Source organism: Eucyclogobius newberryi, unplaced genomic scaffold (assembly GCF_026437365.1).
Source record: "Eucyclogobius newberryi isolate DKJ021-1_F unplaced genomic scaffold, fEucNew1.0.hap1 SCAF_20, whole genome shotgun sequence".
Classification (NCBI taxonomy): Eukaryota; Metazoa; Chordata; class Actinopteri; order Gobiiformes; family Gobiidae; genus Eucyclogobius; species Eucyclogobius newberryi.
The window spans coordinates 24,268,933-24,413,111 of record NW_027315835.1 but is presented as its reverse complement, the minus strand read 5'-3'; the positions used below and the strand labels follow the sequence as shown (position 1 = coordinate 24,413,111).

Below are 144,179 nucleotides of genomic sequence, written 5' to 3'. Positions count from 1 at the left end.
TCCATTTTCTCATTGCTCACCCCAGGTATCCATCAATAATTTCCATTTCAATTAACTTTATTTTTTGTAACGCTCAAATCACAACAGCAGTTGCCTTGCAGGGTGTCAGTGAAAAACGGATCAAACAATGTTCATAGGAAATTAGCAAATATCCCAGCAGCCCCTAACCCTCTCGGCAAGGACAGACTACAAAACCTGTTGAGAGAAAGTAGAAACCTCGGGGGGAACCACAGTGAAATCCTGAAGGGATCCTATTCCCACAAACATACAGGCTGACACACTTCCATTTGTATATAGACTCTGGAGCCAGAACCACTCAGGAGGAAAGATGGTGGTTCATCCAGGCAGATGAAAATCTCTTCATCTTCAGTAGAGACCGTTCCTCCAGGCTATTGAAGAGCATCCGGATCTACAGGTCAGCATCTGCAGTGTTTGAAACAGTATCACTCCCCGAGGAGAGTGGGAGAAGGAGACAAACAGGTGAATTAAATATTAAATATTGCTGACAGGAAAAGTAAGAGCGTAGCTGAGAAACTGTAGGTTTTTATTTCTGTTCCTAACTGGCCTGACCATAAGCAAATTCAAAAATGTTACTCTCTTTAACATGGACAGGGAGCTGATCCCCTAACACAGGCGCTAGGTAGCTAAATGCTTTACCTCCTAATGTGCTTTTAGAGACTCTTGGGGCCACCAGAGGTTCAGCATTTTGAGAGCAAAGGGCTCTGTTTGGATGATATAACACTAAAGCAACTTTGAGGTAGGATGTGGCAAAGTCTTTTATGGCTTATGAGAATTTTCAGTTTGATTCAAAAACGGAGAGCCGGTGAAGAGACCTGAGCACCGTCGTAAGATTGCCACAAGCTGGCAAGAGGCCTATTAGTTCAATAAGGCCGTGTGAAGCACGGCTGCGAAAGTGCCTGTCAGTGACCAGGGACCCACACCATGATGTAGGAAAGCATGAGAAAATGGGCCGTGGCTTGGTCTTCCAACATGACAATGACCCGAAGCACATAGCCAGGATAACCAAGGAGTGTCTCCGTAAAATGCATATCAAGGTTCTGGAGTGGTTTAGCCAGTCTCCAGCTCCAGACCTAAATCCTAAATCCAATAGAAAATCGTTGGAGCTGAAACTCCTTGTTGGTCAGCGACAGGCCCAAAGAGCCCACAGTGAAGATCTGAGTGGAATAGTGGGCCAAAATCTCTGCTGCAGTGTGTGTAAACCTGGTCAAGAACTACAGGAAATATTTGACTTCATACATTGTGATTTCTCGATTTTTATTTTTTTTAAAGATTCTGTCTCAGTGGAAATGCACCTACGATGAAAACTTCAGACCCCTCCATAATTCTAAGTGGGAGAACTTGCAAAAAAGCAGATGAAAGTAGGTTGTTTTACAGGCTTGATTTGTATGTGCTTTGAACAAAAGCTCTTGGTCTAAAAAGAAGCAGATACGTTTTAGTAAGGAGCAGATGTTTTTTGTATCATTCCTACAAGCACTAAGTCTGTCTACTAGATCGGTCTGATCGGGTTTCATTGATAAACAGCTGAGTGTCATCTGCATAGCAGTGGAAGTTAATGTCTAATAATGTTACTTAACAGCAGCATATAAAAAGTAAACAGAATTGGACCAAGTACTGAACCCTCCAGCATGTTTACAGCATGTGTATCGTGTACAATACATTCATTAACATGCACTGCACCAAACAAATAAATGAACAAGGTCTACATTAACAAATTGGTACCTATCTAATAAATAGGATATAAACCAGCTAAGGGCTGACAGGGATGCATACCTAAACCCACGTTCAGTTTCAAGTCCGGATTCGAATCCAGAGGTTTAGGTTCAGGTCCGGACCTAATGAGTCCGGCTGAACTCATGCCATGCATAATGTTATAACAGCGTAACCCTAGTCTCTAGTGCGCGTGCGCGTGGTCTCTGGGGCGGAGCGGCTCAGGAGACGAGGTAGTTTCTGATATTCCTGTTCCATCACCATGGTTACGGCCCACAGTAACCAACTCTGTTCAAGAAATAGTGACAACTTGTGAGCACTAAACCAGCATTACTGACCTGAGCGAGAAGTTACAATATTTACACCCAAACCAAACCAACCACCCGCTCCTTTAACAAGCGTTAAACTAACTCATGGAGCGGCACAAGCGGCAACGCACGCGGCGGCTTCAAACGCTTCAATTAAGCCAGCGATCTTCCCGAAGGTTCGGTCTCTCGCGTCTTTAAACTCATTGCGCCGGTTTCAACTTCTGGAAGACGCGTGCGTCGCTGATGGCTCCGGGCGCCATTGACAGCGATGTCAGTGTTTACGTCTTTTACAGCGCGAATTTTGCGATCTATGGAAGGTTTAGGATGGTTTAGATTCTAGAACGTAAAGGATATAGAACGTAAAGGATATAGAATGTGTAAAGGATATAGAATGTTTCGTTTTTTTTGGACCTGAACCGAAACGGTTTTACAAGTCCGGATCCGGTCCGTCGTAGCGGTACGCATCCCTAGCTGACACCTACATCACATTCTAACCTCTGCAGTAGAATGTTGTGGTCGATGGTGTCAAACGCTGCGCTGAGGTCCAACAGAACCAGGATTGAGACCAGTCCATCGTCAGCAGATAACAAATAATTTGTGAGTTTAACTAGTGTAGTTTCAGTGCTGTGGTGGGCTCTGGACCCTGACTGGAACATTTCAAATTAATCATTGGTCTATTGGTGGCAACAAAGCTGTTTAACTACAACTCTTTTAATGATTTTAGAGACAAAGGGAAGATTTGAAATAGTTTACCAACAGGTCAAGATCAAGATTAGGCTTTTTCAGTAGAGGTTTAGTGCATTTTTGAAGGACTGTGGAACATAACCGCTTTCTAATGAGGTATTTATAATGTTAAGAAGATAATCTGGCTTAAGTTATCTCGGCTTGATCAACAGCAATGAACCTTTCTAGTGTTACTGATGGATTTATATGGGACGCTAATTTTACAGCTTTCTCAGTGCTAATAGTGGGAGTAATGTCATTTAGTTTATCTCAAATTGTTATGATTTTATTGTTTAAAAATACCATATTTTCCGAAGTGTAAGTCACACCTTTTTTCATAGTTTTGGCCGGGGTGTGACTTATACTTATATTCATACTTATTTACTTATACTTATTCATATACTGCGGAGAGACTTATATGTGATATTATTTGTTATTTTAACACTTGCAACAGTGACAGTTTGTTAGCTTGGCTAGTTTGCTGAATAGAAGTCTAGTGTAATTTGAGTGACGTGTATTAAATATGAATAGATTTTCCATGCTTTTGTGACCCCTCTGTGTGAAATGGTATTTCTAATTTTCTAACGCTTTGTTTATGTCAACGCAGTTATTTATCATACCATTGAGAGGCATGTTTTGGCCTACTAACCTTCTGTTTTAATGGGAGCTGCAACATAAAGAGCAGATTTCCATTGTTGTAGTTTAACATCTGTGATACATTGTGTTAGAGTCAAATTGAATATTGGTGTTGAAGACAGTCCACAGTTCTCCATTCATCTCAGTATTTCACAGGGAAGTCCTGGTTGTACTTCTACGTGAATAGTATGCTTTGACATGGTGCTTTAAAATACGTGATACATTTTTCAGTTTCATTATCAAGAGTGACCGAGTCAAGAGGCAGCAGCAGTCAGGTATTGCTGCTTTTTCCCACGCTTTGAACCCTGTGGCGCAGGGTTAACGATGCGGGGGGCACTCTCTTGCAGTAAACGCAAAAGTGAGACAGACCTAGTGTCCACTTTTGATTTTGCGCATCATGCACACTGCCTCATCATGGCAAACACACAAAGAAATGCTTATAATGCAGCTTTTAAGTTATATGCAATTGATATGGTGTGAATATTGATCAAATTATAGTCATGTATTTATATTATATTTCTGTGTCCTATTTATCATATGGGTCACGATGCACTTTCTGTGTACTTTCTGATTATCTGTGGACTGGTACAAACAATTAAAGCTGACGTCATGCCATTTTATCAGACCCAAGCAACAGCGATATAAAACACAGCTAAATCTTGTGGAAAGTCGAATCTCAGCTGCATGCTACTGTTTTGCCTGTTTTTCCCTGTTTTCATCAAATTAAGACCTTGAGAACGAGCGTCGCCTCTCGCAGTCTGTTATAGACTAAACTTCGACAATTGCGTCAAAGAAGGAAATAGAGCCACTGCACTTAACCTTGGTATCAATTAATCAATGGTGCGACTTTGGAGGCGGCAGCGGGGAGAACTTAGTCAATGTAAAAAGACGACAAACGCTTTCAGAGGAAATAAAAGCAAATGGCCGGAACTGGAAAGCATTCTGGAAGTCTGGATGACCACACAAAGAGCAGACGGCCTACGTGTTTCCACTGTGCCTCGAACTCACAATGACAAAGGCAACTCATGGAAACAACAACAACAACAGCAATAAGGCATCTCATGGAAACAACAACAACAACAGCAACGCGACGGGGCTGCGATGGTACACCAGGGAAGAAGAGGAGGAGGAGGAGGAGCTGGTCTCCGGTCTGGAAAGACGGGAGATGGCGGAGGAGAGTGGATCGAGGACGTTCTGGACGGCGTGGAGGAGCAGCCTTTTCTGGCTAGACGTGCCCGGAAACGTAGAAGGTCCCTTGGCTCGTCCGAGGGTTCTGGGAGTGGGCGGCGGGATGAGGCTGAAGCTGTTGATGTCCGGGGTGAGAGCAGAGACTGTGGGGTGTTCATGGGGCTTGCACGGGATGGTGCATCCTTTGAGGAGTGGAATTCGGTGGCATTGTCAAAGAGCCTAGCTGTGGCTGTAGGAGTGATCAAGAGTGCGGGTGTCCTTGGGGATGGCTCGCTGCTGGTCGTGTGCAAGGACGCGGCTCAGCAACGGAAGGCGATTGGAACTGAACGTCTGGGTGGAAGGGACATTCTTGTGTCTGATGCTGAAAGAGACACGGTCAGAGGAGTTGTCGTGGGTGTCCCTGCGGCGACGTCTGTGGATGAAGTTAGGGGGAATTTGACTGGAGCTACGGTGGTGGACGCTGGGCGGTTGAAGGTGACCCGGTCTGGGGTGAGATGTGACGGCTTGTCGGTAGTGGTAGCACTTGAAGGGAGGTGCCTGCCTAGTTGGGTGTTCATTGGGTTCATGTGCCATGACGTTGGGCCATATGTTCCGCCGCCCCTGCGTTGCTTTGAGTGCCGGCGCTTTGGGCATATTGCAGCGGTCTGTAGAGGGAGGCAAAGATGTGGTGCATGTGCAGCAGATCAGACGAGTGTGGGAGGTGTGACGTGGGAGCGAGGCTGAGGTGCTGTGGCTGTGGGGAAGAACATGGCTCTGCCTACGGGGGATGCAGGTTTGGCAGGAGAGCTGCTGAGGTGCATAAAATGAAGGTCCCTCGGGGTATATCCTGTGCAGATGCAGTCGAGAAAGACTCCCATTTAGCGCCTTTAGCCTGTTTTCTATATCTGCCCAATCAAGCTCCTTTGTTCCAAGGAATCTCCCTGCAGCTTTAGCAATGATCCTGATCCTTTCAGTTCTGCTTTGAGTCTGAGCAGCACAGTTTACAACATCCACCATAAAGAGTACAAAATCCTCTCTATCCACAACCAGGGTATTCTCATTAATTCTGAAACCTGCACACTTGGGACCTCCACTCTTGAAATCTTTACACTTCTTGGGAGCCACGCTGGCCTTTCTCATTTCGCCCTGGCTGGGAGCAGCGCTGGCTCCTCTCTCTATTTACTCTAAACTCGTTACTTGAAACTTTCTTGACTGCATCTGCATAGGATATACCTTGAGAGACCTTTATTTTCTGCACCTCAGCAGCTCTTTTGCTAAACCTGCATCCCCCGTAGGTAGAGCTATGTTCTTCCCCACAGTTACAGCACTTCAGTTTTGCTCCCACGTCACACTTCCCATACTCGTGATCTCCTGCACATTTACCACATATTTGCCTCCCTCTACAGACCGCTGCAATATGCCCAAAGCGCTGGCACTTAAAGCAACGCAGGGGCGGTGGAACATATGGCCTAACGTCATGGCACATGAACCCAATGAACACCTTACTAGGCAGGCACCTCCCTTAAAGTGTTACCATTACCGACAAGCTGTCACATCTTACCCCAGACCGGGTCACCTTCAACCGCCTAGCGTCCACCACCGTAGCTCCAGTCAAATTCTCCTTAACTTCATCCACAGACGTTGCCGTAGGGACACCTACGATAACTCCTCTGACCGTGTTTCTTTCAGCATCAGACACAAGAATGTCCTTTCCACCCAGACGTTTAGTTCCAACCGCCTTCCGTTGCTGAGCCGCGTCCTTGCACACGACCAGCAGCGAGCCATCTCTAAGGACACTCGCACTCTTGATCACTCCCACAGCTACAGTTAGGCTCTTTGACAATGCCACTGAATTCCACTCCTTAAAGGATGCACTATCCTGTGCAAGCTTTATGATCACCTTACAGTCTCTGCTCTCACTCCGGATATCAATAGCTTCAGCCTCATCCTGCTGCTCATTCCCAGAACCCTCGGACGAGCTAAAGGACTTTTTACGTTTCCGGGCACGTGCAGCCAGAAAAGGCTGCTCCTCCACGCCGTCCAGAACGTCTTCGACCACCGATCCACTCTCCTCCGCCATCTCCCGTCTCTCCAGACCGGAGACTAGCTCTTCTTCTTCGATGGTGTTGGTCTCTGAAACAACAACAACTATTCTAGTCACAAAGACATATCATGACCTCCATGGGCTTTGTAACACCAAAGCAATGGAAGGAGTACTTTTACGGACTACGACAGAGTCTGAGGACTACGAAAAGTCTGAGGAATAAAGTCTGGCGGTAATGCAACAATTGGATGCCAACCGCCATAAAACGACAACAACAACAACAACAACAACTCACGACACTGCATGTTTTCCCCAGGAAAAAAGCATTGCTCGTAATGGACAGCATGAGGGCCCATATAACAGATTCTGTGAAAGCAGCCGCCAAGAGAACAAACTCAATTCCAGGTGGGATTCTTGGGGGCAACGAAATATTTGCAGCCACTGGACATCAGCGTGAATCGTGCATTAAAACAGCACTCCGAGTTGAATGGGAGGCTTGGATGACTAGAGGCGGCCGGTAATCATTCACCAAGACTGGATGCATGCGAAGAGCAACATTTGGTCAAGTCGGCAAGTGGATCCTGACAGCATGGAGCGGTGTGTAAAAATCCACCGTCACCAACGGGTTTTGAAAGGCAGGACTGTTTCTTTTGAAGAGGAAAGCACAAGAGATGAAAGTGACAATGAGAGCGACAACATAAGAGAGACTGGCGTCCTTTTGAGGCTGTTCATTTCGGACACTGAAGAAGACTTCTTTGTCGTGTCGTGTAGATGCTATGTTGATGTGGTGTTGGTGACGTTTTATTTTTCTAAACAAAAACGTGTCTTAAATTAAAATAAAAACAAAAAAAATCTGTCTACCGTCTTTCTGTACAGAACTGAAAGGCTTTCTTCCCCATCTCAGTTCGGACTCTAGGATCCATCTATGTTTATGTGTAATGAGTGCGGGTAAGTAAGAGGGAAGAATACAGAGTAATGATTAATATATGAACATGGGCCAATGCTTGAAGTGACATGAAAGAGGGCCATTCAACTCGTGATGAGTAAGTGATTTGAGGTTTGTGATAAAGCTAAGAGTTGTTTGCCTGACCAGCCATTCCCAACACGTTTTGACAGACTACTTTACAAAACCTGAGGGTCTGGGATCCAACCCAGTCGCTCCAATTTCCAAAGGGAGTGATTGACAGGGGGATTAATCTATTAGCCTGCAATTTGTAATGTTATTTTCCCCCCAAAGCTAAGTTTTATAGTTTTGCTTAGTGCCAGAGACTGAACTTCCAGATAAAGTCTCTTATGTCAATGTGCCTTTCATTTCTTTTTTTGACCTTCCTTTCATTTTACCGTCGCAGTTCACTTTGAGATACACGGTCTTTGCTACTTTTGTCTACAGATAGAATTATATACTTCCTGCCATTGCACATTTCCTACACCCACGCACTTGAACAAATCTTTGCCTTGACACAGTTATAACTGAAAGAACCTTTTATGTGAGTCATGATTTCTGGATCTCGCAGTCTCAGGAATTTGAGAATGGTAAAATGGTCACATTCAAATAGCACTTTTCTACCTGCAACAGACTCAAAGCGCTTTATGTCAAGGAACCATACATTGACACATTCACACTCTAGCGTACGCAGACACTGAGGGTGAGATGGGTTAAGAAAAAAGAATAAAAAGAACAGCAATATTCACCCGAGGCAATGATCGCACCACAGTCAGTGGATCTGAAAACCCCATGATGTTTACGTCGTGAGCGGGATTTGAACGGCTGACCTTGGGATCAGGAGCCTCTTGCTTACAGATCCACTACATGCTGTTCTCTGCTTTTGACAAGCTTAAAAACACTGCAATCTTCAGGATTTCAAGCACAATCCGACTGCGTAAACTGTAATAAAAATACAGATGGGTAAAATCAAATTTGCTTTCAGCCAGGACTAGGACTGCAATCTGAATTCTGAATCGTCACTAATGGAGTACTGAGTAAGTAAGTATAGTTGTTATTTTACTCATTGTTAGTTGTTTTCTGTAGTCAAATCAGACTCAAAAACGTGAGTACCATTTGGGAGGTAAGCAATTTTTTTCCACAAAGACAGCACTGTTATCAAATCAAAATGAAACAAGAATGATATGTGGTAATAATGATATTTTGTAAAGTTATCAAGAAAGTTATCATTTGGCCTACTTTAGGGTTTAACATTTTCTGTACTATAATGCTACATGTTAATCTACTGTATTGCACATTTTTGTTTCTGACAGGACAGTTGTGGTGTGGTTTAGTTCCAAATAACGTTTGCATGATTTGTTTTATCAAGTAGAGGTAAGTTGACAATTTCCTCACAGATACCGTATTTTCCGCACCTTTTTTAATAGTTTTGGCCAGGTGCGACTTATACTTATATTTATACTTATATACTTGTACTTATACTCCGGAGCAATTTATATGTGATATTATTTGTTATTTTCAGGTAGATTAGCAATAAACAATATTCAAGACACCATGCAAATTTTTGTTCCCACAATTTAGCCACAAATTCAAAAATGTGTTGTTATGCGCTATGAGACGTCCGCATTGGCTAAATGGGCCAATAAACTACGAGCTGGGCACAGATGCGGAAAACATTGGCTATTCATGGCGACATGTTATTGGTTGTAGAATTGGCTTAAATTAATCTCAGTAAAAGACAGTCATACCAAATATGTCGCCTATTAGCCTAAGCCTAATAGTGGCATGAAGAGCACCCGACACACGTAGACTACAGACCAGTCCTTCATCTTAAACAACTGTTGAGAGTATGTTTTAAGGCAATTATAGCACTATTAGGCTGGGACTTGAACTCACATGAACTTAAATGTGCTTGCCTCATTTTGATCTGAAGGAATTAAAATCGAGAAATGAAAAGCACAAACAGACCCGATGTAGGATCTATTCCAAACATGCGCACAAGGCTAGTCCTTTGGGGCTCAAAATACCAATGTAAAAATCCAAAAGACTTCTCTCCTTAGTAGTTGAAAGTTTATATTGGCTCAAATGTTTTATTTGTTCAATTCTCAAGTATCTCAAGGTGCTCACAATGGGCTTTTTCTAATCACAATTATGAATGTTGGATCGGTGCTCAGAAATTTTAGTTTTACCAGTGTAAGCGAGCCCACAGGGACATTTTAACAAACAAGTAAATTATATGTATATTCTCCAAGAAGACAGAAGTTATGGGCGTTTTCCTTAAACAAACTTCTGTGACATTTACATTTAAGCTTTGTGTGTAAAATTTGCTAAATTGTGGAGAAGTTTTGGCTAAATCGCGTAACCAAATACTATTTGGTGGAAAAGAAATAGAAATTTGAGGCCATAAATTAGAAATACTTCTCCCCCGTCACAAAGGCTACAGAGAGAACACCCTCAAAATCTGTACAGCAAAAAGTTGTCTACAACTAAATCAGGCTGTCCCTGTCTGTGTCAAACACTTACCTGCTGCACCAATGTCTCACACTGTCTGCCTGTCTGGTCACTCACCACCAATGATGTGTTGGAGCCTGTGGTCAGACTGTACAACAGGCCATTTTAAATTCACAGCAGACTTCCTGTCTGGGTCCATCATTGCAATGATGTCCAGATGTAATGCTCTGACATTTGAAAACAATATAGCCTTCGGGTCTGGATGACTGCTTTTCCCCCCTCCACAATATGAATTTTTTTTTTGCTGTTTTATATATTTTTTGAAATAATTGTAAAAAAATATGTTTTTAACCCACCCATTCCAGTTCATCCAGTTTTACTTTAATCCATATGTGTGTGTGTCCATATCCGTTTTAATAATTTCCTGTATAAAATCAATGAAATTAAATGAAAACAATTAGTCCTCAGGTCAAAATTGAAAAACTATGATCGTTCCAATTGTGAAAAGCTTGGTGTCCACTGCATTATTGTTTATGTCTTATAAGATTTATAGACGTTACTACAAGACCAGAAGCGTTGAAGACGCAGTTCACGGCTATGACCAAAGTTTTTTTGGACAAATCTCAGGTTCCAGGCTTCCTGTGAGAAATTCTGAGGCTAGATTATATGTAAGCAGTGTTTTTGTAATAGGGGTTAGGGTTCAGTCACTCAAAAATAAATGTCACTGCCACAATAATCTAATAATAAACTCATGTGACACATACTGCTGAAATTGCCTTAATGAAGAAAACTTTCCTTCAACCATCTACCCCCTGCACCACAGCCTTCATCGGTCTTCGCTTTGACCATGGTTGCTATGGCAACAGGACGGAAAACCGGTTGTAAACCGCCAAAGCGTCGAAGGAAAGTGACCCCACCAAAGACTCCTGCATGTGAGTATGAGCCGTGTACAATTGCTTCCATGATTTCTAAAAGGGAGCCTGGATGTGTGTCTTCTTTTTCTCACTACATAAAACCGTTCTCCATCAAAATGCATCACGCAGCATTCAAATGCCTATGACTATTACTATAGCCATTTACACTGAGCTTAGGGGTGTTATCCAAGCTCATATATTCATGGGTCTCAGCTTCAGCAAGGGAGGACATGCAGTAAATAGTCGGAGTCAGATATCGAATACACAACTCTGCGACCGGCTGAACCTGGAGCCCGGGATACGTGTGCTGTGCCTTAACCACTGGACCACCGGGCAGCAAATCAGCTTCCTTTTTCTATGAAGTGCTTACGACAGATTGGATGACTCAAGATTTAGCTCATAAAAAAATTAATACATAAATAAATAAATCATACCAGTTAAGTTTCCGGTGTATAATTTGACTTCCTGATCACTAATCATAATATCAGACCAAACCAGGAAATGTACTTTGCATTGCAACACTGAAAATTGTGGGAGAAATTCAAGTTCAATCTAGTTTTTCTATTTTTTCACATTCTCGCAATAGTTCTTCACTGTAATCAAATCAAACATACATTCAGTACAAACATGCTACTCGTAGACTCTTGGCTGGAAAGTAGTATTATGTTTCTATGGCACTGACCTCTTTTACCCTAGAATGGCGCTCACCGGAGAAGAAGGAGGGAAAGTTTGTGTTGTGGAGTCTGCTGATGTTTGGCCGGGGATTGAGGCCATGCTGTGTGCTCTTCTGCAGATAACTCATCCACGTGCTGTTTTCTAGTACGCGCACAAACAACACGATGTACAATGGAGCTGGCAGGAACTAAGCACCTGCAGGACTCAACACTGTTCCACTGTTTGCGCTCTCACACATCTTACCTCACTGTAAACCTTTGTATATTGTACCATATGTACCATTACATTTGTATCTATGTTCTAAATCAGGTTTGGTGTACTTTGGTGTGACTTTTCTAGTTAGGGGTGGGCCTGTCTCCATGGTGATGTCATAACTTGGCATGGTATGTTCCACAATATGGTATCAAACATGCTTTCTTCCTGTGAGTGGGGTCACCTCTCCACAGATCTGACCTGCAATTTGACCTGGTGGTTCGTCCCTTGTTTCCATGGAGAGAGGTACAATGCCATACTGTGGAACATTTTAGGAAAAGCAATAACATCTCCATGGAAAAAGCAGTCCTTCTACATAAGTCCACCGCTTCAGGTTCAGGCTGAGCGAGGTGTTAAATCAATGTATTATGCAAATGTTCTCTCCCATAGAGTCAAATATACTATACTTTTTACCTCCTGTGCCACCATACAGCATAATGTGGGAATTACTGTAAATATAATGCAAGGAAGTCGAGACTTTGGCCCGGGGGCAAATGCGGCCCTCCTGGTGAATTGGCTCAAATTGGTTCCAATCGGTTGACCCTTCGATTGGACCTTCGGTTGACCCTTCAATGCCGCTGGGGCTTCTCCTCAGGAGCTGTGGTTGATGCACCGCAGTGCTTATCTCCAGATCTTGTGCGAGCCTTGGTCAGAACCAGTGTTGGGGAAGTTCCATTGAAAAAGTTACAGTTACATATTTACTGCCTCAAGAAAGTAATTTAGTTACATTACTTTGGGATTACCATATTTGTAATATGGTATACATAAATCAAATATGTGCTTTTACATTTTATTAATGACATCTAAATAGAGTTTTTTTTTCTATCTGAAATGACATAACATCAACCATTGAAATGGAAAGCACTCCAAAAAGCTGCTGATCTTTGCCTCTGAGTTGTGACCTGACTGTGTGACCTCGGAGGTGTGACCTAACTGTGTGAAGGTCAAACCGGGACGCTTTGCAGCGCGGCAAAACAGGCGCCTCCATTTTTTGTGCACACACAGGGCACGCACCTGGAATATGCTGAAAACATGCGTTTTCTTCACATCTGCACTCTGTAACCAACAGAAGGAGCACGAGAACTGCAGCTGAAGCAGAGAAAAGCACCTGCTCCTCTTTTGCTTTTCTTCATTGTTTCTCGCTAAACTCACCTGCTCAAACCACTGTCTTTTCCCTCCTCACACAGTCTCTGTTTTTGTCAAAATTCTATTTGAAACTCCCAAAGAGTGTTTTTCAAGACTTTTCAAGAGCTGTGACGCACATCAAATGACAGCCATGTCGCACTGCGCTGTGGAGTGCGTTGCCTGAAGGGTTTTTCTTTTTTAGAAGCTGCTTCTTGTTTAGGCTATATCCTCACAGAAGACAGTTGCATTTGCTTCATAAGCATTGTTGTTGATGTTAGTAACTGTAATTTAATGTATTTTCAAAGTAATGAATTACATTACTAAGTTACTTCAGAAAGTAAAAAAGAAAACTTTGTTTTACCCCCACACTGATCTGGACGGGGCAGCACTATGTCCCCAGTACCTATGTTCTTAGAGACCTTGGTTAGGGTTAGGGTTTGGGTTATATGCTGCTATATTTTATGCTGTAAAACCCATTTGTTTATGCATTAAGTTTGGGGCCAGTAGCCTATGGTAGTATTAGCATAGTTCGTCAAATCAAATCAAATCAATTTATTTTTGTATATATATATTGTATATATGTATATATGTATATATTGTATGTAATTTTGTTTTTTCGTCCGTTCATAAATCGTTGTTTACCTGTTTTGGGTTGGTGGGGGAACCAGAGGGCCCGTGGAAACTCACCCATAGATACTGATTGTTCCAAATCGAGACTCATTGCCGACAAGCTCTGCCGATATTTTTGAGCTAATATGTAAGGCTGTTATAGATTATTTCCCCAAAATTATAGAACTCATCAAAAATCTTGTTTTACCACCAACTGGATCAGAGAGCCCTATAGTCCCATTTTTTGTAGTTCCCTTTTCGTACCAAAGTGAATATTATACACATTTTTAGGTGCTGTTTGACTCAAACTAGATATTGGCCTCTGCTGGAGATTGGAGCCAATACGCTAAAAAGTACAAATATTGGCCCAATATATCGGCAAACTGCATGGACACTCCTAATGCATCTTGGATTGCACTTTTTTGCATTAAAGACACTTTTCTGTTCACACACCACATACATACTTCAGATACTATAAGATGACCCGTTTACCCCCTGAGCCACTGACTCCAATAGTTATGCTTACATCCTAATTAGTGTTTAGAGACCACATGACGTAAGGCATAGGAAGTAGGTTCTGCAGGGGGTTGGCCTTTCTATCCCTTATATAACACTGTGGCAGTATTAATTATGCAAAAATAAGCTTGTTTATCTCTGGGGCCTTGAAATGCTAATGCACACTGTGTTGATAAGTTCAAAGTATCTGCACCAGTACTCAGCAGCAATGGGAGTGGAGCAATACTCCAAGTATTACACATAGTATGCTTTACTCTGGATTTTTGTCATACCTTTGGATAATTTTGTGGTATTTCACCCTTTATTTATCAAAATAATGGGCACAACTTTCTAATAAATCCATCGTAAACCTTTGGCTTTCCTATGGACATTTTGGTCAATTTTTTTTGTTTTTCGAACTTTTACGTGACCAAGCGTATTTCTAGTAAATTTTTTTTGTTCCAAAATTACAGAGGGTTTTTTCGCCACAAAGCAACAAGTTCACTTTTAACAGGCTAATGTTGGTTAACTTTTACCGTTGATGGGCTCTTGGCTCTCAAAGTTGTGAAACATGCTTCTAAACTCATTGCGGGGAATAATTACTATACTCGGAATGCATCAGATAAGTGAGAAATACATTTGGACCGCTGCAAAGAGTTTAGAATGCCCTGGTTCTCACATTTTTAAGATGGTAAAATTCAGGTGCAGCACATTTAAGGCTATGGAAATGTAATTGTTATATGGTACCAAATAATGAAGAGTTAAAAAGTGGCGTTTGAGCAAGGGCTGTAAATCACTGACCATTCGAACGCTTTGATAAGTGTGTGACCTGGCAACGGGCATAACAGGTCGGCGGAACCTGGTGGCACAGATTGGTTGCCTCGCTCTGTTAGTTTACACTAGGGAAGTTGTGGCTTGTGGAGTTGAAGCAATGTGAAAATACATTGACAGTGAACAGACAGATTTTTAAAAACTTTTTTTTGTCTGTTTTTATCAAATTAAGACGTGTAAGACCAGTGTTGGGGGTATTGCGTTAGCTGGTAACGTGTTAGAATACTCAATTTTATCTACTCTTGTAATCTATAATAATAATAATAATAATAACTTTTATTTATATAGCGCTTTTCAGTGACCCAAAGAAAAATCTAGTACTAGCACTTTAGTTTTGGTCCGTGCCTCTGTGCCGGTCGCCTCACCGCAATCCCAGAGCCAGGTTTGTTTCCCAGCCGCAGAGTAAGAGTGAAAGCAATAAATTAGCTAAGAAGTAAATGTAGTGTAACAGCCTAAAACAAGTGCGTTCTGTTGTTGTGCGTCAGTGCTCTTGTCAATCCACTCATTTTGTTTAGTGATGTTTTTTTGTGGATTTACATCTATATTCGCTCTTTTGAGATTAAAGTTTGATTTTTCCCACACTATTATTTCAAAGGACGCCCCATGCGCCTGTCGTCTCACTAAGTCTCCAAAAAACAATCCAGCCTTACATCCTTTAATCTCACATAAACAGTCAAAGGAATCAAGCACAATCAATGAACACAGATTGATCTGGGATTTTTAAATGCCAAAAAACAAGCCTCTTCCATCTGCACGTGAGCATGTCAAAACCAAGATGTTGAGAGTGTTGCTAGGAGACATGGCCATTCAACCTCAAATCCCATAGGACTTCTACTTCTGACACGTGGTGCAAACCCCAACTGTAGGACAATTAAAAGGACAACAGCTTGATATATTTTTTCCCCTTCTCTTTTTAAACCTTTTTTAGTATTTTTTTTATAATTCACATTTAATTTGCATCTTTAGACTCTCACGTGAAAGCAATTTGCTGTAGAATGTTTTTCAACCTTTGATGCCTGCAAGATTAGCTGTGACCCAATTTTATTTGATTTCATGTCTGCATTTAACCTGACTATTTCTTTTCTTTAATAACTGTTCTTTTCTATGGCTTTCTTGTCAACTTCATTATACCTTGACTCATTTCTGATGGGGAACAAAATGAAAGCATTGACAAATGAACTGCCGAATGGTTTGAATGGATGAAAAGTGTCTTAATTTCTGAAGGCATTCTCTTCATTTGCATGTATTGAATGGAATGAAGATTAGAACTGAATGTTGAGAATTGGAACGTGAATGTAAGTCATGCCATGCAAAAGAATAGCTACAAAAACTTTGACTGACTTTGAGAATACTTAAAGGAGACATATTCAAAAGCACAATTGACTGTGAGCTTCAACTAACATTTTTATAACCGTGTTCCCTCAGCTTGAAGTGCATATGACAAGTTCTCTAATTACTTTGTTTGATAGGATAGAACCAGTAGTAAATATTAATCATGGTTTTACGTTGATCAAGTGGCAGTTTGTCAAGAAAACGTTCAAGCTAAAAGTGAACAATGACAGGAGCTGAGTTGTAAAACTGAATCCTTCTCTATGTAATCAGTACAACACATAATACACAAATGCAGAATGTGAGAGGCACTGAGTACAATATAAGATAAGATAAGATAAGATATTCCTTGTTGTCCCAGATACATTAGATACATTAAATACAAGAAATTATAAACAAGAGATAGGAAACATGCAACAATTTACATATGCAACTGACACATTTTTCTGATCGTCTTAAACATTCATTTAACAAAATAAAGATGTTGGCAGGAATATTATCTGCATGTATTGCTCATTTACCTAAAGCATTCTGAGTTTAAGTGCTTTTCACAACTTTTAGAGATAGCAAGAGAGCCCTCATGGTAAAGCTAACAACAACTAGCATGATAACAAGTCTGCTCTACACTGTTTTAGTGAAAAAGGCTCTACAATTAGATTCAGACAGTGCACTACAGTCTCAATTACACCCCAAAAGCTGCTTTTACCATATAGCTAGCTGCACTGGAGCAAAACTAATTTATTGGTATTACCATACATGAAAAAAAAAGAAAAAAAAGAAAGTCGGGTACACCCACTTTAAATATGAAATAAATGCATTGTAAGTCATCTTTAAATATACTTTAAGTATGTATAAACCAATGTTGAATACAAATTTGACCTATAGGAAAAACTTTGATACACTAGAGTAGTCTTGTATACAGTAACTCCCACAAAAGCAGCCTGTTGTACTATGTGCAGTCTTGTTCCCTGCTTGAGCTTATGACCATTAGTATATCTATCGTTTTAAGTTTATTATATTTCTGGAGAAGGCCACGCAAACGTACTTTATGAAATACACTTCAGGATTCAAATCAAATCAAATCAAATCAATTTATTTTTGTAAGGCCCAAAATCACAACAACAGTTGCCTCTGAGGGCCACAGGGAGAAATGAATCAACAATGTCTGTGGTGGCGATGGAGTCAGACAATGTCTGTGGTGGCGAGGGACGATGTCCCAGGGTCCTCTGTCCTTAGACTCTCCTTCTCGGCCAGGAAAAACTACAAAAAAAACCTCTTTGGGAAAAAGCGTAGAAACCTGGAGGAGTTCCAGTGAAGGAGAGATCCGACTCTCACAGACGGACAGACGGACACGAGGAGACTGGAGCTGGACCCACTCTTCAGGCAGATGAGGGACCAACTGAGGCGAACTGGACCCACTCTTCAGGCAGATGAGGGACCGTCTGAGGCGAGCTGGACCCACTCTTCAGGCAGATGAGGGACCGTCGGGGGCGAGCTGGACCCACTCTTCAGGCAGATGAGGGACCGACTGAGGCGAACTGGACCCACTCTTCAGGCAGATGAGGGACCGTCGGGGGCGAGCTGGACCCACTCCTCAGGCAGATGAGGGACCGTCCACACAGGGCAGGGACCACTTCACCAGGGGAGGGGCATCTGGGTCCACAAGTCCTCAGGAATGAGAGAAAGAAAAGAAGGCGGTGAACAGTTTGCAAGTGGAATCAAAAAATAAATATTGTTTGATAGCATAAGTAGTCAGAAGAAGAAGAGGATAGTGCTCAAGCTGTCATACTTCCCCCAGCATAGTTACTCCTAGGGCAGCGTAATTCATGGGTCCCTTGTGCCCCGGTATAACAGCTGCAAGTGGAGCCAGAAAAAATTGGGCACAGTGCACTCAATACCTCCTGCAGACTTGACTTTTGTAAGGAAAGCTTCGAGAACACTGGCTACAAAGATGCATAGCCACATAATCTACTTAACATGAAGTATGTTACATAAATGGAAGTGATTTTAGTACTAACATTTTTAATTGTTCACAGTCAGAGTGGTCCATTAGCTGTCTGAAAGCTGCGGCCGCTGGGACGTTTGAATAGGTTTCATGAAATTTTAAGAGCCTTTGATTACAAGCCAAATTCTCAGTACACTCAGCGTTCATCCATCCAAAGAAAAAAGATCCTGGGAATTATTAGTGGCTTATAAAGTGAAAAAAATATATATATCTATTTTTTTTATATATATTTTAGCTTTCCCTAAACATACCATTTTAAATAAAAACTAGATAATACATTGTCATCATGTTTAAATTACATTATAAAATCATGTCGCAACCTCTAGCTCATGCTTTGCCAATGTCTGTTAAATTTGTCCATGTTTAAGTTCAAGGTAAAAGTTCAGTTTTTCCATTTTACAAATGTACCGGAATTATACTTTTTAATCTTGAAACTACCAAAAAGACTTTCGGAAGTTCCAAGTTTGTGTTCCTCTGAGACCTGGCTTGGAATAGAGTAAATAGCATATACTATTTCTGGTTTACTGTCAGCTTTTTGTGCACTTATTTCATTTCAGTGACATATCATTCTTTTTGTACTGGGTGGTAAAAAGCTATCAATTGAACTGGTGTTTCTCTAGAGCTGAAGACACAATTTTAACCCAATTTTCTTGTGCCTAATCAGTTCCAGTCATTCTCGGGGTCGGACATCAGAACTTGTGTGACATTTTGCTTGGCTTGGCAACCACGTGTAAAGCGGAAAACATTAGACCACAGTCCATAAGCATGGCAAGTCTGGAGTAGAGGCAAAAGAGCCACAAAAGCAATAAAGAGTTTCTTAAGTATCCAAATTAGGACTAACTACCACTACAGTGGCGGCTCGCCCATAGGGGGCGCTAGGGCGCCGCTCCCCCTTACCTGACTGCCTGTTTTTTTTTTTGTTTTTTTGTTTTTTTTTTAATAACATGTGTTAATTGGATGCTATTGATGATTTTGCTTTATGGGTTTAGAACTCTCCAGAATTATATTTACATTCATTTTCAAGTTCCACGTTTAAAACGTGAAAGTTTATCATTTTTGGTGTAGTAGCCAATAGGCTGTCTTGCCGGGGCTCCTGTTCGATCAGCCCCATTGTGCTGTATTTAAGCCAATGGCTCCCCTGCTGCTAGGCAAAAAAAAAATACACATCCGCCAATCATGGTCGAGGAATTTTATGGGTTTGGGGCGCTGAAGATTAGCGCCCCCAAAGTACCAAGATGCACCACTGCAGTTGCTTGTTAACAGGTGTTTTCATTCCAGCAGCGAAATGTGTAAAATGGCGACGTCGGATGAATTTGCCCCAAATTCAGTCAAATCCTTACATCTGCATCCCTTTGGAAGAAGAACTTTTGAGGAAAAGCTCATTGTAAAACAACTCGGACCTGACAAGCCAGAAGTGAACATAACCCACAATGAACAATGAAATCCACACCATGAGAGTGAACAACGTGAAAGATAGTGGCGTCTCAGATGACTTATGGACTGGTCAATTCAAGTACCGGCTCAATTGTGCACGGTCTGTTAAGTACAGAAACATATCGTTGAGTCAAAAGTGGGACGGCTATGCGTCCTACAAGTCCTGTTGCACGACTTCCGGTATTTTCGTTCGTATTTACTTGTTAATTTCTCTTAATTCTGAGAGAAATTGAAACCTCCCGCTCTGGGGGGTAATCTCCCGCTTTACTAAGCGTTATCTCCCCCCTGGGATGACAAATAGGTTGAGAAGTATGCCTAAAATGCACCAGAATGCAGGAAATCACAAAAAAATTCACTAGCCGCCACTGTACCACTATATACGCTCACAGCAACAACCTGAATCCTCACAATCGTTCTAGACTTGACTAAAAAAATATGCTCCACACATCCAATAAGTGTGGCCACTTTAGAAAGGAATATACATCATCTAAACATTAGACATAACCAAAAGACTTGAGAAGAGTGTAATATGGATTTGTACGAAGGCCAGGTGAGTTTTCTTTAGCTTTGTGGTGATTTCTGGTATTTGATCAGTTTTTTGTGTCCTACTTGGGTTCATTTCTGGCATTAATCCTGGGGAATTTGATGAAAATAGTGAAGTGGCTCATTACCTTCCATTATACTTTGGCTTCTGAATTTGTCTTTGCTCCTCAGTCTAAAACCTAGTGGTCCTCCCACTGTGCCTAGCCCCATTCTAGATGATGAGGAAGACCAGACAGACTCCAGTGCTGATCATCCTCAGGAGGACGCTATATCCATTGCTGCTTCAGATACTTTGTTCAGAGCAGATGGTGCAGATTTTCAATCAAGGAATGGCGGGCTGAAATGGCCGCAACATAAACCTTAATAGTCGAAACCGAAAGATTTTTATCAAATAACGTCTGAAGGTAGTTTAGTAGTACTGGGACAGAGCAGTGCACGAGTCCCACGCCAACTAACAAACAGTTTCCATCTGTTCTCATACAGCGCTCTCGTCGAGGCAGCACGAGCGTTCAGGATTATTTGGATAACTGCCTGGTCACAAGAAGTCAACACAGAGTCCGGCCCTTCAATGGCCACAGGTACAGGTGAAGGCGCTCTGGGTGAGGATGCCATATGCTCCCTCCCAGCTGTGACAGGAGATCCTTCCTCTGAGGGAGAGGCCACGGTTTCCCATTGAGAACCACTTTTCTACTGAGAGTGTTTTTCAAACTTCCTATAAGTTATCTGTTCTTTTCATCTGTATCTACCTCTGTATCTACCTGCGTTGCATCAATGACATTTCCCCATGTGGGACAATAAAGGAATATCTTATCTTATCTTACTTTCCATCATAGTTTGCCCCTTTTGAAAACATCTGGCTTTGCAAAGGTTTTGTTTAGGGTTGATTTTCTGCTGCTGTGACCCCGAGTTGCCCAGTAGCAGGCATTTAGACAAGTAATAAAGAATATTTTGGCTGACTGTTTAGTGACCGATGAAAATTAATGGAGGACACGCTGAAAACAGCATCAGGGCTTAAGCTTTCTATTTTAACTTTGTAGAAGAGAGAGATGCACAAATACTGTCAACAGTGTTTCTGCCTAAATACCAAATGTATAATGCGAAAATTGCAGCCACAAGCAACTTTCACACTTACAACCAATTCTAAAGCGCATCATGCGGAAATGATGGCACTCACTGTGTAAATCAGCTCTCCTACTCTTTTCCTCCAGCGTTTGATGGCCTCATCTGTTTGGGCACAGATTCAAATGACACAGGTTTTGTGTGTCAAGTGTGTCCAACTTCTTCACCTATGTCACCACTTTTAATGTCCATTTTAGAGACTCCTAGGTGAGTTAGCATCACGGCTGCGTGAGTTAGCATCACAGCTAGCCTAGCACCTCAGGTTTGGTAGTTTTTTCTGGCCGAGAAGGGTCTAAGACAGGGGTGTCCATACTTTTTTCACCGAGGGCCACATTTTGAAACTTAGACGGAGCATAGGGCCACAGACAACCCAACAATGAAGTGAACCATTCGAAATTTTGCATTTGACATAGTTTTAATGAGCCTCCACACTAATAAGACTTGGAACATTAATATTAGGTTGGTATAAGATAAACATGTTTGAATTTTTTCAATTTTACAGCAAAAAGTACAACTTTTTGTTGTTTGGGCCAACTTAGCAGAAGGCCTGAGGGCCTCTTTTGCCCCCCGGGTCACAGTCTGTACACCCTTTGTCTAAGGACAGGGGAACTTGGGACATTTTGTCCAAGGACACAGGATGCTTATGAACATTGTTTAATCTGTTTTTCACTGTTGCCCCTCGAGGCAACCGCTGTTTTAATTTTGGGTGTTACAAAATAAATTGAATTGAATTGAAATTGAAATATCCTTTTTGACACCTGCAAACGTGCAAGTCATGGAATCAGTGACAAAGGGTTGAGAATGGTCTATGAACCTACAAAGACTTACAGGCTGAACAAGAAGAGCAGAATCAGAGATGCAGCCAAGAAGCTGCAGAGCTCCACAGCTCAGGAGGACAGGGAATCTGTCTCTTCACATGGCGGGACTACAAACAGGACTTTTTCAACAAACGTGGAAAAAAGGTGCTCTGACCAAAATGTTGCATGATGCTGCCACCACCATGAAATAATTGCCATTAAAACAAGGCCCTGGCTGCAGAGCCGCGGCGCGGTCAAATAACCAAGCAGTTTCAGGAGCCGCGGCACGACCATATAGCCTCATGGCTAACCCTTACCCTAACCTTAACCCTAACCCGGCGCGGTCAAATAGCCCAGCAGTTTCAGGAGCCACGGCACAAAAAACCTATGCAGTTTCGGCCGCGCGCCGCGGCTCTGTAGACACTCAGGGAAGCTGCCCAGAATTGATGGGAAGATGGATGGAGTCAAAGTCAAAGTCCAGACCTAAATCCAAATGAGAATCTGTGGCAAGATCTGAAAATTTTTCACAAACGCTCTCCATCAAATCTGACTAAGCTTGAGCAGTTTAGCAAAAATTAATTGGCAAAATCTTCTCTTCTTCAAAGTCTGTTCACGTGCAAAGCTGGTATTCGCAAAAAGACTTGCTGTAAGTTTTCACTCAGGGCGGCTGAATACTTTTAAAACATTTTAAAAAATTAGGGGTGGGTTAGGGTTACGAATACTATTATAAGCCACTGTATAGATCACCATCACTGGAACTACATCAGTTTATCCAAATTAAGTCTGTGCTCCTGGACGAATGACTGGTTTCACAGTATGGCATTAAATATATCTCTATGGATTCAACCATGCCACCAGGACAAGTCTGGTCGGATCTGTAGAGAGGCAAGTTAGCTGACATTAGAAAATGTATTGTTTTTGCAAAAATAAAAGTTAAGCTACATTGGTAACCTTTAAATTAAAGGATTTTGCCTGTATTCTTCCTGAGACCCCGGAAAAGTCAGTTCCACACAATGTAATGATCCAATCAACAAACTTTTGTATCATTTATTTTCTTAACATCTACCTTTTATAATCAATCATACTGGATGCCAGGGTTGATGGGGCATTAGTTCAAATTTCTGGAATAAAAATTGTCTCTAAAAATTTTAATGAGGTAAACATTCATCAATTTATATTACAAACAAGGTCAATTACCTCTATAAAAAGCTCTTGTTAGTCATCATAAGAAATTCTGGACATACAGTACCTCTTGATATGACATGACATGGCCTCTGGATATTGCAGGTTATTTTTTAACAGAAAAATATGGCAATTACACAACCCTTGTAAGTGCACTCCTAACTATGCAATTAATGTCTTCAAGTGTGATGTACCGTTCACAGATGGGCGACTGCAGATGTGGGGGGGCTCAGAGTGATTGTGACTCACTTGCTGTTACGAAAGTCAGGCTTTAGCCATCCCCTACCGACAATAAGTGCTAATGTTTCCTTCTCAGCCTGACGTGTTGACGAGTGGCTCCACATATTGTATCTTAGGGTTCATTCACAATACACTTTTGATTTGCCTTTTATTTTTATTTGCCTCGCTGGTTCGGTTTGTTTGAGTAATTGTGAACACGCAATCGAACTCTGAACCGGACCAAAGAAGAAAAATCCGGTTGGAAATGTGCGATCTCGACCCACTTGACCCACTGCCGCAATTCATCTGGGGGTTCCTGTACAGACTATACTGGCAGTAGAAAACTAGGGGGTGCTGTCTGACTCTGACCCACTGCAAGGTGTCCACAAAATAACTTAACCAGTAAGATGTTTTTCCTTACGATTTATTTAGATTCAAAGTTGGTGTATATGGGTATAGTTCTGTAGGAAAGAAAATACAGCAAAATGTACATAAATGAACATGCATATAAATAATAAGACATAAGTGAAAGACCATAAACAAGGCAAGCCAATGAAAACTTAAAATTACATGACATCACTCAGCATATGGAGTCTGCTTGTAAGCTGTGCTGGTCCTTTAAGAGAACCCGCTGTTGATGACATAGCTGTCTGTCCATTTAGTGCCAGTCTTTTACAGAATTGTATCGTTATAACCAAAGCAGTAAAAAAACACCAAAGAAGAAGAAGAGTCACCTCTGGAATAAAGCCTAAAGAATAAAGTCTGGCAGTAATGTAACACTTGGATACCAGCCGCCAAAAAACACCAAAGAATCAAATCAAATCAAATCAATTTATTTTTGTAAGGCCCAAAAATCACAACAACAGTTGCCTCTGAGGGCCACAGGGAGAAATGAATCAACAATGTCTGTGGTGGCGAGGGACGATGTCCCAGGGTCCTCTGTCCTTAGACTCTCCTTCTCGGCCAGGAAAAACTACAAAAAAAAACCTCTTTGGGAAAAAAACGTAGAAACCTGGAAGAGTTCCAGTGAAGGAGAGATCCCACTCTCACAGACGGACAGACGGACACAAGGAGACTGGAGCTGGACCCACTCTTCAGGCAGAAGAGGGACCGACTGAGGCGAACTGGACCCACTCTTCAGGCAGATGAGGGACCGTCTGAGTCGAGCTGGACCCACTCTTCAGGCAGAAGAGGGACCGTCTGAGTCGAGCTGGACCCACTCTTCAGGCAGAAGAGGGACCGTCGGAGGCGAGCTGGACCCACTCTTCAGGCAGACGAGGGACCGACTGAGGCGAACTGGAGCCACTCTTCAGGCAGATGAGGGACCGTCCACACAGGGCAGGGACCACTTCACCAGGGGAGGGGCATCTGGGTCCACAGGTCCTCAGGAGTGAGAGAAAGAAAAGAAGGCGGTGAACAGTTTGCAAGTGGAATCAAAAAATAAATATTGTTTGATAGCATAAGTAGTCAGAAGAAGAAGAGGATAGTGCTCAAGCTGTCATACTTCCCCCAGCATAGTTACTCCTAGGGCAGCGTAGCTGAAGCTGTGGGTTTATCTTTCTGTTCCTAACTACTCTGACCATAAGCGATTTCGAAGAGGAACGTTTTAAGCCTGGACTTAAATGAAGAGACTGTGTCAGCATATTTAACATGGGTCGGGAGCTGATTCCATAACACAGGAGCTTGGTAGCTAAACGCTCTACCTCCTACAGTACTTTTAGAGACTCTTGGCACCACCAGAAGGCCAGCATTCTGAGAGCGAAGAGCTCTGTTTGGATGATATGGTTCTATAGCATCTTTGAGGTAGGATGGGGCCATGTCATTTATGGCTTTGTAGGTCAAGAGTAGAATTTTGAATTTGATTCTAGACTCGACGGGGAGCCAGTGAAGAGACTTCAGCACTGGTGTAATGTGCTCTCTTCTTTTTGTTCCTGTTAGTAATCTTGCTGCTGCATTTTGAACCAGTTGAAAGCTTTTTATGGAGCTTTTAGGACACGCTGCAAGCAGGGAGTTACAGTAGTCTAATCTAGTCGTTACAAATGCATGGATAAGTTTTTCAGCATCACTTTTAGGCAGAATTCTTCTGATTTTGGCGATGTTGCGCAAATGGAAATAGGCTGTTTTACAAGCTTGATTTATATGAGCTTTAAATGAGAGCTCCTGGTCAAATAAGACTCCAAGGTTTCTTACAGTAGAACTGGAGGCTACACTGACATTGTCCAGTGTGACTATCTGCTCAGATAGAGCGTCTCGTAGATGCTTAGGGCCAAGCACAATGACCTCGGTTTTTTCAGGGTTAAGAAGCAGGTAGTTTAGTGTCATCCAGGTTTTTATATCCTTCACACAAGTACTAAGTCTGTCTACTTGATCGCTCTGATCAGGTTTCATTGATAAATACAGCTGAGTGTCGTCTGCATAGCAGTGGAAGTTAATGCCATGCTTTCTAATAATGTTGCCTAATGGTAGCATATAAAGAGTAAACAGAGAAGAAAAGAAGAAGAAGAAGAGATGTAGAAGTGAGAAATGATCCAGCAGGTCACAAGGCACACATGCACTAATGATCCAATCAACACTTATTACACGGTAATATGGCACACAGTAAACTTATCATGCATCAGGAATGAATTACTCGATAGCACTCGTAGCATTACGTTATATTACGCACACAACACCAAAATAACTAAACGGGAGACCGGAACAGGCTCTAACAGAACTTTATGCAACCTCTCTATATGTAGACAATCTTTTCTCTGCTCCCAGTAACCTGGCCACAACCCTGCAAGAGGGGTCACAGGGGGGAGCCGGAGTTCTGATTGGCTACTGGGAACAAATGTCAGTTTCTTGGCAGAATGGGAATGCTGGGCCTTTTCAACACTGGAACATGACAAACGGTTGGGTAATTTAAAGGAAGTTAAGAATCCCTGGGTGAAATCTGTACTTACAACTTGGAAGGAACAAGTCAAAATGTACAAACTAAACAAAGATGTTAAAATCTTCAACTATGACCAATGTTTTGTACCAAATAGTACTGACCTGAGATTTGGAAAGATTTGGATTACAAAATGTATAAAACATTTTCACCAGATTTTACTTTCAGCTTGAACGAGTCCTTTGACTTGGAGAAACAGGACTTTTATAGGTATAACTTTTTTAGAAGTTATTATAGCCAATAAATTAAACCAACTTGTGCTGTTATGAGACTTTAGCCGGTTTAACTCCTCTCTCACGTCAAAGACTCTGCAGACACGTTGTCTTTTAGCAGGTTTAATGGTGTTTGAAAAGGTGAAACTGAAAATAGACATATTTAAAATCAAAACATGTCCATTACAATACATATAAATAATAAACAAATCCACATATATGTATACAAAGTAGACTAGATGACGCAATATTGATGGCTACGTGGTTAGCGTGTAATTAGCATATTGCAGAGATGGAAAAGTCAAATTCAATACTGGACACTGGCTTATAGAAAATAACATAAATGCAGCTGTTGTGCACGCGTACAACATACATACCGGCAATGCAACCTCAAAATAAAGAAATCTGCGATCTCCAAAAGCAGCCAAAACTGCGTGCGGCCGTGCCTGGTGCCTTCATGGCTCGCTGTTACTTCCGGTTAAATAAAGTTTTGTTTGAAACATGTGCTGCGACATTTAAAGTGTCCACTAGATGGCGGCATAAGAAAACAAATGCAATGAAATTAAAGCATAGATCAAATATGCACTTTTAAACTAAAAACACAACATTAATGCATAACAGAACACAACTAATGACTCTTACATCCCTGTAATTGTTATTATTATTATTTTTTTTAGCAAGGCTTATAAATCAGAACTTTCAAGGTAAATACTATATAAATTATACAAATGCATTTCTAATCTGGACAGCTAATCTACCGATTATATTAAAAACAAATGCAAAATAGAAGGTAATCTTGCTTTAACAGACAGCGAGTGGAAAAATGTGTGTACATTCCAGTGGAGGACCACAACAAAACATTGGGTGATTGATATGCAAAGATTAAGTATTTATTATTTTTTTCTTTTTTACATTAAATACTTACATTGAATTTTAAATTTGCTCCAGTTGATGTATCCTATTTTAGAAGTGAATTTAATTATTTAATAATTTCTGCTACAATTTCTTCTTAATGTCTTCATTTGCCTGCAGAGTTAAACAGTGACGGGACGAGTTTTAATCTCCTCTCTACCCCTGTGACTCACACTGTGAGAGTGTTTCAGCCAAATTTACCAGTCTCTACCTCCGTCATCTCTACAAATCCTGATCAAATTAGAATGACTTAGAAAAGTGCGATAATTTTCCTCTGGTCTGTCTTCAGTGTCCCCCCGCTGCGAGTGTGACACATTCTTCTCCATCAAAGCGTTAGTACAACAAAGCCTTAGCATGGGAAATAACACGTTTAGGTCACAGATTTACAATTGTCATAACCTTCTAATTGGAAGGCTTGAATTAACTTTAGCTTCCTATAAGTCATTCAAGGGGTTCATCCTTCGAGGCAATTGCTGTTGCAATTTCAGTTGTAACAAAAACAAATGTAATTGAATTTAAAGTGCATACTGTTGTTGTGTCGAAGGCCATGTGCACACGGATTTTTATACATGCATATCCGCCGCCGTTTGTTTTATAAAAAGTATTGCGTACACACATAATCTTTTTAAATACATGTCCATCCACATTAACCCGTATAATTGTGGTCTTAAGTGCGGCCAGGTAGTCTTTCACGAGTGGCATGCCTTAGATGTAGAGGAAGGGTTATTACGACTATTTCTGTGCACCGCATAAAGCAGTAGTGGGGTCTGCAAAAATGGAGAACATTGTGAACATTGTGGTTTAAAGCTACAAGTGTGTTTTAAAAGAAGAACTTTGTGACAAAATCCAGACTGTCTTTAAGATAAGATAAGATAAGCCTTTATTTGTCCCACAATGGTGAAATTCCAGTGTTGCAACACAAAGTAGGTACAGAAGTAAATACCTAATAAAAAACGGATAACTTTTAATTTTTTTTTTTTTAAAAACACTCTTATAGAAAAGCTCTTATAAACTCTTAGAAAAAACCATTATACTCTTATACTATATAGCAGGGGTGTCAAACTCATTTGGGCCGTGGGCCGAACATAACATAAAACATAAAACTATTAAAAATATAAGAAATAAATAGCTTTATATAGCCTACGCTGTTTTGAAGCAATTACTGGATCGATTAAAAAAAAATTGCAAAACGTTTGTTCTCATAAACTCAAATGTATTTAGAAAAACAAGTGTAATTTCACCAATACTGTGCTTCAGTTTATGTGCATTACAACTTCAGAGTTGATCTACTGTTCCACACAGAGATAAACATTTGACTTTATAACAAAATAAACTTCTCAAGTGTACTAACTAACATTTCCACGTCTGTGTAGTTATCTGTACACCTGAAATGACACACCACTAAACTTCTGCTCAAAAGTGCCTAAAGTGCACTTCTGCCTCGGCTGCTCACACAGCAGTGCAGCAGAGCCCCGTGAGGGAGCGGCGGCCACCGGCGGCATTGTGGGACGCTTAGTTTTAGCGATAAAAACCGTTACGGATGTAACCACGGTTCTATGACTCGATTAAAAAAATAATAATAATAACAAATGTTCGGCGGGCTGGATTAAAACGTCTGGCGGGCCGGAGTTTGACACCTATGCTATATAATAATAACAATAGTGACACTCTTTACAGCTGTTATCAAATTAGAAACATTTTATCTGTTATAAACTTGTAAGAAAGAGCCATGTGACTTTGAGCTGAGAGCTGATTGGCTGTGCACTGGTGGTCTACCCTGTTCTAAAGCTGTGCTAGCAGACAAACACCAAAGCAATGGAAGAAGAACTTCTAAAGAATACGACAAAGTCTGATGAATAAAGTCTGACGGTAATGCAACACTTGGATGCCAACCGCCATAACACAACAACAACAACAACAACAAAAAGTATGTGTGTGAATTCTATGAATGCGCCAAAAGGTTTGGGAGAGCTCGGAAAAAGACTTAAGTACTTCCTCCTTACACAGTTTGAAAATAAGGATTTAAATGTAGACATTTTATGCCGCTTTAAGGTAACTGCCAAACAATTACACTTGAATTTAATTGGAAGAAATTGTTTAATCTGTTTTTCACTGTTACCCTTCGAGGCAACGGCTCGTGTGATTTTGGGCATTACAAAAATAAACTGAATTGAATTGAAGACGGGCGGATTGCATTGAATTTGTTACTGACTTCCTCTGAACAATTATACAGCCCATTAAGCATTCCTATGAAAACTTATTGATCAAATAACTTTGTGAAGACAATCATTAGGATCCATTAAAAATAAAATAAACTTCAGTCCAAACAAATGCTTTATAAACCACATGCTTTTAAGGCCACAGATCAAAATATATAAAATGCTGACCCCATGGCAGCTGAGGATAATAATTATTGACACCACGTAGGCAGCGTGAATAAATAATGTCTACAGACTTGTGAAGCTTCCAAATTCTAATCTGTGAGGCATAATCAATCTAAGATAAGGTCTAAATTCGCAAATTGACAATGACTCTGGGATGAGAGTCAAAACGTTTAGATTTTTCTAAAACTGAGTCCAGATGACTACAACTGAACCTTTTTCTACAATCTAAGATAAGATCAAATAACCTTTATTTGTCACACAATGGGGAAATTCTAGCGTTGCAACACAGATTGACATTATATCACAGTATTACATGAGTATAAACGTATTGCACATGAAATATAAAAAGCTGAATGACACCGGTTCAAGGCTAACGGTGTTTGTTGTAAAATCTGACAGCAACTGCTCTCCAAAGCAGACAGTGTCCTGCAGGGGGCGACACTCATGGTCCAGCATGGATGTGAGTTTAGCCAGGACCCTTCTGTCCCCCACCTCCTGCACCGAGTCCAGAACACAGCCCAGGACTGAGCTGGACTTAGGTACCTTATGAGTCCACTCTCTCAATGTCCCGTCCCTGGATGTTCACTGGTGAGGGGGGCAGCGGAGAGGCATCTGCGGAAGTCCACCACTATCTCTTTGGTCTTCCCCACGTTGATGAGGAGGTGGTTCTGCTGAACCCAGTCCACAAAGTCCTGCGCTGGTCCTCTGTACTCGGCATCGTTGTCATTCAGGATGAGTCCGATGATGGCAGAGTCGTCAGATAACTTCTGCGGGACACAGTCGCGTCAGAAGTCTGCAGGGTGAAAAGAAAGGGCGTGAGGACAGTGCCCTGGGGCATTACATTACGTATATTCCATATTCTGTGTGAGCTAAGATGAAAATAAGATAAGATAAGATATTCCTTTATTGTCCCACATGGGGAAATTTCATTGGTGCAACGCAGGAAGATACAGAGGTAGATACAGAAGAAAAGAACAGATCACTTATAGGAAGTTTGAAAAACACTCTCAGTAGAAGATCTCCTATAAACAAAAACTCCCATAGACAAATAAATGAATACATAAATACATAAATACCATTGCATGTGATCACGACAGTAATTGCACATATTATGTGTCACGACGGCACATGGATTGCACATGAATTTCACAGTAATTGCACATATGATGGAATTGCACATCAGTATTAGGTTAGGTCAGTATTGCGAGTGTTCAGGACTAACAGTGTTTGTTATAAAGTCTGACAGCAGCAGGAAGGAAAGACCTGTGAAACCTTTCATTCACACAGCGAGGGTGGATCAGTCTCTCACTGAAGCTGCTCTCCAGAGTGGACAGAGTGTCCTGCAGGGGGTGAGACTCATGGTCCAGCATAGATGTGAATCTAGCCAGGACCCTTCTGTCCCCCACCTCCTGCACCGAGTCCAGAGCACAGCCCAGGACTTCTTGATGACTTTGTCTAGCTTCCTCCTCTCCCTCTCTGTGATGCTGCTGCTCCAGCAGGCCACACCGTACAGGAGGGCTGATGCCACCACAGAGTCATAGAAGGTCTTCAGGAGTGGCCCTGTCACTCCAAAAGACCTGAGTCTCCTCAGGAGGTAGAGCCGACTCTGGCTCTTCCTGTACAGTGCGTCTGTGTTATGAGTCCAGTCCAGTTTGTGGTTCAGATGAACACCAGGTACTTGTATGAGTCCACTCTCTCAATGTCTCGTCCCTGGATGTTCACTGGTGAGGGGGCAGTGGGGTGGCGTCTGCGGAAATCCACCACCATCTCCTTGGTCTTCCCCGCGTTTATGAGGAGGTGGTTCCGCTGACACCAGTCCACAAAGTCCTGCTCCAGTCCTCTGTACTCCGCATCATCGTCGTCCGTGATGAGTCCGACGATGGCAGAGTCATCAGAGAACTTCTGCAGGACACAGCTGTCCGTGTCATGTCTGAAGTCTGCAGTGTAAAGGGTGAAGAGAAAGGGCGCGAGGACAGTGCCCTGGGGCGCCCCCACACTGCAGGTCCGAGTGTCAGACACACAGTCCCGTGCTCTCACAAACTGGGGTCGGTCTGTGAGGTAGTCCAGGATCCAATAGATGGAGTGGTCAGATAAAAGTGTACATTTAGCAGCTGACATGTGACAGTGCTGTCAGACTCTGGTTACGCAGCTATTATTGTTATTGGATATGGCCTGATACAACTGACTGACCTAAGCCTTACCTAGTAAGAGACTTACATATAGTTTACTAATCATAACTCAGTAGTCCAGAATCCACTCTGTAGTTGTGAGCTGATGAGCCAAACCAGAGGTGTGAAGAGGAATGGGTGTGGGCCATTGTCCAGCTGTGGAAATGAGAGCATGAGGGCTGGGTGATTGAGCATATTTCAAGAAAGTGAGAGTTTGGATTGTTTACTCACTGTAAGTCCCCCTCCGGTCTGGACAGGAGGGACTTTGAAGCTGAGATGGTATTCAGGCTCCTCCACACTCCCTGAATGTTCTGCTGCTGCAGTTGCTCCTCCATCTTCCTCTTGTAGCCGGCTTTTGCCTGCCTGACTTTTCTCCTCACATCGCACACTTCAGGAGGTTACAGTGTTTTCAAAACAGAACTTTATGGAGTCCGTGATGTACTCTGTGATGGTGTTGATGTCATCCCCATGTGGGTCATATAGATCAGTCCAGACAGTGGTGCTGAGGGCAGCCTCCTCGCTCTCAGCAGTCCACCTCTTCACCACACAGGGCACCACAGGCTGCCTGTGCACATGTGTTCAAACACAGGCCACAGATGTACAAGATTGTGGTCAGAGTTACTCAGGGGAGGGAGGGGGGACACCTCCTTGGTGTTGACAAAGAAAAAGCCCAGTATTTTCTAGTCTCAACTATAGAGTTAATTGTTGATTTTAGAGTTGTTCTGAGTTCTATTGATTTCCTTATGTACAGAACTGTGATGATGTCGGTCACTTCCCATCAAAGTGAACCAGTGAGGGTCCATTGATCCATGCTGTCAGTGTTTGCATACTGTTAGCATGCATCATTAAAGCAGGAATCAGAGCTGAGGGCATGGAGCAAACACTTTGCGAATGAAACTGGCTTATTTTACTAACCTTGCATGTGGGCAAAGTGGTGTATCTCAGTGTGATGAGTGAAAGGTTATCCTTATCTGTGACCATGCGCCGCAGATGTGCTGTCTCTATAGAGATTAGAGCCGTTTCTTTGATATGATATAATGTAGAGTTCTCTGTCAAACATAGACATTTAGTCATCAAAAGTACAAGAGCTCCAACTTTTTTTTTTACAATGCCATACATAGTAGTTTAGGATGCTTATATTTGTTCACAGGTAAAGTCAATGGCTTTTAACACATGGACAAATCCTGTACCAAAATACCATTATTTGCTCTTGTGATGTCAGTCCACGCCTGAGGCATTTCCCAAATCTTGCTGATGCATTACATTATATTCCATGTTCTGTGAGAGCTAAAATGAGAATAGATGGAGTGGACAGATAAAAGTATACAATTAGCAGATTTGCCATTATGATAACGGTCAAATGTCATAACACATGAATTATGTAAAAGCAAGGTAGTGGTTTAGTTGAAGCTGTCTTGGGTGTATTCAGTGTGCTCCTGCAGCTGACATGTGACAGGTCTGTCAGACTCTGGTTACTTCAGGGATTAGTGTTATTGGATATGGCCTGATACAACTGACTGACATAAGCAGAGACTTACATATGGTTTACTGAGCATAACTCAACCTTGAGAGACATATTATGCAAGATCAAATGTTATGATGGAGACTCGGTGTTGTATTTTGATTGATTGAATTCCATGAATAATTCTATGTTGTTTTGCAGATTTCAGAGCTCAGATAATTTCAGTTTGCACCTGCTCATAGCATTGTACTTCAGATTATTTGACAAATTTAAAATAAATACCATAAAAATGTAGGGTTCAACAATGATTCATAGCCATTAAAAAAAGATTCACTGTATGATATCAGGAGTCAGGAAGAGCTTTCCCATTCACTTTCTACAGATTCAATATATTCGGATACATTTTTCACTGCTCTTGGCTTCCTACAGCGGCTAACAACATAGGGACTGAATTATATTAACATTGTGTAAATGTGTATTATTAGTACATAGCTATAGGTGTAAACAGGGCCGTAGCCAAGGGGGGTTCGGGAGGTTCGAACGAACCGCCCATTTGGGCCGAAAAGGTCCGTCTTGAGGGACCACAGATATTAGCCCTTCGGGGTCGACGCCCGCACCGGTGCGTTTTGAAACATGGTCGGCTTTTGCGTTTTTAAACAACTTTATTAAAGTTTCACATGTTTACATACATTTACAGTGTACACAAAATTTCAGAAATACATATCTATATACAAATACAATTATAAATTCAAGATGTCCCAGGAAAAGGACGTGTTGAGTGTCCTTCGTCTCTTGAGTTCAGTGATTATCTGTTTGAATACAGTTGAACCGTTAATAACATTTAGTTGAAAGATACACTTTGTCCGTGTTTTCCAGATCTGAATTGTACAGATGGAGATGATGAGCTGAAAGAGTTCTGTTCGCTTTGGGGTGAAGGATTCCTGTAAGTGACAGTACACCACGGAGCAGTAATTCAAGTGGAAATTGAGTCCTATTGTTTTTAGATGGTCCCATATTTCCTTAGTTCTATAACAGTCCATGAGAAGGTGCTCCAGAGTCTCTTCCTCTACACAATTGGGCATGGGACATATTTTAGTTGTCACATAACAGCTCCACGACACAACAGCTCGCACAGGGAGTCTGTTCACCGCCATTAGCCACCTTTTGTCTCTGATGCTGGCCGGCTTTAGGACCGCGCAGCATGAAAACTAAGTGACGTAGACGGCTGCCGTCTACGTCAAAGAGGAAGAACGAACGAGAGGAATCATGCTGTTGTTGAGTAGTTTTGGAGAGTTTTAGTATTTCAAGTATTTCATTGTCAGTAATATAGTTGTTGTGAAGCAAAATGAGGGGCACACTTCATGTTGATCAAGTTTAGTCCTGGGTTAGACCTGGTTTAGTCCTGGGTTAGACCTGGTTTAGTCCTGGGTTAGACCTGGTTTAGTCCTGGGTTAGACCTGGTTTAGTCCTGGGTTAGACCTGGTTTAGTCCTGGGTTAGACCTGGTTTAGACCTGGTTTAGACCTGGTTTAGACCTGGGTTGGACCTGGTTTAGTCCTGGGTTAGACCTGGGTTGGACCTGGTTTAGTCCTGGGTTAGACCTGGTTTAGTCCTGGTTTAGACCTGGGTTGGACCTGGTTTAGACCTGGTTTAGAGTTCCTTCTGAACATCACTCACATGGAAGTACAAGGCCTGTGATGTGGCTCTCTGTGTCATTTTGGACAGAAACTGTTTTGAGAAGTAGCACAAATAGAAAAACGCCTGAGGATTTACCTACTTTTTATGGTAAATAGTGGTTTATTGCTTGTATATATCACAAGAATACTTTTATGTGTTCATATTTGCACCTTATGGTTCAGTTTGAACCTTTTTAAATGCTTGGTTGAGCATGTTTGAGGGTTTTACAATGAAAAAAACATAATTTTTCTAGACGGACTTTGTGTTTTCTGTGTGTGTTTAGGTCCAGTTATGTTGAAATAGTATGTAAAAGTGAAAAACTAACTAACTGATCATATAGGTGAGGTTGTGCTGAAAAAAAAGATACCCAACATTGGTCTGGTAAATATTTCTTAATATAGTATATCAGGGCAAAATTGAAGGTACCCAAAAACGGCCAAAAAAGCTCCGGACCCCGAAGGGTTCCAGTTTGACCTTGAGCATGTGGTGAACGTGAAACACCCCAGGAGACTGGAGCTGGAAGAGTCCTTGCTCAGACCAGAACAGAAGTAAAGTGTTGGATGATCCGTGAAGTGTTAGCTTTGTTCAGATATTTGTTTAACCGGCTACTGTTGTAGTTTCTGTGTGAAATTACTGTATATGTGTATTTATTTATTTTTTTGTGATAAAACATTATATGTATACATGTAAGTTATCTACCTCATCAAACTAAAAAGGTCCACCTTGACACGCGAATTTGGCAATTTGCTGCATGTCCTCCCGTTTCTCCCTCTCTTTCAAGCTATCTAATAAAGCATTTGGGCCAAAAAAATCCTTTAAAAAAGCCAAGTGAAACAGAAATAAACATAAACAAAACACAAAATACCTAGACAGGAATAGTAAAAGGTATTTTAGGATTTGTTACTGCAAAGGCCTTCACCAACACTTATCAAATTGCAGTTATGTTTGTTTACAGTAAAAACCACGAGGACCTCCCCTGCACCAAAACACCATTATCTCCTTCTATTACGACTGCTGTGACGTGCATATCTGCCATCAGTACATCTTGTTGCCCGACTGCACAGTATATTACAGTAATCCCCCAGTCCAAAGCGATCTCCCTTCATTAGCATACAGTTGTTCTTGCGTATGTCCCTTACTTGAGAGGACAAGGTGCTCTGTTCAAAACAATGACGACGCACATGCCGAGCGTTGATAAGGACTCAGCTGACCTCCTAACGATGCAATTTGGTTTAATAAATGATCCTGTTTCCTGCCTTATTTACCATTCTGTTACACGTTCATGGCTGGGAAGTCTACTACGGAACTACTGTACTCCGGGAGGCTAAAATTATCAGCGCCATTAGTTTTCATATGGAGTGATGGAAGAAGAGAGAGAGAATGAAGGCGGGTTGGCACTCAGCAGGAAAAATGTAAGGATGAAGCTTAATATGGGGTTATTGGCAGGATGCACTCAGAGCCGAGTTCATTTTGGCTACGTTTTGAGAGGCCTTGTTGGTTTGTGATGATTGGTCTGCTTTCTGTCTGCTGCTGGGTAAAAGTACTGAAATATCCAACAAAAGAGATATTGCATTCAAGCAGTTGTATGCACAGTATTGATTTGATTTTGAGCAATTTGGTGAGGTCAGTCATGGCTTATAAATAACATATAAGGTGACAATAAGTAGATAAGGAGGTAGATAGATGCCATAGACATTGATCCAGATGGAAATTCAAAGTTCAGCTTTAATAGAAAATGTTTTACTCCCGTCCCCTTTGTGCCTCAGTCAAAGGTCAAAGGTCTCAGTGCAGCTTGACAAGAGGATTTATCAGGAAGAGACAGCAGATTAAGGGGCATTTTAATTTTTTTTTTTCTGTTTTCTTCCACCATCTTTTCAAATGTAAGCTTATGTTACACAACTGTGAGTGCACAAGTACAAAACAAGTGCTTTCAGCTTGTGACATGGATCTTTTGCAACAATGCCACAATATTAGAATAGAAAATACAGTATTTTTCCCGAACAATTGGCACACAGGTGCGATCATGATAGTACCATGACATGCAATGTCCAATTTCATTCTCAATATGCTGACTGAGAATGACTTTTTCATGAATGTGGAAACACATGTGAAACAAATTGTTATTCTTCAAGACAGTGTCCAGATTATTATAACTGAATCTTTTTCTACGATACTAAAGTAAGAGTAGCTGTTTGAGTAACTGTTTGGATGTAACATCTAATTTATAATTATGAGTTATTGTAAAAAAAATAAGTCAAATAAAGCACAAAGTGTAGAAAACTAAAATGTTTGAAAACTAAATCATATCTGAATAAGTGGTGTAAGGAACACAACATACCTCTGTATCTACCTGCGTTGCACCAATGAAATTTCCCCATGTGGGACAATAAAGGAATATCTTATCTTATCTTATCTTATCTTATAAAGCTATTGTCTCTCATAGTGGGAATAGGGAGCAACACATTTACTCAAGTAAGAGACTCTTAAACATATTACTTGTTTGTATTTGTGGCTACGAGATATTTTAGAGCTCTACATGTGTCACTCTGAGCTGGAATTTTTCAAATGATCGTAACTAAGTACAGGGATGTGGGCGGGGATAGGGGGTAGGTGAAAACAGGAATTGTCTGAGCGCTCGAGCCACACAAGATAAGCAGGATTAGCTCAGACATGCAGGAATCAATCAAAATACAACATTGTGTAAACTAATAATGAGGAAACACTGTTGTAACAAGGTTGAAAGCTCATTAAAGTTGATTTTGCATATTATGTGCAAAATCAATCTGCCTGTGAGCAAATGATTGTGGGACACACAGAAGCCATTAATTCCCATCAATCAACAACTGACAGCATTTATAGTGTACAACTATTACCATCTGAGATTGCAGCCAGTTGCCCCATATGTTTCCCACCGTGGAAATGACCTGGCTCACGGGCTGCACTGTGCATGTGAGGGGATGTGCAGAGCGTGCATGGAAGAACGGCACATGCTCTGGGCGGAAAAGTCAACATCATCAGCTGGGCAAATGTTTTACAGTACCTGAGCTGCCTATATATGGCACTGGCTAGTTCATATGTGCACAGTTTATTATGAGCTGAGCTGGGTTTGATTCACCTCAATCAATGGAGTTGGATTTATCTATTTGTCGAATGGTTCGATTGTTCAGATTTGCTTTTGAGAGTCGTACTGGGACAGAAAAGTGAAATGTTTTGCTGAAGAATATAAATTGGCAAAAATACCTCCTTCCTTCTTCTTTTGCCTTCACCTTTGAGAGTTGCATCATGAGATCAAGGAGGTGTGAAGAGCAGAGAGGACAATGAGCTGTCGCTGATTCTGTTAGATCTGAATTCCCCCAACAAGCGGAGAAACAACAGATGTTCATGAAAAACTATAACACCCAGTAAACGGACTACGAAAAGCTCATGCATCCTTCTCAGGACTTATTAATGTTGGCTGTTATTTTATGAAGGATTTGTCTATAAAGGTACACAATGTAACTTTTTTGGAGGAGTGTCTTTTCTCCATACATATTTGCATTATGCTTGTTAAAGTAATTTAGTGCATTGTCAATAGTAATAATTTATATGCCCTTACATGGAGGGATGGAGTTTATTTTACTTATTACATGGAGTTTCTTTTTACTTAAAGGCGCAATGGACAATTTTTCGGCGATTTGAGAACACAGGCGGAAGTGCGCATGCGCACTCCCCCGTTTGTTTATTAGCGCGACGGATCACATCTCTCGTCTCTCGTAGATTTCAGTCCACTTCTGAGTCAGCTCGAATAGTCTTTCTCGTCTTTATTTTGCCCCGTACACTGAGGGAACTATATTATGATAGATCAATGCGCTTAGGCACGCGGAAATATGGGACGATCCGCACGAGGCTGCAGGTGAGCGGTAGGTGCGTTTTATGATTGATACGTGGCAGGACTAATCGGCAGTCCACGCCACGAGGAAATAAGACAAAAAAATCGTCCATTCAACCTTTAATACACACCTCTTATTTCCAATTTGCAATTTCAACAGTATATTTAAAACAAATATTGTAGTGTTAATCATTTATTTATACAGGGAAAAAATGACAGAAACTCTCTCTTTCTTGGGTACTCTGTCAATAATACAGATTAAGCAAACAAACAAAAGATATTCGAATAAAATATAAATAAAACATGAAATAACACACGTGTGAGTGAAATTACTGCTACTGCTAAATAAAGAATGGCACCAAAGCTTCACAGTGTGGTCTCTGAAAAGGTGAAACATAGAGCAGACAGTCCTTGTCATGGCTGACAATGACGCATGTCCAGGTCATTGAGAAGGAATGGAGCTTCCTGGGCTTATTTAACCAATTCAGATGGATCCAACTAATTTTGTTAATTTTGTTTTTTGACGTTTTCTCCAAAGAACATTTTTTACTGTCCCAAGATTAGCTGTGGACATTTTGATAGAAACAAAAACGAACTGAATAGATTTTGTTGCCCATGCCATGGAGCCTAAATCAAAAGACATTTGATCATAATTAGATAAATAAATCAACATTTCTGATTTGTATCTATAATGCTAAACTGTATCGAAATTTTCTCAATCTAGAAGCACCCAGTCACCAAATCTCAACCTTTTATTTAGTTAAAAATGCATTTAACAAATGTCAATTAAATAATAGCTGACTTGTCGAGTACTAATATAATTTTCAGTTGCAGAGTGGATGTATTTTTTTTACACAGACCTTTTTACAGCATCACGTTGAAACCACTTCCAGCTTTGAGTAGCTATTCTTCACGCTGTCCCTCCTATTTTAGCCGTTTAAGTTCCATTTCTGTTAGCATATCAAATACATTGATACATTTGTCTTTAGAGTAGGCACTTTCAGCTCATAATATCCGTCCTTCTTGTGTTTCATCTGCACTGAAGGAGACACGGGCACATTTGCGGTGCTAATATACTGTACCTGCCTGGCTGGAAGTCATTTGCCGTGTCCGTGAGGCGGTGGACTCTTAGGCGCTGTAAGCTGATGAGAGATCCACATGCAGAGGCAGGGAGCAGCGTGGCCAGGTACGCCCCGCTCGTCTGGGCCTCTGCATGGGGCGGCTGCTGCTTAACAGGTGGAGTCCAAACACACAGTTAGAGATGGAGCACAGGGGAGGATCAGCTTGTAATGAGATAACAGGGGACAAGGACAATAACACATGTGTTTCGAAGTGTGGAATATACAGTGTAATGTAAGAAGCGTGTTTTACTATCACGACATATTAAAGGCGCAATGGACGATTTTTCGTCCGGACTGATACAACACACACGTGCGTATGTTTATTAGTGCAACGGAGCGCATCGCATCGCTCGTCTCCCGTAGATTTCTGTCCACTTCTGCGTCAGCTCGAACTGTCTTTCTCCGTCTTCATTTTGCCCCGTACACTGAGGGAACTATATTATGATAGATCCATGCGCTTAGGCACGCAGAAACGTGGGGACGAACCGCACGCGGCTGCAGGTGAGCGATAGGTGCGTTTTATGATCGATACGTGGCAGGACAAATGAATTATCCACGCCACGAGGAAATATGATAAAAAAAATTGATGGAAAAATCGTCCATTCCACCTTTAATGTAGGCTGTTATTTTATGTAAGGTTTGTCTATAAAGATACAGCACGTAACTTTTTTGTGTCTTTTCTCTGTATATACCTGCATTATGCTTGTTTAAGTAATTGAATGCATTGATAATAGTAATTATTTATAGGCCCTTACATGGAGAGATGTAGTTTCTTTGACTTACACACTTTAGTTCATAAAGCAATATGAAACGACACAGAAATATCAGACATTTGTATGGCAAGCTTGGGAGAAAACGCTGGGACTGCGTCAGCCAGGCTGTGGTACGCAGCCTGCGTGATCCTCCTGCGTCTCACCCCGTTTTTCTCATGCAAGTTGGTTTTATTAGATATTCTGGAATAGGAGGGTCACATTTCTCATTGGTCAGCTTCACATCAAGGCACTTGGTATTTTTCCGTAGAGATAAAGCCTGCAAGGGGGGTGCATCTCCCCCCCTGGGGTGTTACCCAAACTCCCCTGAGTAAACATTCCGTTGCTCCATCTTTACGACCCCTTCACAAATGCAGTTTGTCACACACCCGTTTTTCTCTTAGACTAATGATGCAGATAATATATCACTATTATGCAGATAAAATACATCACAGAAATATAATCATATATTCACATTTTATCACATTTCCCTCCTGTTTATCAAAGAATTAGTCTACTGTCTCATATGCCAAACACATTACTCTTTTCAGTTTTCAACATGTCATTCATATTGGTGTTAAAATGACACTTTTACACTCAAAAGTTAAGCACAGTTCTCAAATATTGAACACACTCCTTTTCTCTCGGCCCACAACATGTCTACATGTCTATATTAATGTCCTAAATTTTGAGTCAGATTGGTCAATCTCTGTAATTTGACAAACAGACAATTTATTCTGTCTATAATTTTGTGCGGTGTGATGGGAAATATCGCAAAAACAAGCGGAAGGCCCTCACACCCGCTGCTCTCTGGTCAGTCAGTTTGACTCGTTAGGGACCTCTCTGGACACCCCAATAGAATCAAATACGTAGTGTCAGGTGCTACTGGGACCAGATTGTCCACTAACCTCTCGACCTTGACCCTGCGGTATGGTTCTGGGTGATGCTGATCTTTGTTATGACCATGGCTGGCCACAAAAGGGATACATAGGCACAACGCCCCACAAGTGTCCCCACACCACCATACGTCCTCGCGCTTGGTTTCTTAAGATACCTTCTTCCGCTGCTCGCTTCGGTCACACCTTTAACACATATGAACTGGTACATTTCCCATCTCAATTCATAATCTCATTAACATTGCATGTAGTTATGTTGTAGCAGATAAAAAAACTCTCTTAGTTAGTGTAAACAATAGTGGCTGTATAATATGCCATTGTGTTTCTTCAGCTACTGTCATGTCAATTATACATTGTACATTATACATTTCATAACCTTTCAAGTTGATCACTTATTTTCTTCCCTCTATTTTCCCATTTACCGGTATACACAGTTGTGTATGTTGATCGATTGTCCCGATTGTCCCGAGTATGGTACTCTGCGCACCGTAGCCTCTGTCTCCCGTTTATCGTAGCAGAGTATAATGCTTTGCGCATCGTAGAATCTGTGTTCACATCCATTGTAGCAGAGTATCGTACTCTACCGTAGACTCTGGACAAAACTCATACAAACGAAGTCCTGCGTTTTGTAGATTGCTTATGGATCTGGTGCTGTGTTGTCTGCTGCACCCATGATCTCGTCCCTCCAATGGTGAGAACGACACGGTGTGGCTCCGTCCACTTTAGCTCGTCTCTCTGCAAACAACACATCTCCAACACGATCTTGCTGCGGTGATAAACCAAGTCTTTTCGACAATTCAATGTATTTCAAACAGTTCTCTTGTTTACAATTTTTTTTAGTAATTATTGATTCGGAATTTTTTGTTTACTCGTACATCATCCCTCCTCTACATTTAAACAAAATTCAATAATCCAGATAGTTTACAACGTTCACTAATCCAGGATGTAATCAAGGAAGAGATGGAATTGCGTCTGTCACTCCAACTCCGCAATGTCACCTCTTGACCTTTCACAGTTCAGTCACACATCAGTGCTCACATCCCTGGCTGAGCCCCCCCTTCCACGGCGCTGGGCCCCCACCATTTGTTTCAAACTCCAAATGTTTCAAACTCTAAAAGTTTCAAACTCTAAATGTTTCAAACTCTAAATGTTTCAATACCCATCCCCCTGTTTAGTTTTCACTATCTTTAGGTAATCTGCGGGTCTCATAAAATGTATTCTTCTCCTGCATTACGCTGCTCTACACTCCTCCAGAGTCTTTGCCAGTCAATAGCCCCTTATCTCTGACTATCTTTATGACCCATTTCCTCCCATGTCCCCCCACTTCTGCATCAATTGCTTTAGTTAATGACACAGTCATGTTTTTCCAAGGAGGACATCCGCACGTCACTATTTAACTTATTCCCTCACTTACGTCTACATCGCAATATGAGGTTTCCTCATGATAATACAAATAAATAAGTTACTGATATTATCTTACTATCACTTTACTTACTGCCCGTTCTACTCCTATGTCCAAAAACTTCAGTAGTCACTCATTTACCCATATTATCACTCCCAGGCCCGTGCCTGCATTTGATTCTAATTTAAAAACACTTCTGTCTTTTTGTCCTGTACTTTCATACCAATAAGTCCAAAAAGATAATTTTGTCAAGTCCAAAAATAAAACAAAACAAAACAAAACATAGGTTTGTTCTGTACACTCAAAAAACACGATACCGTAAATACACAACTTTTGTCTTCTATGTCGGGGACAGGAAGTGTCCTGTCTGTGATCACATTCCCCAAAATATTGGCCATCTATAAAAATCTGAATTAATCTTCATCTTTTATCAAGTTTAATAAAATATTTATAATTGATTGTTGTCAATCAAACAAAAACCCCAAATTTGTTCTACAGCGCTTTCAATACCAAAATTTAAAACCAGCTGGGTTTAGTTCCTCTAATTCATTCACGTTCAGAGCGTCCTCTGAACTGCTTTCTCCCCTTCTCCTGCCTTGTTGACCCCCCTTATCTCCCCCTCTCTGCCACGTCATCTGAGCACGCTGGACAAGTCTCCCTCCAACATCCTCTTATGACTTTTCCTTTTACAGTTTGGGGTGATAATTCTGGCATTATGTGGTCTCGGTCGTCTGAGAGAAATGCTACTTGCTTTCCAGACACGTATATCCCAATCTTCTTGTGAAATTCCTTATTGTTTTTTTTTCACAGGAGATATTCTTGGTGTTTAAGATTCACCCGTTTTGGATTTGTTTTTTTAGCTCTCTCAGAATAACGCCTTGTGACCCTTGTATGATTAATTGTGATTCACACTTGTTAGTTAATCACTTTTTATCACAGCTCCGCACTTTGGTTCCGAAATCCAATGATGATTAAAACCAGTTTAAAAACACAAAAGAGACTTCTATGTTGTGATAGATGTGTCCCTGGTATATACGGTAACATCTAATGATAGGTTCAGGTATCAGTTATTTTGAAACCAGAAGTGCATGTTACAGATACTAGGGATTCGCATTGGCAATATGGCAAAAAAATATATATCACTATTTTCTTGGAACCAGACCACAACTTCGATGTTATCACAATTCATACAACATTTTTATTTTTTGTATTGCCTTGTAAAATCAAAAGAAAGCTGTCACCCTCTTATTTCAAACATTCTGTGATAAATCAAGCTCAGTTTGTACTCCAAAACAACAAATTGAATAGGACTTTTATATGGAGTCCGCCAGTAAGTTACATAGCATTCCTCATTCACTACCCAGACATTCATACACAGGCAAGATAGGTGAAAAAATAGTCTCTAATAACATAAGACTATTTTTACACATAACAAACCATATATCAGAAATCCAACCCCCAAAAAGCTGTGTCTCTGCCGCCGAAGAACTGACCCCCGTTCTCACAGACCCCCGTCTTCAGAGACATTTTAATACCTCCCTGGAGTCATGCCATGTGCCAGTCTGCTTCAAATCGTCCATCATTGTGCCTGATTCTGATACAAAAACAACAAAACAAGACTGTAATAATAAGTCTGAACACTGAGAAAGCTTTTGATTCTGTTTGCTCTATAAATCTATAAAAGTACTACGCAAATTTAAAATAGATGATTTGATAATAATAATAAAATACACTCTTTACACTACTCTTTACAATGGCTCAACATCAAGAAATAAAATTAACAGTTACTTAACAAACTCACTGACACAAAATGTTTATTAGCTCCACTGATAGCATTGCTCTGTTTGCTGTGTTGAATACTCCAACGTGGTACTTTTATAACAAAGTAGCGCAGAAACATAACGCGTTAGTTTTCCAGGGCAGTAATGAGATAATGCAATGAGTTACTTTTAAAAGTAACGCTGCCCAACACTGTTGGCCAATGACCAAGATTTTGTACCAAATAGTACTGGCCTGAGATTCAAGGTATAAAAAAGTGTATACAAAAGATATACAAGTTTTTCACTAGATGGTGTTACATGAAAAGTTTTGATATGTTGAAAGAATCATTTGGCTTGGAGAAACAGGGCATTTGGAAGACCAAGGAGATGGTGGTGGATTTCCGCAGACGCCACCCCACTGCCCCCTTACCAGTGAACATCCAGGGACGGGACATTGAGAGAGTGGACTCATACAAGTACCTGGTGTTCATCTGAACCACAAACTGGACTGGACTCATAACACAGACGCACTGTACAGGAAGAGCCAGAGTCGGCTCTACCTCCTGAGGAGACTCAGGTCTTTTGGAGTGACAGGGCCACTCCTGAAGACCTTCTACGACTCTGTGGTGGCATCAGCCCTCCTGTACGATGTGGCCTGCTGGAGCAGCAGCATCACAGAGAGGGAGAGGAAGAGGCTGGACAGAGTCATCAAGAAGTCCAGCTCCGTCCTGGGCTGTGCTCTGGACTCGGTGCAGGAGGTGGGGGACAGGAGGGTCCTGGCTAGATTCACATCTATGCTGGACCATGAGTGTCACCCCCTGCAGGACACTCTGTCCACTCTGGAGAGCAGCTTCAGTGAGAGATTGATCCACCCTCGCTGTGTGAAGGAAAGGTTTCGCAGGTCTTTCCTTCTGCTGCTGTCAGACTTTATAACAAACACTGTTAGTCCTGAACACTCGCAATACTGACCTAACCATTTGCAATTCTGTCATATGTGCAATTGCTGTTGGAATTCATGTGCAATTCATGTGCAATTACTGTGAAATTCATGTGCAATGTATGTGCTGTCGTGACACATATTCATGTGCAATTACTGTCGTGATCACATGCAATGGTATTTATTTATTTGTCTATGGGAGTTTTTATTTATTTATAGGAGATGTGGAGTGTTTTTCAGACTTCCTATAAGTGATCTGTTCTTCTGTATCTACCTCTGTATCTACCTGCGTTGCACCAATGAAATTTCCCCATGTGGGACAATAAAGGAATATCTTATCTTATTTATAGGGGGGGGGGGCATTCCCAGGCGAGCTGAGAGACAGTCCCTCCAGCGTGTCCTGGGTCTTCCACGGGGCCTCTTCCCGGTGGGACATGCCCAAAACACCTCCCTAAGGAGGTGCCCAGGAGGCATCCGGAACAGATGCCGGAGCCACATCAGCTGGCTCTTCTCGACGTGGAGGAGCAGCGGCTCTACTCTGAGCTCCTCTCGTGTGACTGAGCTCCTCACCCTATCTCTAAGGGAGCGCCCAGCCACCCGGCAAGGACTCCCCACCCACCCGGAGAGGGCAAGCCACCTTTTTCCGGTCGAGAACCATGGCCTCGGATTTGGAGGTGCTGATTCTTATCCCAGCCGCTTCACACTCGGCTGCAAACCGTCCCAGTGCATGTTGCAGGTCCGGGTTTGACGGAGCCATCAGGACAACATCGTCTGCAAACAGCAGAGATGAGATCCTGTGGTCCCCAAACCGGACACCCTCCGACCCCTGACTGCGCCTAGAAATTCTGTCCATAAAAACTATGAGCAGAACTGGTGACAAAGGGCAGCCCTGGCGGAGTCCAACAATGTTCAATGTTCAAATAATGTTAAATTTTTGCATTACATGCTTATATGCACGGAACATGCAAGAGATGGGGAACGTATTCGTGAGGTACTTAGCGCAAATGAGTGCTTTATATGGGGATGACGACCGCTTCATTGAGATGACGACCGCGAATGTAAAGTGCTCGTTTAGTGCGCACTTTTGCACGGGCTTCGGTAATGTTCCATTTTCCTACTACTAATTAGTATGCACGGGGCGTGCATGAGTGAAGGAGTGCGTTAGTGAGTGTTTGGAAGTGGGCGAGCGCTTCGCGCTCGATTTCGTGCGCACTACGTGCGCACTTTCGCAGCCGTGCTTTGCACGGCCTTACGAGATTAATAGGCCTCTCGCCAGCTTGTGGCGCTCGGGCCTAAGGATAAGGATCAATACATTGCTGATATGGACAGCTACACCACTATGTTCAAAACAAATAGAAAATAGAAGGTAATCTAGTCTTGATGGACAAGGAGTGGCAAAATGTGGGTACATCCCAGTGGAGGACCACAAAATCACATATCTGGGGGGATTTTTTTGCGTTACGTTTTTTCATAACACTGTGTCAAAGAGCCCATTATTCACCAGGAAATACGGTCTGTTGGATAAACTGTGACAGCCAGAAGGCAAACCTCTGTCACATGTTTTTGGACTGTCCTGTTGCTCAAAAATATTGGACTGAAATTAACAAGGCAATAAACAATGGTAAATATTTTTTTAATTAGGTGTACATAGAAAAATAGATCCTGTTTCTCCTGTCATAGATGAGTACGTCATAAATGTATGTAGAAGTCAAATAAAATAAAAGTAAATGTAGAAGTGAAATAAAATAAAAGTAAATCAAATTTAACAGTGACCGACAGGTCATAAAGATTTACTATAATATACTGTATTGTTTGATACTCGAGTGGTTAGAATATAATAACCATTGAATTTGTCTTGGTGTTTAGGTGCAGAAGGACTTTGAACCCTGTAGTCTGCAGCATACAGCAGGACACTGCAATATAATGAACATTTTATTTACTCTGCATAAACTAAATGTGTTTTATTTAAATGTGTAATAGCTATTACAATGTCATGTTAACAATCACATAAAGTAAAGTGAAAATAGACATTGATGTAGTAAATCTTTATTTTCATTGAGCAGAAAAATTAAACAGCTCTCCAGATCAGCGTCCAGCACTACACCATATAGAAAAGAAACCTGGGAACAAAAACAAAATACAGATTAGATTTTTAAAAATGTAAATTTACAATAACAATATAAAACCAGTTACATCAAAATCCAAATGTTCACTGATCATGGGCTCAGTCTCTACAGTCGATGCTGATGAATGGACTGATGCCCTGGTTCTCAGCTCAACGCTCAGAACACAGTGGCAATGCCAACTCATCATACATTATTTTGTGATGGCTCCTGCAGCCAAAAGTATGTTCCAAAGGTATCCATTCATTATATCCATGGCAGGAGTTTTGAGGCCCATTTTCATTGTTCTAAAATTGAGCGGGGTGGTCTGCAGTGCCTTGGTAATGTCAGTCCAAAAATGTTTGAGCAACAGGAAAGTCCTAGAACATGTGGTAATGGTAAGCTTCACGGCTGCCACATTTTCTCTAGCAGTTAGCATTTCCTTGTGATAAATGGGCACTTTGACATAGACTTACATTACTTTTACATTTTGGTGGTCCTGGTGGAAAGAATTTCACAACATCTCCAAACATGTGATTTTGTGGTTCTCCACTTGGATGTACATACATTTTCCCACTCTTTGTCAAAAACAAATGAGAGTTTTAATAAATTCAGTAGAGTGGCTGTCCAGATTATAAATGCATTGATATAATTTAGATAGTATTCCCGCTCGAAAGTTCTGATTTGTAAGCCTTGATATGTACAGGGGGGTTATATTGGTCATTTCTTTAAGTTCTTGGTTATGGTAACTCCTTTTTCTCCAAGTCCAAATGATTCTTTCAACATATCAAAGCTTTTAATTTGATTTTCTTTGAAGAAAGAAATATGGCCAAAACTTTCAATTTTATAGTTTAAATCCTTTGATTTAGACTCAAGTGTGGGATAAGAGTCAATTTTTCAAAGTAATTCTTTATAGCGGAAAAAAAGGTCTCTGTTTTTTGTTCAAGATGGTTAATTCTTTATAAGGACTACACCTAAATATTTATGGGTTTCCGTTAGCCATTTAAATGGGTAGGTTGTTCTAAAGGTCAAAGGAGGTCGCCAGTAAGAGAGAATTTCAGTTTTTTGTACATTCAGTTTGTATCCAGACACTGGACAAATATCATAAAGCATTACATTAGGTATGAACATTTCTGGCTTGGTTAAATATATCACGACATAATTTCCATAGCAGGCAATTTTATGTTCTGTCCCATTGTAATACCATGAAATGTTTTGTAATGATTCCAAGTACAAAGCAAACAAAAGGGAGGAACTGCTTCAACCCTCTTTCCAGAGTCAGTGCGTCTGTTATGACCATTGACTTTAATACTCGCTGCATCAGTTGGGTTTAAATACCGTGTTGCAGATGGAAAATCCTCACCCATGCAGTAATTATCCAGTAGGAGGCTTTTACCTAGTGTACTGCTTATTTGAATTATTTTAAGGATTTTTTGGTTCATAGGCTTTATTAGACAGGACAGCTGAAGAGAGAGAGAGAAGGGAGGACATACCGTAAATTGTAGGAATAGGGATTCAAACTTGCAACACTGCAGTGGTCACTCTTTCCCATTATCATTACAAGATCGATCAATGAAAAATAATGTGTAATTCATGAGAGCAAAATTGTTAAACTGAATGAATAGAAATGAAGGTTTTCATTACTTTTTATTTCTACTCTGTTTTAATGTTACTCACTTGAGTATACAATTTGGCTTATCTACCCACCTATGTGAGTAACTAAATACATTTCCAGTGCTCGCTCATCTAAAAATATTAAAAGGTGAAAACTTTGGTGTGAACTGGGCTTTAAACGCATAGTGTCAATAGATGGCGCTTTACAATATAGGTGAACCCACAAGGACAGGTTTGGACAAAGAAGAAGCCTGGTAAAACAAGCCTTCAAATAAGATAAGATCAAGAAGTTTGTTATTGACAATATGCGTGCATAGACGTAGAACTAATGTAACGTTGAATGACAGCATTTCCCACAAAGCACTGGGACTGGACTTTCGGCTTTTAACCAAAAACCGCGTGCTTCTGACACTACGCGATAAACGGGGTCAACGTCTGCTGCAAGTGCGTCTCTTTATCTGGAGATTACGTTATTTTCGGAGGTTTATGTGCGACGACGGCGAACGGAGAGGAGAGAAACAAAACCCGTCTGTGCTCGAGTGCTGCGGAGGGCTCAACAACGTCGACTACACCCAGGTAAACGCTTTAGTCCTAAATCCCGTGACAGCGCCTTGAATCGAAGCTTCCACGGTTTGAACGAGCTGGAGCTAACGGCGGCGGCATGCTAACTGAGACCGGAAGTTGAGTATCAGAGTAAAAGCACAGCACGTGCACGCTTGATGTCACATTTCAGTTTTATGATTCAGGAGAAGCAACGCTGTGATTTAATATTTGTTTTAGTTTTTTTTTTTTGCCACAATTATTGACTTAATAGAGAACTATAACCAGAGAGAGTAAAACAGCCTTGTGACCAGCTCAACACGTCTAAGTTTCTAATTAATTAATCTGTACGAAAGTGTAGAGCTGTCAATGGTGCTTAAATAACACTTTTTTTGTATAATTATAATTGTATTATTATTTAAAACAATTGACGGTTTAATGTTTTATTTGGATACTAACCAGAAATAATGTGATGATGAAGTATTAATAATAAACACAATATAATTTAAAAAAGGGGAAACTGTGATTTTATTTAAGCACCAATGACAGCTCCACGATTCTGTACTACAGCCATAAAATTCTAGTTCTAGTTATTTCAGGTCAAAATCTTTTATTTTGCTCTCACTTCATGAGAGTATCCAAAAAAGAGTTTGCTTCATCTTTTTTTAGAGTAAAGTTTTTTGTTGAAAGATTGAAATGAATCAGCCAGGGACAAACGGCGAGACAAACCGAGACTACAGCACATTGTGCGCTATACTTGCTGTCAAATGCATAGATAAACAGAACAGTTTTCAGAGTAGAGGCCTGTTTCTCATCTTCAGGAGGACTGCTCCAGATTTTAGCTGCATAAAACTGAAACCATGATTCTCCATTTTAGTCCTGACTCTGGGCACCAGCAGGAGGCCTGTCCCTGAAGTCCTTAGAGTCCGAGATGGTTCATATGGCACTAACATGTCTGAGATGTAGTTTGGTGCTAGGCCATGCAGAGCCTTGTACACAAGCAGATCTGCTTTTAAGTCTATTCTCTGAGCCACAGGGAGCAAGTGTGTGAGAGTACTTCCTGGTTCTAGTCAGAGAAGACCATACTGTATGGCATTTAACTGTCTACATAGAGACAAGTAGGTGATGTCACAGGGTGTAGTTATTTTTATAAAAGCACCTGTAATTAAACAAATGCATGATAGATAATTTGAATGCCAAACTGTGGAACACCAGTTGCTGTCCACCTTTAATATTTTTGGCCTGAAATGCTTAATATTTATATTTCCAACAACTTGTAGTTCCCCAAAAGCAAGATAAATGCATTGCAGACAAATAAATAATGACCTTGTTGCCTTGTATTAAAATATAGACTTTGGTTGAAACTGAAGTCATTGCTTTATAAACGCACATTGTTTGTCTTCTTCGTCATTGGGCCTAAACTGTGAAACCACAGACTTTTATATTCTCACAAGTACCTATTACACAAGTGATACAGTTTGTGTTTTCATGCCACTTGAAAATGTCAATCAGAGAAGAGACAAATATCAAACTGTTTTTAACCTGTATGAGATGTTTCTTTGGGCCCCCGTTGTACTGTGTGAATTTTGCGTCTCTTTCAGATGGACCTGGCACCGGTGCAAGGGATTCTCACACTAATTGACTTCACTGAGCCAACTTTTTGTGTGGCTGTCACTGCTATCATCTTCAATCCTCTCTTCTGGAATGTGGTAAGCGTGCAATGAATCATGTTACCAAAAATTACCAGTAATTTAGTCTTTTCCACCAAATGCTGAAACCTTTGATTACCATATATAAGCATTTAGTGGTGGCAAAATGGCTCAAAAGTAAGGACACTCCCTAATGTTGCATTTTTTAAATTATTATTTTGTTTACTTTTATATATAATTACCATACAGATCCATACAGAGAACATGTCAGAAGGTCCTAAATTTGTAGTCTTGAATATTTTGCAAGAATATTTTTTCTCTATTTTTCAAATGTCCATTTATTATATCGGTCCAGTCCATTGGTTCAGTTTGTGTCATCCATTGTTTGTGATGGTGGCTCTCTTCCCTAACGCCAAAAGTATGCTCCAAAGATTCCAAAGTTTCTCCTTTGCTGTCGACATCAGCAACATCACACAACTGGAAAAAGGGCCACAGATAATGGCCCTGGAAACTCCCTAAATAAGAAGAATAAGCGCTGTTGATTTCATTGAACCTTTTTAGAAGCAACTGAAATGGTAGCTATGTTTAGTCTGTGACCTGGATGCACAATGGTCAATCAGTGTCATGCAGGAGAAGTGAGAACACCTGAATGCTGTGTTTCTCAACTCCATGAGTCCATTTGTCTCTCCAATCAGGGCAGACCTCATCAGCCTCTTTTTCATATGAGGCTGTTATATATCCTGTTCAAATGTTGAACTAAGTCGAACTTTTCACAATATACTGCTTGTTAACATGTATATTGACGTCATCTGTATTTTGGATTGTAGTCCAAGCTTCACGAAAATATGATTGTGTAGATCAAAAAAAGTTATTGAGACACAGTAGTCCATTTAGCTTTATCACAACAACGGTGGCCCTCAGAGGCAACCGTTGTTGTGATTTTGGCCGTTACAAAAATAAATTGAATTGAATTGAATGTTGATTACATCAATTGTATGGTGTACTTCCAACGAGTTGTTTTTTTACATTTTATCTTTACCCATTTTTTGTTGTTATTGTGGTTTAAAGCAAATACAATACAATGTTACTCAGTAAGTAACTGATTTTGTTTCAATTTATATTCCTCTTTTAGTCCTTTTGTGTTTTTTAAGATTTCAAAATTTCACCAATCGCCTACGACGTGCTAAATAAACCACTGGTTTAACTTTTGACTTCCTGATTTTTAATGTCTTAACCCTCGGGCTAGCCAAAAATGCCAAAGTGCACTCACTATCTTTGAAGATAGTACAAAGGTTAAAAAGTGAAAACACACACACACACCACACCACACAACACACACACAGCGTGTGCAGAGAGTAGGAAAGATGTACAGGATACTTTTATGCTTTGGAGGAAATGGGACTACAGGCTTCTCGCGTTAAATCTAACAAGTCATCTGAAAGTTTTCGCCACAACGTTGAGTGCAAACATGAGGCAACCTGTTTATTTTCAAATCAAATCAAATCAATTTATTTTTGTAAGGCCCAAAATCACAACAACAGTTGCCTCTGAGGGCCACAGGGAGAACTTAATCAACAATGTCTGTGGTGGCGATGGAGTCAGACAATGTCTGTGGTGGCGAGGGAGTCAGACAATGTCTGTGGTGGCGAGGGACAATGTCCCAGGGTCCTCTGTCCTTTAGACTCTCCTTCTCGGCCAGGAAAAACTACAAAAAAAACCTCTTTGGGAAAAAAGCGTAGAAACCTGGAGGAGTTCCAGTGAAGGAGAGATCCGACTCTCACAGACGGACAGACAATTTTGATTATTTTGATTTAAAGTTTTTGTTCCCAGAGGTTTATTGACAGGAAAGTGTGAAATGGGGGATGAAAGAGAAGGGAGGACATGCAGTAAATGTCGGAGTCAGAAATCAAACTCACGACACTGCGGCCGGATGCACTTAGCCTTGCAAACGTGTGCTGTGCCATACCACTTGACAACCGGGCAACACCACAGTGCCACTTTTAATTTTGTTTAATTTCCATTGTTTTATGTTACTTTTCCTCAAGTTTGTGAAAGACTACACAATTTAACTTTCTGACAAACAAAATATAGTTAAAAATGACAAAAAAAGACAAGGTAAATTATATATTTTTTGTTCTTACGATTATATTGTGACCTAAATAATCACGGTTATCGATGAACCTAATGTAACTAACATGCCTACGTGCTTACCTGATTGCAGTGAGAGGAGATTGCCCATGTCTGAGCCGCTGCTGTGATGACTGTTCTGTGCAGCGACTCTTGTTTTTCTACGCTGCACACGTGTTGTTGTTATCAGTCCAATACACAGTGAGCGGACTGTCTGACTCCTCTGCTAACTTTCCAAAAAATCGTTGATTTCACTGTTTATAATCACTGAAATTGAAATTGTGTCACAGGCCGTCTAATGTTAAAGAAGCAGCAACAGTCCTTCCATTTCCCTGTGTTGTTCAAAACATGAAATCCCCAGATAAACCTATAGAATTCATGATAATAATATGACAAAATAAAGCAACATTAACATACCTTAAAGGCGTAATGGACGATTTTTCACCGATTTGAGAAAGTGCATGCGCACTCACCTCGTGCGGATGCAGAGAAAAGCATCGCGGCTAGACGTGCGTTTATTCATTAGCGTGACGGATCGCATCGCATCTCTTCTGAGCCAGCTCGAACTGTCTTTCTCTGTCTTAATTTTGTCCCGTACACTGAGGGAACTATATTATGATAGATCCATGCGCTTAGACACAGGGAAACATGCTGCTCTCCTGGGGACGAGCCGCATGCGGCGGCAGGTGAGCAGTAGGTGCGTGCTATGATTGATACGTGGCAGGACTAATCGGCAGTCCACGCCACGAGGAAATAAGACTCAGATTTGGGACAAGAAATTGTCCGTTATGCATGTGCCAAGCAAAATTAATGTAGGTCCGTATGAGGTGAAGTCAAATTGAGCTAATTTTTGGTAATTTACCAGAGACATTAATTTAAAGAAATCTTTGGCATTAAATGATGTTATTATAAGCACTAAGGACAGTTCGCTATATTTTGAGACTTAATTGAGAAAATGAAATGGTAATATTTTTGTTCTAGAGCATTTGAAAAGTCAGCTGGCTAACATTATGGAGAAGAGCAGTGATCAGGTAAAATGAGGCACATGATCAGGTAAACTGAGCCACACTTCAGCTGAAAGTTACTCAAAGAGATTTTTGGGAAAATTAGAGTTGTTTATGGTGGGCCACAAACGTAAAATGTGAAATGAGCACCTACAAGTGCAGTATTTACACATTCTCGAATGGGACACAGGAGATCCTTCTGTTGAGCCATTGTGTCCTCCACAGCACATTGCAAGAGCTCAGCGCTGTTTTGCTCCAGCTTTTAGACGTGTGCAGCCCTGAAAGTGTCAGGAACATTGTGTAAGGTGCTGCCTAAGGCCCAAAGACACTGGGAAAAGCCCCATGTGCTATGACTCCTGATGGAACAGGCAGTAGAAGATGCATTCTTTGTACACTTCATGTTCTGCTCTTACTGTGTGGACACGGTTTTAAATAATGATTATGGCCATAATAATTATGAAAGAAGCAGAATCTTAAAGATATGACACAAAACTGCTGTATATGACTATGATCATGTTGCTGCACTCTGGCTATAAAGTATTGCATTGCAATTGACCATGCATATTATATTAACACATTCCTATATTCATAATGAATGTATTTGAGGCAATTAGAACCATCAAGATGTTTGCTTAAATCAAGTCTGATGGTGGGTCAATTTAGCTGAAAGGCTTAACTTTCAGGTAAATTGAACCACCATTAACATTTTGATTTGAGTTTAGGTTAGCTAGATAGACCAAATTAAATATGTGGGGAAACCCAGTCAAAACATGCATTATATATAATCTCCGTAGATGTACATTCATGAATGACTGGAAGTCCAGACTGACGACAATGCAGCAGGCACACAGAAATGCGCCAAACTTGCTCTTGCAAAAGATGTGCATTATAAATTTACCAACAACATAAAAAATAAGTTTAGCAGTCCTTTTTTGCAGCCTGAGGGTTTACCTGGAGCTTCTTAGTTCACAAGGAAGAAGAGAAAAGAGGTGAAAATGCGAAGGGCCAGGGGCTTTGCAGCGAAACTCAGGGCCTGTGGGTAACGGAGTGGTGGCGGTTACTAGAAATCATATCATGCAAGTGAATGGTGTAATTGGAAATGAAATAATGAATTGATAAAGCGTTGTGAGAAACTTCTAAAAAGACCTTATAACGCTATCATAACAGCGTTTCACTTGGCGCCTGGTACAAACTGGTTTCATTGTCTCTCCTCCTTGCCCAACCCTTCCCATGTGATCTGAATAACTATGGATAAAAACTGTAGTCGGCACAGAATAAGACTTAGCTCTTCCCTCTCTTTGCTGCAAAGATATTTTTCATCAGATAAAACACGCCAAGACATTCTGTTTTCCTTGGATTTTTTTCATTCATTGTTAATTCATTTCCAGAACTATGGGTAGTGACCTGCTAAATTGGGTTTCCACCTACGTTCATCTCCTGAACTGGTCTTTCCCAAGAATAGTGTTCAAAGAGTATGTCTAAGTTTAAGTGTGTAATCCCTCATTTGTTCAGGAGTGTCCCGCCCGGTGGGCAGGGTTTACACAGAGTAGGATATAAAACCTGAGTTCCCAGACTCGATTCGCAGATTGAGAATGACTCTTGGATGAGAGTCTAAACGTTTTGTTTTTCTTAAAACGGAAGTCCAGATGATACAACTAAATTTAAGTAAGTGTTGCAGTGCCGCTTGTGGTCGAGTGGATGGCACATATGCCTGTTGCATGTTCGAATCTGGCTCTCGACTGCATATAATTTCCCAATTTAATTTCCATTATACAATATACTGTCCCGTGGAATCAATTTTACGGGCCCCCAAAAAATAATGTGTAGTAGGCCATTGGAGGTGCATGTTCCCCTGTCAGCTCAGTAACAAGAGACGGTTGGTCTGACCCAAACAATCCACCAATGCTGCTGTAGTCAAGTCAAAACTCCAGTGCTGTACAGGACGGTGTGACCCAACGCTTCTGCTCAGGGACAGTATGTGTGCTAATCATCTTTGGAAACAACCTCTGGAAATCATTTGGTATTTCTATTAGTTGGTTATATATAGAGCTAGATGTTTTTACTTGCAAATTATGATTACTGAAGAATATTTTGTGTAGCCAATTGTGCTTTGAGAGACATTGGGGGATCTCTCCATACGTAGTAGTAATTATCGGCTTTTTTTTCACTTATGATAACATTATTTTGTGCTTTCATTCTTCATCTCTTGACTCTTGCTGACTTCTTCGAATAGGAGGAATAGCCCCTGAACTGACCACACCTACTCCATGTTATCTCAATTCTACAGAACGTAAGAGTAGAGAAATAAGAACCACTAAAATTATAGTATAATACTACAGACTACTGTTCATGTTCACTTGTTTCCCATTGCTATTTTTATTCTTCCAGTGTTAAACTTTGAAGGCCTACACTTCACCATTGCACCGTTTTTCTGCTGAACTAGTTCAGTACTGCTTTGAATAGCTCACAAGGAGGTGAAAAGTAGGCATTGTCATCTGTGAATGTCATCATTTTACAAACGAGAAGAAATACACAAATTAACTTGCCTCTTGAACAAACGGAAGACTACTTTGCATCAGCACAGAACGACATGTACCTCTTGGAGACACAGACTCAGCAAGGCTTCACCGCTGAGTGCGTGTTCGCCAACAGATCAGACTGTGTGAGCGTAAGTGTATCAAAAATGAACTGGGGGAAATTAATTTCAAGAGTCTGAGTTTTCATTTCCAGCCTCAGCAGGGCCATAAGGTTACAGTGCCACCAAACGTCATGGCACAATGACCTGATTGTGGGACGTTACAACATCCCGCTGACAACCTCCGGAACTCCTGATGGAATCATTCGAGGCGCTGGCTCTGCAGGCTCCTCTGACCTTCACTCCTCGCCACACCTGATCATGGCGCAGTGGGATGCCTGAGCATGTCTGTGGCCTACATATTGCTCAGCTTTGGGGCGGGATGAAAGACTGCTTGAAGCAAACTCCCATCACTTCCTTCTTTACCTGCTGGGGATAATTACTTCGGCACACTTATTGCAATGGCTGAACGTGAACGAGCTGGAATCTTTTAACCTGAAGCTTTTTTCAACATTCAACCAAAAGTGAGCTTGACTAAATTTAAAGAGTCTTTTACCTGAGGCACAGGTATACACATGAAGCTGTTTTTAGTGTTAGTATTTTATCCAGTTTGTCATGCCCGAAGGATACAAGAAGTCAAAGACGATGTTGGAGGAGGCTTGAAAGAGAAATCGTAGAAGAGTCCCCACTAGATCCCAGACGAGAGACAACATTGGACAAGCTTTTGGACACTGGCGTCAAATAAGATATAGAGATGGCTGCACATTGTCCCTGCACCCTGTGTAGCAGGATAAGAAGAAAAGACACAAACTCTATGTCCATGTGCATGGTGATGGAATGGATGCCAATCACTGCCCTGTGTGCCTCAGAGTGCACTGAGAACCTATGACACAGGATTGGACACAGCGGCATGTGAAAAACAACTATGCCACAAGTGGTCTTATAATAAACAGTGGCCCCATTTGAATCTTGGAGAGAAGTAGTCTTTACAGGTTTAAAGGTCTACTATGTGACTTTTTGTGGAGGAGGGAGGCTTGTTTTGAACTAATGACCTTCTGATTAAACTGAGCTGCAGCATCATGACCAGATTTCAGAGAATTCATGGTCATGTCAACAAATTGATCACTTACACTGGGGCTAAAGCTATTGTCAGCAGAATCAAATGACATGCAGTAAATTGTTCATTGTTCATTGTTGTATGTTACACCGAATCACCAAAGCAAGTTCCTAGCCTGTTATAACATATTATAACATATTATCTTCTATAAAAAGAGCAATTTGAAGGAAATTGACCTAATATTGGGCAGTCCACCTTTTACATATTTATTTGTTTATTTGTATCAGTAATTTGGCCTAAACTTTGGCCTGACTTTTTGGCATTATTTGCGCTAAGTACACACACAGTCTGTCTTTGCCTTGAATCTGACAACTTAATTTGTGACTGTGCGTGTGAGAGCTCAGTGACAGTAACAGAGGAGCATCTTACAATACAGTTAGGTCCCCAGGACTCATCTCTGTCTGGTCCCTTTTAGATGAGTATGGGTCAAATTCTCAAACTAAAAGGGATGTACCCTCCAAAGTGGGATGGATGCCATCCCTGCCTATAAACCCAGGTGTATGAGCCCAGGCTTTCCTCAAAACAAAGTTGTCAACAAATACTACATTGTTTTGAGGGCACCAACTAGATGTTAAAAGCGGCTGTACAGTTCAGCATTTATCCCATTGGGCAGGGGACCAGAAAATATGATGATCTCTGACATTGATTTTGCCTATTCACACAAATACTTGTAATTTTAGCACCTCTGATTGGAACCTCTGTTTACTCTTTTTTAAAAGCTTAAGTTTTCCTTCGATGTCACCCATTCTGGTCCCTGAATAAAACTAACCAGAGGTTTAAGGAGGTTTAAGATTCAACCTTTTGGTTGTGCATAATCGTGTGTTGAAGCCATGAAGCGGGAGTTGCCCTGGGCATTCGGAGGCTTATCAGGTACTTGGTGAGGAGGGAGTGGAAGTCAGTTCACAATAGGATTTTGATAGCCCATTGCAGGGCTATTGAGACTACAGTGAACCCTCGTTTATCGCGGGGGTTACGTTCCAAGAAGAACCCGCGGGAGTCGAAATCCGCGAAGTATTTTTTTACAGTTATTATACAATGAAATACTCCATAAAACATTGAAAGCAAGGAACAAAACCTTTTTACAGGCCCAAGCATTTGTTTAACAAATAAAAGTACTGTATAAACGTTTGTACTGTACTCTCACCGCTCTCTCCCAGGAGGTCCCACCGGTGGGCAGGGCCTACTCAGAGTAGGATAAACATCTGAGTTCCCAGACTTGATCCGCAGATTGAGAATGACTCTTGGATGAGAGTCGAAATGTTTTGTTTTTCTCAAAAAACGGTGTTCAGATGACTACAACTAAATCTCTTTCTACTAAGTTTGCACTTAGTGTTTCCACATCTTGGACTGGTATTGTATTGCGCTACGTGGCACTACGTGACAATAGGATTACATTTTCAGATTTAGTTATGAGGAAGATAAGGTACCTTTTTTGTAGTTAGCCCAGAGGTGGGCCATGTACAATATTGTACAATATGATTTAAACAAGTCAACTTCACTTAGCACACACACAAATAGCAATGTAAGAAGGTTAAAAGCTCTGAAAGGTCGATTTTGCATGTTATGGGACCTTTAACCTCAGTTAGGCTCATAACAAGCACATGGAGCGTTGGGCTTCTTGCTTGAGTTTTGGACGTAGAAGCCGAACTAAATTATCACGTTGGCACCATATGTTGTGGTTGCAGGTCTTGTTGTAATTATGAAAATATTTTGCATACAAAGTATATTGTTTAAGGTGCCTTATGTTTATGTTGTGCATTTATGTTTGAGAGGGTTTTGTTTATCTAAAAAATAATAATGCAATATTATTCTACATCTTTATAGTATTTGTAGTTGGCTCAAACATAATGGATTGATTGTACTATAGAGTTTGGGTGATGGGCAGGAAGCATTTCCTATCTCAGTTTTATCATTCATTATCATGATATCATTATCATTATTTTCATTAGTGGTCAAATCTTCAAATGAATTGGGTCATTACAACATTGCAATGAACTAACCTGTGCAGAAAGCAGAATGTTGGTGAAATTCACAGTGGAAACTTACTGTTGCTTTTATCCAAGTTTGGAATCAGACTGGTGCTCTGTATCAGTTTCTCTGAGGCCAATTATAGGTATTGGATCAGAAGATCCAAAAATATGGCATCGGAATACCACTACAACCCAAAATTCTTTTGTTTCATGGATGTCTTCAACATACAGCATGGGCACTTTTGCCCCTCACCCACTTTGGGCTGAAAACGTTCAGTTTCATTCAATGGTAGCAGCCGCTCATTGTAACAGATTTTTTTGATTTTTTTTAATTGGATTCCTATAATTTTTTTCCTATTATAGGAAATAATGTGGCTGTAATTTAGAAATGCAAAGTCATTTTTCCATTTAGTTCCTTTCATTACACTAAATATTTTGACCAGGCTCCACATGGTTGATTAAGGGATCCAAATGTATTCTGTTATTCATGTGTGTTATCAATAACTGCGGCTTGCGATAAATGAACCCACAGACGTGCAGTTGAAATCCAACACAACAAATACAGCAGTTTTAGTTTTCTATTTATATTCTATTATTTCTACCTATAACATTTACTTTGTTATTTTATTTTGAGGAGTAATCTATGTATGAAAACACGAATCATACTGTGGATTTATATTTTATTTTGGTTTCCAGTTCATTTATCATAAAATGTGAGCATTAACAGGTGTTTGATATGAAAAAGCATGCATCTGATCTGGTACCACATACTGTCTATATGATTTGCTTTGGACCAAGTCTTTTATCAACTTTTACCATCTTCTCTGTTTAAGGACCAAACCACAGGTCCTTTTGTCTTTGGATAAAAATCAATACAAATAGTTTTTGTTGGTGCGGGGCCATTCTGGAGGCACAGGAAGTGGCATATGGCTAAAGACATCTATAGAGTTATGTTTGTGTTGTCTTTTTGTTTTTTTATCCTAGGGCTTTGATAATATGATTTGGCTTGATTGGCCAAATTATGTAGAATGCATTATGTGTACATTTTATAGAGCTGCTTATTGTGGTTTTGGTAGCACTATTAGTTACATCTACATTTTCTGATGGAGTCTTCTGCTTTTTTCCATGGAGATCATGCAATTGATTTGTCTGGAATGTAGGTGAGACATACCGGTATATTTAAAATGTGATAATATTGCAATTGTTGTTTTGAAGATATGTAAAATTGGAGTATCACGTATATCGTCTAATATTAAAATTAAAATTAAAATTGAAATGAAAATTACATCAAAAAGTGATATTTCTGCCCTTTTGTAGTTAATCAGATTTACAAACAAGGAATGTGCTTTGGTATAATGGTGCCAAATGTTAGCACATTCCTGGCGCATTGTAAAAATATCATCCAAATATGGCAGCATGGTGGCAGAGTGGCTTGCGCTCTCACCTCACACTAAGAAGGTCTTCAACTCCCGTAACACACCGGGCCTTTCTGTGTGGAGTTTGCATGTTCCACCATGGCTGAGTGGGCTCCACAGAAAAGAGCACTTTTGATAACCAGATTACTCAAATCCAACACTATTTGTCTCTGTCTGATACTTCGCAATGTGTAATCCCACATATAGAGTAAATCTGATCTCTGCAATCGCTCAGCTCATGCACATTACATTTGACCCCATTAGCTCTCAATTCTCTGTTTAAAATGTAGACCGTGGGCTTCCATTGCGAGAGAAACATTAAGCGTTGTTTTGTTTCAATGGCCAGTGTGAAATGCTTCTTTTTACCCCCCTTTTGTACTCACCTAAGTCTTCCCTAACTTGGTATCCCACGTGGAGGTGATTATCTGACTTTATGGTCACGTTAGTTCCATGTCAGAGTGACACAGATGCTGCTGGGAGGAAACTGGTCACCCTGTTCTACTTTTGTGCCTTCAGCTGACAATGCTGTAATATCTTTTTTTTTTTAGATAACACATATAAACTGCTGCACCGTTAAAAGTACAGTGTTGCATATTTAAAACTATATTTGCCAGTCAAGCAGTGATCCGGTGGTTTAATAGTTGGATAAGTTTAGTCACTAAAACCATGACAAATGTGCAATGAGCTGTATACTTAATTAATACAGTTTCAAGGTTTTTCTTATTGAACACATATTATGCATTATTTGTATAGTTATTGACCTTCAAACATGCTAGCACATGGCTTTCCATCAGTCACTATGTTTGCATGCACGCCAGGAAAACTGGATAAAACCGCAGGGGGTCCTCCCCCAGGATATTTTAAGCAAAATTATTCCTTTAATCTTGAGTATTTTAGGTCAACAAAGGCATCTTTAATAATAAAGTAGTCAATTTATGTAATTTACACATACGTCATAGTCAATACTTGTTTGTTGTCTTGCCTGATTTCTCCTCACTGACAGTATCTGTATATCAGAAAAATAGAGAAACTCAGTGTGTGCGTGTCTGTACTTTTGTATGAATCATTGTATGCTGTAGTGCCAGAGACAGTTTGTAGACTTCCAAACTGAATAAATGGTAAGATAAGGTGTGCAGAGTCCAGCAGCAGAGCAAGAGGCAGAAGAATTGCCAGGTAAGAGTTGAGAGGAGCATTGGTGACTTGTATAGTACTGCAACATCTATGATTGGCTATGCAATGCAAAATATCATACTTTAATTTCTAGCTTAATGTAAAGTTGTCAATATTTTTCTATTTGTCCACAGAGGGTCACTGCAGTGCTGCTGTTGTCTCAGGTACATGAGCCAGGTGAAGACAGGTAGTAGGAGGGGTTGACTTAACAGATTTTTGCCACATCTATATAACATTGACCCTGTGGGTATGTGTATTTTAATCACTAAGCAATAAAATGGAAGATTTCACAATTGAATAGGCCAATGGATAAATTAGATGGATGATTCATTGTAGTGGCTGTGGTCTATGATTCCTTCTCTTCCATCTCTCCCTCTTTGTGTTAAGGTTTAAACATTAAATTAAATAAACATTTTATTGTGTAAATGGTTTGAGTAGGAAAGTCTGAAAAAAGGCACAATAAAATGGGACTTGTTGGTAAAGCAAAGTCAAACTCAGTTTGTCAAATAATCATGTTTTTAAACCTATGGAAAACTATCCTAATTCGGAGTAAACACTGCCCTGTCAAACCCCCATAAGCTATCAGGTGACAGAATGCCATGGACCTTGAATGACTACATTTTTCCCCAGGCCATGTGTTTGTTGGTTAATTTTTTTTTTTTTTTTTACATCTGCCTTTGAATTTATGGCTTAAGTATTTTTTTTTGCTTGTTAAATACCCATGGCTGGCCACACAATTTTAAATCAAGTGTATGCATGCAAAACGTAGTAGTAGTAAAAACATAGTGATAGTAATCAAGACTTGCTGTCCTTGTAAGTCTTGCTTACATTCACACATTAAATACATAAAAGAAACAATAACTTTTGAAAAATGCCTTTCCTCCTGAAAATCAAATGATCATTGTAAATACGTTGTCACTTACCTATTGTTGCTTACCTATGTTTGCCTAAAGTGTGGTTATTATGTGCACTTTATTAGCAATTCTAACTAGTTTTAGTGCTAATGTTAAATTACTTGACATACCTGAACATCTCTCTGCCCCCACGTGTGAGCTGGGCTGTAGATTTGAACATGAGGTCTGACAGGCTTTTGGACAAAGATGATTTGAATTGGATTATTTAGTGCAGAAGGAGTTTTCTGTACATGTAAACGTAATGAGTCAGGTGTTCCCTCAACAGGATTACAAACAGGATTTTGATGGCAGGAATATACTAAAGTAGTCTGGTAATGATTTATGGACTTAGTGGTATAGGAGATCCTGTAGAAAGTGTTTTCTGAGACTCAAAGCACAGTCAATTTGATATGTGTTCACTGGTGGTGGTGAAGAGGAAGAGATCATATGGAAAAGCTGAGGAGAGGCTGATGGCTCTCTGTAGATTGCAATAAATCTGGTTTAAAAGGGAATTTTATTTGTGAGTCTGTCTCCTACTTTTGACCACATAATCCAGCTTCCCCACATTAAGGTACATTGTTTTGCTCATTCTTCTTGCACTGTACTGTATCTCTTGAATATTATCTCTTATCTCTCTTGAAAAAAATACAGTCTGGAGGTTGGCAAAGGGTTTGTATCGGTCTTTTTTTAGTCACATTCTCCCATTCATCCTTAGATAGAAGAAGAACATCCAAGTGAGTAATCTGAATTTATGTGAAAGGAGGACGTGGAGAAATAAAGAGACGAATGCCAGCGGGTAGTTTTTCATTTCATTACAAGTGTTGGGAGGGATTTGGGAGGAGATGGAACCTTTCAAGCCGGACGTGTTCCATCTGCATAAAGCAATACTCTGCCATGTCAATCTAACATTCAGCTGATAGGACTAAGAAGGGGACAAAGTTTTTATTTATTCAAGAAATACAACTTTTTCTTATACTGAAAAAACTATTTATCAGCACATAGCTTGTCCTTGTTAAGAATTTACTTTTACTTACTCTTAATTAATTTCAAACTTGCATTTGTTTGTAAGGTCACTGTGACATTTGAGAACATGTAATGTTTTCTTTCTTTATCTCAATTTAGAAGAAAAAGCTTTTAGTTCGAACGTCAGATAAATGTTGAATATGTATCAAAAGTATCTTCCTTGTGCTTGTGATAAACGTTATTACAGAAGATGTTTTGTGTTTGAATACAAATTGCAAATTGTACATCTACATCTACTGAAATGTTTAACACAATCAGACTTCTTTTACTTTGGCCCGAAGACCCTTAAAATTGGAGATCAATTTCTAAAATAGGTTAAATGATTTTTGTTAATTTTCAGCTTTCTCTTTTTGAGCATCATTGCCTACTTCAATTATTTTCTTACAGTTGGGGTACTTAATTTTCTAACTGAGACGAGGAAGTAGGTCTGTAAGTCTGTCCAACTCATCCCTAGCTCTCCTAAACCCTTTGTATTCAAGTGCATTCATTTTCAGTCGAGTGCTTAGCCTTTTTCAGACAGGGAGGTGAAGTTGGGGGACCACCCAAGCGCAGCCAATCCGAGCGCTTCTTTCTACTCTTACTTCCTGGTTGACAAGAAAAAAATACTTTATTATTGGCTGCAGACAGCGTGCAGTGGTCTCATTTTGTCAAAAAAGTCCTGCTTTTACAAAATAATCTCTGGGGGGGAAATACAAATACACTCATTTATCCAAAAACTAAAAAGGTTGGGTACTGGTTTTAAATAAGGGTAAAATGTGTCTCAAGAATCCTTCACAATGTGTTTTTACTAACAATGTTTAGATTATTTGCGCCTACTGTATATGAAGCAATAGAAGCCTTTAGAAAACTTGTGCTCAACTGGTGAAGATAAATACCATATTTTGATGAAGTGACACACTTTTGTGGCTTAGCGGATGAAGTCTTAGTCTTGTATCTTATAATTAGAGTTATTATTAGTGAGACTAATGAACCAGGGAGTTGTGGTCAAACACAATGTTTGCAGGCTATGCCTTGCTACATGCATTAGCAAAAGGGCCATATGCGGTACTGGAGCCAATTGAGCCGGGAGAACTGCATATTAAACATCATCTGATCCTCTCACTGCGACGGTGAAAATGCTTTGCCAAGTGACCTACATTCACAAGGACAATACTCATGCCATCCACTACATAAACCAAACCATGCCCCAAACAGTCTGCTTCAAATGGAACTGATCATCAAAGATATATTTTAAAGTGTTGTGGTTTGTGTAGGTTTGTCAGAACCAGCCACACACTGTACATTGGGACTGGAGAATGAAATGTCTCTTGCCTTTAGCACACAACAACTGCAGGTTTTCTGTCCCAGTTATTTCTACTATCCACAGCACATTCTGACAAAATCATAAGTGCACACTAGTTCCTGCTGCTTTTATCTTTATTCCTCCACCATGAGTTGCTCACGGATTTTTTGTTTTGTTTTATGTACATTGTATGTTCCCCCTCTCTGTCATGTTCTTTGTATTGTTCTATATGTTATAAATCCTTAAAAAAAACCTCTGGGGTTTTATAAATTTGGATTTGAAGTGTGGACACACTCTAGGGTCAAAAGAGGCTAAGGCTATGACTCATGTGCATGATTTGTGTTTCTGTGACTTGTCTGGGTGAGTTGAAAGTTGAAGTGTCCAATGAGAGCATAGAAAAAACGGCCAGCAGCCTCATGCAAGACCAATAGGGTTAAACTGGCCAATCCGATCTGCGCAGGTCTTTCTATCTCGAACACGCCTATTATCTTAAGGGCATTGATGTCCACAACAAATACACTACACCAGTGATTATGAAACTTTCTGCACCATATAACAGCATCTCGGAAGTAGTCCTTTAATCATTCAGTGATTAATCAGTTGGCGTCGTAGTCGATTAATTATTTTATTTAGATTATTAGGATTAATATGGAACAAAAGCTAAAAGGAGAAGGCACGACGTGAATTACCCAAAGTTTTGGGAGTTAATCATTTTCATCAGTTTCCTTTTACTTTTCTGTATAAATTGTTGTTCCCGAGCAGTTTTAATGTTATGGTACATAGAGTTATTAAATACATTTGAGAGATTTTGCATCTTTAGTCAACTAATTGATCGGCAACGCATGTGTTCACCCAGACTTTCTTTTGTTGACTACAGCCTTAGCCAGAAGCGCTGAAAGTTTTGTCCTGATATTTTTTTAAAAACATATAAAATTATATAAATTTGGACTAAGATGGACTAAATCAATATTAAATTGGGATATATAGGTCTAAACTAAACCAGGACTTTGTCAGTTTGTATAATACGTTCAAACAAGGATTCAGTCACAGACATTGGGACTAAACCCTGTAACTAAACCTGGAGAAGACCTAGACAAAGCAAGGGCTAGAAAAGGACCAAACTGGAATAAACTGGTCTCAAAATAGCACCCTAAACCAGATCCAGACCACCTGATATCAAGTCCTTACATTTAAACAGGTTTCCTTGATGTGACCTACTGTATCTCATGATTCATGGCTCCATACTTAAGGAGAACGCTTTAGCATTGTCTTAGCTTTTAGTGAACAGCATAAGGTGATATAGTATGTTCAGTCTCTTATCTGCCCGAGGTAAATGCTTGCAAACATCAAAGAGGTCAACTGCAAGACTAATGATAAGAGATAAACTAAACACACCACGTTATCATTCTCACAGCTAGCAACATTTGTAATGAAGTAGAAGACACATAAGAATTTCGGGGGGGGGGGGGACCCGTGGGTGAAGTCTGTTCTTGCAACATAGAGGGAGCTGATCAAAAGACACAAACTAGACAAATGTTAAAATCTTAAGTTGGCTTACGATCAAAATGTCATGCCTACACCACAGACTCAAGAATTAAAGTCTGGACAACAAAGGGTATATGGGTCTTTTACCAGATTGTAAAGGAGAATCATTTGAAGAGCTTTGAGTTGAAAGAATCCTTTGGCTTGGACAAACTGGATTTTTATAGAAATTTACAAATAAGGCTAGCCCAAATAAATTGTCTGTTTGCTGTAACCCGACCCAACATTTTTCAAGTGGGTCGGACGGTAGGCAAATTCTTATTTTTTTTTTACTTTGAAGGCAAATAAAAAGATCAAAATTTTGCCATTTTTTGACTTGGAGTGACCACCAGGGGTCAGGCTTCAACAGTCAATGACGGAAAACGTCTATCAACCCGATCTGGAGACTAAATCTCCCGATTTTAAGATATTTCAATCGACCTTTTGTACGTCGTTATCCTTAATTTTGGTAGCGAAGGCGAGCGGGGGGAACATGCGAGGCGCCGCCATGTTTGTTGTGATGATGCTGCTGGGCGTGTTTCAATCCCAGAATGCGTTGCGTAAGTCAAATTTAAATCAAGTCACACCGTGATAGAGCGTGACCATGGATCTATTATAATATCTGGATAGGGTATGGCTAGCCGCAGCATGTCGCAGACTACCCCAGTGGCCACTCCATTGGTACTGCATCGTGCGTCCAGAAAGCTTTTTTTCCCTAGAGCGCAATGTAACTAAAAACTGCTCGTGTTCGGCTGAAAGAGCACGTAGAGCTTTCAAAAAAGTCGGATATGGCGGCAATTCTTACTTATTTATGGGTCATTGACTTTTTCCAATTTTAAAATGGTTCAGTTGTCTTTAAATCGCATTTAAAGCTGTTAGCTTCGGCTACGCTCTAGCGCGCCGTTCTAGCCCAGCTTGTGACCGTCTAGACCAATCAGAGCGCAGTGTCCAAAGAGTTGACTTGAATGGGTGGCCATCTTGGCTGCTGGGGGCTTGAGCGTGACATGTTATATGTAGCCGACAGAGGCACACCAACTTGTAGAAAGCAATATATCTTCCGTTCTGCGCGTTTTGTTTTGTTGCTGAAGCACGTGGAGGACCGAACATGAAATGCACATGTGTTGCGCATTGTGTTATTAGTCATGTGGGATGAAAGATAGGTTTACCAGCATGATTAAAATATTTGACACGGCGGCTAAGGAAAGACCGGTCGGTGAGTCGGCGAAATAATTGAAAAATAAAATATTTTGAGACTCATGGTCCAGCATAGATGTGAGTTTAGCCAGGACCCTTCTGTCCCCCACCTCCTGCACCAAGTCCAAAACCCAGCCCAGGACTGAGCTGGACTTCTTGATAACTTTGTCCAGCTTCCTCCTCTCCCTCTCTGTGATGCTGCTGCTCCAGCAGGCCACACCGTACAGGAGGGCTGATGCCACCACAGAGTCATAGAAGGTCTTCAGGAGTGGCCCTGTCACTCCAAAAGACCTGAGTCTCCTCAGGAGGTAGAGCCGACTCTGGCTCTTCCTGTACAGTGCGTCTGTGTTATGAGTCCAATTCAGTTTGTGGTTCAGATGAACACCCAGGGACTTGTATGAATCCACTCTCTCTACAACAATAAGATCCCCTAAATGTTTCTTGGTGAACTAGAACTAAGTTCACCTGATTATGGGTATCAAATTTTATAAAAAATTAATTTGTTAATTTGCCATGCCCCCTGTTGCCATGGTGACAGGAATGCGGGCTAGGTGTTATCTACTGCCTGTGTGGAGTTTTACACCCCTTAGAAGAAAGAGGATGTAATAGTGACAACAGAGACGCTCTGAACTTTGAAAATAACTTTTCATCAAATGACTCCTTTTGGATTACAGAGAGTAACGATCTCTCCAAGACAAACGCTAAAACGCTGAAAGACTATGCGGTTTTAGTGGTTTTAATAGACAATCATCAGATTGCAAAAATGTGTCCACCAGATGACTTTACATGTACATATTGTGATATCGTGTTTAACATGTAATTTTAACTGTTTCATAACTTGTTTTGTGGACAATTTTACCTTTTGTGTAACTCTTGTGGCCTAAAGCCAGATCTCGTCTCCTTATCAGCTCTGACCCCAGCGTGCATGCTGATTGGCTGAAGCCACGGCGCCAAAAACCCCGCGGGGTAAGACAAAAGGAAAGAGCAGGGAGTTACAGACGAGTACCATCCGAGCTCCAGAGCGAGTTCCATCCGAGTTTCTTTCGAAGCTCGACCCTCCATCCAGGGTCCCACCAGCAAGGTCCATGAGGCCTTGGGAGCAGGCCTCGGGCCTAGTTAGCTGAGCGATGCTACGCTACGGGACAAAGACTTTTCCAAGAGAAGCTAATGTTCCCTCCCGGAACTAAGAAACCTGTGCCCGTTTTTTTTAAAACGTGATTGATGCTGCATCACGCAAAATCAAGCAAGGACCTTTTGCAACTTTTCAAGTCCACAGCCTTTTAGACCAGCCACATCGGTGGAGCAACACGACGGCCTTTTCATTCGGGAACGCCTCAGAGCCAAGGAGAACGCCTCAGAGCCAAGGAGAAAGCAGATCGCAGAACCGATCCAGTCCTTCTTTGGCCAGACAACGTCAGGCCCTTGGACTCCAGAGCAGGCCCTTGGACCCCACACAGGCCCTTGGACTCCACGCAGGCCCTTGGACCCCAAGCAGGCCCTTGGACTCCACGCAGGCCCTTGGACCCCAAGCAGGCCCTTGGACCCCAAGCAGGCCCTTGGACTCCACGCAGGCCCTTGGACCCCAAGCAGGCCCTTGGACCCCACGCAGGCCCGTCTCCTCAGGATCACAGCTTCTGGTTCCGTTCGTATGAATGCACTTCACAGGCTGAATTTCATCTTAGACTTAACTCTAACACACACCTAGATAGATCTAGAACCATCATGTCAAGTGTTTTCCATCTTTTATCGACTAATTTGCATATTCCTAATTCATATTTATCTGTTTTAATTATTTGGTCATTAAATCTTCATAACCCACATTTGGTAAAGTGTTCCTTCATTTCCAGAAAAGGGGTCAATGTCACGGTTACGTTCTCAAACCTTTAGATCAACGAGCAAATTAATTTCTAATTAATTAATTAATTAATCTAGATATCTGATTTTAGAGTTGTTAAATTGCCGATTATCCGGCTGGTGCCCCATTCTTCTCTTAAAAATACGATTCAAACTTACCCACACTTAGGCAGTGTGTCATGTTTGAATTCTTGAACAATCCTTTAATCAATATCAAACCTGAATGCCCCCCTCCTTCACAAGTGGGTGGACATTCATAACCTTACAGTACTTGTACTAGTATGTTACCCTACATAATTGGTGCCCCGTGTGAGACTGTGAGTAAACTTATTCTGGAAATGTTGAATCACTAATGATGAGTTATTGACCTAAGCAAACAAAAGCTGTTGTGACGGAAATAATGCCAAAAGTCCATGATTTGCTGAGCAGTCTTCTAGCTTCTAGTTTCCTAACTAGCTTTCATTTTATGCGATCGCTGTGATACCGAAAAAGGTGCCACATTTTTCTTTATCTTTGACTAGTCTAATATATTGCACAGGCATACATTATTTTTCTGTGATGATTTTTTTTAAGGCCTTTTAGGTGAATACTTAATAGCTGCAAGTTTCCAGTATTATAGTATATTACCGATATTTCTTGCAAAGTATTGATTACTAATTTGTCTGCGAGTATCCAGGAATTATAAAATACTAACTGCAAAATCCCTCTCCTCTCTGTGACACGTCACAGACTCCTGCTGATTTTACGACCCTTTGTCTGTGCTCTGAGCTAGATTACCCTCCAGCAGAACCAGAGACCCAGAGGGGGGTCTAAGATTCAAATTTGGAGAGTGGGGACGTCTCAATGACGTCACTTCCCTAAGCCCGCCTACCGGCGCCGCTTCTGGTGAACACCGCATGCTCCTCCTACCAAGGAAAAAGGGGAGACGTTCTGTGAGGTTGGTTAAAGGTTTATTGAAAACAAACCTCTCCTCTCTCCTCAGTGTTTCACTATCTGACTTTTCTCTAACCCTTTCTAATCTTATCAGTTCATCTGATTTGATTTATTTCAGCTTGTTTACGACTCCACGTTACAAGCTTATTCAAGCCTCAGTGTGATGAATTCCCATCCAAGCAATTCCAACCAATTTGATAATTCACAAACAAAACCTAAATAGTTAATTCCAACTCATTAACGATTAGGCAACTTGTGAAACTTCATCCACTTCCTGGGACCTTTTAGCTGCATGACTGCGGGACAGTTATAAGCTGCTAAATTTCAACCTTAGTCCTAATTAAGCGGATTTCAAATGTTCTTGCTATATGAGTTTTAACAGAGCAACTGACTAGAGTCTCCATACAAAATGGAAGTCCTAGCGCCCTCTATTGTTGGTCAGGGAGACGTCCTTGACCGAGTTTTAGAGATTTTAGCTGAAAAACTCTTTTTGGGTAAATTGCAAACACCTGACCGCTTTGAATTGAAATACCAAGCATCGCCTTTGGTAAATGGGGCTGTAAGAGAAAGTCAACAAGACCATAACCTAACCCAGCCGTTAGGACAAATGGCAGTTGTAAGGAACTTACAACTACAAAAATCAAATAAGCAACTTCAGGAGAAAGAAGAAGCTTTGATTTATGCAGAGAAACAAAAGGATGAACTTGCCACACAAGTTGCATCTCTCAAAGAGGAAAAGAACATTCTTTCAGATGACCTGAAGATCATGAAATCAAAACATGAAAAGGTCAAACAAGAACTGAATTCTGCATATTCAGATCTTGACAAAGCAGGAGAAATCATCTCCGAACAACAACAGGATTTAGCCGAAGCACGCGCTGAGCTAAACAAGACAGCGCTAAAGGAGTTTGAGCAAAACATCTTAGAGCTGAGACGTTTTAAATCAGAAACGTCAACTCCAGAAAATGGTGGCAGAAATGACACTATTTACAGCGTCTCATTCAAAGATCTCTGTCGCATGGCAGAGAGAATTTCACGCTTTGAACCCAAATTTGACGGGTCGCTTCCTGAAATTGACTCCTATCTGAAGGATGTTCAATTTTTCTGGGAAATATTCCCCCATGCCACAGTAAAAGACAAAATCGCTTTGATAAAATTAACTTCCAGTCGGAATGTTAGTAAATTCATTGACAGACAGTCTTCCCATGTCAAGGCTGACTATCGTCTTCTGACCAAAGCTCTCACCGAAGAGTATTCGGACGGGCAGAACACGTTCCTCCTTGCAGCTTTCACAGTAAAGCAATCTCGACAGGAGTCTCCACTGGCTTTTTATTGCAGGCTACGTGACACGTATTTTGGTCCTAGAAATGAGTTTGAAATGGAGGAAGATTTGATCTTCAAATCACTCTTCATTGAAAATCTTCATCCCACCACCAACTATCACCTTGGTATTGCTGCATGTCCTCGTACACAGACAAGTCGCCAGCTGCATGAATTAGCTAACCGAGCGTTTATTAAACACAAACAATCAGTGCTAAACCACAGAGCAGACTGAGGACTCTAATCTCGAGTCAAACTGCCAAAAACAGTTTAAGACTCCAGACTGTGACACCTGCAGCTCAAAAACAACTTCTCGCCCAACAAAGAAGCGAAGAAATTATCCAAATCAGGTCCCTAGTCAACAAGAGCATAGAAAGCGTGTGAGCACACTGTACAACCTTGAGACAGTTCATATCAATGAGCGTGAACGAGACCCTAATTATGCAAAGAGTTGCAAAACTAAACATAATTTCCAAAAGGGGGGTCACTTCACCATCCATGATAAGAACAGAAAATCAAAGTATAACAAAAACTTTGAAACAATCTCACCAGAAGTACACGAGCAACAAAGCAGTGATTCTGAAGGTGAAGACACCGACCTGTCTTACAGTGATGGTAAAACTGAGCTAGTCACGACAGCCACTTTAAACCATCAGACCAAAGTGGAAACCTCCTTACAGCAGTCTGAACAGCTGATAAAGGATGGTGAACTTTTCCCGGGCATCCCAGAGCCCATGCTAAGCCCAATTAGCCAATCTGAGCTTAACATAGCAGAAATTGGACCCAGCATCAAACCAAAACATGCTCTTAGTCAAAACAGTGCATCACAAATAGTGAGTTCAGAAAACGAACTTCAAAACTATTATGCACTTGACAACCAAACCAAACGTCCTTTCAGACGATTTTTATGCAACCTTCTTAAAAAGGGCCCAGATCAAAAACTTTATCTGCCCACTATCCTTGACAACGAGCTCCAACAAGAAGCAATACTTGACACAGCTGCTGACATCAGTGTTATGTCACACGTGCTTTTCAACAAATTGCAGAGAGCAATTGATGTGAACGGAAGAAAACTGAACTGCAGTTCATGCTCCCTTGAAGTCCAGCCGTACGCGGACACTAACATTGTCCTCACCAAAATGGCTCGAATCCGCTTAACAATCGGACCTGTGACTGTAGTCCATCCCTTCTTCTTGTCTTCACTCAACTCAATTCCTCTCCTTGTAGGTCAAGATCTACTTAATCGGTTTGAACCCCTAATCGATTTTAAACAGCTGACACTTTCAGCACAAGTGCAAAAACCTTTGCCTGTTGTGAACGGAAAGAACAAAAGTCAGACTTATAAGACCGCCTCAGCGGCACACAGATCTTTCCCAAACCACAGGGATCAGAAAGATAGAAAAACAGGCCTCAAATTGACACAAAACATGTCTTTAAGAGCCCAAATCAACTTCTTGTGCCGGGACACGACTCCACTGGAGCAGAAACGCCCACAGACAGACTTAGACAAGATTAACCTGACAAACAAGACTAATCTCAAAATGAATCGTCTTAGCACAGCAGTTATCACTTATGACACTCTCTTTTCAGGCTGATTCAGAACCTAAGCTCACAACTCATGGTTCTGCTCAACCCAGACCCACCCATCCCACCCCTTCTTCTGCTGCAGCCTCTGTGACCACCTCTGGCCCCTCCTCCACCCACTCCTTATTTTCCCTGTCGGCCAATGTCACACCTGCATCAGCCCTGATCTTCCTTTCTTGTCATCACTGATACAAACGCTGCTCGTGAGATTTCCTTAATGCACATGTTCGGCCTTTGGTCCCGCCCACAGGCCCTACAGTGTCTGCTCTTTGTGTTCCAAGACACATTCACTTCGCCTCCCCTCGTGATGTGTCAAAACCACAGGGGGGTAGCTAACCAGTCAGTAAAGTCCTCGGTGAAGTCCCAAAGGCACCCAAACAAGACAAAGACATTGGCATTAGGAGGAACCCTGCTGTCTACATGCTTAAGAGCATGTGATAAAAGACACGAGAAACAGGTGCACCTGTAGCCAATCCTGCGGACGGAGAAAAACAAAATACTTGCTTTAACAACACCAGCACAGCATAGTATTTTGCCAGGTATAATGGTTAGTTCATAACTGCCCTAAAACCTGAAACAGACCAACGAAAGTCCAGAACAACGGACTTTATTTAGAGCTCAAGCTGCGCTCTTGTACATAAACATGAAACGTACAGTTTCTGTTTTGTAAATAGACACAAAATAGGGTAAAGCCCGTCCTTGTGAACCTAAACCCACAAACCTTTCAGCGTCTACACAAGCAATGCTGAGCTGCTTAAACAACAATTCCTTCTTCAACCACGGGGGGAGCAGTCCTAACTTCTACTAACCTCTTTTCCAACCCTCTAACTAATCTTTATGCACCTTTCTTTTACTGAGGTTAATGTTTTCAATATGACTGCAACCAAACTCTGAACAACGGAGTTCAATACTGTCAACAAACAATTCTCAGATTTTGCTCAAAAATCTTTTTCTTATCAATTTTTGCAAAATATTCTTGTGTTGATGTAAACCTTAGCTTTCATAGGCTTAGTTTTCAACCTCGTTTTTGTTTTGATAAGACTGCCTCGGTAAATCGCTCAACAGCCATCTCAAAATTTATGAATCTCAAAATTTTGATAAATTCATGTGCATAGCCACAACTTCTCTACTATTAGCCATCGCTAATAGCAGTGAACTTAGCTCCCTGCTAAGAACACAGCCTTCATCAGCTTTCAGCTAATAGCTTAGCATTAGTTACCACCTCCAAAGACAGGTAGTTTTGCTGAAATTTCTCCAAATAAATTAGCAAAACTTTGATTTTGCAAATTTATTTTGGCATTTAAAGACTTCAACCAACATTAGTCTATGTACACCTTAGCTTTAGTGAGGCACATCCTAGCCTAACTTGCCACACAGTTAGCGTAGAACCAAGCCACCTCTGTGACAACGGACCATGGACATCTTCATCAGCGCCAAGTTGTGCCAACCTCGTATCATGGGCGAAGATTGCCACAAAAGGGGGGGATGTAGGATATGCAGATGTCCTCCCCCTGTTGCCATGGTGACAGGAATGCGGGCTAGGTGTTATCTACTGCCTGTGTGGAGTTTTACACCCTTCAGAAGAAAGAGGATGTAATAGTGACAACAGAGACGCTCTGAACTTTGAAAATCACTTTTCATCAAATGACTCCTTTTGGATTACAGAGAGTAACGATCTCTCCAAGACAAACGCTAAAACGCTGAAAGACTATGCGGTTTTAGTGGTTTTAATAGACAATCATCAGATTGCAAAAATGTGTCCACCAGATGACTTTACATGTACATATTGTGATATCGTGTTTAACATGTAATTTTAACTGTTTCATAACTTGTTTTGTGGACAATTTTACCTTTTGTGTAACTCTTGTGGCCTAAAGCCAGATCGTCTCCTTATCAGCTCTGACCCCAGCGTGCATGCTGATTGGCTGAAGCCACGGCGCCAAAACCCCCGCGGGGGGTTTTGGTCGAAGCTCGACCCTTCATCCAGGGTCCCACCAGCAAGGTCCATGAGGCCTTGGGAGCAGGCCTCGGGCCTAGTTAGCTGAGCGATGCTACGCTACGGGACAAAGACTTTTCCAAGAGAAGCTAATGTTCCCTCCCGGAACTAAGAAACCTGTGCCCGTTTTTTTTAAAACGTGATTGATGCTGCATCACGCAAAATCAAGCAAGGACCTTTTGCAACTTTTCAAGTCCACAGCCTTTTAGACCAGCCACATCGGTGGAGCAACACGACGGCCTTTTCATTCGGGAACGCCTCAGAGCCAAGGAGAACGCCTCAGAGCCAAGGAGAACGCCTCAGAGCCAAGGAGAACGCAGATCGCAGAACCGATCCAGTCCTTCTTTGGCCAGACAACGTCAGGCCCTTGGACTCCAGAGCAGGCCCTTGGACCCCACACAGGCCCTTGGACTCCACGCAGGCCCTTGGACCCCAAGCAGGCCCTTGGACTCCACGCAGGCCCTTGGACCCCAAGCAGGCCCTTGGACCCCACGCAGGCCCGTCTCCTCAGGATCACAGCTTCTGGTTCCGTTCGTATGAATGCACTTCACAGGCTGAATTTCATCTTAGACTTAACTCTAACACACACCTAGATAGATCTAGAACCATCATGTCTAGTGTTTTCCATCTGTTATCGACTCATTTGCATATTCCTAATTCATATTTATCTGTTTAATTATTTGGTCATTAAATCTTCATAACCCACATTTGGTAAAGTGTTCCTTCATTTCCAGAAAAGGGGTCAATGTCACGGTTACGTTCTCAAACCTTTAGATCAACGAGCAAATTAATTTCTAATTAATCAAGAGTTATTAAATTGCCGATTATCCGGCTGGTGCCCCATTCTTCTCTTAAAAATACGATTCAAACTTACCCACACTTAGGCAGTGTGTCATGTTTGAATTCTTGATCCTTTAATCAATATCAAACCTGAATGCCCCCCTCCTTCACAAGTGGGTGGACATTCATAACCTTACAGTACTTGTACTAGTATGTTACCCTACATTCATGCTAGTAAGTAATGTTTACTTTTAGTTTTTGTTGTTGTTACTATTTATGTATGTATACTTTGGCGCTAACAAAGTAAATTGCATGAACAAATAAACATTGTTCTATTGTGGGGCGTTGTAACCTAAAAACAGTATTAAGTTAAGATGCAATAGCTCATGTGTACCTACCTCACAATGGCTTAGTTGTCTCAAATGTCTGATGTCACCGTTGAATATAATGGTTTGTACTGGTTGTCAAGGTCTCTCATAAACCTTGTCTTATAGTTGCTATGATGCATCAGTGTTAACAGGAGTGTCTGGTGTTTTTTTGTCCAGGTTTTGATTTTGCATAGCAACAAACAAATTATCTTATTTAGTCTCCTTTCATGCTTGGGATTAGGTTTGTTGATTGGAGACATGGTTCCTTACTCAATGTGACCTAGGTTTGAGTCAGTGTTTCTGCCCTTCACCTGGACAAATCTGACATTGTGACATGTAATAATTTAAGATGATTTTATTTAAATTTGCCTAATCGAGACAGTCATTCATATTTTAAAAGCCTCATGTTGTGTGTATCTTTGTTCAAATTTCAGAACAGAAAGGTACAAAATACAAAGATGACATAAATGCAACGTTGGTCTGGAACACGGTGAACCTGAAAGTAGTTTTCCGAAGTAAAGTGAGAAAATAATGTTGCGTAACGCTTCATTGAGCTATACAGATTTGGCTGAATGGTGTTGTATTTTTGGCTAAAGCACTCACAACCTTTGTGTATCTTTATTTAGTTTGTCCCCTCTTCTCATCTCTTGTACTGCATCTGACAAGCTGTCCACAAAACACCAGAAAACTCAATTAGAGTGATCTGAATTAAGGAGCTTTTAATCAGTTTCTCCTTGTTCTTGTTCTGTCTTCGTTTTCCTTCGAGAGAACAGCACATTAATAATCATACTTTAATTTATTTTGTGCTGGTAAGGGTCCACTTGTTGTGTCCTTCTACACCTGTTGCATCCATGTACCCTCTTCAAATCTGTCTTTGGGACTATTACGCAAGTCATGTATGTGGTTAGTGGTGGCATGTGAGGGAGGTCTCAATAGTCCTTGCACTATTTTTTTGTCATAGATCACGAGAAGCTGTCACAAGTCCCTTTTTTGAGGTGGCTGCGATGCCGGGTTTGTACGCGCGGCTTCATCTTGGGTCTAAGTGGCATTATGGGCACAGCAGAGAGGCCTGTTATTCCAGTCCTGATTGAATTTGCGCTAAAGAGTGGCTAGTTCTGCCAGGCAGGCTTCTCTTATCTGCACACTTCTCTCTCCGTCTTTTGTATTTGATGAATGGTGTAATAACAGCTTTAGTGATTTTTCAGCAGTACACCTGAGTATTTTTAGCATAATCCTCTAGGGTAGTGAAGGAGCTATCAATAGAAAGTTTTTGTTTTGTTTTTTTGGTGTCTGATATACAAATGGATTGATGATGATTTCACATTTTTCTATAGATTTTGTTTGCTTTTGGGTGGACCCTGTACACTTCATACCTGAGGAGGGGCAAAGGGACCGTTAAATTGTGTTTATAAAGTGAATAAAGAGTGAGACCGTTTTCATATAGTTTTGCAAATCAATTAATACATTACAATGTCATGCCTCACTTGCCTGGCCAGCCAAGACCACACTCTGGCTTTTGACAGTTTCTTGAACAACACAATAGACCTTCACTCGTCTACAATGTTGTTGCCCTCTAAATGGTGCATTTAAATGGTATATCTCATCAAATGCATAGTTATCATTTGCCTTTGCCACACAACTTGTAAACCACAAACTTGTCCATTCTGTCATCATCTTATGAGCATTATATAATAAATGTTATTTACAACTATTCATTGTGAAAAACACATTTTTGTTTTTCAATTCAAATGTTTAATATTTAAATTGGCTTTCTAATTGTATGTGAATGTTGTTGACCAGGTGGCCAGATGGGAGCACCGCACTCAGAGACTGACAGCTCTGTTTGGAAGTCCAAATGCTGCGTGTTACAGCCTGGGATTCATTATCCTGCTGCTTAATGTGTGCCGAAGCCACAGGTAAGTCAGATCGCTTAAAAAAGCAAATAATTCAGGTATTACATAGGCAATAGTCAAAGTATTATTAATACAATTTAAATGGCCAGCTAGTATAGTTATAGTTGTATAGAACAAACCTTTAAAACAACATGGAGACATTTTAGTATCAGTCTGTGACAAGAAACATTGCAGACTTTATGGTAATAACATCCTTTATTCATTTTATTTCACGCACAGATTTAACATCATAGCCTGAATTCACCCATTGATTAAAATGTATTAATGAAAGACAATTCAGTCAATAAGTTTATCCAAATCTCAATTTCTGTATTGTTACCATTCATCAGGAAATAGATTCATAATAACAGCCAGCTGTGTGCTGACTAGACCTATTTCATAATTGTTCTTAATGGAACAGTTAATTTCCACTTTCTGAAAATGCCGGTTTCACTGAGCAGCGGGTTGTGTTGTCACCTCTCTTAATCCTAACCACCTCATGGCGTGCAGTCCACTATGTGCCAGTCCACTATGTGCCAGTCCACTATGTGCCAGTGTACTGAAGAAAAGCACCCACGCCTCCCACCAACCAGATAAATGATATATTTTTGCCTCTTCTGTCTTAGAATTTTGTTGGGCAAGTATTCTTTATGGAACAAACTGCTACGGAATGACACACCAGTTTTTGCTTGTGCTTTAACAACAATAAAATCTGGACAACCTGATGAAATGTCTGCGGTGTAGACAACTTAGCAAACAGCAAACAATTTCTAAAATTTGTTTTACATTATATTATGTAAGTCTCTTCCACTTTCAGTCTTGGCGAGGTTATTTCAATAAGTAAGGACTTTAGAAATGTACTGGCCTAAAACATTGAGTCCTGGTGAAATACAGTATATGGCTTTAAAATTAAATGTAAGGCCATAGAGTTCTTGCTGGCAGTATGAATTCTGAAAAGCCGTCATGTGCTACATGGGCCACGTATTAGCCAGTAATGGTCAAAGCTGCAATTACCTCCTCTCAGCAGGTAGAAAAGGACTCGGTGGAGTCGAATTCTGTGTAATGTAATAATACTTAAACCAGGATAGAGCAGCGGGCTCCGGAACACCATGTAGCCTGATTGAAACCTGCTTAGTCCATGTACGAAGGCCTCTGGAGATGGATTTTCTGTAAATAGACCCAGGGTTTTGGCTGCATGCATGTAGTGTAGACCCGATCACCTGTTCAACTATTCTCTCTTCAGCTATTATTGGAACCAATGTGTGATTTTTTTTTTTATTTATTTTTTTTTTATTTTTTTTTATTGATTGATTATTTTTATGTATTATTATTATTATTATTATAATTTTTTTTTTTTCTGTTTGTTTCAGAGTTTTTAAAAAATGTTATTAGGGCTGCAACTAATGATTACGTTACCATTCGATTACCGGTAATCAAGCGATTGCTCTTTGATCTATCGATTAGTTGTTGTCAAAATTTATAAACTAGGATTTTGCTTCAGCAGTAAGGTACAACACTGAATAATAATAATAGAGAAAAAATATATCAAATAAGGCATGCATAAAATTTAAAATGCACTAATAAAAATAATAAATAGACTTGGTCTGAGTATATATGCAAAATTTACAGATGGTCAGAAATGGTGCAACGGTCGAACCATGCAATTAAAAGTTATTGGTTCTGGTTCGGATGGACCGAAGCCTCCTGCCTGAGGGGAATGTCTCAAATAGCCACGCCCCTGGGTGAGAAGTGTCTGCTGTAATCTGACCTGTTCATCCCTGAGTCTGCAGCTGATCACCTTCTCAGCAGAGTGCACAATGCGTGTAGTCTCTGTTTGTCCCTGGCTGTGGCTCCAGTGTACCACACGGTGATGGAGGAGGTGAGGATGGACTCAATGATGGCTGTGTAAAACTGCACCAACATCTGCGCTGGCAGCTTGGCTTTCCTCAGCTGCCGCAGGAAGTACATCCTCTGCTGGGCCTTCTTGATGGGGGAGCTGATAGTGTGCACCCACTTGAGGTCCTAGGTCCTATGCCTTTAAGTCCACAATCGTGTCCAATGTCTTCAGTGCGTTGAGCTCCAGGTTGTTACCACTGCACCAGGACACCAGCCGGTCCACCTCCCTCCTGTAGACAAACTCATCCCCATCCAAGATAAGCCCAATGAGGGTGGTGTTATCTGCAAGCTTGGATCAATTTTATGGAGTCGTGGCTGGAGTTGCAGCAGTTTGTGTACAGGGAAAAGAGCAGAGGAGAAAGTACAGAGCCCTATGGAGATCCTGTGCTGATCGTCCGAGGATCTGAGGCATTCTTTCCCAGCAGCAAGCACTACCTCCGATCCGTCAGGAAGTCAGTGATGGAGTCAGACACGTCAGCTGGGAAAGCTTGTCCTGGAGCAGAGCAGGGATCATTATATTGAAAGAAGAACTGAAGTCCACAAACGGGATCCTATCATAGGGGAGTCCAAATGCTGCAGGATGAAGTGGAGGGTCAGGTTGATCTCATGGTCTACAGACCTGATGGCTCTGTAGGCAAACTGCAGAGGGTCCAGGTATAAACTCCACTTGCCGTGTTTGTAGGAAGAAGAAGGATGAGTACCATCCCAAGAACACCATCCCTACTGTGAAGCACGGGGGTGGAATCATCATGCTTTGTGTGTGCTTTTTTGCACAGGGGACAGGATGACTGTGATGTATTAAGGACATAATGAATGGGGCTATGTATCTCGAGATTTTGGGAAACAAACTCCTTCCTTCAGTCAGAGCATTGAAGAAAGGTTGTGGCTGGGTCTTCCAACATGACAATGACCCGAAGCAGACAACCAGAAGTAAGAAGGCTATTAAGGTTCTGGAGTAGTCTAGCCAGTCTCCAAGACCTAAATCCAATAGAAAATCTTTGGCGGGAGCTGAAACTCTGTGTTGCTCAGTGACAACCCCGAAACCTGACAGATCTATAGAAGATCTGCGTGGAGGACTGGGCCAAAATACCTGCTGCAGTGTGTGCAAACCTGGTCAGGATCTATATAAAGAACTACAGGAAACCTCTGTAATTATAAACAAAGACTCCTGTACCAAATATTAACACTAATGTTCTCAGGTGTTCAAATATGTATTTGCAGCAATAACATACAAATAAAGGTTATCAAAATCATACAATGTGATTTATCATAGTGAAAATGCACCTACAATGGAAATTTCAGACCCCTCCATAATTTCTAAATGGGTGAACTCGCAAAATCGCAGGGTGTTCAACTCACTGTATTACAGACCAAATTTTTAGCATAGTCTATAACTATTACTACTGCTATTGTAGAAAAAAGCTTCAGTTGTAGTCATCTGGACTCAGTTTGAACACGCCTGGACGAATGAGGGATTACACCGACATATTACTACTGCTATTGCTTAATTAGTTGACTGTTGTTGCAATAATAGATTAGATGCTGTTCATTGTATTGAAGCTGTTCTGTTCTTCAAATCTATGATCAGTACTTTGGATTTATGCATCTGCCGATAACCAATTTGAACCAATGCTGAGACTGAAAATAGCTAGATTACATCCTATAAAATGTAACTGCCTTTGATCACTAAAAAGTGCAAACATTCTGAGACATTCTAGGCCAACAAAAGCCAGTATAGAATCTTATTACATCAATATATAGGCCCAACTAAATATTATACCTTTTGCATTATCAGAATTTTTCTAGTATTATCTAGTATTATCTATCCATTTTAGTATTTGAATTTAGCCAATGAAGTGAATAATAAATTGAACCCGTTTTTTGTGTCATTGGTCTATTATTACCAGGTTGTTGTTGTTGTTGTTGTTGTTGTTGTTGTTTTATGGCGGTTGGCATCCGAGTGTTGCATTACCGCCAGACTTTATTCCTCAGACGTTTCGTAGTCCTCAGTATTACCAGGTTGTGCACATTGTCTTTATGCCCTTTAGTCTTCCATTGTATTTTATGACAAGCAGAATCCTGTGTTCTATATGGTTACATGCTGTTCAGGCCAGTTAGGATTCTGCCACAGATGCAGTAAGCTATGTCAACATATTTTTGACTCGAGCCTTCCAGAATGGAATGGATCGAGACGTTCTTGCCATGGTTTCTTATTATTATTATTATAGTTTTGCATGGTAAAATTTTGCCACAACTCTGGCATTTTTGACCCCCTAACATTGATGAACGTCACACATGGGGACATAGACGCGATCGGCTCGGCCCGAACTCCAATAAAATGGAGGTTGCTAGAACGCCCGTTGCAACAGTTCCGACTAGTTCAAAAAAGAAAAAACATGAAACGCTGAATCTTTGGCCTAGGCACATGAAACTTGGGACAGTGATAGAGCTACCTTTGACGAGTAAAACGCACCTGGCAGCATTGCTCTATGATAAACAGGAAGTCAGCCATGTCGAATCAAAGTGGCACCGCCACGCTTGACTTTTTTTTTTCAAAATCGTACTACCTAGGTTTTTTGTCCGATTGAGCTCAAAACAACACCTTTTGCATCTAAAGACATTGAAATTTAATAAATATCCAAAAGAATGTTGATATTCTTTACGGTCTCCGCGTAATACGCCCTCAAAAAAGGCTTAATTTCCTGTTTTTTCAAGGACAAGTCATGCCTATTGGAAATGATCTAAGATAGGATAAGATAATCCTTTATTGTCCCACATGGGGAAATTTCATTCTTATAACGCAGGTAGATACAGAGGTAGATACAGAGGAAAAGAACAGATAACTTATAGGAAGTTTGAAAAACACTCCTGTAGACAAAACCTCCCATTTCCCAACAAGGGATGGAGGGGGAAAATAATAAAGATAAAAATAAATAAATACCATTGCATGTGATCACCACAGTAGTTGCACATGAATATGTGTCACGACAATAATTGCACATGAATTGCACATGAATTTCACAGTAATTGCACATGAATATGACGGAATTGCACATGGTTAGGTCAGTATTGTGAGTGTTCAGGACTAACAGTGTTTGTTATAAAGTCTGACAGCAGCAGAAGGAAAGACCTGCAAAACATTTCCTTCACACAGCGAGGGTGGATCAGTCCGTCACTGAAGCTGCTCTCCAGAGCGGACAGAGTGTCCTGCAGGGGGTGACACTCATGGTCCAGCATAGATGTGAATCTAGCCAGGACCCTTCTGTCCCCCACCTCCTGCACCGAGTCCAGAGCGCAGCCCAGGACGGAGCTGGACTTCTTGATGACTTTGTCCAGCTTCCTCCTCTCCCTCTCTGTGATGCTGCTGCTCCAGCAGGCCACACCGCTCCAGTGTCTTCATCAGGTGGGACGTGAGAGCCACCGAAGCTGTTGAGGTCTTTGGCGCGCGGTGTCTTGGGCACAGGTACCAGACAGGAGGTCTTCCAGACCTGTGGTACCACCCTCAGCTTCAGGCTCATGTTGAAGACATGCTCCATAACTCCACACAGTTCATCTGCGCAGGACTTAAGGAGCCTGGGGCTGATGCCATCAGGTCCTGCTGCCTTCCTCACTTTAATCCTCTTCAGCTCACTCCTCACCTGTGCTGCTGTGACAGTCAGTGGATGGCAGGGGGACTGTGTGCTGGGGGGATGGGTGAGTCCAGGCGAAGTGGGGAGCTGATGGTCCGGGGCAGAGAAGTGAAGAGGAACGGATACAAGGCATTGTCCAGCTGTGGAAGAGGGAGCATGCAGCTGTGCAGGGGGAGGGGCAGGTGACCGATCAAATCTCAAGAAGTGAGCATTTAAATCATTCACCCACTGATCCCCCTCTGTCTGGGCAGGGGGGATTTTGAAGCCCGAGATCGTTTTCAGGCGTCTCCACACTCCCTGAATGTTCTTCTGCTGCAGCTGCTCCTCCATCCTCCTCTTGTAGCCGGTTTCCGCCTGCCTGATCTTCCTCCTCAGCTCCCTCTGCACAGTCCTAAGCTCCTCCTTGTTCCCTGACCTGAAGGCTCTCTTCTTCTCCTTCAGCAGAGCCTTCAGTTCACGGTTAATCCATGGCTTATTGTTTGGAAAACACCGCACCGTTCGGGAGGGAACAGTGTTCTCAAAACAGAAGTTGATGTAGTCCGTGATGCACTCTGTGATGGTGTTGATGTCCTCCCCATGGCCGTAAAGCTCAGTCCAGACAGTGGTGCTGAAGCAGTCCCTCGGAGCCTCCTCGCTCTCAGCAGACCACATCCACGGAGCTCATATTTCACTCACTAATGCGTTTTTATTGTCTGATTGGAAATAAATACCCATGTAACAAATTTACTCTATAGCGCTCCCTACCCAATGTGTGAAAAATTCAACATTGTCTGATTTGTTTGAAACTCATTGTTTATATTCTCCTCGAGACGCCATGAAAAAAGTGCATTGCAGATATTGTGTATTTTCACAATTGGCCAGCAGAGGCGCAATGAATGCCTTCACTTCCTCTTCCTCTTTTATTTTGATGGGACATTTCCTCTCGTACCGCATTAGAATTATTATTCTTTAGACTTTATTCTTTAGACTTTATTCTTTAGGCTTTATTCTTTATACTTAATTCTTTTGACTTTATTCTTTAGACTTTATTCTTTCTGCCACAACTCTGGTATTTTTGAACCCCTGAACATAAATGAAAAGTCGCGGGTCACCGATGCTCTCTCTCTTTCTCCCTCAGGTCTGCGTTCAGCACAATCCTGCAATTTGTCAGGACAAACTACTATTTGAATCGCAAACTACACAATCATCAACGGTGAATTACTGAGCTTCGTTTGGTATGCCGCAAAACGCAGCAGAAAACATGGACAGGTGGGAAGGCGGTTGCGCGGGAAGGCGGTTGCGCGGGAAGGCGGTTGCACGGGAAGGCGAGAGCCAATATTTGTCTCTGCACCTGCTACAGTTGTTACATAAAGTATGGCCCAGTTTGGATCTCCTCGAGAGGTGCTCCTTTGTTTCTCAGCTTATTTTGTAATTCCTGTACGTGCATAATATATAGATTTATATAATTGACTAAACATTGATTTTAATCATAAAAACAGATCTAGTGGGTGCTGCATTAGAGTCTTCAAAAATCACAGGTGCTAATCAAGCGTAAAAGTGAAAGAGCCCTGTAAATGAGTTTCACAACAATGAAGTAATGAGGCACTCTGAGCAGTCAAAACTTCTTTAAATGAGTAGGGCATCCCTGACATATTTTTCATGACCACTGGATTTTTCTTTCCACATGGTTGTTTCAGAAATGAGAAGACACCCACGGCATAATTTGGGTTGAAATACCGTGATGCAGTTGAAAGATCATCACCCGTGCAGCAGTATTTTAAAACCAAACTAGCATTGGTTTCTTAATCTGATTTTGATTAGTTTAATATTTACAATCCTATGTAACTGCTTTGAAGCACTATACCTAGAAATCGCCGAGTCTTCTTGGTTTGCACAGACATTAGAGATTCAAGATGTGGGTCAACCTAATTCTTGAGGCTCCACAAGAAAATCTTGTTCAGGGCCATATTAGACCTTATACATTGCTATTTCCTGGAAGACCACTCTATATTGACCATTGCCATGTCCATTTCTAGGTTTGGATGCACACACTGCCTGCGCCCTGCGTTTCTGACCTTTTGCTGTGAGAAAACCTCTCAATCTGTTTTGGTTTGTTGTTAAGGTGACAGTAAAAAACAGATTAAACAGTGGTCATAGAAAATTAGCGAATGTCCCAACATCCCCTGTCCTTAGACCCTCTTTCTCGGCAAGGTAAGACTACAAAACTCTTAGAGAGAATGTAGAAACCTCTGGGGGAACCACAGTGAGGGAGAGATCCTTCTCTCACAGACGGAGAGGCTAACGCGCTTCAATTTGAAGTTAAAAATGCTTTGTGAAAAAGACTATTTCATTTTTTCAATGGGTGGATTCTGGTGATGATCAGATTCTCCCAAATCTACCAGTTTGCTTGACATAATAATTATGTCAAGCAAACTGGTAGATTTGGTAGATTTATTGCTGTGATACAAAACTTGTGGAACTTGGAAATGTGCAGATCTGCCCATGAAAAACAGACCAATTTAATCTTCTTTTTTGTTGTGTAAATTAATTAAAAAGTGACGACTGAATGATCCTAACTAATGACTCATTCTGCATTAGTATCCAAGATAATCCAATGCATGTGAAAATTGAGAAATGTTTCAAAGTTGTGTGGTGTTAAGTGAAGTCTTAAGAGTTAGAAATGTAGTAATGAAGGATCAGGGTTTGTCACTCCATTTTCATGGTCACTCCATGCCATACCTAGGCTTGATATGTAACCTCTTTTCAGCACAACTAAATATTAGTTTAAAATATGAATTGAAGATAAAAGAATAGCAGTGTATGACGATGCAACAGTATTTTCACATTGAAATAGACAGTGCATGGCCTGAGTTCTTTCATTTTCTTCTTATGCGTCCATAATAGTGTATGTCTGATACGTTACAAATGTACAAAAACTTTACACGCAAATACAACATTTAGTTGTATTGTCCTTCTTGGGAAACGTTTGATAAACAAAATTAATTCAAAATGTTACTAGTGCACAATTCACTGTTACATGTAATCATTTTAGTCCTTCCCTTTACACATTTGTTTTCCAATCCAAATCCCAGCAGCACGCCTCCCCCAGAAGTGTCAAGACCAGCAGTGGTCATGTCTATTCACCTAACGTAAGAATAAAGTTCTCAGTGCTGACCCGCTGACCTACTTTCCTCCAAACATCCCCAAACCTACTTTAGGATTCTGAGCCAAAGCAGGAAGTGTATTTTATTCCAGAAGCTTCCTACAGGTGCACACTTACTGACAGCTCAAACAAAAGTAAAAAAACAAAATATAGTTATTCTAACCACTTCCACCTGATTTTCCATTAGAATCGTCATTGGGAATCTTTTCATCATGACTAGTTTAAAATCTGGGGTCCAGTGGTGTGCAGGGTGAGGCTGAAAGACTTCTTATACAACACAAAATAACACAAAAGGACAGACAAGGGGGGGATCAAAAGTTCAAAGAATTTATGTAAGTCTCAGGTTTTGGTCATAACAAGCTCTTAACGAAGCTGCCATTTTGAAAGCAAACATATCCTTATACATTTTGAAAACCCTCATTGGATCTGGACATTTTGATGACCTGGACATACTGATGTGAATTAATCTTCTCTCCAGCACCCTTTGCCAAATTACTATGGGAGAAAAAAAATGTGTTTGTAGACTATTACATTTTTTTACACATATCCTTTATATGATGCTGACAAAAGTTCTGATAGATACCTCTAAATACCCCATCTATATTGATATTTGCATAGACACGCTTCAAATATGTGAGGAAAAAAAGCCAATGGAAAGAGAAAAATGTTTATGTGGATATATATGTGGCGTGAATTTTGCTATTTTTAATCATTTATGCAGTTGTCAAAAATGTCGTCTGTATTTCAACAAACTGGGCAGTAGCATTTGGAAATATCAGTGATCACAAGTTATTAGAAAATATTTATACAGTTAAAGATAGCTTCTCATACACTTGGCTAGTGGCTGAAGACCTACTTTGCCTCACTAATGCTTTAGAGGATTAAATTAATTTTGTAGATTTGCGTAGTTTTTTCATTCAGTTTCTATGTTTCAGCTCCTCCGAGAATCTTATTTTCTGTCAGGAGAAACCTTGAACATCACATTCTCACTTGCTGATTTATTTAATTTCTACAGAGCTTAATTAGAGGATTTCTATTATCTGCACGAATCTGTATATTTTAATCCTTACTCAAGTCGTGTATAACCTCTATGGTATTGTTACACTTGTATATATAGTGACCATGCTTAAAAATGTTCTTAATTATTTTGAAGTCTAAACATTGGATGTGAAAACTAAATATTGTTATAGGAAAGAGATCTTCAGGTTTCATCCTCCCAACAGTGCAACAGTGAGATGTTAAGCCAATTTTATGTGAGGTTTTTCTCTAATAGCGTTGAATTAATGCATTACCTTAAGAATTTTCTTTTTTTTTGAGAATGTGCAATGATATGAGTCATTAAAAAAACGATCAGTTTTTTTTTTTAGCATTCCATTCACTGTACCTGGTTTTTATTATGTCATTCTTCCATTTGTTGCAGACCAAAAAGCTCTGGAATACAGCATGTTCTGATGGCACTTATTGTCCTTCTGTTCAGTATGACCGTGGCCATGAAGGCACAGCCCCGGTGGGAGGTGCTGGAGAGGACTGAAGTGCACTACACTGGTGTGGTTCTTATGGTGGTGGGCACTGTGCTGGTGGTCAGCAGCTTCTTGGCTCTGGGATTTACTGGAACATTCCTGGGTGAGTGTCCACAGCATCACAGAGCATCCAATTTTGTTCTATATATAAACTGCATCTTATTGTTTGGAAAATACAATATATCAAATTGCATTATCAATTAACCCTAACCCTTATAGCATGGGATCTAACAATAACCAAACTATAGTATATAATGGGCTGGGCTGTCACAGTTTATCAAATTCATAGACCATGATCTTTTGTGCCATTTTATTCCAGGCAACATGAAGAAATTATTTCAATTTAATCAACAAAAAACAATAAAAGTTGTTTTATTGTTTAATTTAACTTAAAGGCGTAATGGACGATTTTTCGGCGATTTGAGAACGCAGGCGGAAGTGCACATGCCACTCCCCCGTGCGGACTGATACAACACACACGTGTGTTTGTTTATTAGCGCGAAAGATCGCATCGCATCTCTCGTCTCCCATAGATTTTCGTCTCTTCTGAGTCAGCTCGAACAGTCTTTCTCCGTCTTCATTTTGTCCCGTACACTGAGGGAACTATATTATGATAGATCAATGCGCTCAGACATGCGGAAAGTGGGGACGAGCCGCACGCAGCTGCAGGTGAGCGGTAGGTGCGTTTTATGATTGATACGTAAGCAGGACTAATTGGCAGTCCACGCCACGAGGAAATAAGACTCAAAAAAATCGTCCATTCAACCTTTAAGTCACCTTATTTCAACAAAACAATTCACTTGATTGCAGAATACATGTTGATGGCTGTTTGGCTATATCACGATGGAACGGGGAAAATCACATTTGAAAACAAACACTTATTTAATTTTTTTTACACATTTTATTTATTTTTTTTAGACATTTATATTGCGTCAAATGTTTTGTTTTTAGGTATTTTGTCTTTACACCATTGTCGTCCAACCAGCCCCCACTTCAACACAGTTCAAATACACTCCAATATGGTAACAGAATAAGGCCAACCGGACAAGCAGAAGGTGTGAGTTTGCGTGGGGGGTAATCTATGCATGGACATCTTGTATTCAAGACAGTGTTATGGCGGTTTTGCAAATTGGGTGAAGTCTGTTAAAGTAGGTCAAGGATATATATATTCTACACAATAAAATAAATATATAATAAATAATATAATAAACAAGTGCAGACAGATGTTACAGACAGTTAAAAAATCAAATCTTTCTAGGGGCCAGATTAAAACATGCCGAGGGCCACATCTTGACCCTGGGGCCACAAATACTCAGGTCTGGTTTACACACTAGTGAGCATTTTAGGATCTACAGTACACTATTGAATGATTGCAAATAGGTAATTGCAAACGCTGCAGTTATCAAAGTGACATAATTTCCATATTCCACTTCCACACCAGATGCTATTTTACGTACATTTTCTGGACTTTAAAATGTGCACTGTGACCACCCTGAGCACACTGTTAAAACAAACAATGTGACCACAGAATCATGCCCCATGTGATCAGTCTTGACCAATCATAGCAATGATTCAGCTAATGGAAAGCCAGAGTGGAGATAGGCTGTTTTTAAAGCTTTTTGAGCATTTAAAACATGTTAATGTTGTCAAAATTTAAAGGAATCCCTTCAATAGCTGACATTTGTGGATGCACGGACAGTTTGTTTACTCAATAAATGCATTGAAGTTCTATGGGAGATTATTTCTGAGCCCGCATGTATTCTGGAGTTGCTACTAATCAAACTGGCACACTCATAGAGGGTTGGTGTCTAATCAAGCTCATAATAGATCCATGACTGTGTCTCTGGTCAAACTCATACAGATCTGTGTAGTCTGGTTTGTTTATTACAGTGACACATGGGAACAAAATCAAACTACTTTTCACAAATAAACAAGCATTATCTCTTTCATTCGTTAATTAAGCTAAAATCTACTTTTTTCAGCCTTTTGTCATTGCAAACTCTTGTTTGTACCTGACTAATCCACCGTCTATCACATCCATCTGAACACAGTGTCCAGACTACACGTCTTTATAAAGTATTGGACAATCATGTAGTCTTGTCTGGCCAGACAACCTATCTAGTTCTTTCCACACATAAGCACTAAACACCTGCTGGAATATGTCGTTTGTGGAGGTGGGCTGGGAATTAGTGCGTCCTCTTGGCTCTATATTAAGCTTCTTTGAGTCACCATGACCCAATGATTGGAAGCTTCGACTCTAGAGCAAAAACAAACATATCAACACAATCTAATTACACATGGCCTCAACGGGTTGACCGGATCAATGACCAAGCTTCAAAACCACAGAGACTTTTCACAAACCTACTTCTTTAGCCTCTAAGCTAACGGCATACCTGGAAAAAAAAAAATCCAGGTTGACTATATAATCACAATTAAATGACGCAGCAGAATGGACAACGCTCTTCCTTTGAATATGAATGGCTAGCGGTAGTCCGTTTTGAGGTCAGGTTTAACTGACTTGACGTAATCGAAATTGTTGTATAATAATGGTGAATGAAAAAATAAATACATAAAAAACAGGGCCACCTGCACCACATGTGTTAATGCAGCAGGTTGGGGGACCTACTGAATACCATTTGAATGTTCATGTCCTGCCACACTTTTAAGCCTAAAATGGGTCAGATTACGTCCGTTTGTTTGCGCACAATAAAAGGACAATTCATTACATAGTGTGCCATAAAAAGTGATCAGGTTACTATTACCTGTGTCCTAGTTCACTTTTCTTTTTTTTCCTTGTAGACACCCCCTCAATGAACCAGTTACGATCGATTGGTCTGACAATTGGCCACAAACTAGTCTTACTTAATATATTTAAATGCTATTGTGTGGTTCACACAGCAAGAGGAAGTTTCAACTCTTTGTAATTTTGTAAAAAAAAAAAAAAAGTCTTGTTCCAATTATCTATTCAATGCTTCCCATTGTTCATGCCACCATTTACCTTTACAAAATGGTATTGTGGACGCTGTAAATATGTTGTCTCCAATAATAGTTTCTGTCTGGTATTTTTCAGGTGATTACTTTGGCATCTTGATGGACAAGAAGGTGACAGGTTTTCCATTCAACCTAATAGACAACCCCATGTATTGGGGAAGCACTGCCAACTACCTCGGTTTAGCACTTATGTAAGTTTTTATTTGAATATATATATTATATAAATCAGATTCACCTTTTTTGGTAACCTATTAACACATGCTTTGGATCTATAAATGGTAAATGATAAATTAATTTCATATACATTTTCTTGAACGGTGTACACATGATATCCCAGGATCTCTTGATCCGTACCAATCACAAAATACAGCCCATTATAGCCAAGGCTGAAAAATAGCCCTATCAATACAGAATACATCTAAATTACAAGGGGCATGCTGATAATCAACACGTAGGTGCAAATTTCCTGAAAAGCAGGAATGTGTGATCTCGATGACAACTGAGACTGCAATATAAAGCAAGCATGTTGCCAGGCAAGCACTCAAATACTCATGAAGCTATTAATGCCTACTTTCCTGAACATTACAAAATGCACCACACTTCGTTGTGAATAACTACGACCAAGTTGCAAATTTCATTGCATTGAAAAATTGCATTGTGCTTTATAATCCGGACAATCTTTGAAAAATATATGTATTAACATGTATGTCCAAGTTCAGAGATGCCTATTTATAACCCAGGTTAGTACCATAATACTGGTTTCTCCTTGTCTTTTATATGAATAACTGCCACTGCCACTGATGAGCAGTTATGGCAAGGCAAGTTTATTTGTAGAGCACAATTCGTACACAAGGCAATTCAAAGTGCTTCACACAACAAGAAAAAAATGCATTAAAATCACAAAGAAATGACAGAAATCACAGTTTAAGACATAAAAGAGAAGCGTGCAAAGAAAATCATTTCAGTCATAAGCAAAGCGAAACAAAACAGTTTTTAGCTTGGATTTGAACATTGCCAGAGTAGGGGTCTGTCTCACATCTTCAGGAAGATTGTTCCAGATTTTGGCTGCATAAAACTGAAACGCAGATTCCCCATGTTAGGTCCTGACTCTGAGTCCCTGAGGTCCTCAGAGTCCGAGATGGTTCATATGGCACTAAAATGTCCGAGATGTACTTTGGTCCTAGGCCATAGAGAAACTTGTACACAAGTAGAGCTTTTTTAAAGTCTATTCTCTGAGCCACATGAGCCAGTGCAGAGACCTGAGAGCAGGACTAATGTAATCGTACTTCCTGGTTCTAGTTGGGACCCGAGCAGCAGCGTTTTGGATGTACTGCAGCTGTTTTACAGCTCGTTTCGAGAGGCCAGTGAACAGGCCAGTGAACAGGCTATTACAGTATTCTAATCTACTGGATACAAATACATGGATAGGTCTCCAATTATTACGATTATTACCCACAGATTTCTAGCTTGATTTGTAGGTTTTAGTGCGAGACTCTGGAGGTGACGCTAACACTTTCTCTTTGTTTCTGTGGGCCAAAGACGATGATTTCAGTCTTGTCTTGAGTTCAGCGGGACAAAGCTGTTTTGCATCCACACACTGATCTGTTGGATGCAGTGACAGAGTGAATCCACTGGTCCATATTCACCGTCAGTGAAACATAAATCTGAGTGTCGTCTGCATAATTGTGATAGGACACATTTACGCTGCGTATCAACTGACCTAACGGCAGCATGTAGAGGTTGAACAGAAGGGGTCCCAGGATTGACCCTTGGGGCACCCGACAGGTCAGGGTCATGTGGTCTGAGACACAGTTACCAACAAAGTACTTTCTGTCTTCCAGATAGGACCTTAACCAATTCAGGGCAGTGCCAGTGATGCCCACCCAGTCCTCTAGTCTCTGTAAGAGGATCCAGCACTCAAGATCTAACATAATTAAGACTGAGGCTTTGCCCGTGTCAGTGTTCAGGCGGATGTCATTTGTCGCCTTGACAACAGCAGTCTCGGTGCTGTGATGAGGTATAAAACCTGAAAAAACATCAAATTAGTTGTTTATTAAGAGGAAATCCGTGAGCTTTCGGTAAACAAACTTTTCAAAGACTTTGCCCCAAAAGGGCAGATTAGCCTGTGATTACTCAGTATTGCAGCATCAAGACTGCTCTCTTTAGGAGAGGCTTTATGACTGCAGTTTTCAAAGACACTGGGAATGTCGAAGATTGAAGTGACATGTTGGCTATGTGAGTGAATGGTGCTAACAAACTGATCTCCTGGACAGTTTTGTCAGTTACAGGTGCAAAGTGAGTCAGCTCTAAGTGTCTAGGTCAAGGGTCTGCAACCTGCGGCTCTTTAGCGCCCTCCTAGTGGATCCCTGGAGCTTTTTCAAAAATGAATGAAAATGAAACTAAATGGGGGGGATAAATTATTTGATTTAATATGGTTTCTGTAGGAGGACAAACATGATGCAAACAATCTTAATGTTTTCCAATGCTATAAAAATGTTTATACCAAATATAACATTTCTGTCAACAAAGATTTGCGTCATAGCCTGCGACACACATTTCAGCCTGTTGCTATGGATCTATTAGCGCAAGGCATATGGGCGGAGCAGTGCCGGGCACGTGCATGGATCTGTTGTAAACAAACCTGAACGAAAGAAAGCTGATGAGAACAGAGGATTCAAGGAAGAATGGACCGAATCATTTGTTTTTATTGCCAATGCGAAAGGATTGCCTGCATGTTTGCTTTGAAGAGTAATTTGGAAAGACATTTCCAGGATGACATGAAGAATTCTCCGCAAAGACAATGAAGGAAAGGGACATTAAAAGGGCATGCAGCATCACCAATCGGCAAATCAAGGAAATTAATTCAGCTCCAACATACTCAATTGTCTGTGATGAGCTGTGTGATCGATATCAAACAGGCAGCGCTGTTATGAAGGTATGTGAACTCTGAAATGATCAAATATAATTGCAGGCTGTGTTCGATTCCACTGTTGCCCAGATACGGGGAAAAGAGAAGAGGATTGTATTGTTATTGAGGTTTGAAGAGAACTGTGTTTTTGTTTTTTTTTCAAATCCTCAAAATAAAAAATTACACAAAAAATCTGATTACTTAATTGCATTTCTATTTCTATTTTCATCAATGCAACAAAACATAATACATTAACATAAAGCATCAAATATCGTATAGCAGAGTAGTCACGTGGTGCGTCACTCTCTCCAGGGGGCGCTAAAGGGCAAAATAAACATTTAATCAGGAATGCTCATTATGTAGCCTAGTCATTTTGATAGTAGGCTAAACTAGCTAATATACACTTACAGCCAGTGTTCCCGTCATATAAGGCTTATATAAGGCTTTTATTTTTTGCGGCTCCAGACAGATTTGTTTTTTTTGGTCCAATATGGCTCTTTGAACATTTTGGTCTAGGTGGTTTTAGGGTTAGTTTTTGCATTGTGGAATTGTTAGCATTTTTAATGCCCTGAATTTTGTCATTAAAGAAAAATGCAAACTCATTACACTTGTGCAAATTAGTTCTAACGGCAGCTCAGCTGGAGAGTTTGTTGAAGCCTGTTCAAGAGCCTCACGGAACAGTTCAGGAATTCAATGGAGCAAACAAGACCATGAAATCTACAAATAGTAGACATATGCAGGGACTCAGGTTTTAAGTGTCTACTTTTTCTCACTCTTTGTTCACCATGCCCTTCTGGCCTTCTGTTACATAAAGAAATATTCATGTGTTGGTCTTGTGTAGGGATATTTTCTTTACAAGAAAGAAGACAACAGTGTTTATCCCTTTTGAAGATAGGGGTTATCCGCAGGCCAAGTCTACTTTAGTGGTCTCTATGTACAACTCTGAGATAATGTTGAAGACAAATATCAATCAAATAATCTTCATCATAGCAAAAGAGCTAAAAAGAAACCTTGTGTGTGTAATGCTAAACTTATTGATAAGATTGAGGGACAAGCAAAGGATGTCGCCCATTTCAAACAGCTACAAGCTGAAATCTACGCTTGTAGTGGCTTTGTCCTGTGTTAAGTTAAATTAAAATGAAAAATAATAATTTGTTTATTTGGTTGGGACAATGCATGTTAATGATATTAACATGCACTGTCCAGTCTTTATGATATTGTTATTTACAATAATATAATGCTGGAAAGTGTAGCATTATGTTGATACTGTGGGGCAGATTTCCATGACTCTTTTGAACTCTCTCTTATCAGAAGTAGGTCAGTTTTTAGTGACTTCTTTTTCAAACACGGGTATGCTCCTAGGCCTTCTGATTACTTGCAGTTCCTACGTGTGCACAAGAGACTGCAATAAGGTTATTGAAAAGGCCAGGTCAGGTATCATTTGTATAGTGTGAATAAAAACAAAGAACTTGTGAATCCTGGCATGATTTTGCCATAAATATAATACATTTGAGAAGACCCTTTTTAGGCTAATGAGGAAGGTATGGGACACACACACAAAAAGAGTTAAGATATCAAAATCAGATCTTAATTACTTTATCAAATCAGCTTTCCGAAATTATTAATAGAAACTTATTAATAAGAATAAAAACAACTATACAGTCTTTATCACCATACTGCAGTCAAAATAAACAAGGCAATCTCTGTCATTGATGTCTAGCATTTAACTGTTTTCTTATTTTGGTCATTTTAAAACAAAACCAAGCCTGCTGAGCGATGCTGATGGCAGATGGTTCAGAATTAGTGGGTCAATCTAGTCAGATTGTACACGAGGGGTCGCATGTAATGACACATGTTTAATGTGTCATTACATGGCACTGACATTCCAGGGTACTTTCATTAGCTTGACAAGACCCTGTCAGTGTCTGAGGGGTAAATAATACTGTAATAGATAGTGATATTATTAACCCTATTAATAGTTATGGTCTATACCAAACAGAACTGTTCATTAATGTTAAATGTAGTTATTTGTATTTATCTGCAATTTTTTTGGGGACTGATACAGCAAGCAGTCCATTTGTTCCATGCAACAAAAAATAGGGTCGTGATTCTTTGTGTGTCATTCTTATTCCGTGTCTTTGGGTCACAATTCTCAAAATTCTGAATTATATTTTGGTTGAAAATTAGAATTATTGAAACATTTCAGTTCATTTGTGGTGTTGCAGAATTGGCAAAATAACATGTAAAAATAATAAAAATGGTCTCATTTATTTTAATAGTCCTGGTGCCAAATATGTTCATATTTTACTCAAATCTGCCAGTGATGTATGGATAGATAGATAAATACTTGGAAATATGATTTGATTCAAGGGCGATATCGCTTTACCCGAAATATGATTAACTGGAAAGATGCCATAGCCTGTGCTGCTTGAATAGCTCAGTTTCTCTCCTTGTGAAACTTATCTGTAATTATTCTTCACCCGCTTGTAAAATAATGCAAATTTACTTACACAATGAAATTAAATTCACATAGATTAAGAAAAAAAAAATATTGTGTGTATCTAATTAAATATACATTTGTTGTTGTTGTTGTTTCTTTTAACACAACACAACAAAGCCTTTCCCGGCTTCATGGCTTGAACAAGCGCTTGGCAAACTACACAAGCATGACATGGAACTGTAGTATACCAGGCTGAGAAATAGATTTTCAAAGTTAGGGGCCCCCCAGCAATTTCAGGGGCCCACAAGCGCGCACGGCATCGCGGCGTCATAAGGACAAGATAAATTTGTTGTTTTAAACCTCGTTATTAGCATGTAAAACAATTTAAAGTACTTTTATCTTTTATTTGATATGAAGAGCACAAATACTGAATTCCTATAAACCAGAGATCATGAAATATTCTGAATCATAATCTTCTTGTCAGGGAACAAATCAAGTATCAGTATTGTTAAAATAGTAGCTTGTAAGAGTTCTGTTAAATACCAAAGCTTGTCAAATAAATACCTGTGCCTTGTATCCCTTTTGAGGTAAGGCCAAACACACGGTGCAGTACAATAATCTGTCATAGTGATGCCAGGGGAAAGGTGTGTCCCACGACTCCATATACTGCCTGTCCCTACCTATCATTCTTCTCATAATATATATATATATATATTTTTTTTTTCTTCTGTTCATCTGTCACTTTTTTGTTTTTTTGGTGGTGGGGGTTTTCCCCCTTCAAGATACTTCCACATTGACATTGTCCCTAATGTGCAAAACTACAGCTTTTGTTGCAAACAACTTTAAGAAGACTGAATTGCGGAGTAGATTGACGCCCGCCAACCTAGATATCACTTTTGGCACAAAATTAGATCGGGCATTTCCGTGTACACCCGAACGCGACACAAACGCAGCGGCCAACCAGATGCCCGCTTTCAACAAAATTGGATCACGGACACCGCTCGCTCAATGAGAAGCGAGAAGTGGGCATGTCTCTCAAAACAAAACATAAGCGATGAAAATGCCCCAAATATGGCCAAATTACTTATTAAATCTTGATTTTTTTTTGAGGAATTTCGATACAGGGGACGGTGGGCCCCCTCCTATTTAAAACCCCGTGCCCTCCGGCGATTTGAGGGCCTACGGGCCCCGGGCCCCCATCTATTTCGCAGCCTGTATACTGTATGAGATGAATGAAACTGCATTTATACATGAAGAGAATAGAGGGCGTTATCAGGTATCAAGTGTTTCATCCTTCAATCCATCTTTTTTCGACTCGGCTCCTTCTTCACCACAACAGTCCGATGCAGCATCACTGCACCGACCACTGCACCGATCCGTCAATCTCCCATTCCATCCTTCCCTCACTCGTGAACAAGACCCTGAGATACTTAAACGCCTCCACTTGGGACAAGGACTCCCCACCCACCTGCAGAAGGCAAGCCACCTTTTTCCAGTTGAGAACCATGGCCTCGGAATGGAGGTGCTCATCCCAGCCACTTCACACTCCGTGTGTCCGGGTCCGGGTTTGATGGAGCCATCAGGACAACATCATGTGCAAACAGCAGAGATGAGATCCTGTGGTCCCCTACCTCTCCGACCCCTGACCACACCCTCCGACCCCTGACTGCGCCAAGAAATTCTGTCCATAAAAACTATGGACAGAACCGGTAACAAAGGGCAGCCCTGGCGGAGTCCAACATGCACTGGGAACAGGTCTGACTTACTGCCGGCAATGTGAACACAGCTCCTGCTCCGATTATACAGGGACCGGACAGCCCTGAGCAAAGGGCCCCGGACCCTGTACTCCTGAAGCACCCCCAAAAGGACACCCCGAGGGACACGGTCCAAAGCCTTCTCCGGCTACACAAAGCTGTTTCATGTGATGTAAACTTAGATTATTTTTTAACTCATGTGAACTTTCCTACTATTGTACTTTCATACTTGTGCTCCTTTCTTTGTATTTCTTTTCTTTCCAGTCGGTATGTATACCACTATATATATGTGATATAGTGTACTAGCAGGTGCTAGTGCAAGTTTCTAGGTTTATCCTTGCTTAGAATGTACTTTTGCCATGGTTCAGTTCTATCTTACACCTAGACTGAACTACTTTGGACTTACCAGATCCAGATCTAATGGTTTAGGTGATACTTGTGAGTACTTTGAGAACATGACAAACCAAGAATGAACGGAAGAATTTGAAAATACAGCTATAAGTAGAACTCTGTAATTCAATTTTAATTGAGATTCACGCCATTCTAATCATCAAAGATATGCTTGAATCTTTTAAATTAAGAGCTCCACAGCCAATCCTTGTCAGTAAAAGCCTGTGTTTGGAGCTGAGTTCAGACTTGGAAGGTCCTTTAATGGCCAGCATTCAAATTCGGTTTTGTTTATCTTCACAAAATTATTAATGAAAGCCTTTTTTATTTGTTTATAATAAATGATCAGATTGAAAATTGCGATTGATCGATATGAGGATAACGATATATATATATTTTTGTCACATTGCCTATTCATTATTTGCCATATTGACTATTTTGAATCTCGGCACAAAGCAAATTGAATGGGAGCCAATTACTTCTACCTCTTCAGTATGCATAATGATGAACTCAACACTGATTAACGGGTGAAAAATAGGTTCATCGTATACATTTTACCTAACCTGTCATGCTTTGTGTGTTTTTAGTGGCTCAAGTCCCGTTGGTCTGATGCTGACTGCAGTTGTAGCAGTGGTATACAAGGTTGCAATTCAATTTGAAGGGTATGTATTATTTATTATTCTAATACAACAGAACATTAGACCTGTGTATGTTTTCTGTGTGTGTCTATCCTCTTCATGCCACGGACATTTGTCAAAAAAGTATTTTATAGTTGGCCTACATACAGACTCGGATTCTGTCCTCCCTGACACACAACACATGAGCAGCCCGTTCTGGAAGCAGCTGCTCTTTGTACTTACTCATCAGCTCTCATTATGTAGGTGGCTTCAGCGAGAGCAGGTGTGTCGCTGTCTGTGTCCGCAATGACCACACAGCTGTAGAATCTTGCTATGATAAACATAATTGATATTGAAACAGCAAATGAATAAATCAAACATTGCAGTTCTTACAAAGGTTCTCAGTATGTGGGACCCAGCCTTTTTTGATAAGGTCACAGGGTCACAAGTTGTGAGTGAGAGCCCCGGTATACAAGTGTGGCAAGGTGGAAGATTTTATAGATTTTAATTTTGGATTTGCACATTAACTCAATTCTGGAGTTTCATCTGGAGATTATTAACAGCACCTAAAGCATACAGCTTAATAAGGCAAAGAGAAATGGATTTCCTTCTCAATGTTTATTGAAGAATATAGTTAATAGGAAAATGGAAGTTTTAGTCACCCAAAGAGAGCAAATAAAGCAAACTGAGGCTGGGGGGCAACAAACGAGGACATCTAAATGCCTCACACAAAATAGTGCACTGCACACACCACCAGACGGACCATCACCAACACCAGATTAGACACTCCTGGACTCCTGGGAACAAAAAATCTGAATATTAAAAGTCACATGCACTATTGGAACTGCACACGGGTTTATATAAGAGTATACAGTGGACTGTTCCACAAATAAGTCAGATTCAAGCAGCTAAAGAGTTTATAGTTAGTGGCATGTGAAAACGTCCAGTGTGTAATTACGCACAGCGAGGCAGTTAAGTGCTTGACCCAGCACAGCTCAGGTCAGACTCAGAGGGAGGACTTCTACACAGAGCAGCACGGCATACAGTCCCAGCAGTGGGCAATAACAGGCAGCGGGCAACAGTAATGGCAGTAGCAACATGCAAAGCAGGACAAAATGGTAGCGTCACCTGAGCAGCTACACCTGAGAAGCTACAATACCATTATGGGTAACGAACAAGTCACCTGTCCACAAATATACTGTATATTCTGTATATACGTAAATGCCTGTGCTGCCGTGAAGCCCTGAAAAACCTGGAACCGTAGTGACGTGGGGGAGCACTTGAAATCGAAGGGAGAACAACAAAGAGGCAAACCCTTATATTGCTTGACAGCTAGCGCTAACAGCCAATGAGACCCCGGGCCCTTAGATGTCAGGGCCCACTTACAGCACATAATGCCACACATGTATGTCCCCACAGTTTTTCCCAGTTCTGTCATTCATAAGCAACTGTCATGCAGAAAGGAAGGCAATTCCCCTCAAGCTGTGAGGGGAGCTCGGATGGAGTTATATTTGTCTATAGCCCATGGCACTGGTTCTGGATCATCTGATTTGGGTGAATTTGTGAACAGAAAGTGGGATGCATGGCTGGATGCGACTTTACATTTGTGATTTCAGTTTTCTAGGACCCACACTGAGTACTGAAAATAGACATTTAGACGACTATAATTTATATCTATTAATCTCTCTATCAGAATCAGAATCAGAAAGGATTTGTTGTCATTGTCAATGAACAAAATTCACAAACATAGGAACTTGTCTTGGTGATTCGGTGCAACATAAAACAATGAATAAGTCAAATGAGGAACAATTTTAGTTGGCATTTGTGACCCCAAAACTTAAAAACTAGGCCAACGTAGTAGTTTAGATGTTATTTATAGGAACTATATTATATAAATTAATTTGGTTGGACAAAACTAGGATACTACATTTATAACTGCATTTGAAATGTATCAGGCCTATTTTAAGACTATTACATTTGGGAATCCTCTGAATTCAACTCACAACCTCCAATAACTGTTCTAGCCACTGTTCTCAACAAAGGTCCTATATAAACACTTTTGGAATCATGGTTCCTAAGCAAACGCATATATTTGAATAAACACTTTTTAGCCATAATCAATTAATTTATTTTTAATAATACAAAACGTTTGCCTAAATTGTTTTCTGTAGATTTCTTTGTCCCAAGGAAATGATGAATGGCTTTCCACACTGGTTCTGAGAGAGATGGTACTGCTGCAGACTTTGACATGGGTGGTGCCTGTCACATGGAGGGGTACATGTGCAGACACATTGGACGCTTCAGTGAACACATGTAGGGTCCTGGCACTGAGTGGTACAGCATTCTCCTCTCTGATTTATTGTCCCTTTTCATGTTTGTTCTGCTGTATTTACAGACCATTCACAGAGCGCATCTACCAGGAGAGAATGCAGCGAAGCAAACAGGAATAATGGCCTCCTTCCCAGACGCCATCAGATCCCACTATTGCTCAGGATGCCTTTCTGTCATGTGGACACCGGCGAAACCATTTGAGAGGAAATGATTATGCCCTGAACTGTGTTAAAGCTGTTCACTCATACCTAACAAACACAAAATAGATAAAGATTATTGAACGAGTGCATAACTCAGTCTCAGCTTCGGTGTTTAAATGACTTACTACTTTTTCCTTTTTTCCAAAAGGCAAGTAGAATTTAGTAAATGATCTCCATACCACACAAAAACTGTATTTTTTGAAAGATGATTAACTGCTAACTGCTTGGACTTATAAAACACGCTTTGTGTGGGTAGGGGTTCACTATTTTAGAGAAATGCAATTTTCAATTAATGGCTATCATATTATTGTTGTATTTTGTTATACCCTTTTGACATAATTTCATGTAAATTAAATGTTCTAATGGCCAAATGGCCAAATCAGATAAAATACCTTTCTACACATTAAACTAATATTAGGTGTGATTCAAAAACTGCAATATTTTTCGCAGTGCTATGTTGTGCTATGCTAATTTTGTACTATCAAAGACAACCAGAGATATTGTAGACAGGAAAAGTCCATGCTTTGTCAGTTATACAATTGTGGAGGTAAAACTAAAATCTGCCATACCAAACTCAAGCACCCATACCGAACTGTATTACCTGCTTGTGAATGTATGTTTGTATGTATTAATAATAAAACTCTACAGCGTCATGGTTTAAAGCCCCTTTTCTTTATCATGTTTAAGTTGAAGTAAAATCAATAGCATTATTTAATTCACCAATTATTGCTGATAAGGCAGAAATACTGTTTCAGTTTAGTAATATGTACATAGTCAAAGGGTGTCGTCTTGAATTAACTACTGACAAAACATTAGCAGACTTACTTGTGCCAAAGTAGTCACTCCATCACTAATATATTTCCTGGAGCAGACATTTCTGTGTGAAATTTGATAAGTGCAGACGGAAGGATGAGTGGCTTTATGGACGACTGAGAACATTGATCCCTCACGTGTCACTGCAGGCTCCACTCCAACTTCTGTCAAACAAATAATAATGATGGACTGATCGTTTTTATTCATGAAATATTTGACACAGTATTTGTATCTCATATACTGGACTAGAAAACTTAAAATGTAATATTTATAAGAAAATCTCACGCTTCAGCTGACTCTGTTATTCAAACTACAGCAGTTTATAGATCAAATTAAAGGATTAGTAAAAAACCTTTTCAACACAAATTTGTTGTCGTCAAAACACCACATGTGAAACTGGGTCAGAGCCCTTCTTCAGACATTACAAGCAGAATACTAAGAAAGGCAGAGTTCTTTGAGCTGTCTATATTTCTATGATGGCATTGTATTTCTTCTTCAAGTACTAAACAGCTAACCTTGCCAGCAAGATGAATTCGCATGATTTTTGTGAGTTCACAAACTCTTAAGAATCTATCTTGTTATGCTCCAGTTGATTGGTTTGCAGTACTTACCAGTGGTAAACAGGCTAATCACATGGCATTTAGGGACATGAACCAATCACAGAGCCGCAGTTTGGGAAGTCAAAACAAGCCCAACCAAAATAACATGGCGATGATGGCTGTACTTTGGCCTATATTAGGAAAAATACTATTTTGTTTTTCGATTCATTTGTAGATGAGAAGATGAGAATGCTTTTATGAACTCTGGATTTAACACCTAACTGCCGTTATGATGCTTTGACAAATAAGAAGTATTTTTTTTGACATAAGATAACCTTTCTTTGTCCCATAATGGGGAAATTCCAGTGTTGCAACACAGATTAGGCACAGAAGTATAATCATAAAACCAGATTTCGGCGAGAGCCTTCCCATATTCATTAATGTAATGAACTCAATTCAGACAAAGATCAATCTAGCATAATCCAGGTTACTAAACAGCGTCTTCATAATTAAAAGGTTAAGATTTATAATAGAATAATAGAAAAATAATTAAGGGCTTTCTCACTGTATGAAGGCTACTTTTTCTCAAATGTTTCCACTGATTCATGATTAGACTATTCACTTAGGCCACTGAGCAGACAAAATGCATTTCTCACACAGTGAATAGCCAGATCCACCATATCAGAATTGATTATTTGTGCTGCTTGTGGTGGAGTGGATAACACATGTTTGCCACGTGGGATGTTGACAATGTGCTACATGTCTTGAGTCTTTGGGCCCAAAAATACATTGGGACACGTTTTAACAGCAATGTATTTATTATGATCTTTCTTCATCTTTCTTCTTGTGTTAAGTCTTCTTGTGCTGTAGAGTGCCTAAGGAGCCGCTGGTTAAAGTTGTTTGACTGGTGAGCGCTCTGACGCACAGTGTAGCTGGGTAACAAGCAGGATCACTCACACAGACAATGGCCCTTCTGATCATAAGCCTGTGCAGAGGCTCAGGGGCCAGTCACACACAGAACCTCTGTGGGAACTGCTCCAGATCAGACTACACAACATGCAATCTTGTATGTAGTGCAAAACAACTCTTAAAAACTTGAATTCAACTTTTTTTTTCTTGGATCCTCCCTGGACAACTGGGGTTTACACATACATAACATAATACTCTTTATGGCTATGTTCAAGTATCTGCTATTTTATTTAATGTTTTAGTTAACCCCGAAAATCCCATTGAGATGAATCTATTTGTCAAGGATGTCTGGCCATGACCGCAGTCATAATAAACAGTCACAAGAAAGTTACAAAACCGAGATCCCATTTCAAAACCTTTCAGCATTAATTTAAACTGACCTATTAGAATGAATAATCTCTTTTGCCTTAACAAATTTGAAACCACTTTTTACTCACACATCAATGTTTTTTTCAGGACGAGTGAAACCAAATATACGCTGTATGTCAAGTGATACCTACTTACGAAAGACGAACTGGCATAAAACTTTACTAAAGTCCACCAAGATGGTTACAGAATGAGCCTGTCACAGAGACAGTGAGACATGGACAATTGATTAACCAAATTGACTGACTGAAGGTGCAGCTGCAGATTAAAAATTATCTACAACACAAACACTCAAACATATTGCATAAAGTTGCACAATTCTTTCCTTTAAAATCACAGTATCTTGTTTTCAAACCTGTCCTTGTTGAAAAATGTGCACTATAGATTCCCAATGTTGCAAACCTAGCACATAAAACAGGGCTTATGTCTGGTAGCTATTCATTGTTCATTGATTTGTTGTTTGTGTTGCATCGAATCACCAGGACAAGTTCATATGTTTGTGAATTTTGTTCATTGACAATTGTTTTCTGATTCTGATTCTGAGGGCTATTCAACAACAGGCCCCACAACCCATCTTCAAAACAAAACAAAAATCCTGTGTACAAGATGTTTGTTATGCATTGTCAAAATATATAGGCTACAAAATAAAAGGTCATCTTAGTTCCTCTGAGTAATAATAAATAAATACATTATGCACACATCAGACTCACAATAACAGCAGGTCATGCCATCTGATCTGAACTTGTATCCACGCATGAGTGCCCTCTATTGACGGCAATTATTACTGCACTCTTAGCTGCTTCAATAGCCTAAATAAATCCTTGCTTTATACGAGCAACATTAGGTTTGTGCACACGTGTTGCTCCATACAACCATGCAGTCACATTTTACCGGTCTATTAGTTATTAGGAAGCGCCTCGAGACACATTAACCAGTTACAAAAAAAAACTCATTTCCTTTTTGGTTTTGTTTTGGTACAAAGGGTAACCGGGGTAACCAGGGGGACATCAATGATTCTGTGGAAGCTTGCTCTGTCTTCCCAATGCAGTCCATGCGTTTTTTTTCCCACAACTCTGTCTGTCAGTTCAGTAGAAATAGCGGACTGAGGCAGCAATGGAAGTCAATGGGGAGCTCTTTTTATTATTTTTTTTTATTTTTTTTAGCTCCATCTACCGCGTGCAGCCGCCGGTGTGTGTGTGTTTGTGTCCGTGACGTTAACCGGAGGAGGGGCCGCGCTACTGGGACTATAAAACGGAGCGCACATCGGCTGTACAAGCAGAACCGCGCAGACAACTCTCAACGACACTTTCACTTTGACTCTACGCAGCGTCTTTTCGCCATGATTAAGAAAATGTCCCCGTCCGAAAGTGACTACGACATCCCGGCCAAGAACTGCTACCGGATGGTCATACTCGGCTCCACGAAAGTTGGGAAAACCGCGATCGTGTCTCGCTTCTTGAACGGGAGATTCGAGGAGCAGTACACGCCGACCATTGAGGACTTTCACAGGAAACTTTACAGCATCAAAGGGGACGTTTACCAGCTGGACATTTTGGACACGTCTGGGAATCACCCGTTTCCCGCCATGAGGAGACTGTCGATATTGACAGGTGCGTACAGCGAACCACCCGTGCACTACTTTATTGAGTTACAGTAGAGTTGGCTTTTTAAACTTTCTTACGCATTGAAAGTTTACCTTAGAATAGCGAATGAAAAGTTATTTTCCTGAAAATGTTGTAGAAAATAATATTGTCTGCTCATGTCAAGAGGCAGAATAGGCGACAGTGTGACAGCCGATCTCCTTTCTTGTCACATTACTTTGTTATCACTCCGCCTTAAATTGATTTATTATTTTTAATTTTTTTATTTTTGAAATGCATGGCTGTTTGTAATAATTGTCATAATAACAGTCTACTACCAACTCAATAATACTTATTAATACACAACAAACGTAGCCAAACTTAAATTAATTTCACTGTGGTAAAATTATATCATTGTAAGAAGAAAATCTCTGGAAAAAAGTTTACTGAAAATTACCAAATAGTATGAAAATAGTTATTGTAATGATAATTGATATTGGCTTTCTATAATTATGGTAGTTACAGCATTTATAACCTACAACTTTATGTCTATTTCTTGAAATTATTATTATTATGTGACTAATGTTTCCTTTTGTTTATTTTCCTCAGGTGATGTTTTCATTCTGGTCTTCAGCCTGGACAATAGAGACTCATTCCAGGAGGTGCAGCGTCTCAAACGTCAGATCTTCGAGACAAAGTCCTGCCTCAAGAACAAAATCAAGGAGAACATCGACGTCCCACTGGTCATCTGCGGCAACAAGGGTGACCGCGAATTCTACCGAGAGGTCCAGCCAGAGGAGATCGAGCAGCTTGTGGCTGGCGACGACAAGTGCGCCTACTTCGAGATTTCGGCCAAGCGCAATGAAAACGTGGACAAGATGTTTCAGACTCTGTTCACGCTGGCCAAGCTACCTCATGAAATGAGCCCCGACCTGCACCGCAAAGTGTCCGTGCAGTACTGCGATTTGCTCCACAGGAAGTCGCTAAAGAACAAGAAGCTCAAAGATATCGGGGAGGCGTACGGGATTGTGACGCCGAGCGCGCGGAGGCCTAGCGTGCACAGCGACCTCATGTACATAAAGGAAAAGGCGATAGGCGGTGGGCAGGGCAAGGACAAAGAGAGGTGCGTAATTAGCTAAAACAGATTATTTCAAATAAGTTGTGACAAAGCAGAGAGTCAGTGGCGAGCCGCTGACCTAAAAGAAACTGGACATGTGCGCTCCTTGCGCTGCAGCGCCGTTTCCAAGGATAGCGGGACCCGTGGTGGCTCCGACTATCTAAAAAAAAGACAGCAGCACACACAGCCCACGAGACATTTTAGAGCCTCAGTTTGTTCAAACAAGACGAGCTTAACCTGTGATGTGGCTTCTTGATTGTAAAGCGGCGAGTGCTGATGTGTTGTGTTGACGTCATGCCTTTTTGACCCGATGAATGACAAAAAAAAAGAGACTCTTAAACAGAGATTTTTATGAAGAGGGAAAGGCTGTTTACATGAGCTCGAAGACTTTCAATGGTCGAGTAAACTTGAATGTGTTTGCAATCTGAACTATTTTTATTGTGAATGTATATTTATTGTCTGTTCATTTTTAATGCAGAGACTTAAATTAAGAGGAAATAAAATTTTTGAAATGAAAAACAGTTTGACTTGTTGCAATGGTTTTCATTATACACACATACATATAGTAGAAGTGTTTCACGGAGTACTCAAAAGCATAAATATAAGAATCACAACGCTGAAATGCATATTACTCTAAAAGATTTTTCATAATTTTGAGTCCAGGTCGACAAAAGACCTCACGTATGTCACTACAAAGCTTCAACACAATTAGGCTCACTGTATGCAATTATTATATCACAGCAACAACAATACATATATGCTAATTTATCAATGCTAGTACCAAAACATTGCATCACACCGTGTACAAATTTGAATAAAGCACCCAAACAGGCTGTTCCTTGGCCCTGTAATGGCTATGTGCTATTCACAGCAGCCTTCTAATCTTGACCTTTCCACAACGTCCAGTTCCCTCCCGGCTCATGTGACGTGCGAGGCCCTCACTATCAGCAATCACTACTGTATCCAGCCAGTTGGAACATCACTCGTCCAATGCCGAGTGTGAGCGCGTCGTAACTCTGCTCATGTTATCTGTGTGCGGCTGCTAACACTGTGTTCCACAATCCTGAGCGTTCATTACGGCAATATTCCAGCTAATTGCCCCGTCCGTTAGCCATCTGATCGCCTTGTTAGAAAATACACTACTGTTTACAAATGAGACAGATGCGATCATAGGCGACGCTCGATCCATATGAGGCAAATATTAAGATGTCGATACCGTGCACATGTTATGAAGATGTTTGTGTCATGATTTGTGGCACATTAAAGCCTATATCTATCAGAACCACACCTATCTAACATTATGCATTTTAGAGTTGTTGTTGTTGTTGTTGTTGTTGTTGTTGTTGTTGTTGCTGTTCTTGTTGTTCTTGTTATTATTATTTTTTTAACTGTCATTATCTTATCAATAGAAAAATATTTGTAGCTACATTACTTGCTTATATTAAAGAAACTCGCTGAAATACCAGGCGTGATTTCTAATAGTTTTGCATGGATTTATAATGGTACTTCTCACCAAAATGAAGCTAAAAATGTCCCACAGCTGGCCTAGCTTTAAGGATTAGCTTGTTTTTTTTTCTTTACTATTACTGCACTGGAAGAGACTGGTCCAAACAAAGGACAGTACATGACCTTCTGCAGCATCAGGTGCTGAGTCAGAAACACCAACGAGGACAATGCAACAGCCAGTGAAATCTGTGGGACTATGTTTTACCTTTTTATTTATTTCCTCTTGGCTCATAACGCAACAAAGATGTCTCAATATCAATATGAACTTTTTTATTCATACTTTGTTTACATGCTCATGTTTTCTAGCCTGTATGTAACAGTAATATAATGTGCATATATAAACAACCTACCTATACCATTTGTACTTTTATGGGAAACATTTTGTTGAAAAGAACATTACTATGCCACTTGCCTTATTGTTCACATATACATTAAGCACAAAATCTTTACTGTTCTTATAGTTATTTGTTCAATTGCACTGTATACATTCCAGTAAAAGAAACTTGTGTCTTTTGACAGGCTTACAAAGTTAGTAAAGTTGTTAGTTATAGCATAGTAAGAAGTACTATACTATAACATATAACTCAACTTATATAACTCATTGAGAAAGGAAGGAGAGCACTTTGCCGGTGGTGCAGGGGTTAAGAGAGTATGATGACCATTCCACAAAACAACTGTCCTGTCCTATAAAGACTTTATGTAAAATAAATGTATACTATTTGAATGAAATAAGTCTTTTTTACATTCACTTTTCGAGACAGTTAACACTTATTGTGGTGGTATGATGCATATACATTGCTTATAATCACAGGAATATTTACAGGTGGTGCTTGATTATAAAACTCTGCTGTAATGAATGTAAAATAGAATTTTTACCACCCACTCAACTTCCTGTTCAAATTGAGTCCTGTTCTCACCAGTGGTAAAGTGGTTAAGACACATTCATGCACATGCCCAGATACCTTTTTTGAGGAAACATAATGAAAGCCATTTCTGTTCATTAGCCAATGCAAGAACTCAAATGTTACAATTTGGATTCAGAAAGGCCAGTCATCTATAGCAAGGAAAGAATGCCTTCATTGTAAGATAGGGGCAATGTTTGCGAGCAACAAAAACACCATGTATCCATCTCAATATGAACCTGATCAACGCACATCATCCTCCCACACACTCCTCATGACTTTTCCTTTCAGTTCTTTCTGCTACAGTTATAATGTAGGATTAAGCACTTAAATGATTACATCAGCACTTTGACCACACTGTTGTAGTGAATTTGTGATTTTATTTTAATTGAAGGTGCTTTGGTGGTCAATAGTCTCTAAAAAACGAGCCAGGACAAGCTGATGTCATCAGACATCAATGCAGTAACCTAAAGTACTTTATTCACCCATTTTTGTTTTTTCACAAATGGCCTCATCAAATTAACATTCATCTTAGATTTAAGGTGTGATATGAGTTTTGAATTAGGGTTAGGGTCTGTTTTACTATCACATAATCTTTAACTCAAACATTTTGTGTGAAAGAGTGAAATAGGCTTGACATTCTCACGTTCCTATGAGAGTTTATACCTAACATCTAATAAACTAACATTGCATAGGCTAAACAATAGTAGAAAACCAGATAAACAACATAACACTGCAGCCACGCTGACATTTATCCCTGGCACAGATTTTGGGATCACACACTGTTGAACTGATTATCTTTTTGTTCTAAAATAATGTTTTTTTGTCTGTGTGTTGAGGGGATAAATTATTGTGGGGTGAGTTGAAATGTCCTTTATCTCCTCCTACCTTTAACACACAAGCAATCTATGCTCTGCCCAGTCGGAGCAAGAATGGAGAAACTCATTTCCGTTTCTGTTTTCCGTACACAGTCCATTTTAGTGAAGCAGCGAGAGAAACACCCAAGCACATCTAGCCCAGAATTTGTACCCAAGACCATCAGTTTCTCCGATCAACCAGAGTTCACAGAGAAATGGCAACATAAACCAGCTTTGCATCCAGCATAGCATAGCAGAAGGGTCTGTTTGGAAATTAAGGAAGTAAAGTTTGGGTACACGCCTCACACCAGCCTCCTCTTCTCAGAACCCAATGAAAGGCTCTTTAAACTTGGGCTAACATGAAATCCGTATTCAATCATATGATGTCATAAAAGAGGCACAGAATTGTATGTAATTAGGACATTGCGGAATTATGATACGGCAAAGGTCTACCAAGATGATTATGCAACTGGATATGATAACAGTGAGGTGAACCTCTGCATAGCTTTTACTTTTCAGAAAGAGATTGTTTGAAAGGTTTTGTTGCATAATAATGAATACGACAGAATTGAAGCTGCATTTTGTAACCTTTCAAATGGAGAGTCTACAACCTTCTTTTCTCCATGGAAAGTTTTGTCAATGTTACAACGTATGGCATTAAACGTATCTTTTGCCCATGTAGATAAGCAAATTACTGTTCAGATCTGTGGACACGCGAGTTGGCTCTCTCAACATGTAAACTTAAACATGGAAACATTTTTATGAGGCATTGTAATTTTAAAGGCCGTTCTGTCAAAATGCATTTTTCTCCACCTACACACACACACACACACACACACACACCAAACTTTCCAGTCTTGTATTTGACAAGATTATGAAGGATTTGTTGATACAGCAATTCAAAGACTGATAAAATAATTGTCAGTAGCTCTTGTTTACTTAAATACAAAATTATGTATACAAAAATTCCGCCGTAAATGTTTTGTAATGTCAACAACATAGTTATTTCAGTTCAATTTAATTTACTTTTGTAACGCCAAAAATGATCCGCACCATCGGCCCCTCCGACCACCACCAGCCATTCACACACACACCTGATCGATACTAGACGTGTGTGAAGTTATTTGGATACAACGACATTCCCTCTAGTCGCCCCACTGTGGCCCCTGGTGTTTCAACGGTCTCTCATCCACGTACTAACCATCAATTTGCAGATAAACTGTGGAGCCAAAAGCAGGAATCCAGGATTCATCTAGCGAGACATTTTATCCACGGAGAAGAAGATCCATTTATCTAGAGTAAAGAGCGGTCTAGGAGGATCCAGCTCTACAGTTCAGCATCAGCAGTGTCGGAAACAGTACCACTCCCTGAAAGGAGTGAAAGAAGAAAAACATGCACACAGGTGAACTCAAATATTAAATATTGTTGGTAGAAAAGTAGGAGGAAGCGGAGGATAGCGCTCAAGCTGCCATACTTCCCCCAGCATAGTTGCTCCTAGGTTTTATTTCTGTTCCTAACTGGGCTGACCATAAGCTATTTCAAAGAGGAACATTTTAAGCCTCATTTTAAATAAAGAAACTGTGTCGGCCTCTTTAACATGGACAGGGAGCTGATTCCATAACACAGGAGCTTGGTAGCTAAATGCTCTACCCCCTTTAGTGCTTTTAGAGACTTTTGGGACCACCAGAAGTCCAGTATTTTGAGAGCAAAGTGCTCTGTTTGGATGATATATCCATGGCACCTTTGAGGTAGGATGAGGCCATATTATTTATTGCTTTGTTTGTCAGGAGGAGAAATTCAAATTTGAGTCTAAACTCAACAGGGAGCCAGTGAAGAGCCTCGAGAAACGACATGCACTCTTTTCTTTAATCCAATAAATGCAGATAAAATGTCTTATTTTTTCAAAATGAAAACATTCCATGATGAAAAAGTTGTGATACATTTTTCAAACATTTAGGTTAGAAAACTACAGAAGAAGTTTCAAAATGATGTCCTTAAAGATTTTTTCCTATTCAGCTGTGGTGTCTTGCCTTAAGGCGTGTAAAAACGGCCATGCAGACATTTAATCTCAGGTGTACATTACATGTTGACATATAAGACTTTTTTTTTTTAAATTACAGAGGGGATTAATCCTAACCCATTAAGAACACATTATTTCATTTTTGAGATTTAAAAAAAATAAAAAAAAATTAATATGAACAAATCTTGAACAAAGTTTGGTATGTGTGCAGGTGCTACCTTAAGGGCTGATCTTTATGTCCCAATGGGCTAAAAATGCATTGTAATAAAACACCTTTGAAGTTACAGTGTCCTATTTCAATGTGTGGATGTGAGGGGATTAAATGGAATAATAAAAAAACATGTTTCCATGGGAAAGCCTATATGTTGAGAGAGCAAACTGAAAACAATGTAAAATGTTTTGCCTGTCTTGTGTTATGTTATGTATGTTATGAACATCATTATATATTAAAATGTTACGAAACATTTTGCCTGGTTGTCCCCACGTAACATTTTTTGTAAAGTGTATAATGTTACTTCCATATAAATTACACAACAGTTAGTTGTTAGAAAATTGTGTTAGATGTGTGTACATTTGAATATGAACCATCTCTGACTCTGAGGACCTCAGGGACCGGCCTCCTGCTGGTGCCCAGAGTCAGGACTAAACATGGACCAGCCTCCTGCTGGTGCCAGAGTCAGAACTAAACATGCACCGGCCTCCTGCTGGTGCCCAGAGTCAGGACTAAACATGGACCGGCCTCCTGCTGGTGCCCAGAGTCAGGACTAAACATGGACCGGCCTCCTGCTGGTGCCTAGCGTCAGGACTAAACATGGACTGGCCTCCTGCTGGTGCCTAGAGTCAGGACTAAACATGGACCGGCCTCCTGCTGGTGCCCAGAGTCAGGACTAAACATGGACCAGCCTCCTGCTGGTGCCAGAGTCAGAACTAAACATGCACCGGCCTCCTGCTGGTGCCCAGAGTCAGGACTAAACATGGACCGGCCTCCTGCTGGTGCCAGAGTCAGGACTAAACATGGACCGGCCTCCTGCTGGTGCCTAGAGTCAGGACTAAACATGGACCGGCCTCCTGCTGGTGCCTAGAGTCAGGACTAAACATGGACCGGCCTCCTGCTGGTGCCAGAGTCAGGACTAAACATGGACCGGCCTCCTGCTGGTGCCCAGAGTCAGGACTAAACATGGATCGGCCTCCTGCTGGTGCCTAGAGTCAGGACTAAACATGGACCGGCCTCCTGCTGGTGCCTAGAGTCAGGACTAAACATGGACCGGCCTCCTGCTGGTGCCAGAGTCAGGACTAAACATGGACCGGCCTCCTGCTGGTGCCCAGAGTCAGGACTAAACATGGACCGGCCTCCTGCTGGTGCCCAGAGTCAGGACTAAACATGGACCGGCCTCCTGCTGGTGCCAGAGTCAGGACTAAACATGGACCGGCCTCCTGCTGGTGCCCAGAGTCAGGACTAAACATGGACCGGCCTCCTGCTGGTGCCTAGAGTCAGGACTAAACATGGACCGGCCTCCTGCTGGTGCCTAGAGTCAGGACTAAACATGGACCGGCCTCCTGCTGGTGCCAGAGTCAGGACTAAACATGGACCGGCCTCCTGCTGGTGCCCAGAGTCAGGACTAAACATGGACCGGCCTCCTGCTGGTGCCCAGAGTCAGGACTAAACATGTACCGGCCTCCTGCTGGTGCCTAGAGTCACCGGCCTCCTGCTGGTGCCCAGAGTCAGGACTAAACATGGACCGGCCTCCTGCTGGTGCCTAGAGTCAGGACTAAACATGGACCGGCCTCCTGCTGGTGCCCAGAGTCAGGACTAAACATGGACCGGCCTCCTGCTGGTGCCCAGAGTCAGGACTAAACATGGACCGGCCTCCTGCTGGTGCCAGAGTCAGGACTAAACATGGACCGGCCTCCTGCTGGTGCCCAGAGTCAGGACTAAACATGGACCTGCCTCCTGTTGGTGCCAGAGTCAGGACTAAACATGGGGAATCTGCGTTTCATCCATCCATCCATCCATCTTCTGCCGCTTTATCCGGGGCCGGGTCGCCGGGGCAGCAGTCTGAGCAGGGACTCCCAGACCTCCTTCTCCCCAGACACTTCCTCTAACTCCTCCGGGGGGATCCCGAGGCGTTCCCAGGCCAGCCGAGAGACATAGTCTCTCCAGCGTGTCCTGGGTCTTCCCCGGGGCCTCTTCCCGCTGGGACATGCCTGAAACACCTCCCGAGGGAGGTGCCCAGGAGGCATCCGGAACAGATGCCCGAGCCACCTCAGCTGGCTCCTCTCGACGTGGAGGAGCAACGGCTCTACTCCGAGCTCCCCCCGTGTGGCCGAGCTCCTCACCTTATCTCTAAGGGAGCGCCCAGCCACACGGCGGAGGAAACTCATTTCGACCGCTTGTATCCGCGATCTTGTTCTTTCGGTCACTACCCAAAGCTCATGACCATAGGTGAGGGTAGGAACGTAGACCGACCGGTAAATAGAGAGCTTTGCCTTTCGCCTCAGCTCCCTCTTTACCACAACGGTCCGATGCAGCGACTGCATCACTGCAGCCGCTGCACCGATCCGCCTGTCGATCTTACGCTCCATCCTTCCCTCACTCGTGAACAAGACCCCGAGATACTTGAACTCCTCCACTTGGGGCAAGGACACCCCACCCACCTGGAGAGGGCAAGCCACCTTTTTCCGGTCGAGAACCATGGCCTCGGATTTGGAGGTGCTGATTCTCATCCCAGCCGCTTCACACTCGGCTGCAAACCGTCCCAGTGCATGTTGCAGGTCCGGGTTTGATGGAGCCATCAGGACAACATCGTCTGCAAACAGCAGAGATGAGATCCTGTGGTCCCCAAACCGGACACCCTTCGACCCCTGAAGGGTGTCCGGTCTGGGTTTTTGCCTCTGCGACAGCACGAGCCGCGGCTCGCTTGGCCTGCCGATACCCGTCGATGACCTCCGGAGACCTACAAGCCAGAGTGGCCTGATAGGCCTCCTTCTTCAGTCTGACGGCATCCCTTACTTCCGGTGTCCACCACCGGTTTCGGGGGTTGCCGCCCCGACAGGCACCGGAGACCTTGCGACCACAGCTCCGAGCAGCCGCATCAACAATGGAGGCGGAGAACATGGTCCACTCGGACTCAATGTCCCCAGCCTCCCCCGGGACATGGGAGAAGCTCTCCCGGAGGTGCGAGTTGAATACCCTACTGACAGAGGGCTCCACTAGACGTTCCCAACAGACCCTCACAATGCGCTTGGGTCTGCCAAGTCTGTCCGGCTTCCTCCTCCGCCAGCGGATCCAACTCACCACCAGGTGGTGATCGGTTGACAACTCTGCCCCTCTCTTCACCCGAGTGTCCAAGACACGCGGCCGGAGGTCTGATGACACAACAACAAAGTCGATCATTGACCTCCGGCCTAGGGTGTCCTGGTGCCATGTGCACTGATGGACACCCTTGTGCTTGAACATGGTGTTCGTTTTGGACAATCCGTGGCTAGCACAGAAGTCCAATAACTGAACACCGCTCGGGTTCAGATCGGGGAAGCCGTTCTTCCCGATCACCCCTCTCCAGGTGTCACTGTCATTGCCCACATGGGCGTTGAAGTCCCCCAGTAGAACAACGGAGTCCCCGGTCGGTGCACAGTCCAGTACTCCTCCCAAGGACTCCAAGAAGGCCGGGTACTCTGCACTGCTGTTCGGCCCGTAGGCCGCCACAACAGTGAGAGACCTGTCCCCCACCCGAAGGCGGAGGGACGCGACCCTCTCGTTCACTGGGGTGAACTACAACACGTGGCGGCTGAGCTGAGGGGCTATAAGCAAGCCCACACCAGCCCGCCGCCTCTCCCCACGGGCAACACCAGAGAAGTGGAGCGTCCAGCCCCTCTCGAGGAGATGGGTTCCAGAGCCCAAACTGTGCGTGGAGGTGAGGCCGACTATATCTAGTCGGTATCGCTCAACCTCCCGCACAAGCTCAGGCTCTTTCCCCCCCAGCGAGGTGACATTCCATGTCCCCAGAGTTAGTCTCTGTGTCTGGAGATCTGGTCGCCGAGGCCCCTGCCGTCGACTGCCGCCCAGATCTCTCTGCACCGGCCCCTTATGGATCCTCCTGCGGGTGGTGGGCCCACGGGAGGGCGGCCCCACGTCGCTCTTTCGGGCTGTGCCCGGCCGGGCCCCGTGGAGTAAGACCCGGCCACCAGGCGCTCGCCATGGAGCACCCATCCCAGGCCTGGCTCCAGGATGGGGCCCCGGTGACGCCGATCCGGGCGACGTAAACTGCCTTGTTTGTGTTGTAATCATAGGGGGCTTCTGAACCGATCTTTGTCTGACCCGTCACCTAGGACCTGTTTGCCTTGGGAGACCCTACCAGGGGCATGAAGCCCCCGACAACATAGCTCCCGGGATCATTCGGGCACTCAAACCCCTCCACCACGTTAAGGTGTCGGTTCAAGGAGATCTGCGTTTCAGTGCAGCTAAAATCTTGAACAGTCTTTCTGTCATGTCTATGTGATTTTAATACATTTTTTCCTATTGTGTGAAGCACTTTTAATTCCCTTGTATACGAATTGTGCTCCATAAATAAACTTGCCTCGCCTACATTTTCAATGGCATGTTGCATATTGATGACATAGGTTTAGGATTTAGGTTTTAGGTCATTCTGAATGTTTATTTTTTTTATTCATTTTTCAAAATATCTACACGAATACAACTTCACATATAAAACTATGATAAATACAATATAAAGTATTATTATAATACAATATATTATTATATAAGTTATATACCACCAAACAAAGTCCTAATTAGAAAAACAAAAGAACCTGTTATCTAGACTTTACACAGTAAACACCTAAATGATAACATTTTAATGCCATACTGCGGAAAAGTCCATGATTGAGAGACAAACGTTATATAACGCACACTTTGTGATGTCTTTTTTTTACTGTTGAAGAAGTGGAGATAGAAAATCGTAGAAGACTGTATATTCATACATACAAGTACAATCCATAAATAAAATGCATGGATCAGTGTAGGCATAGTATTGACATGTATAGAGGAGGAAGAGTGAATATATTGGTAGAAGGAGGCTAAGGTTGGATGTGCCAGGAACACTTATGAGGAAAACCAGATTTATGGATGTAAACAATAATATAATAGATCCATGATGTAAACAAGGAGGACATTCCATTGTTGGTGTGAGGAAAGTGTTTTTTCCTATTCTACAAGAGTGTAAGATAGAGGCAAATTATTTAGAAAGTATACAGCTGAACAAGAAGAAAAAGAGCAAAACATGAGTTTGTTTTGTGAAATTTCCAGCAGCAAGCCATGAGATCACTAATAATTAATCGATTGTTGCATTTTCTTGGAAATCCAAAACAACCAAGAAATGTGATCATTCTGACTAAGGTCATGTTGTTTGCTGCCACGGAAACTGTGGTTTTCCTGCCAAATGGGTCAGAATTTTAACTCTCTCTAATTTGTAGATGTAAATACACTACATAGAAAGTAATGAATATACCATATTTTTGGGGTAATAAATATTTTTTGCAATTAGAATGACAGCTCGCAGTGGTCTGATTTTCTTCTTTATAATACAGTAATGGGAGTAAAAGGTACACATTTACCGGGGAAAAGTTACAATAATACAGATGATACAGATTTGAGTCTTGGGATATAAAACTTAAATATCTGTCTGAAGAGAAGAGCTAACTAAATTTAAACTTTCACGAGCTAGCTTGTTCACAGTTGTTGCCCTGGCTTATTTTGGCTCCTGGAGTGCTTTGAAGCAAGATGATTGGACAGGAAAAAAATGCAAACTCAGGTGATATAAACAGAAAATAATAATTTCTCTCTAAACGCTGATTTGATCTTGTGATAAACCGCCATATTTCTACAGGATTAATGTTGAACTGCTAGAATAACAAATCAAAGCACCTTTCTGTTTATCGACGCCTAAACATCATGACCTATTTCCTGTACATTTTACATTTAGTTCATTTTAAGGTTCAAAGTTCAATTCATTGCGGGCCGTTTGCTAACTGTGCTGGTCACTGATTGGCTGTGGTTGGTGGCTGTGGGCGAGTCTCCTCCAGATCTGCTGTATAATGGTGCTGCTGTGGTTTAAGATATATAAGAGCAATAAGCAACAGGAAGGAACAGTTAAGTCTATGGTGTGTATTTGTGTACTGGGTTAAGCCTGGTTAGTTTGTACAGCTGAGTGAATTTTCATCTCTTTTACAGTTTGAAGAACAAGTGCAATTTAGATTTTAATCATACTCAAAATAAAAATGAATATGGAGCACTTTTTAAAGTCGCTTTACAATTTCTCATACATTCTCAAACTAATCCATGCATTTCAGGGTAATGAAAATCACAGCAATTAACAGTTCAAAATAAAAGATCATATCTTTTGAATGGGCAAAAGTCCTAAAAAAAATCACTGAAAGGAAGTGGAAACGAAGAAATAGGTTGTGTTAATTTTCTGGACTTTGCTGATATCATAATTTTAGATGGAGGGAAGGGTTACATGGGTTGCAATCATATGACATGTTTGTTGTCATTGCCATTTTGAGTCACAGTATGTTTCAGCCTATCTTAGCTGTTATATAGTCATGATACTACATGAAAAATTTGCGCATCTCATTGACAATGAAAAGGGACATTAGTTAAAGAAGACAGAAGTTTTGAGCCTCAAAAACTGCCAAGCAAGTCGCTGACACCAATTAAAAGCAGAGAAGATTTGCCACAACTAACTCTTGCAGACATTTACATCTAATAATAAGATGCCCACAGAAAAACAAAGCAATGTAGTGTATTCAACCCAATGCAGTGAGGAAAGTTACAAAGAGCGCTACATTTGTGAAACTAAAACAGTCAGTTCACAAAAAGCTGTAGCAACACACAAGCCATGCAAATTCGGGTTGGCAGAGCCCTGTGCATCTTCATCTAAACGTACACACAAACCACTCTTTTGAAGTAGATCTTTAACAAGGAGAAGAGTTGGTCTAAAAGAGGACTGAAGGATACTATTTCTGTTCAAAAAGGGAATCCAGCTTTAAGCAGAAATTGTGGTTTAAGGTTAAATTTCTACAACAGCATTTTGAGACCATGGTAAAGAAACAGCTCAGGCAAGTCATATGCCAATTGAGTCAGATCTTAAAACTTGGACGGTAGGAAATAAGGCACATGTTATGTATGCAGACTGAAGAAGGAGGCCTATCAGGACACTCTGGCTTGTGGGTCTCCTGAGGTCATCGACAGGTATCGGCAGGCCAAGCGAGCCGCGGCTCGTGCTGTCGCAGAGGCAAAAACCTACAGAGAGACATGGGTGAGTGTCTCTCTCTCCTCTCTCCCCCCAGGGCCCTGGAGACTGATGGTGGTAGATATGGTGAGAAGGTAGAGAGGATGATTAGGATAGAGGGATGCAGAGGAGGAGGTGGTGGGTCGCAGTCTGAAGAGGCCGAGCCAACTGCATGAGGGTTTAAATGGGGCTGTGCGCTGATTGGGAGCAGAAGAGGTGCGCTGTGCCACTGGGAGGAGTGACTTGGGTGCGTTGATTGAAGATGGGGAGCAGGTCCGAGGGGCGATGTCCCGGGAGTCCCCTGTCCTTAGACCCTCCTTCTCGGGCCAGGAAAAACAACAAAAAACCTCCTTGGAGAAAAGTAGAAACCTGGAGGAGTTCCGCACGAAGGAGGGATCTGACTCTCACAGACGGACAGGCGGACGCCCGGCTTGGGTGCGTTGGAGACTGGGGAGAGATGGCCCTGGCATGGCAGTTGACGCAGGTGGAGTTAGGTCTTCCAGGTGAACTTACGCAGGCTTCATTTGTCAGACCCCAACATAAATAAAGGACTGCACACTGACTGTCAATGCCGACTAAGACAATTCCTTTGCAAATTCCATGCTTCAAGGTGTTTACTCTGCCGGCCAGGTTAGACACTGAAACTTACAGCCTTAGGCCAAGGCCTCAATGCACGCATTATTTCGCCCTACGCATGCATAGGATGCGTCTATTTGCTAGCATTAAAAGTGAATGAGAATAGCCACACTATCCTCGCAAGACGCGCGTAGGGAGCAGCATGTCATGTGCGCATTGATTTCAGAAAAAATAATCCAACCTTTTTTTGATGCCTGACGTCAGCATGGGCACGTATCCCAGTCCATATACATAGAGAGCATCAGCACAGCACATTCCTGGGATAGTTATGGATGGAGCCCAAGTTCAGAAAGACTGTCGAACTGTGCTTTCAAATTTACTTTTGAAAACCTTGCGTTTGCCATGTTACGCTAAATACAAGCCTATTCATGTGGTTATTTTCACTGTCGATCTGTTACAAGTGTCTAAACACTCAGTTTGATTGGCTTTCCCATAGAAAAACACAGAACCAGTGATGTGCATGGACACATGTATGCTCCGGGAGAGTATTAGACACATTAACAGAAGGTTTCTAGACCCATTCTGTACAAAGGCTGGACATTTTTTGGCATTTTTTTCTATCCAAAATTTTAAAAAGTGCATGGGAATCTTTTTAAATTGCATTCAGGTACAGGTTATATAGCCTAATATTCCATGCCTTTTTGCACTTTTCTTAATGCTTTCAGGGGCATTGGACTGGGAGCCCAGTGCATAGATTCAAATAGCATGGGCCCACCAAGATGGTTTGTACCTAGAGCTCAGAATTTGGTGCCACTTCCCTGCATGCGTTCCATGGGTCCATAATATATTATATTACATTACATTTTAAAGTCTATGCATAATCTTTGCATGATTACGGGCAAGTTCAATAGCAACTTTGTATGTTTAGAAAAATTGTGACCTCAAATACCATTTTCAGCCACTGTATATCACTCATTATGAAGCTCAACAGTCCCACCCACAGTCCCATGAATTTTGCCATGGTTCTGTAAGAACATGCCATAGGTGTTTTGAAATATACAACATACGTGTTGTTGCTTTGGACAATATTTGTCTGTAAGTATCGTGAAGTAAAATTATAAGTTGTTATTGATTTTGGGTGATTTCTGTATTATTTTAGAGCAGGTTGAACAGAAATGAAGCCTGCGTAAGTTCACCTGGAAGACCTAACCTAAATCTGCGTCGGCCTCCATGGATGGACCCCTCTCCCCAGCGCCATCATCGCACTCAAGCGGGCGTCCGCCTGTCCGTCTGTGAGAGTCAGATCCCTCACTTCACCATGGACTCTTCCAGGTTTCTGCGCTTATCCCAAAGAGGTTATGCAGTTTTTCCCGGCCAAGAAGGATTGGTAAAAGGACGGGGGACGTCCACGTCATGGCCCCTACACCTGCTCCTCATCCCCAATCAACGCTCTCAGTCACTCCTCCCCGCTCCAATCAACGCACAGGCGGTGGCATTTAAGCGCTCAGGCTGATGGCTCAGTCGCTTCAAACTGTATCTGCGACCCACCACCTCCCCTGCTCCTCCTCAAATCAAATCAAATCAAATCAATTTATTTTTGTAAGGCCCAAAATCACAACAACAGTTGCCTCTGAGGGCCACAGGGAGAAATGAATCAACAATGTCTGTGGTGGCGATGGAGTCAGACAATGTCTGCATCTATTATTCTCTCTACCTTCTCTCCACATCTACCACCACCAGGCTCCGGGGGGAAGGTATCTAATTCAATCAAATCATGGAGTGCCCATGATCGCTACGCCTTCCACCGGGGTCTGAGCGCCAAATAAACTTTGCAATAAAGTTCGCAAAAACATCTCTTCTGCTTTTGTGTCTGAGTCTCTCCAGGGTGAACTCGATGTGTTAGCCTAGCATTTAAGTTGCATGTCAGCAGCTAATGCCATATTTTGTATTCCAGTTTTACGGTTGGTCTAAGGACAACAGCTGTATGCTGTTCTCCAATAAATGAACAAAAAACCAAGTTTTATTGGAGCGCTCATCTGGCAGTCTAGCCTTGCAAAGAGAGTAACTTGGGGCGAGGACAGCTGTATTACGCCGGAATCCCTATGACAACCCAACAATGAAGTGAAGCGTTCAAAATGTTGTATTTTACATTAATGCGCTTCCACACCTTTAAGACTTGAAACATTAATATTAGGTTGGTATAACATAAACATGTTTGAATGTTTCCAATTTTACAATCAAAAGTACTCTGTTTGGGCCAATTTAGTAGTAGTACCTAGTAGTGGCTGGTCATTGTGTGCCCGCGTGATGTCACGCAGACACTATATGTTCTTGTATTGTGAGTGATGTCACAAATTTTTTATTATATTTCCCATGATTTTCCATTTAGCCAGTTTCAACTCCTTAACGCTTCAACTGATTTCAACATGTTATACCTCATTGTGATCGCTTTCACAGTAGTAGGTGAGCTTTGACATTTGAAAAGCTTGCACTTTTTACAGAGTTTGCTAAAGTATTAGTACTCCATTTAGCCAGTTTCAACTCCTTAACGCTTTAACCGATTTCAACAAGTTATACCTCATTACGATCGCTTTCACAGTAGTACTTTTTGCAGAATTTTTACTTAATTAGTACTTTAGACTTTATTCTTTAGGCTTTATTCTTTAGAATTTTGTGAGAGAGAGAGAGAGCGAGAGAGAGAATAATAATTCTAAGCGGCACTTGTCCAGAGGATGTACATTACTTTTGCCTTTGAACTTCTATAGGATACAATGAGACACTCGGCTGTCGACTGCCATAAAACAATAACAACAGCAACAACAGTCTAAGGAATAAAGTCTGGCGGTAATGCAACACTCGGATGCCAACCGCCACAAAACAACAACAATTTTGAGAGAGAGAGAGAGAGAGAGAGAGAGAGAGAGAGAGAGAGAGAGAGAGAGAGAGAGAGAGAGAGAGAGAGAGAGAGAGAGAGAGAGAGAGAGAGAGAGAGAGAGAGAGAGAGAGAGAGAGAGAGAGAGAGAGAGAGAGAGAGAGAGAGAGAGAGAGAGAGAGAGAGAGAGAGAGAGAGAGAGAGAGAGAGAGAGAGAGAGAGAGAGAGAGAGAGAGAGAGAGAGAGAGAGAGAGAGAGAGAGAGAGAGAGAGAGAGAGAGAGAGAGAGAGAGAGAGAGAGAGAGAGAGAGAGAGAGAGAGAGAGAGAGAGAGAGAGAGAGAGAGAGAGAGAGAGAGAGAGAGAGAGAGAGAGAGAGAGAGAGAGAGAGAGAGAGAGAGAGAGAGACATATTCTAGCAATGGCTTCAGCCATTGCAAAGTTTCTAGTTGTTGTTGCTCCATTGGTCAACCTCTTCTGATTCCCTGTGAAGACGTTGCCTGGCAAATGCTTTGTGCTCCCAGAGCAATAGCTTCTGACACGTTTTATTCTACAACAGGCCTGATTTAGAGGCAGGAGTCAAGATAATGTAATGTAGTGCAGGCCTGGCAGCATACACAGAAGAATCGGATTAGCTCTGACATAAGGCGCCTCCTTCAAAGAGTTTTCTGATGTGAGCATGGAAGAGAGCATAGTAGCAGACAACAGACATGGTTATGACGGCAAGAAACAATGTAACCGAGCCATAATCTTCCCTTTCCTTTGATTTTTTTTGGAGTAAATATCTGTAATTTTGTACTGATAGGAGTTTTCTGTACAGGTTGCATTTATGCTCCATTTTTGTAGATAAACAATCAGTTATTTTGCATTTATACAAAATTATCTAATGTTTTCAAATGAAAATGTATTGTTAAAAGAAAAAAAACTTTGTGACACACTCTCATAATTAGAAAACATTTGCAAACTTGTAAGAAAGAGCCTTGTGTGTCACTATATGAGGCTTTGAGGTGATCAAATCTGCTTCTCTTTTCGTCTGAAAAGACTGTTCTAAAGCAAAAAAAGAGGCCAAAAAAGTAATTAATGTGAATACTAGTTATGTGCCAAAGGCTTTGTGAGAGCTAGAAACAAGTTACCGGTACATCAGGGACCACAAATTTGCATAACTTAAAGTTAGCTTCCACTGTTGAACTGTCCCCAGCGGTCAGCTTGTGTACAGCTCCAAAGCTGTATATGATCTGTGATATGGACCAAATGATGAACAGAACAGGGATATGGACAGAGATAAAGGACACTTCAACTTACTCCACAACAATTAACCACAATTCATTTCCTCAACAACGGAGAAGCATCTCATCTTATTTAAGGTAATCAGCTGTTGTTTATCTGGTTATCTACAACTGTTTATTATGTCAAGTAGGAGTTATAAACCTTTTTGTTATTACACTGTAGCAGCTTTTTCTCATTTTAGTTTAGGTTTGAACTTTTGAGAAAATGCCCCCACTCACCAGTAACTCATATGTTTTGCCACTCACTGCTAACAATCAGAATGCTAACGTGACAAAGAAGGCGATGTGGTTGAAGTGCCTTGCCCATGGACACAACATCAGTATGTGCTTAAACGCCACTATTGGCTCCCTGTACGTCAATGGTTTAAAAAGATTAAAGTACTTAATATACCCTTGTATGTTCCAAGATTTCCAATTGTGATCACAATCAAAACACTGAGCGACACCACGTTTGGACACCCGTTTGGGGTGATGACTCAAGTGTCTGAATAGCTTAATTGTACATTGTATACCCATGTGTATCCCATCTTTGTGCTTGTATTTGGAAGACAGTGTTTGCCAACATTTGGTCCAATATCAGAATAGGGCAGGAAGATACTTTTTTTTGCTAGCGACATAAAAGTTTGTGTGTGTTGTGACCTTGTCCACCACGTAAATATGTAATAAAACTAAAAATAGTGGCAGGAAAGAACAAGGATCATTTCCCCCCTCACTGACACTGACTGACTCAAACATTAGTTTTTTTTTGTTTTTTTATGCTAGTGATTACAAACTTCAATGAGCAATTGGGTCAAAAAGGTAACTATTTTAGAAAGATGATGGTACTCGGAGGGAGGCTGACCAAGAACAGGGTACAGAGGATCAGGTCTGTAAACTGTTACTCTGTGACTAATAAGGAGGGAAAACTGTTATAACATGCTCAAAAGCTCACAGTGCTAGATTTTTATAATACTGAAATGGATTAATAGGTGATCATTCATAAATCAATGAATTATGCATAAAATAATCAAGTGATAATGAGTGTCAATAGAAGAATATAAAAATATGGTGTTTATTAAAAGTATTAAAACACATGACATATTTTTGGCAATGTTAAATATTAAGCAATTGACTTTATATGTGCGGAAAGATGACAATGGCTATAGACCTACTCCATTTTTATGATAACCATTAGAATTGCCCAGTGGTAAGGCCGCAGCACATATGCTGGTCTTAGTTTTGTAATCCTGGGTCTGATAATTTGCTACATGTCCTTTCTCTCTCATCCCCCTTTCATTCTAAGACTATCTTGTCTAATAAAGCCTGCGCACCAAAACAACAAGAAAAAAACAAAGAAAAATGATAATGATACTAGAAAAACAATGTCAGCATTGTGTAACACTGGTTACGTGTTCCGTGGGTGCGAGTCTGCTTTAATTACAAAACAAGCCAGTCAGTAGAAAAAGCTTCAGTTGTAGTCATCTGGACTCAGTTTGAAGAAATAGACGTTTCGACTCTCATCCAAGAGTCATTGTCAATAACAGAATTTAGGTCGAGAACTCCGATATTAATACTGTTCTGTGGTAAGACCCGCCCATTGGGAGGAGCCTTCCTGAAGTAGAAAGAGTTGTTTGTTTCAACAGAAACTCCCCCTTGTATCTACCGAGCTAGCCTATTCAGAATCTTAATGGGCTATTAGAAACCTCTTTGTCTTTGTGAGACCCTGGCTCAACCACCCTGAGTACCTGATTAGCATCTGAATGTCCTTTACCTTTCCAGGGGTTCAGAATCCCATTATAAATAACAGGAAGATGAAACCTAAGCCCTCCATTTCTGTTTAAAGAAGGTCTTTCTTTTTTAACAAAAATAGCTTCCTTGACTCCTCTTTCAAACCATCTTTTCTCCCTGCTTAAAACCTTCACCTCACCGTCTTCAAACGAGTGATTAGAGGCTTCAAGATGGAGATGCACGGCACTCTGAGGTCCTGAACTAGTATTTCTTCTGTGCTGATAAAGCCTCTTGTGTAGAGGCTGTTTCGTCTCACCTATGTAACGTTCTTTACAACTTTCTTCACTGCATTGGATCGAATAAACTACATTGCTCTGTTTTTGAGTCGGCAACTTGTCCTTTGGGTGAACCAGTTTTTGTCTTAAAGTGTTTCCTGGTTTAAAATAAACAGGGACTTCGTGTTGTCTAAAAATTCTCTGCAGTTTTTCCGACAGGCCAGACACATAAGGGATAGAAACACCCTTCCTTCTCTGTTCAGTTTCCCTTTTGTCCTGCTTGGGTCAAAGCCTTAAAGGCAGCTTTTAAAACAATATAAAAAGGTTTGATTCATTGGTGAGGGTCCACTCTAGCTGGGGAGGGAGAGGCATACTATAAGTGACAAAAATAAACAAGATTAAAGCAAACAACCATTACCATAACATAAAACACTCACTCGCCACCATCACCAATAACTATAAATAAAATCACCCACTAAAGTGAGCCCCAATCCTCCCCAGCAACCTCAGGACCGACACCAACTACTGTTAAAATTTGTTTAAAATACGCAATATAAAACTCTATTAAAACGGCACTATATAAAACGGAAACCCGCACTTAGCCTGTAAACAAAAATGCGGTTGCAATGTATTAACAGTTACATTAGGTAAATAATCAAATAAAATATAAAAGCGTACCTTTAAAAACAACACAGGACTTTTAGACCCTTTAAAATGTATTAAATGTACAAATCAGTCTTTTAACAAACAATTGTTAAAACATCAAAGAGCAATCATCTCACCAGCCACCACATGTGCTTCGGCCTGCCCAGGAAGATGAAGTGACATGCCCGACCCCTGACCTTTATGGTCTCATGTGACTTAGTCACATGACTGAGCTTGCCTTGCCACAATTGTATCCCTTTAGTTCCACCAGATAAATCTAATTTGGTTCATCCATTCAAAGCTATATTTACAACATGAGGAAGTCTAGCTGCTTCCCCAAAGATAAAAGCATTATTCAAGCTCTGCATTATTCTCAAGAGTAATAATAGTAACCCTAACACAGTGGTTCTTAACCTGGGTTCGATCGAACCCCAGGGGTTCGGTGAGTCAACCCCAGGGGTTCGGCGGAGGTCAAGACACACATCGGACTCATATGATTCGTGACACGTGTTTGGTGCGCTCAGTTGTCGACTTGTGACTGTCGTGATGTACGTCCTGTGATTTCTTTCTTAATATTTTAGACTGAATCAAAGACCACCTTTCTGGGCAAAGTATTTGTGTGTGCTGAGGTCTTGTTTTTGCCGATGGTATTACTCGTGTACTATAATTGAGGAGAAATAACTCCCACGGGACTCCGATGTAAAAACAAAGTTTAATCCACAGTTTTGTGACACTTCTTACAGGAGTAATCAAATACAGATATTCTCAAAAAATAGAATACTACGGTAAGAAAATCATTTTTGGCTCTGTATTTTGCGCTGTGTCTCCTGCGCTCCTTCCTTGCGTGTTCCTTACATGGATCTATTATAATATCTGGATAGGGTATGGCTAGCCGCAGCATGTCGCAGACTACCCCAGTGGCCACTCCATTGGTACTGCATCGTGCGTCCAGAAAGCTTTTTTTCCCTAGAGCGCAAGGTAACTAAAAACTGCTTGTGTTCGGCTGAAAGAGCACGTAGAGCTTTCAAAAAAGTCGGATATGGCGGCAATTCTTACTTATTTATGGGTCATTGACTTTTTCCAATTTTAAGATTCTTCAGTTGTCTTTAAAACGCATTTAAAGCTGTTAGCTTCAGCTACGCTCTAGCGCGCCACTCTAGGCCAGCGCGTGACCGTCTAGACCAATCAAAGCGCGTGTAGGTGATGTGAACGGGCCGAGATGCCGTGGAAGAGCCCAAATGCCTCGAATGAGCTACAGGCGTAAAACTATGAATCTATGAGTTTAATAACTGAACAAATCATGGAACTAATGAACACCACGGATCTCCGGGCCATGGACCTGCGACTCAGAAGCGATGTCCTGAAATGTTTCTGCCTAAAAAACTAAATCACGTAATAAATGCTATGGAAATGGAATGTTATGCCAAGTATAAACTAATCGATGTTACGTTTCCATCAGTGTTGTTCTGACAAGAAACCGAAATACGGACTTAATCATGACTTTAGCATGTTTTGCATGTAGATAAACATGTCATCTGAACACATTTGACATGTTGTAGAATGATGTGATTAAAAATCCGTATTTTAAGAAATCAATGTTAGATCATACATTCCATGTACTTAATAAGGACCAGAATTATTTCCATTGTCAGTGAAAAAGTTTCTTAAAACCAGTTGTTTAATATTTCGCTGTATCTCACACTGGGCTCTGCGCTGCTCTAGTAACTCTCTCTGATTGGTCAGTACAATCACATGGTATGCAAACCGGACGCAGACCTACGTCACTTCTGGGCTGCAATGTCCGAAGAGCTAAAGGCTAACTGGCGACATGCGCTACTGAGCAGCTCTCATTGACCTGAATGGGCGGCCATCTTGGCTGCTCGGGGCTTGGTTCCTTAGCGCTATCTCTCTTAAAGTGACAGTAACACATTTACGTCAGAGTAGGCAAAAGACTACAAATAAATTCTACAAATAAAACAAATGTAATCAAATGAATTTAGCTCATTTGAACAACCAAATTATTTATCCGAGAAACATAAAATTACACATTTATAACAAAATATCAACACTGTGTAGATTTCCTATACGAACGTATACATAAACTAAACTTGGATCTCACAGTCTTGGTACCAGTTTGCACCTAAAAGGGCCAAAGGGACCAGGGAAATCACCTGTATCAAAACCCCTTTTGGGATAAGACCTGTCACCAGCCTGGCCCCAAAAGGGCCAAAAGGACCAGGCCAGAGTCCCAACAGACAAGCCTGTATCAAAGCCCTCCTTTCTGAGCTAAGACTGGGCAATTGCATGACCCCAAGACGGCAAAACGGACCAGGCCAGAGTCCCCAGTGTCTAGCCTGTATGAAAACCCTAATTTATGGGCTAAGTCTTGGCACCAGTCTAGCCTCAAAATGGCCAAAAGGACCAGAAAAATTGCCCCAGAGTCTATCCTGTATGAAATCTCTTCTTTTTTGCCTAAGTCTTTGCACCGGCCTGGCCCCAAAAGGGCCAAAAGGACCACGGAAAAGGCCCTTGAGTCGAGCCTGTATCAAAGCCCTCCTTTTAGGGCTAGGTCTTGGCACCCCCAAAAGGGCCAAAAGGTCTGCCTCTGGGGCCATTTCCCTTGTCCTTTTCTATAACTACTATACTATAATATAATATATTTGCGAGCAATCCTTTTCGAGGATGCTGGACATAAAACATTAAGAAAAGGAACAGACTTTGTTGCGAAAATGACATGAGAGTGGCACTTGCCAAGGTGAAGGTGCATTTCTGAACTGGTCTCTGAACGGCAACAGCAGAAGTCACACTGATTGGCAGTAAATATTCATGATTATGTTTTTGTGTGAAAATGTTGTTCTTTGAACACACTGATGTTGATGCACAGTTCATTTTGTGCACCAGTAAAATATATACCTATGTTTTGAATTTGAAAAAATCCAATTTTATTTTTCATATTAAGAAGGGTTCGGTGAATGCGCTTATGAAACTGGTGGGGTTCAGTACCTCCAAAAAGGTTAAGAACCACTGCCCTAACATCTTACTAGATTTAAGAAGTGGGTAATAGTGATTTATTATAGGCTAATTGGTGCTGTGAAAAACACATGCTTCAGAATAATATTATAAAATTATAGCAACTGGGTTAGATATTTCTTATGTGACCTATTTGTAATATGGGCCTATAGGCTGTTTTTCAGATGTATGGGACAATGCAGCGGGTCTATAGGATCAGCTGTATGCACAAGGACATGGACAATGGAGTATGGAGTAAGCCTTTGAACTATGGAGGAGAAACCAGCTGTTAGCACTGACCTAAAAGAAGAGAATTGGTAAGGTCATGGTTACACACCTGTGACATCAGCGCGCGATCTGGGTCAAATTGGAATATGTGTGATTCATCAATAATTCGATGGTGAATTAGCGAGAAGACAAGTTGTTGATTTAATGAATTTAGCATGGTAAAAACATTTTTTTTGGATGGCTACAGTGAAAAGAAAAATGGAAATTTTGACTCAAAATATATGTATAATATAATTTCTGTCCATTTAATTATACAAATAAAATCCAGAATAATACTTTTGATCTAAAAAATATTCAATAATTGTTTATAATAAAAAAATATTAAGCCTTTTTTGATTGAAAATGTGCTTTCTGAACATTACAATTACAATAATATTACAATAATACAATATTTTACTAAAAAGACAGACCACCACACAAATGTCAAAGGCTTACAATTTATTCTTTATCAAGCAATGTTTTTAAAGCCAAATCGATTGTAGTGCCATGAAATCACATCCCTTCTCATATCCCTTCCCCTCAACTATGGATATTAATATGTGTAGAAGATTTTCCTGACAAAGATGCAAATGAGCTCTTAAGGCCAATTTGGATTGCAATCTAGAAGGTCATTTAGTCCAGTTATATTACAATGTGTACCGTCAAATTAGGATTGCTGATGACACACAACTTGTTCAACTTGTACAACTTGCTTCAGTGCTGTTGTTTAACAGTATCTAACATTGTTGCATCAGGAATGGCCTGAAATCTTGAGTACACACATGCAAGTACATTAAAATTACATTTGTGTTGGAGATGGGGACGTCAAGATATCAAATTGTAGTGTTACAATTATTGTGAGAAGAATTGTGAATTGAAGAATTGTGAAAATTTCTTGTCATTCAAAATTGTGAAGTACTGTGGCATAAACAAATACATATACTAGTAGGTATACCTGATTGCCAATGCCCGATCTCGTCAGCGCTCTGAAACTAAGTAGCACAGGGCCTGATTACTACTTGGATGGGAGACTGCTGGAACATCCAGGGCCACAGTGGAGTGGCTTACCCCCAGCAGCATTTGGACTCCCTGGGAACCTATGAAAAGATCCTGTTTGTAGAGTTCAGCTCTGCATTTGACATCATCCTCCCTGCTCTGCTCTAGGACAAGCTCTCCCAGCTTAACGTGCAGGTAGATCACTGACGGAGGCAGTGCATGTGGCTGGGGAAGAATGTCACAACAACCTGGGGCTCAACGCCCAGAAGACAGTGGAGATAATCGTGGACTTCAGGAAAATCCCAGCCCCCCAGCCCCCAGTCACCTTGACAGACTCCCCTATTACCACCATGAGCTTCTTCCACTTTCTCTGCACCACCATCACCAGGACCTCAAGAGGGAGTCCACCATCAGCTCCCTCATAAAGAACGGCCAACAGGGGATGTACTTCCTGAAGCACCATCACCGTGTGGTATTCTGGAGTCACAGCCAGGGACAAAGAGAGACTACAGCACATTTTTTCCTTTTTATTTATTTATTTATACAGGGAAAACCCAATGAGAAAAGTTCTCTTTTTCATGGGTACTTCCTGAAGCACCATCACCGTGTGGTATTCTGGAGTCACAGCCAGGGACAAAGAGAGACTACAGCACATTTTTTCCTTTTTATTTATTTATTTATACAGGGAAAACCCAATGAGAAAAGTTCTCTTTTTCATGGGTACCCTGTTAAAACACAACACAAAATAAACAACAAGCATAGGATACTAAAACACACTAAAACACACATTGTAAACATACAATCTGAGGTGCGTCTGCTCAAAGCGCCACCATGACCAGAAGTCTCAATACTACTTCTATACTATTTTTGCTCATGTATCTGTACTTTTACTTAAGTAACACAATTCTTCCATCGCTGGCTTATAATGATAGGACACGCTCAATTGAATTGCTTTGTTTTGACCCTCAAAGATTGTGATATAACTTCTCCAAGACAAAGAACAACAAACAGACAAAGTACATGAAGAAAAGGCAGAAATGGACTGGTTTTGCCTCCCTCTCTTTCCCTCTCTCTCGCTATTGAAAGTGTAAAATTGGTAATTGTAATTACATGTGTTGTTTAAAAGAATATGTTCTGAGCGGGCAGGGGGTGCTTTACTGACGTCTGCTTGCGTCACTGGCATATGCTGTTTCATTAGATACACTTCCAAGAAAGACAGTATAACACATTGCATGACTAAAATAAACTAAAAGGAAATTTGCCAGGAAAAAAGCAGCTACAGACTTCTGAGTATGGCACAGACTGACTTTTTGCACTGCTACACTCTGCTGCCTATATTTAAAAAAAAAACAAGCAGAAAGAAAGAAAAATGCCAACCTAACAAGACAAACTAACAAACCTAACCTAACAAATTCAATCATCATTCGAATACTCGAAAACTTTTTTCAAAAATCAAATCAAATCAATTTATTTTTGTAAGGCCCAAAATCACAACAACAGTTGCCTCTGAGGGCCACAGGGAGAAATGAATCAACAATGTCTGTGGTGGCGATGAAGTCAGACAATGTCTGTGGTGGCGAGGGACGATGTCCCAGGGTCCTCTGCCCTTAGACTCTCCTTCTCGGCCAGGAAAAACTACAAAAAAAACCTCTTTGGGAAAAAAGCGTAGAAACCTGGAGGAGTTCCAGTGAAGGAGAGATCTGACTCTCACAGACGGACAGACGGACACGAGGAGACTGGAGCTGGACCCACTCTTCAGGCAGATGAGGGGCCGACGGAGTCGAGCTGGACCCACTCTTCAGGCAGATGAGGGATCGTCTGAGTCGAGCTGGACCCACTCTTCAGGCAGATGAGGGACCGTCGGAGGCGAACTGGACCCACTCCTCAGGCAGATGAGGGATCGTCTGAGTCGAGCTGGACCCACTCTTCAGGCAGATGAGGGACCGTCGGAGGCGAGCTGGACCCACTCTTCAGGCAGATGAGGGACCGTCGGAGGCGAGCTGGACCCACTCTTCAGGCAGATGAGGGACCGTCGGAGGCGAGCTGGACCCACTCCTCAGGCAGATGGGGGACCGTCCACACAGGGCAGGGACCACTTCACCAGGAGAGGGACATCTGGGTCCACAGGTCCTCAGGAGTGAGAGAAAGAAAAAGAAGGCGGTGAACAGTTTGCAAGTGGAATTAAAAAATAAATATTGTTTGATAGCATAAGTAGTCAGAAGAAGAGGATAGTGCTCAAGCTGGCATACTTCCCCAAGCATAGTTACTCCTAGGGCAGCATAGCAAAATCTGTGGGTTTATGTTTCTGTTCCTAACAAGTCTGACCATAAGCGATTTTGAAGAGGAACGTTTTAAGCCTGGACTTAAATGTATAAATATGCTGACTGTGTCAGCATATTTAACATGGGTCGGGAGCTGATTCCATAACACAGGAGCTTGGTAGCTAAACGCTCTACCTCCTACAGTACTTTTAGAGACTCTTGGGACCACCAGAAGGCCGGCATTCTGAGAGCGAAGAGCTCTGTTTGGATGATATGGTACTATAGCATCTTTGAGGTAGGATGGGGCCATGTCATTTATGGCTTTGTAGGTCAAGAGTAGAATTTTAAATTTGATTCTAAACTCGACGGGGAGCCAGTGAAGAGACTTCAGCACTGGCGTAATGTGCTCTCTTCTTTTTGTTCCTGTTAATAATTTTGCTGCTGCATTTTGAACCAGTTGAAAGTTTTTATGGAGCTTTTAGGACACGCTGCAAGCAGGGAGTTACAGTAGTCTAATCTAGTCGTTACAAATGCATGGATAAGTTTTTCAGCATCACTTTAAGGCAGGATTCTTCTGATTTTGGCTCTTGTTGCGCAAATGGAAATAGGCTGTTTTACAAGCTTGATTTATATGAGCTTTAAATGAGAGCTCCAGGTCAAATAAGACTCCAAGGTTTCTTACAGTAGAACTGGAGGCTACACTGACATTGTCCAGTGTGACTATCTGCTCAGATAGAGCATCTCGTAGATGCTTAGGGCCAAGCACAATGACCTCGGTTTTTTCAGGGTTAAGAAGCAGGTAGTTAAGTGTCATCCAGGTTTTTATCTCCTTCACACAAGCACTAAGTCTGTCTACTTGATCGCTCTGATCAGGTTTCATTGATAAATACAGCTGAGTGTCATCTGCATAGCAGTGGAAGTTAATGCCATGCTTTCTGATCATGTTGCCTAATGGCAGCATGTAAAGAGTAAACAGAATTGGACCGAGTACCGAACCCTGTGGCACACCGTAAATTACTTTAGAGCATGGTGAGGAGCTCTTGTTTACATTAACAACAAGAGCTCCTCACCATTGATGATGATATGGAAGAAAGTTGTAAATAAGGCAATCTAACTTGGTGTTAATTAATTTGTTCAAACAACTAATTTTATTTGCAATTTTTCTTTTTTCTTTTTTTTTAAATGTTTAAAAAGTGTTTAAAAGTTCATTTGTTAGATTGTTTTAAATGTAATGTTTACAAATACATTTGAAATAAATAATCTTGTTAAATCAATGGAAAATATTGATTGTTAGTCACTTTCGTGTTTTGCTATGCAAGGGAGTTAAGGAAAATTAAATTAATAATTTTTTGGACACGCTCAATTTACCTGTTAAGACAGAAGAGCAAAATAAATAAAATAGGAACTGAAATTTTATTTGAAATACAAGGTGAAATTGAAACCTCAGAGTAGTATAAAGAAACACTTATCCCTCTCCTTTTAACAACTTTTAACTGGACACTTAAAAAAAATTCAGACCCCTCCTAGTTGGAAAGAAGCCATCACATCTCAAACACCTAAAGAAGGGAAGGGTCGACTCAATTGTACCTCATTGTGAATGTGGTCATTATATACACCTCAATTATGTCCAAAAGAATGGAACAAATACTCACAAATTGAATCCACAATGACCAAATAGGATTTACAAACAAAAGATAACATAGGAAAATCTTTACACATAATGAACCATATACAAAAGCAACAGAACAGAGCAGTAATAATTAGTTTGGACACTGAGAAAGCACTGAGAAAGCCTTTGGTTCTGTTAGCTGACCTTATTTGTTTGTGTACATGTTAAACAAATTTCAAATAAACAACGATGGTCCAACATTACGAATAAAATCAATGGTCACTTGACAGATCCGCTGACTCTGGAAAGAGGGGTGAGACAGGGTTGTGCATGGTTTCAAGTACAAGTAAATGGGAGGGGGTCCCATTTACTTGTACTTGAAACCATTAGCCCAGTATATTAGACAAAACCAATTTATGGTGTTACAATGAATGGGATGGAGCACAGGGTTCAGAATAAGCGTTATCGCATCGCAAAAGGCGACACAATTTCTCTCAAATGCGATGCGTTCGTCAGAAAAACGGGCTTTTGTATCGCAGCTTTTGCGATACAAAAATGTGTGTTCAATTGTATAACCAAAGCGCCTAAAAGTACTAATCACTCATCAATCGATCGTCAATAACGGCATGACACATGACGAGTCCCGCTGCTGTCTCAGAGCGCGAGTCTGAAAGTGGGAGGAGCCACGTGCGGTAAAGTTAGCGTCAGATTCACAGATTCGGACTTCCGAGGTCAAAAGCTTCTAAACGCAAAAGTCTTTGCAGATCATTCACATGCCAAAATACTCGTATTTACACTGCCAAGTGACTACAACCTCGTTTTTAAAAATCAGATGCATATTTTGGGCGCAGCGAATTACACTGATCCGAATGCGCAGAGCCGAGATTGAGTGCTTAGGGACCGTCATCAAATGTGCAGCCGGAGCAGAGACGAGAGTGCTTAGGAACCGTCATCAAATAGCAAAACGAAAAATGGAAACGTTTTATAGCTGGAATGGAACGTCAAATGGAGCGATACAATTTTAATAACACAATAAATACGCCATGATGGACACCACAGCAACCTTTATTTTTCCATCAGAAGCTTAATATTTTTTTCTGAGTGTAAAAACAATTAATAATGTCAATGAGACTCCTGTCATCTGATTGATGATGATATGGAAGAAAGTTGTAATCTAACTTGGTGTTAATTAATTTGTTCAAACAACTAATTTTATTTGCAATTTCTTTTTTTTTTAATGTTTAAAAAGTGTTTAAAAGTTCATTTGTTAGATTGTTTTAAATAGAATGTTTACAAATACATTTGAAATAAATAATCTTGTTAAATCAATGGAAAATATTGATTGTTAGCCACTTTCGTGTTTTGCTATGCAATTATCAAATTGCCATACAAATTTGAAAAAAATGAACGGATTCTTTAGCAGCGCCGCTATACAAATGAAAATCCTTAATCCGAACCCTGGAGCATAACATTTCCTGCTATGCAGATAATGTTCTATTATATTTGACCAAACCAGAAATGTCCATACCTAATGTGATTTTTATTTTTTCAAACATTGGTCCAATGTATAAATGAAATGTACATAAAACTAAAATTATTTCATTCTGGCGACCCCCTTTGACCGTTTGAAAACCTACTACCACTTTGATATTTAGGTATGGTCCTCCATAAAGACCTATCAACCATTTTGGAGATGAATGTTACCCATTCCTTAAATTATACCCCCTTTACTGGGTATACTTAAGTCTAAGTCAAAGGATTCAATCTATAAACATGTTATGTTTTTTCCCAGATGTCTCTATCTGTTCAAGACTTTTCTAATTTCCATCCCCAATGAGTGGAATAAAATAATCTCAAGATTTGTATGGCCACCAAAAACTCGTATCCGGTTCAAAACTCTACAAATATCAAATTATGGTGTAGCTGTACAGGTGTGACTCAGAAGCTCGGAAAGGTGGTAGTTGAATAGTTGCTGGCAGGTTCCTGTGCAGGTCACGTTGGCCGATGACAAACGGTTGAGTCATTTGGAGAAAGTGAAAAATCCCTGGGTAGATTTGACCTAGGTAGTTGCTTACGACCTGGAAATAACTAATCAAAACATATAAACTAAGTAAAGATATTAAAATCTTAAGCTGGTTAGCACCTAACAGCAAAGATTTTGACCATTTTAAATTCTGGATACCAAAAGGTCTATCAGATTGTAAAAGAAAATCACATGAACAGCTTTGATATGTTGAGAAAATCCTCTTTTATCAGGACCACATCAACCGCAAACAGCAGAGATGAGATCCTGTGGTCCCCAAACCGGACACCTTCCGACTCCCGACTGCGCCTTGAAATTCTGTCCATAAAAACTACGAACAGAACCAGTGACAAATGACAGCCCTGGCGGAGTACAACATGCACTGGGAACAGGTCTGACTTACTGCCGGCAATGCGAACACAGCTCCTGCGCCCCGGACTCCTGGAGCACCCCCCAAAGGACACCCCACCACCATAACCCCCTGACTGAAATATTTATTAAAAATTAAAAATCAAAACTTTCAAGGGGAATAATATCTAAATTGTATAAACAAAACAACCACTCTACTAATTACATTCAATATAAATGGGAAAGAGAGGGTGATTTTATTTTTGACAGACAGATAATGGGGAAATATTTAACCACAGGATAGGATGTTTGGAGGGAATTTAGCTGGAAAAACATATCACGTTTTTTCATAACACCATGTCAACAAGGAGATGTTGGAGAAACTATGGCAGCTAGGAGGCAAACTACTATCATGTGTGTTGTTGCTCAAAGATATTGGACTGAGATCAATTATGTTTTAATTTATGACATCATCATCCCACTGAAATGGATGGCACAAATTGCACCGACAATCAAAGACTGGACCAACATTATATTTGACATTCGCAAAATGGAAAAAAATAACTTTTTGGACTTATTAGACGAACTATGGACTAAATGGGATGATTGTCCTTATTTATTTGGGCCTTAATTTCTCTGTTTTTGTTTGCTGTCTACTGATTTTGATTTATGTTGTTCTCTCTCTGGTCTTCTGGTTCACTTTGTTTTGTTTATTTTGTTCTATAAAATTTGAAAAGCAAAAAAAAGTTGCTACAATTCAACCTAAAGTATTTCTACCTATTAGTTACAGTTAACAGTGACAACTTTTTTTTTTTTTTTACAATTGGTTTGTATTGTTATTGGCCTTGAAACATGCCTTTGTACTTTTACTTTGGCATGCCATGTTTTAGAACAAAAATAATTTTACTTACTAACCCTAAACCTACTTATATTTGTCAGGCGTTACCTCATCTCCAGCTTCTGGCTGCAGAAAGAATTGCAAAGGGGAGATAAACAAACCTAGCATGCCCCTGACAGGCATGCAGTTGTAATGAAGGCAATTTGATGACAGAAATACTCCAAATTAGTCTGGTGAGGATTTATGGAAACAGCATTGAAGATCTTAGAGCTCTTACTATGACGGCACAAAGCTGGGAAATTTGAAACACTGTGTTTTCTGGGGCATAAAGGCTTACTAAAGGCCTACTAAACAGGGTTGATGAAAGAAATCTGAGTTAAATTAAATACAGCTCCAGGTATGTTTTTGATGAGTGAAAAGAAATTACTTTGTTGTTAAAAGATCAAAAAAGTCATTTAGCATAATGTGTTCGAAATAAAGTTTGAATTTGTGAAATAGGGCCTGACCTTGAGATCAGTCATGCAGATGAATTGTAGGCTAAAGCCAGGGATGGCAGCGAGCAAGAAAACATTTTTATTTTTTGTAAAGTCAAATTTACATCAGAATTGAGCTATGACTAACTTGCCAGCCCATTGTTTTGTACCTTGTTGTACCGTATTCCAAAATGCTCTAATGCTAGTTATGAATTACAATATTTTAGGATTAATGAGTAACTCTGAGTTTAATATTACACCCTTTGCACACAGCACAGACAGGATATTATAACATCATGTGATCTGTTTACATCCAGCATGGATCAGACAAAGTTGCTGTCCTGACACATTCTATGCTCGTGGAAGCCGGTGAGATTTTCCGCTGTTTGGCTACAGTTTGGGTCAAGGGGACATCAAATTGGTACAAAGTGTCCGGAATAGGTTTTTAGCTCAATTACCAAAAGATATCCAAGCAAAAAAAGATTTTTGAAAATGTGGTATTACAATTTGTTTGTCAACCATGTAAATTTGTGTTATTTCTAGTTATTTGATGTTTGGCATTATGAAATTAAACTAGTCTGTTTGTCATTTATACTATCACATGTGTTCACAGTAGAAGACCTTCTCCTTTTCTTTATGAATTACAGATTTGTAATTTGCTATTGTCCCTTCTGTCAGGCATTCACATGGCAGGTGATCATATTGAAAGACAACAAATCTGACTGCAGTAAAGATTTAATTTCTAAGTGAGGCAAGAGTACAATATCTATTCAAATGTAACACTAAACAAACAAAAACAAATGGCAGATTAACTCGGGCTGGTATCTAAAGGTGTTTTGGGTGTGACTCAGCGATGACCTCAGTCTACTCTTAAGTCAGAAAAAAGCTTATTGTTGTGGCTGCTGTCCCATGGTGGCCTGAAAGGAATAATTCTGTAAAAGTTGATATATTTTTTAAATCCATAACCCAAAAATCTCAAATGATACTCTTACCTTCCAGTACCAGTAGCAGAAGGCGGAGATGTATATGAGATTCAATATGAGAAGGATCACCAGTCTAATGGCCAGGTCTGAGTATGAGGCTGCAAAAACAACAAAATATTTCAGTGTTGTAATACAAAACTATGATTTAGTAACATTTATTTTGCTAAACTGACTTATAGTAACGTTGTTTGTAACGTTGTTATAAATAGCAAAATATTGGATACAGTTCCCGAGCCATGCCATTGCAGGTTGTTTGGGTTTTGACTTGTTTAATTTTACACTGAACTCTTTCTGTGAGTTATTCAAATGCAAGGCTAGAGAAGCCACTCTGTTAAGATATAGGACTCCTCTGCTTGTGTTGGACGAATAGGACTAAGAAGACTATAGCACCAAGAAAATCAAGTAGTGGCCTAATTTTCACAAGCCTTTTCATTGGCCACTGTGAAGCTGAATGGACAAAACATGCAGGTTGAGATTAGAATTTACATTTGGCTATCGGTTAGCTGTACCCAGGACCTGACATGATGTACATTTTCCATATACACTTAAAAAACATTATCTAACAGGTAAGATGCCCATGCTTACCTCCCAGAGTGAGCTGGAGAGTGTGGCTCCGAGAAGAGAAGTTATGGTTGAACTTGTGATGGTGGTAAACACAGGTGTATCCTCCTTCGTGGGCGGGGCCAGTGTCAGAGAACAGGAAGTGGGAAGAGGGATTGACAGCTGGGATAGTGAGGTCTCCAGTGGGTGAGATGAGCTGGAAGAAGCTTCCTGGATACTGTGGTTCAATAGAGCACCCAACGCTGAAGTTAGAGCCAAGCAGGACCCGGAGCCCTTGGACTTGGGCCTCAGAGGATACTCCTGACAGGGAGATGTTTGGACGAGTGAGAAGATCTGTGGAAAACATGGTAAAAACACAGGACTCACCTTGGCCCGATACACAATGGAAGCTGCTAGTGTGTTACTGTAAGTTAATTATTTTACCTGAGCAGATGACATTTAGAACAAAGCTGTAGGAGAAGTAGTCAGAGCCAGAGAGTGCAGCGGTCTGTTTGACACACCTGTGCCTTATGGTCCACATCTCTATCTTGGTGCGAAGGTCTTGTTTGTACACAGTAACTGCGGAGCCACAGTTAAGCTGTGCACACACCACCTCCGCTACAGTCAGGTCCCACAAAGACGTGACATCAGATAGCGGCTTCCATTGCCCTCCACGCTCCAGCTCCACTGTCCCAGCACAGCCACTGGCCCCTCCCACTAGCCGCATACCTCGCTCTGAACACACACAGTGAGGCCATGAACATAGACATTGATGGCAAAAAAATCTCCATCTCTGCCCATTGTTCCAACTCAATCACCAATGCAACCAGGAGTTATGTCAAATCAAATGTTCTATCACAGTTGAATGGTGAATTGAATGAACAAATGAATGGATGAATGAACCCCCATATTTAAGTTTCTAAAACATTCCTTTAATGCGTTTATGTAAAAAAAAAATACAATGTTTAGTGTCACTGGTGCTTAATGGAAGTTCACCAGATCTGAAGTTTGTTGGCCTTTAACTCAGATTCTAGATGTACATGCACCAAAAGATGTACACACTCAAAGATACTTTAGGGTAAGGTTTTGACCTAAATTTGGTTGATGAATTGGTACCAGCCCCAAACCCTCTGGATTAATAATTTGAAATGTTATGCTAATTGGGGATATTCCTTCCTGAGTTGATGAGTTTGTGAGCAAAATAATCAATAAAAAGTTAAAATATTTTTATTTGAATTGTGCTATTGCTATGACAATGGTCTTCTGTTGTAAAGCCAAATCCTTTAAATCAGGAAGGAATACTAATCCCTGAAACCTATGACTAGGACGGGCTTCCCAGATATAAAATATTTCCGGACTAGCCAAATTGATTTTAATTGGGTGCGTGCAAAACACAATAATAATGAAATCCAAATCAAGTATAAATGTCAAAAGTCCAGATGTTTTGTCCAGACATCGCCACATTATCTTGAGGGTGTAATAATGTCTGGCAGAGGCCAAGGCAATCAAATCAACAGCAGATTGGCAGCAGTTTCATCATAAGCGCAATCATTCTAATATTCGTAAAGCCAAACCATCTTACTGTTACAGCTGTTTCTGCTGATGGCTTACAGTCTGAATGTTGCTCCCTCAAGGGTCCATCCTTGGACTACTTCTATTTACAGTTCTATTTCCCTTCTCACCCTCCGCCGGTGGTCTCAAGCTTGGGTCCGCTACCAGAGGCCAGGGAGGGAGCATCAGGGTTCTGTTTGCTGTTCCTAGCACTGCACACTGCAAG

The 144,179-nt window shown here is 40.9% G+C and overlaps 2 protein-coding genes across 2 annotated transcripts; both read left to right on the top strand.

Moving 5' to 3' along the window:
* The first annotated feature begins 49,963 nt into the window (after positions 1-49,963).
* On the top strand, positions 49,964-104,276 carry pemt (phosphatidylethanolamine N-methyltransferase). Its single transcript, XM_072456342.1, has 7 exons — positions 49,964-50,297; positions 51,863-51,970; positions 79,837-79,952; positions 90,073-90,218; positions 93,186-93,297; positions 101,183-101,257; positions 103,608-104,276. Exons 1-7 carry the CDS (start codon positions 50,208-50,210, stop codon positions 103,660-103,662), a joined length of 702 nt encoding a protein of 233 aa, XP_072312443.1. The 5' UTR covers positions 49,964-50,207; the 3' UTR covers positions 103,663-104,276.
* A 3,467-nt stretch (positions 104,277-107,743) lies between these two features.
* On the top strand, positions 107,744-109,648 carry rasd1 (RAS, dexamethasone-induced 1). Its single transcript, XM_072456401.1, has 2 exons — positions 107,744-108,040; positions 108,620-109,648. The coding sequence occupies exons 1-2, from the start codon at positions 107,770-107,772 to the stop codon at positions 109,147-109,149; spliced, it is 801 nt and encodes a 266-aa protein (XP_072312502.1). The 5' UTR covers positions 107,744-107,769; the 3' UTR covers positions 109,150-109,648.
* Positions 109,649-144,179: the final 34,531 nt, after the last annotated feature.

What these genes read in the sequence shown, in the direction of transcription:
- rasd1 (XM_072456401.1), top strand. Translation starts at nt 107,770, where the DNA reads ATGATTAAGAAAATGTCCCCGTCCGAAAGTGACTACGACATCCCGGCC. An exon ending in GAGACTGTCGATATTGACAG is followed by an intron (nt 108,041 to 108,619) that starts GTGCGTACAGCG and finishes TATTTTCCTCAG; the next exon opens with GTGATGTTTTCATTCTGGTC.
- pemt (XM_072456342.1), top strand. Translation starts at nt 50,208, where the DNA reads ATGTGCGACGACGGCGAACGGAGAGGAGAGAAACAAAACCCGTCTGTG. An exon ending in ATCCTCTCTTCTGGAATGTG is followed by an intron (nt 51,971 to 79,836) that starts GTAAGCGTGCAA and finishes GTTGTTGACCAG; the next exon opens with GTGGCCAGATGGGAGCACCG. An exon ending in TACCTCGGTTTAGCACTTAT is followed by an intron (nt 93,298 to 101,182) that starts GTAAGTTTTTAT and finishes GTGTGTTTTTAG; the next exon opens with TGGCTCAAGTCCCGTTGGTC.